At 42.5% G+C, this 144,179-nt stretch overlaps 1 protein-coding gene across 1 annotated transcript; it reads left to right on the top strand.

Moving 5' to 3' along the window:
- Window positions 1-598: 598 nt before the first annotated feature.
- PLPP3 (phospholipid phosphatase 3) lies at window positions 599-71,109 on the top strand. The gene is made up of 6 exons (XM_030573827.1): window positions 599-1,222; window positions 37,517-37,674; window positions 47,224-47,504; window positions 48,449-48,506; window positions 61,716-61,892; window positions 69,302-71,109. Exons 1-6 carry the CDS (start codon window positions 955-957, stop codon window positions 69,425-69,427), a joined length of 1,068 nt encoding a protein of 355 aa, XP_030429687.1. The 5' UTR covers window positions 599-954; the 3' UTR covers window positions 69,428-71,109.
- The last annotated feature ends 73,070 nt before the right edge of the window (window positions 71,110-144,179 follow it).

Below are 144,179 nucleotides of genomic sequence, written 5' to 3' on the forward strand. Positions count from 1 at the left end.
GGATTATGCCATTGGATTAGGCTGCCAGGAGGGATGTCTGTGGTCAACCTATTCCCTACATACTGAGCAGTGGTTGTGTCCAGGCCCCCAAGAGCAGTTGAGACCCAAACCTGCTTCTGTATCCCTGTTTGTGGTCTGGCATAGCAGGGTGCTTGCAAAGAGGTTTCACAATCATCCCTATACTAGGTCACAGGGCACAACAGAGTGCTCTGTCAGAGGGGATTGAGTTTAGCACACCTCACCTGTAGAGCGGATCAGAAGAAAAACCCAGTGGAGAGATTTAAAGAGGCAGTTGCCACCGCGTACCCCACCCCCAATGTGGAAATCCTCCAGCCTGAAAACATTTTCTTTTCCTTTTACACGTGGACTGTGAACACTAGGGGCTCCCTTCTGCTTGGAGAAAAGCTTTTCCTGGCTTTTATTTATTTATTTTTTTGTTGCTTTTCTTCCCTCTACCAAAAAAAAAAAATGTGGAGTTAATTATCATATGTATATGTCAGCCTCAGGAAGGGGCTGTACTTGGATAGCCCATCAGCGCCAGAGTGACTTCGGGTTTCTTTGTGTGTGTGTGTGCGTGCGTGCGTGTGGTGTTAAAGGGGTGGAAAGGACCTGGTGAAATAAAAGTCCAGACACCAGCCCCTGCCAGCAGTAGAAGCTGCAGCCCCCAATCAAAAGCAGAGCTTTGTGTTAAACCGGCTGGGGAAGTTGCTTTGCAAGATCCCAAGTTCCATTCATTGAGCCAGCATCCACAGCTGGCTGCGGGGCCGTTACTAGGACACCCCCCCTTCCAGGACCTGGTGATTTTCAAACTTGGCCAACTTTTTCTCGGTCGCATTTTTCCCCCCTTGTATTTTTCTCCCCCCTCTCCCGGACATTGATCGATTTGAGACGAACACAAACGTCCTCTCGCCTCCCTCTGTCCCTCCCCTGCTTTCCCCCGCCGGGAAGAAGTTTATGCAGCAGCCTAAACAAAGTCTGTCCACCAGCGAGCGCCTCCTGCGAGCCCAGCCCGGGCAGCGCGCCCCTGCCGCTCCAGCGCCTGGATTGCCGCTTGGGGACCGGGTTTGCTTCCCCCCCCAGACCATGCAGAACTACAAGTACGACAAAGCGATCGCCCCGGAGAGCAAGAACGGCGGCAGCCCTGCCCTGAACAACAACCCGGCCAAGAGCAGCAGCAAGAACGGGCTGCTCGTCTGCCTGGATCTCCTCTGCCTTTTCATGGGTGAGCGTCGCCGACCCGCAGCTTTCTTCTCTCTCTGGTGCTTCATGCACTTTCTTGGGCAGCTCCGCGGCTCTTTCTCTGCTCTCCCCCCGCCCTACCCCCCTTGCAGCTCAACTCTCTGCTGAAACCGAAAAGGAAAAGCTTTGGGGTTTGCATTTTTTTTTTTTTTTGCTTTTTGCAAATGCATCTTACTTGCTGACTTCTTCCCCCTCTCCCCCTTGCATTTTCCAGTTTTGCTGCTTTTGCAAGAGCTTTTTGTCCTCTCTCTTTTTCTCCTGTGCAGACAGCTGTATAGTCCCAATCTGCCCGCCCTGTTTAAAAAATTATGCAAAAAAAAAAAAAAACACTGCAGAGATTTGCTAGAGTGGCAGTTTACACTGACTGTGACCAAACCAAAGCCCCATCCCGAGGGGTTTGTTTCCAAAGTAGGGACAAAGTTGCGAAGATGTTGCTAAAGGCCACTGGGGCAAGGAACGTGGCTTGAGTTGGCTTTTGAAAGCCTCCCCCCCGTGAAAGCCACAGCGATGTATTGAAAACACAAAGTAGTCCTGGTGTCAATCCAAATAAAATGGATGTCCCAGCAGTGAGCGGAGCTTCTGTCTGTCCTCAGTATGTAAACACAGCATCTCCCACCCTTGCTAGCTTTAGGAGCAGCCTGGGGAACGGGCATGGTTTTCATTTTGCTTCTGTCTAAACAATAGTTTGAAAGGTGCCATCCCAGATTTAGTCTGTTGGGAACATGTAGTATGTGTCCCTCTGCAGAGTACAAGAACCGCAGGGGGGGAGGGGAAGCAGTGGTTACAGTTTGGGAGATAATGTGTGATTTGTCCTTCCAGGTTGTTGTCTTCAGGGTTTTAGGTTTTTTCAGGCTACAGAGCAGGTATATCTCCGTAACTAAGCAAAAAAAGGGGAAATATATTGGTCTTATGGGTGGACTTGGTACTATACAGCTCAGTGTAAGAGGTTGAAAAGAGTGAGATAAAGTAGTGGATATGCCCCACTGCTGACAAACACTCATCTCCCACAGTAGCAATAGGTCTCATTAAGCAAGAAACAGGCCTGCCTCAAGTTTAGAAAACTCATTGAAAGAGATCGGGAGGGGGGGTATGCAAGATTAAGTCAGGAAACTGATGAAATCACAGTTTTTACTTGTAATAGGTTTAGGTACCAAGCCTTGTTTTGATATGGTAATAGGCGTTTCATAGAGAGATTACACCGATAAAGAAACCACGCCCTGCTTCCTCTTGAATCAGGCCAGGTTGTGGCATTAAAAGACCCCTAGTTGGTGTAAACTGGCACCAATCCACTGAATGCATTGGAGGTTCACCAGTTTACGCCAGATGAGCTCTGACCATGTGCTGAGTAATTTGTATTGATACTGCCCACTGCCCTGACCTGAGGCATGTATATAATGTGTTAAAAGCACTTTCACAATCATAATAGTTCCTCCCCAGTGTAAATTAATGCAAGGACAAGACATAATAAGTCACTCTTGTGAAAACAAACTCGTCCCGTTCCCCTCAGGCACTGTATAGTTTGCAAATGCTGACTGAGATGCTGTGTCAAGCTGCTGGGCTCAGAGACATTATTTCAGGAGGTGAAAGCCCTTTCTCATTACACTATTATGTGTCATATGATGATTAACACTTAAACGCAAAGGATTCAGAACAAGCCTCTCAATCTCAGAATGCCTATGTCAGATGCTCATTTTCCCTTACTGGCTGTGTGGAACCAGATAAGAATGTGTTAACTATTTGCAGTAACCCATCCCTGACTCATAAGGCAAACTCAAGAAAAGTATGGGCACGTGTGTTTTGGTGGCTGTGAGGAGTTGGCAAAGGTGATTTCTTTTCCTTAAGCAAATAGAGACCAGATCCTACTGTGCTCCTAGTGAGAGTTTTGCTTCAATGGAGTAGGATCAGGCCCCCTGCTTCTCTTCATACTCTCTTAGATGCAACTTTGTGATGCTGGAAAGTAGCAGCACTAACTTTTCTGGCAGCTGTAATTGACAGGAAACAGAACCAATGGGATAGGCTTTTAGGTTGATTTTTCCAAGCAATGATTCCCTTCTCCCCACATAGGGGAAAAACTGTGCAAAGAAATATATAAAATCCATGTGCCAAACTAGAGAAAACACTTGGGGTTTATTACAGCTCTCCCTCACCCCCTTCAAAATGATGTATCACACAACACACTGTGCTGGCAACAAAAGAAAAAAGGATATGGCTCTAAACAGTATCCAGGGGGCACTGTGGTCTAGTGGATCACATGTACGACTAGAAATCCCAGACCTGGGTTCCAATCCTGTTTCCAGTGCAGACTTGTTGTGTATCCTTGGGGAAATCAACTTCCTGTGCTTTAGTTATCCCCTCTGAATAGCCATACTTACTCACCTTTTGTAAGCTTCAAAGACAGCTACAGATGGAGATGGGTGCTGTGTAACAAACAACTAAGCACATCATAACAAATGTCTAAGCACATTTCATGACGTTTAGAAACAGCTGAGAAGGAAAGGATGGGCATTGTAGGTTACTTTTGGTTGTTGGGATACATCATTTGCTCTAGTCCAGTCTTCCCTTTCCCCTTCAAAGTACAGACGTCTCATATGTATTTACAGAATAAAAAATAACTATTTCCTTGAAGTATTGTGTGTGCACTGAAGAAAGTGATTTAAGACATCTCGTAGTAATATATCTAGAAATCTGTTGATTTGCTTTGCTAGAGAAACTCTGCTTTGGCATTTAAAGAAAAGTATGGCATTGTCAACAGTTTCTTTCAAAATATCTTGCATGCTGAAACATCTAGCATTTGAAGATAGTTTTGTATAAGGCTGACTATTTATTTGACGCATGCAGGAAAAGTCGACTGGCTTCCAACAAATAAATTAATAACAGAAGCATGTGATTTTAATATTCTAGACACCACAGTCTTTAAAACAATTGTTTCTGCTTAGAGCACATTTTTCTGAAGACTGTCAGTTTGATTTAATTTTTACGTAGTTTATTGATCATCTGGTCTCCATTACTAGGCACTAATATATTAAGAAGAGAGACATGGTTTTCTCTTTATATTCCCACAGGAATACAGACTAGTGCAGAAAGCTTAATCTTCTTGTATCTGGAAAAAATAAAATATTTGCTATGCTCTATATAAAACTGATATAAGTAGAAAGATATAAACTAGCTTGACTTACCTCATTCTTCTAAACAGAAGGTTAAATTCTTGGTGAAATGATTCCTACAGGTCAAATCCTCCAACTCTGCTCATGTGAGTTCTGTTGACTCTAACAGCACTCCTTGCACGAGCAAGTACTACTTGAATGAGTAAAGTTTTGCAGGCTGGAGTCCTGAACCCTACAGGAATTATCTGACATATGTTACCAAAGCACCAATTTACCACCGATGTTAGAGGTGGATAATGTATGCAGTGTAACTATTCCTTGATGTCATTTTGATGCCGATTATTTCAGGTGGGAGCAGAAAGGGAATGGTGAATATTCTAGTATATCTAAGTAACATTTGAAAGTAGGAGCATAATTTGAACAGCTGAAGGAAGGAGTCTGAGTCTTCCTTAATCATGTGCAGATGCAGAGAGCTGGTAAAACGTAGTAAGACAATTATATAACCTGTAACCATGATGCACTTGTGTGGAAGGTCTTTACAAATATACTCAAATTAATAATAATTTCAGGATTGTTGGGGGATTATTCTGTGACACAACTACCATGTGCGAATACACTAACAAAGATTAGAAGTTATTACTTTCAAGGGAAGGAACGTATCTGCTGACCAGCTGGCAGAAGAAGAGTAATTACCTTCTTAATATAATCTCATCCAGGGAAGAGAATCCAGTAAAATTTTGCAGTGTTCATGAGCTCTTGATTCCCATCTAATCTTCATTTTATACCTTTGAGCTCTTTAGAAAAAGGCTTGTTTTAGTTCAGTGTGTCTTGTGTTCATTTTGTTTGTGATCCAAAGAAGGTATTCCAGTGAAAGGAAATGTGATCTATCGGGCAAAGATGGGACAAATATAAGAAGATGAATATTCAGTTGTTTAGTAAAATGAAGAGTAGTGACTCCTGTTTAGAACTGTAAAGAAAAAAGTGATCTATTTTATTGTGGTGGGAGGCAGTAGTAAAGACACTGAACCAGATTCTCAGCTGGTGCAAATTATTGGATTCAGTGGACCTGTGCTGATTTATACCAGCTGAGAACCTGGTCCATAACATACAGAGTGACAAGGGGACAAGTCCTTAGGCTCTTCTGATTTGGAGGTAATTCATAAAAATTAGTAAAACTTTCCTTTTTTTGCAGTAGAATAGAATATCAGGGTTGGAAGGGACCTCAGGAGATCATCTAGTCCAACCCCCTGCTCAAAGCAGGGCAAATTCCCAGACTTTTTCTTTTTTTAAAACCCTATGATGCCATATTTACTTCTCCCAGTGTGAATAAATACGGGGGGAGGTGGGAGAATATAAAATATTCTTGAAATTTCCATTAAAAACATGCTTTCTCCACTATTAACTTTCCAGGATATAGTTCTATATAGACTCCCTTGTTTAAATACATAATCAACCTCCTTCTGAGAGCAAATTACCAATGAGAAGGAGATTACCTAGACTTTTTTTTTATTTTTTTTTGCCTAGATGTGAAACATTTGTTCTGAGACAGCCAGATGGAAATAAGAACAGTAGCCTGTCTCAGGTGCTTCCTTTAACTTTAATGTAAGTCTGAATAGTTATGGGAACCTAACCCACCTTTCCACCCATCACTAAATAAAATGTTTATCTTGATGTGGGGAGAACGGTAAACACTTAAAAGAAGGAATCATATCTTTATTACAGAGGGATCACTGGGAATAAACTAATTGAAAAGCTGGCAGAAAAGGGTTCATTTTACTGGCTGTCAATTAATTACAGGTTGAATGATTAGACCTGGATGAAGATCTTTTGAAACAGACCACGTTACGTGTCTTGCTTGTTTACGCATTTACCTTTCATTCCTTGTTATCAGAGTTCTAAAACTTTGTAAGCATGGGACTCTGAGGGCATGTGTACACTACCTACCGGATCGGTGGGTAGCAATTGATCTATCGGGGATCGATTTATTGCCTGTAGTATAGGTGCAATAAATCAATCCCTGATTGCTCTCCCCTCGTCTGCTGAACTCTAGCAGTGCGAGAGGCAGAAGCAAAGTTGATGGGGGAGCTGTGGCCATCGATCCAGCGCCGCGAGGACGCAAAGTAAGTAATTTTAATTTGATCTAAGATACGGCGACTTCAGCTACACTATTCTCATAGCTGAAGTTGCGTATCTTAGATCCATTCCCCCCACCTCCCCAGTGTATCTCTACAGTGTTCTAGCTACACAGCAACTGTGTGATTTAACTCCTTCCTGACAGAACTTTAACCAGACCTGTGGGCATATCATTTTCTGGTGAAACACAACAAATAACCAAGAGGATGGATGACTAGGGACTCTTGACTGGCTTGCTTGCTGTCCTAACTATTTCAAGGAGTATCCTCTTATTCTCTAAACAGAATGATGAGGAAGGAGACAGAGAGGGGGGGTTGTTTTTGTTTTTTCAGATGACCTAGTTTAAAGTCCAGCTAAGTAAGGTGCTTATTTCTGTTAATGAATAAAACTCTGACATAAAATCTGTGGACATTGCTCAGTGCCAAAAATAAAGGTTAAAATCATCCACGTTACTCATAGACTTCAAGATCAGAAGGGACCATCATGATCAGCTAGTCTGGCTTCTAGCTCACTGTAGAAAAGATTTATAGCAGAGGAGGGAGACCCCTCCTCTTGATAGGAGTGTATAGCTCCACCTGTATATTAAGCGCTGCCCAATCATATATTCCTTTATCTTTGCCAACAGTCTTTGACACTTCTCCCCCATGAACAGAGCAGCATTTGGCAGCAGTAATGCATAGCAAAAGGAAAGAGTGTCTGCTACCTGAAGCCCAGATGCAGAAGCCAGCCAAAAATTCTGTGTAGGCAAACAGCCATTAGTTATGGCAGGAAGGATTACAGTATAACATAGTACCGTGGAGGGCTGTAGACTAGAGCATGTGCACTCAGGATAGGGTGCAAAAGCAACCAATACGCACACAGCCGTCCCTGAAGAGCAGACACAGGATATTCTCCAGCTCATGTTAATATCATGATGACTTTCAGAGTGGAAGCCTCACTGCAGCAGTACAACTGACAATAGCATGACAGTACAACTGAGCGGCAGTGTTTTCCTGGAGAGTGGGAAACATAGATTGAGGCAAACTAGTGCAGGAGGATCCATGTCTGGCTATTATACAGACTGAATTGATCCTTCATGAGGGAATGTCCTTGGCCAGGTCAGCTTGTAGATAGCCTGTTACTCAATCTATAGACTTGTGGACAAACTGGACCAACAGTTGCCTGGTGCATTGATTGCATGCAGGTGGTTGAGTAATGGGCCAGACAGACCTGCCTTTCCACTTTGCCTCCTGCACAGCAAAGGCCCCTTCCCCTATATCCTATAGTTGGGCTGCGTTGGAAGATGCTCCGACCATTGATGAATGCAGGGTGCTCTGCATAAAACAGCCTTTTTTGCTTGGCAGGGGACTACGTCAGGAAAGCTCTAGCCACCTAAACTTTGTCAACCGACTCTCAGTCAAGCATCGTTTCTATGAAAGCAGGGAGAACTCTGCCAGCAAGGACGATGGGGCAGATTAGGAACTTTTCTATAGCTCACACAGGTGCAGTGACTTTCCAGAAGTCCTACTGGTGCCACGTGACAGACAGATTTCATTTAGCCTACGTGGTTGTTGGAATCCTGGAAGTCAAATGATAGACTCTCTTGAGTCTTGCGCCTTATGTAGATTGCTTTTTACACTGGACAGCTGTAAGCCACCGTTTTCTTTTATACTCAACTCACTACACTTCTCATTCCTCTGTCTGAATGTAGCTTTAGTTTTCTCCTTTACTGTCATCAGTCCAGGGCAATCATTACCACAGACAATTGCTGCACTGGGGAAATCTGGAAGCGACTGAGTGGCAGCCCACTGAGCATTTAAAAATCTCTTCATTTTCCTCAAAGGACTCCATGACTTTCTTTTATATATATACATAGAGATTTAGTCCTGGCGTGACCCTAAACCACACTTTCAAAAATAAACTTAAATATTATATTAGCAAAAATTTCAAATGTATGTGTGAGCAGAGGATGTAGTCTAGCAATTTGGGAACTAGTTATCTAGTAACTTTCTCTATGATGAAAAATGTGTGTACAAAATTGTGTCACCTTCCTGCTTCTCAGGAGCAAAAATCCACCTGGATCCTGATCAAGGTCCTGTACAAATCAATGGGAGCAGTATGTGGATCATGATTTAATTTTAAGGACAGGGGCTAGGTAAAGATGAGGGGTGTTGCAAAACTAAGACATGTTGGACTAAGCAGCATTAATGATGATGTTTTGAAAGAAGATTCTGAGTGTGCAGTGTCTGTTTAGCTTTAGACGGCATCGCTCGATTCACTCCTAAAAAAACCCAGTGGTGGCTTAACCGTTTTGTTACTTTATTCAAGAGATAAATCTATCTGAAAACACTAAGCACGAAAGACTCCACAGCTTACTGGCATCATCTTCCCCTCTAAGATGGCTACGAGGTTCCTCATTAGAAGAATTAGTCCATACCAGATAATATAAGTCACTTGGAGGGTGAGTGTTTACCTCACTGTTAGAACTGCAGCATCAGTCATAGCTGTGAACTTTTTCTGACACTGAAAATGTTAATATCTATTGGATCTGTTATGGTGACTCACCTTGATACATTTTCATGGGGCTTTCTCTGCCCACTCTTCATTAGGAGAAAAGTTAAATACAAGCTGGACAGATCTGGCTTTGTGGAGATACCAGGAGGCCCAAGACCCTTTCACATAAGCATTACCTAGGAGTTGTCAGGGGCATCTTGCGAATGTTGGAACTGTTGTAAGAAAAAGGTTTCCTGAAGTGATATCTTGACATTGGACTACATTCATCTGGCTGGTTACTTTCAACCTTGTTTTTGGAACAGTGGTTCCTTTGGTATTTGGTGGGTTTCTAGTTAGGTCAGAAATTAGCATCCATGTGGCGATGAACTACTGAAAATAAATTAATCAGTGATGTGTTAAAGTGTGGGGAAACCTTTGAAATGGTTTCTTTTATAATTCTCGCAGGCTTTAAAAGTATGTACAGTGAGCAGGATATTACTAACTGTTGTAGAAGTTAGTTATCAATTAACTTAAGTTATATACCTCCTGGGCCAGACCCTCAGCTGGCTTACAAATGTTGAGCTCTACTCCTATTAATGGAGCTACACTGATCACTCTGGGTCAAAGGAAATGTAACCACTTAATTGTAATAAGAAATATGCTCAGATTCCTATTTACCTGTTGTGGCAGCACATAATATACGTATTACATTTATGCCAGAAGAGCTCTTTTAATCGTCTGTGTTTACAGAGGGCACAGAAGATAATGTAAAGCATCAAGTTTAACCTGATTAATTTTAGACTTTTTAAATCTCATGTTATCACATATGACTCTGTAGGCAATTCAGATTTGATTTGGGTTGCCTTGATATATGCCATTGTCTCAGTGTATGCCAGCCTCACTATATAGCTGATCATTTCATTTGTTTGAATTGTTTAGAATGACAATGACCTAGGCCGGTTTCAGTGTGAAGGTTGCTGAGAAGTATGGCAGAAGCTTGCTGTCAGGTTGGTGCAGTAAGATGTTGTCCAAAACACTTCGGGCATGTTGTTCATAATCTTGGTATCCCATTTTGTGCCTGCAAGATAAGTAGTTAGACATGTACATGCCCTCATCTATTAAATGAATTGTGTCTGATTATGTGTGGCTGCTAAAAGGAAAGTTGAGTTAGGGTTCCTTTAAAAATTAGGCATTATGGTGTTGCATTTGGCAAGCTCAATCCTCCATACTTTTATTCACACTGTTGATGCCAGTGGAGTCAAAACCAACAGCCTTCCCACCCTTTGGGTAGACTAGCTTTATGTAAGTACAATATAATTCCAGTTACCTGAATTCCCTATATCTGAAAATCCTACTTATCCAAATCCATAGTGTGTCCCCCAGGTAGCCCTACATTAGTTAATAGCACTTCCATTTATCCAAACATCCGGTTATCTGAAAGCTTTGGATGTCCCCCAGGCATTTGGATAACCGGGAGTGTACTGTGCAGCCATAGCTGAGAACTGAGTGCAGCATACTGTGCAACTGTCATTAGGGTTAAGTAAATCTTGTGTACATAAATACATAGCTGCATGGTCTAGTGATAAGAGAACGGGGAAAGGCGGGGAACAGGGAAACTTTCTCCCTTCACACAGAAGGGTATTAGTGCAATGTTGCCAAATGTCATGATTTTATTTTGTGTCTGATGACTTTTCTTAAAGCTCCACTTCCTGAATTTCTGTTACTGTGGGAGAATCTCGGTTTTTGTCTTCTAAAAATAGTAGATTTCTAGTCCTTGTGGTTGTGGGGTGACGCTTGAAAACATGGCACAGATGAACGCTAAAGACTCGGAAAATAGGTGGTAAATTAAGAGAGTCAGTGAGGGGCTCATTGAGTACTCTTTGTCTCACCCATTCGGAGGCTGCAGGAAGCCATATCTTTCACCTCTTCCTTGTGCACCTGAAACCTGCTTGCTTGCAGATTTTGGGCCTGATCCTGTCGCTGCCCCAGGAATGGAATTGCCATTGAAGTCAGTGGGAATCCCATTTGTGGTGCATCTTCACAGCTTGGACACAGGTAATACAAATAATAATAATAATAATAAATAATGATAGCTTTTTCCTATAAGAGCTCTAACCTATCAGGAAAACTCATTTCTATCACTTTTAAACATGCCTTATATTTCTTTAATTCCATTCTCTGTTTATCTGCTGTCTCTCCTGCATCTTCCAGCATGCTAGAGTGCTTACGTGTCATTTTTCACATTTCATTGTATGTGATGTCCTAATAACAGCTGTGCAGTTTAATCAATAGAAGGAGCTTCTGAACTCCTGTGAAGTTTCCTTCATGATGAATAGGCAGACAGATGCTGAAAAAAAGAATTGAAGCATCTTTAAATAGCTTTTGATGGAAGGCTCACTTGCAGTAAGATGGTTCCCAAAGGAGTATATTTTAAAACTATGGAAATTGTGTTCATCCCAAAGAAATTAGGTGTATCAGAGATTTCCACAAACTTCAGCTCTGTCAAATTTTGTTCTTTATTTCACTGACAGCAATGTCTTATTCTTTATTTTGTTGGGTATTTTGGATGTTAGTTCTAACTAAATCCAAAATACTGGGAGACAGGGCAATTATTTGACTCTCCAAGTCAATATTAACTATTAAACAACATTGTTTTGGCATATTAATGTATTGAACTCTAGGTCCTGTGATGAGTTTAGTTCTCAAGATGGTTATAATATTTATGCCTTTTGTATTTGTATCACTGTGTTAAAATTGATCTAAATAATGTGTGTGTATGAGGAAGTGGTTAATAAACTAGGAAGGAAACTTCCCCAGTGGTGAAAGAACAAATGCATGTGTTTTGTCTCAGGTAAAATTAACAGCTCAAATAACCGAGGATCCAATTCTACAGTCCACACTCTGGCTAAGCTCTCATTGATTTCAGCCATGCAAAGTACATCTTGACTGCAGAGTAACGAGGGCCGTTACTTGGGTGTTGTCCCTAACCCCCCTCCTCCCCATGCACAAAATCTTCTCACCTGGGTTTAGTGGCACATTCAGCCTGAGATGGCTGGGCTGTCTGAAGCTGTAATAAAGCCCAAGTGAGGCTGTCATGCAGGCTGGTAAACCTAAACCACCTGCTTTGCGGTGAAGATGCAGGCTAACTCCTTTGAGTGCTGATAGTCCTCTAATGCCTTCCCACAATTCACTGGGAAAGAATCGTAGAGTGGCTCAGCTTACTGTAGCACAGAGAACCATGGGATCTGTCAGTAGACGCCTTAGCAACACACACAAAGGTGAGTGCATCCAGGGCACAATAACTGTAGTTGGGCTTTGCACTGTGGCTATTCACACCAGTGCTAGGCTAAGCTGTGTGCTGATAATCCAAGTTAACTGCAGTGAAGACTTGCCCTTACTGAGGCCATGATCCGGCAAACACTAATGAATGCCTGTGGGTAAACATGAGTGGGTCCACTGAAATTTAATGGAACTGTGCTTACGGTTAAATGCATATATATAAGTGTTTGCAGGGTCAGGGCAGTAAAGACTGCAGGATCAGGAGTCACTTTTGTTTTATCAGTAACAGCAGCCAAAAAGGCGGCCTGTTCTTCCTTTCACTTGATCAAACAGGAAGACTGAGATTCGCTAGTTAGCAGCTGTGGGCGTTCCTCTCTTTCATGCAGCAAATGACAGGTTTTCTGACAGCTTGCTGCTTCGAAGGGGGGTAGTTATTGATGCTTGCAACCACAAAAAGGAAGTGACAAAATGGTATCACACCTATATGTAACTAACCACAAAATGGTTTTATTGTAAACCCGTCAAAGTTACAGCTGTTTTGGAAAGTTTTTACAGCATTGCCCTAGGGTCTGATCATGCCTGCGCTGAAGCTGGAACCACAGAGTGCATATGAATTCCATCTCCGCTGTTTTCATGATACACTTCTTCAGAGCTTAGACATAATTGCATGACTTGCCCAAACATTTAATTATAAAGAGAAAAAAAAAGACAGTGAATGTGGTGGAAGCATTTTCTTCTTCCCCAATCTTTCTGGTATTTTCAAAGTAATTACAACTTGGCATTTTGGATGTTATGCCACATTCCTTAAACCCTCTTGCAAGGGTTAGTTCATGCTATACAGAACTAATACAGAAGACGGCTCCAGTTATCTTTCCCACTGATGTTTACAGGCAAGTCTTCCCTATAGTCATTGTACAAGTGCAGTGTCCATAGCAACTATCCAAGAACCCCAAACACTTCTTAGCAGCAGCGACTCAAACGCCATGGCTTTTCATAAAGCCCTAGCAAAAATATATCGCCCTGCTCCTTGTTTTTAAACTGAGATTTTCATAAGGGAAACACTAGTTAAAAATATCTCATTACGACATTGTCTTTACTGATCCCCTGTTGAGTTCATTTTAGTGGATCTCCCTGTGCATTTGTTTTCTAAATGATGTTCTGCAGCTGGTCTAATAATTTGGGGCAGATTCTCAGCCGCTGTAAATCAGTGTCACTCCGTGGAAGTCAATAAGAATGGGACAGTTGACACCAGCTGTGGGTCGTGCACTTTATGTTAAACCAGAAGTTGATCCTATGATTACTTAAACCATCAGGGCTTTTTTCCCTCCTCGTGATGCATTATTTATTATTATTTTTGTATCACAGAAGCACATAGAGTCTGCAACTGAAATCAGAGCCCCATTGGGCCAGGGGCTGTCCAGGGGCTGTCCAGAGGCATAGTAAGAAACAGCCCCTGTCCCAAGGAGTTTACAGTCTAAATAGACAAGGCAGACCAAGGATGGTGAAAAAAGGAAGGATTTTTATCCCCAGTTTTCAGATGGGAAACTGAGACACAGAGAGATTAGAGGCCACATTTTAAAAGATATTTAGGTACCTAAAGATACAGAGAGGCACCTAGTGGGATTTTCAAAAGTGCCTAGGCACCTAAATCACATGGGAACTAGGTGCTTAGGTGCTTTTGAAAATCCAACTGAGTGCCTAATACCTTGCTCAAAGTCACACAGGAAGTCTTGTGGCAGAAGAGGGAATTAGACCCAGATCTCCCAAGTTACAGTTCATTGCCTTAAACTTCATCTCAAAGGAGGAATGTGTATAACTCCTGTTAATATTAATGGGAGTTCTGTGCATCTATCAGTAAGACACTAGATTGCTAAGACTTTCAAAATCAATGTTTGATTAACTGAACCTATTAATGTTACAAGTTTAAGTGACCACAGTTTCATGTGTACTTCTCAAATAAGGGGAAATGGGTGTTGTGCCATCTGGGTACCTTTTGCATTTGGAACAGGCTTGTCCAAACCCGGAACAGAAGAGTTGTGGTGTACCTTGATAAAAACATACATGAGACATCTGTTAAACAATAACACATCGTACAAATGGTTAATCCTAAAGATAGATGATTTACCAAAGTTTTATCCTACTTGTAATTGCCAGGCTAACAAAAATCTTCCTGATTTTACTAGCCACAGAAGACTGTGCTTTTATTTTAGGGCCTAATCCTTACTTATATGAGTGTTTGCAGGATGAGGTCCTATATTCCATTCAAATATGTTAAGTAGGATAATAAAATGGGTGTTTCCCAAGAAATCGTTGTCACTTTCATTTCCCCACAGAAGGAGTGCAGCTTTAGCACGCAGCTGTCATTCTGGTGCAGTTTCCACAAAGCAGTTAAAAACCAAGGTAACAGCAACATTTTGAGTGAAGGGGCATGAAATGTGGAATGGGTTCAGTGTATTTCTATGCCATTGTTGGAGTCCTATTCAATCTGAAGCTGAATAGTTGAGTGATTAGCATGTGGGCAAGTTTCTAAAGCATTGGTCTGTACGTTTTTTTTCTTAAATGACAAGTTTTGTGGCATTTATTTTTCTGACTGAGTTGGCATGAATCTTTGACAAATAAAACCCATGAAAAGTCAGATGGGGTTTTGGAGAAGGCCCATTTTGATAAAATCTTGATAAAATTCAAGGTTACAAAGAAGCTTTCTAAAGACTGGGCTGTAAGCGCTGTTACAGAATGTATTCTGGACACAAAGTTTATTTTAATGAGTAGTTGAGGATATGATATTGTCAACCGTAGGCCCTGGTTGAGTTCCCTGCATGGATATAATTATGCCTTTAGAGACTCTCATAATGCTTCCGTTGAAGTCACTTGCAAAACTGCAGATTCTCTATCATTGGCAGGATAAAAAATGTGAGGTTGATAAGGAGTCAAATGCAGTTGAGAGCAAACTGTCTGCTTACAGAGAGGTTGATTAAAGCTGCAGGGCCTCAGTCTGATTTCAGACAGGCTTATAAGTTCTTTGGTTTCAATGCAGTTACTCTCATTTGACAGTTATGTGAAATCTTCAGATCAAGACAGGATACCTTACTGGACCATATGCTTTAGTCAGATACAAGCTATTAGCTCAATATAGGGGTGTCTGGATGAAATTTCATGGCCTGTGTGTTATATAGGGGGTCAGACTTGAGGATGTAAGTCTTTGAATTAAATCAGAGTCGAACCACTCATATCAGTGGAGCTGCACCAGTGCCTCATAAGGGCCAGTTCTCAGTAAAGTGGTTTGAAAGTGTTCCCATTCTTTTAAGGGAGTTATAACATGCCTTTGAAACTCTGCTGGGCTGAAAGGTAGATGACATATAATCAGGGGCATTTTTTTCCCCTGCAGTGTACATTTAAAATAGTCTAGTGGGTTGAATTTACAGCGCAATAAATGAAAAGCAAAAATTAACCAGCTTTGAATATTTTTGAATATCGCGACTGTCATTGAAAAGCATTTCATACCCCATTATTCCATACTATGCGCTGTGGCCTTCGATTGCCATCAAAAAAGGTATGTTAGGCTAGCCTATGAATTTTGATTAAAGGCATGAGCTAAATCCATAAAGGCCAGGGATATTCTCAGTACAGGTTTGGAACCCAGTGCTGTTGCTTTGCAGTCAATGGCAAGAATCCCACTGACTTGGGTACTCTGTTCCGCCCTGCCTTTTAGAATCACTTAACCTGTGCAACTGGGTGCAGTCAGGGCAGAAAATGCCAGCAGACCAGAACAGTGGCATTTCTGCTTGGAGATAAATGCTTTCACAAGGGGCAAGGCAGGGGAAATCAGGCTCTCAGTTTCTTATCTCACTTTGGGCTGCTCGGGTAGGGCTTTATCCAAAGCCTACTGAAGTCAAGAGAAAGAACCGTCCCCCATTGGCTTGAATGGGCTTGGGATCAGACCTGTATCAAGAGGGGGTCTCGAACAACTGGCTGGGTTCTGTTGTAGGGCTGTTGCAAAATCTAGGCACTATGTAGCGAGTCACAACCTTCATTCATGCTGTGATGTTCAGGTTAGTCACTTAAAGGCATTTGTGTGATGTAACAGCAAGTGGGATTCTAAACTGCATCTCTGATGCTAGTAGAGAGAGACTGGGTTCAGAAGTCAGCACAGGACAGAAACCAAGATATATTGGGTTTGGTTTTTTTAGGTAGATCAGATTTAAACATTTGGGTCTGAAACATTGAGCTCAGCATCATATGGCAGGCTTATTATCCTCATTCTTTCAGATGGGGCATAGAAGGTTTTAGTGATTTCTTTCATGTGGTACATGAAGTCTGTGGCAGATCTGGGAATTGAACCTAAAACCTCCCTAGTCCCCGTCCCATGAGTCCGCACGTCCCCTCACAAAATGTGGTGCCCATGACTGTGCTTTCAGATGAGGAAGGTACACTTTTTTTTCCTTTTCCCTTTAAAATATTCCTGCTTTGGAGAACAAACTGCATTTCAAGCTTTCTGGTGTGTCTTACCCTATATCATTTAAACTTGGGGAGAGGTGAGGGAAGGAATTTAGTTCTTCTGGTAGCAATTAATGATTAAAGAGTTGTTGGAAGTAATTTTGTGATACTTTCTTTTTCCTCTCTTTTAACTTGAAACGAGTTCCTTAGCAATGTACGTGCCCCAGCACTGAGGTTTTGAAAGCTATTACGGGACCACAAACCTGCTGGCGGATCTTTCTGCTGCCAAGGCATCTGAGCTTTAAAAAAAGCATTGGGGGTTCAATCTGAGGATATGCTGATTTGGAAAGAGAATACAAACAAAGAGGCTTTTCAGTGGAGAGGCTGAGGCTTGGCTTCTAAAAGAGAGCAGTTTAGGGTTGGTGAAGCATCTGCAGGACTAGAACGATGTGAGGTGGACGCAGGAAAGTATAAGACTTCTCAACACAGCATGGTTTTGTTTTCCAGGCGAGGGGATAAGCTGTAGGTGCGTGTCTCTCTTCTCTACTGGCAGAGGATTCGCCAAAGGGATGTGAATATGGTTTTGCATTTTTGTAATGGAGCAGGGAAAGATTCTCTTCCCACAAAGATAGGTGGATTTCTCTCCCTAGCATCTCTGGCTCCAAGAGTCTTGCTTGTGTCTCTGTCTGACTGCCCCTCAGTGCCGTAGGATGGCCAGAGTCCTGATTTTATAGGGACAGTCCCGATATTTGGAGCTTTTTCTTATATAGCTCCTATTATCCCCTACCCCCTGTCCTGATTTTTCACATATACTATCTGCTCACCCTGCAGTACTGCCGCCATCCCAGCACTCCAAAATGAGCTGGTCAGGAAGGGCCATTTACTTCTGAAATCACAATCCCATCGCTGGTTGGCTAAGGAGACAGACATGGGGGAGAGTTGAGGAGGTAGTTACCGAGATATTGTGGTACAAGGCATGATATCAGATAAAGGGGCAGAGTGATCGAAGGAAAAGAATGGAGAGGGAAGAGAAAGCACTGTACCCTGCCCCCGGTAATAAACTCTTACTTGGGCTGCGGGAGAGAGAAAAAGGGGAGGAAGAGAGATGGAGGGACAAGGGTCTGTGTCCATGTTTGTCCGTGTTCATAGGGCAACAGCTGAAGGTGGAGAGTTGTGAGCTCTTTGTATGTGTACAGCACCTAGTACAAAATCGTCTCAGCCCCCAACAGGGGCCTCTGAGTGCCACCACAATACAAATAAATAATACTCATATAAAAGGAGGGTGCTGCCTGTAAAGTCCCAGTCCAGCCAACTGGATATTTGGTTGTAATAGAGGAAAGCTGAAATATTTATGACCTCTCTCACATATTGTTTGTTGTTTTTGTATTTGTGGCCTGGATAAAACCATGCCCCATAACCTGCCAGTGAATGACAGAACTCAATAGTTCGATGCTTTCTCTCTCTCTCTTATTATTGTATTAAGTTTTTCCCCCACTTGATTTTCCCATAAATTATCCAGGCAGCGATAGTTGGCATAAGGACTCAAAGCATTAAAACAATCCAGGGAAAGCAAATTAGCTTGGTGAGGAGTAGCTCTGTGGTTTGAGCATTGGCTTACTAAATCCAGGGTTGTGAGTTCAATCCTTAAGGGGGCCATTTAGGGAACTGTGGTAAAAATCTGTCTAGGGATTAGTTCTCCTTTGAGTAGGGGCTTGGACTAGGTGACCTCCTGAGGTTCCTTCCTAGATATGAGAACAAATGGAAGAAAACCTAATGTCAAGCACAAGGAAGCAATAAAATGTCAGGTCCATATTTTCACTTCCTGTTTATTAAAAAGCCTCATGATAAACAAAAAAGCTTTCATGGCTGGACAAGACATGTATCCTGTCAAACACACTGAAAGGTTTATTAGACAACAGAATGAAAGAGTTGGGCTAAGCTGCAGGCCTGCTGACATCAGCAAGCCTTGGAGTGTAGGCTGTTCAAACATGGCGAAAGTAATATTGCAATGACATGAGAAGTGGAGAGGTAGGTTCAGAAAGGACTTTTGGAAGACCATTTCCTCTATGGATTGCAAAGAACACAACGATTTGGAAACGAGGGAAAATGTGGATTTTTAAAAGCCCTCAAAAAAATAAATATAGTCAAGCAGTTGCTTCTGGAGAGAGATGTAGGTAAAAGCTGAAGACTGAAGACTGAAATCTTTCCTAGTTAATGCTAATGAAGGACCCTTGGTATTTTAAAATATACCTGACGGGCATAATACGCTCAAATGCTGCTGCTTCTTCTTTTGACTTAACTGGGAGCAAAGTTAAGCCAATGCTGAGCACTTTGGAAGAATCTCCCCTTCATATATATTTACTGTGATTTCTGTCTGAACACTCTAGGCATTTCTGGCAAATACTTAAATACTTAAAAAATCCCAAAAGCAGCAGCAGTTCCATTGCAGACAATAATGTCAGATAATGAGGCAGCACAAAAATGAACTATATTCCCCACTTCCCTTAAACTTCATCACCAAGGGATTTGCTTCTTTATCACCTCTCCAGAAAAGATGTGGCTTACAGCCTGTCCTGAATGTCCACCGACGTGGGCTGTTTGGGGCCAAAGGTCAGGATAAATGTATGCCACATTAAAGGTCACAAGTTTCATTATTCCACATATGTTACGGGTCCAGCGCATCACTCAGTGAAGTCAATAGAAAATCTCTAATGGTCTTTGCTGTGTTTAGGATAAAGCCCCAAAAACCAGATTGACTTTTCAGCGATTTTTAAGACCTAATAACAGAGGCCAAAATGACTCTTTGGAAACTATTACAATGTATTGTGTATACATATTTAGAAGTATACTTCAGTTTCTACTCTCATTATACTTGTGCAACCCAGTTGTGATCAATGTGGCTATCCAGCTGCAAATGAGGGGAAAATGTCGATTAAAAAGGTAAATTCGATGAAAGTTAGTTCTGCGGAAAAATTCTAAAACCTTCCTCCGTTGGCTATTTTTCATTTCATATTTTTCAAAAAACAACAACACTTTTTTTGAAATTTGATTTACAGACCCCACTTCTTGGTTAGCCTCTGTGAAGTAAATATCAAAATAATAATATGGCACCGTCACTGTGTGATTCCTGTAAGCAAAGATCTCTATATGCTTTTGAAAATCCACGTCAGCTAATTCACCTTTTAATATAATGGAGGTGTGCTGATTGACTACTGACTCCATAGCAGATGACTTAGGCCAGGGATTGGCAACCTTTGGCACGTGGCCCATTAGGGAAATCTGCTGACAGGCCGGGATGGTTTGCTTACCTGCAGCATTCTCAGGTTTGGCTGATCGCAGCTTCCACTGGCCATGGTTTGCCGTTCCAGGCCAATGGGGGCTGTGGAGTGGTGCAGGCCGAGGGACGCTGCAGGTAAACAAACTGTGCCTCCCCACCAGTGGATTTCCCTGACGGGCTGGGTGCCAAAGGTTGCTGATCCGTGATTTAGACCAAGATTATCAATGGTGACTAGTGATTTTGGGTGACTGACTTGAGATGCCTTAAAGGAGGCAGTGCTTAGATACACTGATGCTCCTACAGGCTAAATATCAGCTTTATTATTATTATTTTGTATTACCATAGTGCCTAAGACCCCTAGTCATAGATCAGGACCCCACTGTGCTAGGGACTGTACAAACACAACAAAAATAAATAAAGATAGAATCATAGAGTATTAGGGACTTCAGGAGAGCATCTAGTCCAGCTCTGCTCAAAGCAGGACCAATCCCCAAATGGCTCCCTCAGGGATTGAACTCACAACCCTAGGCTAATGCTCAAACCACTGAGCTATCTCTCCCCCCCACTTTTAGTAATTCTTGACTCAAGGAGTTTACAATAGAGTGTAAGACAAGATACAAGCGATGGATACAGACAGAGCAGGGTGTACAATGAGGCAATATTTATTAGTCAGCATGATAGACATTGGTCTCAGCACAACAGTGGTCTTATCTGTAAACACCTATGCATTGAAATCAGAGGAATGCCTCGTTTGCTTAAAGTTAAGCACGTGCATAGGAGTCTGCAGTATCAAAACTTTAGTAGACCAAAATCTGGGTTGTAAAGTGATAACAGCATTTGGTTTGCAGTATGAACATGCATGGTACAAAAAACACAACAGATATAAACCTGCATTTCCTAACAAAAGCTATCTGGAACAAAAGGATTACAAGGGACAGGGTCAACTATCACATTTATGTCAGGTTGTGTTTTTTTTGCTTACTATTTAGGTGTTACAAATAATGCCTAAAATGAATGCATTTGATGAAAGTTAGTTCTGCAGAAAAATTCTAAAACCTTTCTCCGTTGGCTATTTTTCATTTCATATTTTTCAAAAAAAAACACTTTTTTGAAATTTGATTTAAAGACCCCACTTCTTGGTTAGCCTCTGTGAAGTAAATATCAAAATAATAATATGGCACCGTCGCTGTATGATTCCTGTAAGCAAAGATCTCTATTTGCTATATAAAGCTCTATATGATCTCTATATGCTATAACATAAGATTAGATTAGAAAAATATTTTTCTTTTCTTCCCCCCCCCCCAGTTTGTTTACACTGTGCATCCAACGGCACAAGGAGTCTTGTCATTGACTTCAGTGGATCCAGGATTTCTGCATGTAGTCAGTTTCACTATTTCCCCTGTGCAGTCCTGCAATCTTGCTTCATGTGACTAGACCCTTTTGCGCCAGTCTTGCAATGCATTACTGGATTGGGGGCATTAGTCAATTTCTCCTCTTGTTTATGAAACACTTTCACACTACAACAGGGAAGAAAAATATTTTTATTAACATAGAACAAAATGTGATGGTAAAACCACAAGAATTAGCAGGGGGTCTCAGTGGGAAGCCTGAAATTACTTTTAAATCATTTCCCTGTATTGTTTTTGAAATCAACTAGATTAAAGCTTCCCCAGTCCTTCAAAATCAAATTAATTGGAGTAGTACACCTGCCATTGTATTACCTTCCTGCCGGAGTGTATTATTATGGAACGGTTGACAGACTATTTAACGTGTATGTTTAATATTAGGCTTAATGTAATAACAAATGTACCTCTGCAGAGCTCTGACTGATCTGCTGAATGGCATCCGAAATACTAAACTCACTGGGTGCCTGAGGGCATGTCCAAAGCAACACTAATCAGTTGTTGGATATGCGTTATCATTTTTCCATTCTTTTGTTTCCTATCTTCCAATGGATTCCCACTATAGGCTTCCAGAAGAGGCTGCCTCTTAGCTATGAGATTGGAACCAAATCCAAGATAGGCGTGAAAGTCCCTATGCTTTTTCATGGGTTATGGCAAGCGGAGCAGCCAGGAGGGACAATGGTGGCACAATCTATCAGCACATTGTTCTCAGGACTAAGAGCTTGCGAACAAGATGAGTCATTGGTTTTACAGTGCCTCTGCAAGTTGTTGGCTAGTGCAGGATGCAGATGAAGATTGGCTATCAAAACAATGCATTTGATCCAGGGACTGTAGAAGCGCTATACAAATCATTAGAGAGTGTCAAGGAGGATAAGAAAGAAGAGATCTTGACTCTTAAGTTTCACCTGGCAAACTAATCATTGTGATAAATTGGGGTATTTGGAAATCTGTTATTACTTTTAGCCCGTTCAGATGACTGTGGGTCAAGAGAGCGAACAATCCTTAAATCATAGGTTTTCTTGCACAGAATTGCAGTTCTACGTTTCCTAAAAAATGTATCATTTAGAGGAATTTTTATAACAATACACATCAAAAAAAAATTTCAAAAAAATTGCCACTTAGCCTATGAGTGAAGAATATCCTTTTAATAAGATCTCTTGAATAGTTGCACTTTTGCTCATTTTTTTTCTGGTTTATGATTGAAAGGTTCAAATTCTGCATATACTCACATCGTATGTAGAGCCGTACAATCCCATGAAAGTCAAAGACGTCAGTGCAGCCCATTGTTGTACACATGGCCCTTTAGGCTTGATCCACAAAGAATGTGAACCTGTTATAGCTGCCAGCTAGAAGAATTAGTCTTTTATCTCTGGCTACAGAAGCTCATGCTTTAGTTCTGGAGGTCCTGGGTTCAGGGCCATCCTTACCCATACGCAAAGTACACAACTGCGTAGGGCACCTGGTGCCCTGCATAGCTGCGTGCTGCTCCAGCCCCTGTCTCGCCTCTTCCCCGTGGCCCCTGCCCCGCCTCTTCCCCATGGCTCCGTCCTCTGCCCCACCTCTTCCCACGCCTACCCAGCTCCGCCCCCACTCCCCTGAGCTCTGCAGCAGGGCTGGGGCTGCACTCACCGGTGGCAGGAGTGCAGTGACCAGGCCCCAGCCGTACCACTGTTGAGTGCTGGGGGTAATTTCCACCTGCCCCTCCAGCCAGCCCTGCCCCCCCAACCCCCACGGAGGCCTGGGGCCTGCTCCTCATCCCCACCCCCACAGTTGCCTGGGGCCAGGCCCCCTGCTGCCCCCCGCAAAGGCCTGGGGCCCGCCCCCCTCTCCTCCCCGCAAAGGGAACAGCAGTGACACCAACCAACCATAGATGCATAGATTCTTAGACTCTAGGACTGGAAGGGACCTCGAGAGGTCATCGAGTCCAGTCCCCTGCCCTCATGGCAGGGCCAAATACTGTCTAGACCATCCCTGATAGACATTTATCTAACCTACTCTTAAATATCTCCAGCTTTGAAGGATGTTAATGCTCAGGAAAAAGTAGGATCCTTTGGTTAAAGATTGTAGTGTGTATAAAATAGATTCACTCCCTGAAAACTCCCAGGCATGACTCAGTTTGTATGCCTGTCCGGTGCCATGGGGAAGCAAAGAGACGTAGCCTAGTGGGTGGGTAATGAGCAGTTTAATTCCAACCATCAAGGTTAAAGATTAATATAAATTTTGCTCAGTTAAATTGGATTGTAACATGGTGCCTTCCAGTGATGGAAACTCATAATTATTTCTTAATCATTAATTAATTCCTACATAGTTGCGAAATAACTGCCTCCATGCATCATGCTTCACTGAATGTTAGATGGAGAATGCTTCTTTGTTAGTAATAGGAGTAACATGTGCATTCTTGGTAGGGGAGGTGGCACTTTAACATTGGGAAGTGCAGGAAGAAAGCAATTTGGTGCATATGATTGCGGGAGGAGGGAGGGAGAGATTTTTCCAACTAGTGTGATAGTGAGTGAAAAATGACACCATTTCTCATAGTGTTGAGGGCAACTGGTTGAGCCTTTGCTGGGATTTTAGGTTGCTTTTAGAAAGGTGTTGACAGGGGAAATAATAGTGGGTTTGATATATACAGGAGCCTTTTTGCCTCTGAAGATCTACATTGAAATTCTAATCAAGTCATAAAGAAAATGAGCTGCATTGTCACAACCTGGTTCCCTAGGGAACATTTGCCTACAGAAATAAAAACCCCTTCAAAGTGTGGCACAACTATGCTCATGAAAGAGAGCAACAGTGAAATGACTGGGCTTGTATCAGATTTAGGGCCCTATCCTTCAGTTCTCATTCAGGCAAAACAGCCATTGACTGGGCAAAACATGAATTCCATGGGAGGTTTTGCCTGGGAAAAAATTGCGAGATCAGGCTCATTGATTTGTGTCCTATTAGCAGAAAGCATGAGGAAGCTTGTTCAGTACTCTCCTACCACCTGTCATGGTAATATCTCCTTTCCCGAGCACCACAAAAGTTCACTACTTTAAAAAAATCAACTGAAATCAGCATACGAAGTTTGGTGTGTGGGGTGCATACGTCTTGACATTAACTACCTGTGAATCATCGAGCAGCATGTTAATTGGTACCCCTTAATAGATTAAGATCTGGCATCAAGTCTGCATGTAATTACAAGCCACACACAGAAAAGACCGAGGCAGCTAATGAACTCTTGCCAAACCCGAGCTCAGTTTGCGAAACTTTTGAAGTTTGCTGGCCTTTCAACAGTTTATATAGTAAGCACATTGAAAAGCATCAAATCTTTCCTTTTGACAGGATTTAATAAAGGTTAGTTTGCAGAATAACTAAGACCCTCCAAGGCCCAGTCTGAGGACTAAAGCATCTATTTGCTTATTTTTAAATGAGGCAGTGATTGGAAATAGAAGGCATTCCTAAGAATTCTCAGCGATCCTGTCTCTTAACAGGAGCCAGGAATATTCCTTTTTAAGAAAATAAACTATTTTATTAGAAATCATGAAATAGTTTTAATGGTATGGAAAAAATGTTTTCATGTAATTAGAATGCTTAAAATACTTGGCTGTGAAAAGATATTTAAAATGCATTCTCCCTATCTATACTAGGCTCAATGTTATAAAGTAAGTGGTAAAGGAGTTTGAGAATGTTACTCTCTGGGAAGGAAGTATACATTTTAATGAACTCTGGGAGCCGTATTGTGCAATGCTGAATTCAGATGTTATTTGTGCTTTTCTCGTAGTTGCTGTGGCATTTGCTCAGAGCTTTGTTCCTGTGATTAGATTTCAGCCTGAGCGCTTCTCCTCCTCTTTTCATGTCTAATTTTACAAAGGGAGTTGTTGTGGAGGAAAAACAATTTCCATGAAAACCTACGATTTTCAAGCAAACATACCAGGCTGATTTCATGGCAGTACCATGGTGAAGAGGAATAATGTTACTTGGCACTAAGCCCTTCAGAAAAAAATGGAGAGAACAGTGAAGGCTTTGTCAAAATTTATCGCAATAAAGCAAAAGGGACTGCCATTCCCTTGGGCTTCTTTAACCTTTTTTCCCCAATTTATTCACACATTGCTTGACAGTGGGGCACTGCATTGTTACAAGAGGTCTGAAAAGGGAAGTTGGGAGTTATCCATTTTTGTGTTTAAAAGAACACTACACACATTGTGTCCTGGGAGTACAAGTGAATAGCAGGCTAGCTGCTGCCTGCACCATTAGAGTTAGGAACAAACTTGGGCCTGATTTAAACTGTAATCGATGAAAACTTGTGCATAAACCAGCACATGACCTGCCTGCTTGCAAAACGCAACTGGGCAAAGCATCAGCCCTTTAAATGCATTGCTATTGCCATTACAGCGTCGACTTCAGCTGCATTATGGTAAGAGCTAGTTTGATAAGGGTGGGAAATAGTTCCCGGGTGTAAGCTAAGATGACATAGTAAAGGTCTATTGCTGCTCCTTGCTTGCATGGAAGCCAGGGCCTGTATTTTTGAAAGCGGGTACTATATTTTTAAGTGCCCAGCTTGAAACACCTGCAAGGGGCCTGGTTTTCAGAATGTAGTAGCTCAGCAATTTCTAAAAAAACAAACCCATTTAAGGTACCTGCAATTTGGGCACCCAAAAATGGAAGTGCTCAAAATCCCTAGTCGCTTTTGAAAATCTCAACCCAAAGAATGTTGGGAATATAAATAATGTGCAGGCAAATTAATTGCCTATGAACCTTTCCACAGAGCGGCAGAAACGTCAGGGTGGAGAATTCATCCTCCTCTGGTAATGGCTTGTGAGGGATTTTTCAGTCCTGTAGACAGTGGCTTTCCCTTTCACTGTAGGTTTTCCAGCTACTTCACACTGGAGTAATTGAAACCATGAAAGGTCTATCAGTTCACTGTGATGTGGTTGTGTATGAACCTGTGTGCCCACATAACAAATCCAGGAGACTTAGCACTTCTATATTCCCAGTGAAACCAGGAGATTGAGGAGACTGAAACAGGATTTTCAAAGATTTAAATGTCATTCCTAGTTAAAATGGCTCTAAGGGGACATCTGATTTAGTTCTACTCTCCCTGTTATCCATTTAACAGTTGTCCATATCCTCAGGGCACTATGGTTGCTATGGGTATCTGGTTTGCAGCATCCAGGCAAGCTCCTCGCCTGAAGGAGAACATGGGTTGGTATGAGAAAAGAATGGGCAAAGATTGGGGGCAAGGCATTCAGAACAGGGCCCATAATCTCTGTGGGCAACTTGGTTCATCAGTCCTTTCTCAGGAAAGCGCCCATGGACCTCAAAAAGGACTGAGTAATGACCTCAGTGCTGGCCTTTTGATAAGAAAGTGTTTACTGAGGCCTGGTCTACACACACAATAACTATTTCAGTTATGGATGTGTTTTTTTTTAACTGATATCTTTAGATCAATGTGACCTCTAGTATGGACACTGTTATTGTGGTATAAAGGTGTCTTATGACAATGTATCTTATTCCCCTTCCTCAATGGTAATAAGCAATACTGATATAATCACCTTTATGCTAATATAACTGCATCCACGCTGTGTGTGTGTGTGTGTACTGCTTTAACTACAACAGCAAAGTTAAACTGGGACATCTTCAGTGTGTAGGCAAAGCTTGTTAGGGTCTGATCAAAAGTTCATTAAGGCCAAACTCCTGTTGATGTCAATGGGCTTTTGACTGGTCCCTTAAATACCTGCCCTTTTGTCTTTGTTGTGTGATGAATATTGCTTCATGGACAGGTCTTTGGAAAATGTACCAACCCTTGATTATCTGGCGGGCGCGTGGGGTGGGGGAAGGGGAGGCGGAAGTTTCACTTCCACTTAATCGTGGAAGTTGTGTAATACCATTTATTCCTGGGGAACTTCCAAAAAAAGTGTATTATTTATGGCAAATATAGCAAGAGGAAATAAATTATAAATAAAAAGTGTGATTAGTGAACTTTTAAGTAGAAGGTCGAAAGGGTTTTTTTGGACTACAGACTTTTTAAGCTTTCAGTACTTGTATTCAGTTACAGTTATATCCCTCCATTATTTGTGCAGGTGACTGCTGTTTCAAATCTGAAGACGGTTTCTGCCTTTACAATAGGTACATTGACAGAGCTGCATCAGAAAGCTCCTCGCTGCAATCTTCAGTGCTATAAGCCTGGGGCTTGTCATATCCTGAACAGGCTGGAAAGGGAAAGTTGCTCCAAAAACATGTGTAATTACAGCTGAAATGCTTGGACAGGAATCTCAGGGGGAGAGCAAACAAAGTTTGGGAGTAAAACAGATGAAACTGAAAATTTAATTTAAAAAAAGGCTACACATGGACAAGGTGAACTGGTTTCATTTTCATTTCCAAAAGCTTCTGCATTCACCTTTTCATTTTTTTTTTCAATGTATATGAAGTTTTGTGAATATCAAAATGTGGATTCATGGAATTGCAGGGATGTTATAATGAATGTTGTATGAAAAGTAGCTAGGGGTTATAGCTTACGCTGTTTTAGGGCAGTGTGCTGAGATATTGAGGCCACTGTGTGTTATTTGCATATATATTAAAGGCAAGCTACATCAGTCCCTATTCACAGGAATAATCCCATTAAATTTCAGCATATGTAACAACTGATGGAATAGACCTAATCCTGCCACCTCTCTTTGCACCCAACTCATATTGATCTCAATGGCAAGATCTGGTCCATAATTACAATAAAAAGTCTCTGAGTACTTGGGTTGTTCATGATTCCTATTTGTGTCAATGGGAGTACTGTTTCTCAAGGAGAGAACAGATTCCATTTACTCTTAAACCAGTTTAAAGAAGAGCTCCCAGGTTTTCTTGAAAGAATATAATTTGGGCTTTGTGGAATTCCTTCTTTCCCATCCCCACCACCTCTGCCCCCCAAATTATGAACTTAATCATGGGTTTTGAATCCAGAGGCCTTATGTGGTCTCAGGCCCTTCCATTGGAATGACAAGTCATAGTAGAGCAATTTATGCACAAACATGAACAAGTCATGATGAAGCAAAACTCAGTCCAAAATTCCATTGACCAATATAGTAAGCTACATTCACTACATTTATAACTGAAAACATAATAATCTCCTCAGAATATTTTTCACATGGTGTATTTTCCATGAGTATTGGAGACATTGCAAACCCATTCTAAAATCATTTCCCATTCTAGCTGGGACATCCAAGGTCAGCCATGTCATATCTGTCTATTTCTTCCAAACTTTCTTTCAAATTTATAGAGGTGTCTTGTAAGATCTTGACACTCTGGGTTTTTACTGCATATCACATTTTATTTCTTGCTTTAGACCATCTTAAATGATGTCTTTGTTCCCATTCTTGTTGGGCTGCAGTTGGCTCTGATTTAGCATTTATAATAACTTTTGTATTTACCCTGTCCAACACTGGCTGGCCTGCCCATCTGGTCCTGTGTTTTAGCACATGAGCACAGAATTTTATATACACCTGGGTAGTGTGTCTTGGATAAGGACTTTTAATTCTTATTGGTGCATTTTTATCCCTTACAAAAATAAATGCGTACTTTAATATATAAGCCTTTTAAAATATAGAACTGCAGATAGAATTCCCAGGAGGAACAGCTGACTTTACTGCTTGATATTTTCTCCTATGTAATTTTCTTTCTTTCTTTGTATATGTTGTTTACCTCAGTAAATAGATAGCAGACACTTTTAGAGGCCCAGTCTTGCTCCCACTAAAATCAAGGGCAAAACTCCCATTCATATAATTTAGAACAAGACCTGGCATCTTAAGATTCCAATAGTAGAGTGAAGCCTTTTCTGCTTAGACTTTGAATCAGAAAGAGTTTGATGACGATCCGTCAGTGTGTGAGGATGATTTGCTCTTTGTTTTAAATGTATTTGCTACCAAGATCTTTCTATAGAACCAGCCCAGAAAGCCCACACAGTTAATCACTCTCAGGATCTGACCTTTTAACAGTGTTATACTTACAGATGTACCTCAAAATCTTGAAATTGTTCATTGCTGCTTTCCTGAAAAATGCATTTGACCAGTAGGTGGAGACATAGTTTACCTTGGGCCAGCAGTTCCCAAATTATTGGTTCATGTATCACAAAAAATTGTTGTGAAGTTATGGATGGAACATCAAGCTCAAGTACCACTAGTAAATTCCTGCCTTAGGCCTCAGCACTCCAGTGGGATTCTCTACACCAGTGGTTTTCAACCTGTTTTCATGTGTGGGCCCCTAAAATATTTCGAATGGAGGTGCAGACCCTTTGGAAATCTTAGACATAGTCTGTGGACCCCTGGGGTCCGCAGTTCATAGGTTGAAAATCACTGCTCTACACCAAATCACAGTCTCATTCACTTCAGAAGGAATACACATGTGCATAAGGGTCATTAGTAGCACATCTCATTGGGGCTATAAACATTATAGGGATGTACATGCAGGAGTTAAATATCCTTTCCTTCCAGGTTATGTGACGCAGACTGCAAGTATCATGTGGGAAAACAGAGAGAGATTAATGTTGCTCAGAAGACATCAATAACGAGCTCATTGCAAATAATTAGACAGCAGGATTCATGTCTTGATCACAGCCTGCACTGCTTTCCCGTTAGCACACCTCTAGGCTTTGTAGCAGGTGATGGACTTGGCGGTTTGTCCGTGCTTACGTTAAATTATGTCTCCACCTATTGGCTTAAATGCAATTAATAATAGTAGTAAAAAAAGGTGAAATGAAATGCCACCCCTCTTGTAAGCAAAAGGGACACCAAACCAAACTAACACAAACAGAAACAAAGCTTAGTGAGTTGTGTAGCAAAATCTTTTGTGAGGAGAAAATAAACTAAAGCCTATAAATTTTCATTAAAATCTTCATATGGTATCATATTACTTTTTCCATAAACAATCAAATTGAATAGCGAGTGATGACTTTCTATAAGATTTGTAGGATTCTAAAGCAGGCTTCTGGCCCATATTAAATTGAGTGGGGTTTTAGAGTCATTTTTATCTCTATTCATTTCTGTAGGACTTTCCCATAAGAGAAGTGGAACTGCTAATTGATTTGAATGGGGAGTTCTATTTAAATGGGGGTGGAGGATGAAATTTGGCCACTTGTTAATGAAGTCAGATCAATTTCCATGTAGACAGGGACAGAGAGAGGTCTCCTGGACTGCTGGAAACCAAAGGAATAACAATTAAAAGAAGCAGACATTAAAATACGGAGCTAAAGCGATTTCATTTACTTTCAGTAGGACACAAATATTAGTAATTTAGGCTGAGATTTCCATAGGAGTCTAAAGAAGTTAGGTGTCCAGACTCATTGGGAGTTGGGCAGCCTGCTTTCGAAATCGCAGCCTTAGGGCCCAATCCAACACCCACTGAAGTCAACAGGATCCTTTCTGTTGACTTCAGTAGGCATTGGCTCAGGCCCCTCAATAATTTTTACAGTTGATAAAAATCTCGCTGGTTTCATTGCAGTTTAAGCACCTTGATAAGGCTGGCATGGTAGGATTCCCTGTGCTTGACATGGGGGAGGCACCTTAATGCACAAGTCTTCTTATAAATATTTATTTTCTAAATGAGCCGTACTCAGACTATTTCACATTAGCAGCAGCAGCCAGGGCTAGTGCTTTCCTTGTCTGAAATGGCAATTCTTCTTTAAGAGCTGGGGAAAGTCTCAATAGGGGCCCACCTTAGTCTAATCTGGATTTTATCCAGCCTTCAAAATCTGAAGAAATATTGTAAACCAAATAAGTTTTATACATTCCCAAGCCCAGCCATTAATTACTCTAAAAGGAACCCCTGTCACTTACATGTAACCCAAATATTTATACTCTGTGTCCTGAGTGAGGAATCAGATACACCACGCCGCCCCACCGTAGTATTCAAAGATCTTTTTCAACTATTAGGGTAGCAGCCGAATGCGGTGAAACTTTAAAAACCTCCATGGAGTCTGAGCATTGTAGACTCTAAAGCAAATACAGGGCAGAATACTTGTAGCCATGGCTCGAGCAGCAATTCCTGACATTTAGCTGAGAAGCCTATGATGGGAAATATAATTCTTGATGACTTTTGATGTCTAGGGAGAGCAAAGAGTAAAGATTCTTTCAAGGATTTAAAAAAAAAAAAAGACTGTGTTTAAGTTAGTGCAAAGGTGCAGTTTTGGCTGGGAAGATCAGAGCTTCATGGCTGGGTCACCCCAGTAACACCTCCCACATTACTTTATCAATGGGTGGCCAATGAAAGCTTATCCCGTTTTTTTTTTTAATCTGCGCAAGTGCTAGCTTTTCAAAGACTCCAAGTTTCAAAGCATTGAACCCAACACAGAATCCTTTCTTCAGCTTTTGATTTTATGCATGTTGGAAGCTGGTCAGTGAGTGCATGTTTTGTTTTTTTTTCCCTATAGGTTGTTAGCATTCCCAGGAGGTATTGAAAATGAATTGATTGTTGGGACAAGGCATTAATAAACAGGGGAAGAGACGTCTCTCCTCGATGCTAGATTTCAAAACCTGATTGGCCTCCAGGATAATGTGCTTTATTAAGTATAAAGACAAATACATTTAAATCCTTTACTGAAATATCTTAGTGTAGGACACCAGCAGTGAGGGGTTAGAAAGTCGCTTTGACTTCCTCCCAACAAAAGCAACATAATTTTTCACTGCACAGCACCACGGAGTCCTGCAGTGCCTAACTGAATTCATTAATATCCACACCTGCTTCATGCTGCATTTAGCAGAGGCTCGATCCAGCTTCAAATGAAGTCAATGGCTAAACTCCCATTGGTTTTAATGGTCCGGGATCAGGCCTCAAGAGATTTCTGTTATGTTCATGGTTTGGAGCACGGCCTTGTTGGGGAGCAGAGCATTTCTAGTTCAGGGTGTGTGGTTGGAATTTCATTGTTATGTTATTACACCCAAAACTCTTTATATGATCTCAGGCTAGAAAGATGGTCCTGCAGTTAAGAGATTGGACTAGGAATAAAAAAAAAACTGGATTCATTTCCCATCTCTGCCAAAACGCCCTGTGTGACCTTGGGCAAATCCTTTAATTGCTCTATGCCTCAGTTTCCCTATAGGTAAAACGGGGATAATAGCACTTCCTTACTTTACTGGGGTCTGGTGAGGGTAAATCTGTGTGTGAATGCCTCAGGGCCAGGCTACACTACAGTGCTACATCTGCACAGCGTCGCTGTAGCGTGTCTAGTGAAGATGCACTGTGCCAATAGGAGGCTGCTCTCTTGTCGGTATAATTACTGCATCTTGGCGAGAAGCGTAAGCCATGTCGGTGAGAGAGCCTCTCCTGCAGATGTAGTGCCAGTGTGGACTGTGCAAAACTTGCATCACTTGGGGGTTGAGGAGAGGCTTTTTCATACCATTGAGCAACATAAGTCAGATCGACTTAACCGGTAGTGCAGACCTGCCCTTGGGTAGTAGTGAAATGGTACTTTCTTGAAGCATTACAGTAAAGGCTGCCTGCCAATATCTAGGTGTCCAGAAGGGAACTGTCAGTACTAAAGAGGATGTGATCGCTTTGCGCTGTAGCGGTATTAGAGGACAGGTTTATTCATGCCAACCTTTCCCATGGAACTGAAAGCATAGTTCAGCAGACCTTTCCCATGGAACTGAAAGCATAGGTCTCACTCCGCTTTACCCCATCTGCCCCCCTCCCATTGGCCAGGGGTAAGGAGGCTGATGCTGGGGCTGCAGCTGGGGAGGGTGTCTGGGGCTGGGAGCGGTGCTGCAGCGAGGGGCTGAGGCAGGAGCTGGGCTGCGGTTTGGGCTGGCACCTGGGCTGGTGGCCAGGTGCAGCTCCACTCCTGGCTTTGCCCCCAGCCTCAGCCCTGGCCCGGGAACAAAGATGTGGACAGCATGAGAGGCTGGGGGCTGGTGCGAGGCCGGGAGCTGAGCTGAGCCATGCCAAAGCTGGGGACAGTGCCAGGCGCAGGTCTGGGGAGTCGGTTATGTGGCTGGGAGCGGGAGTGGAGTCATGAGGGGCTGGATGGTACTCCCTCCCAGCCACTGTGGGGGCTGGCATGACCCTGCCCTGGCCATGCTATACCCCCCGTTTGTTCCTCCGTGCCCTTTTGCGGTGGGAGGGGGCACTCCACATTTTGGGGATTGCTGGCATAGATGAACATGAGCCCTGGACAGGAGCACCAGGATAAATAGCTACCAGAGATCATTTTAGGATGGAGTGATCATTCCATTGGTGCAATCTATTGCCTACTACATGGATCAACTAATCGCCTTGGTATGGACTTACCACCTTTCCCCTGCTTTCTAAGGGCTGCCTCTTTGACTGTCATTACTTTCTAAACACTCTGAGGGCTTCTGCCATTGTCTTTTAGTGATATTAAGGGATCATGGAGGATGGTAGCTTTTAAAAGATGAGTGCCTTAAAATGTTGTCCACATCTTGAATTTGGACACACAAATCAGTTCATAAGGGCACAGTATGTACGTTTATGGGAAAGTGTCAATATGAGCATCCAAAATGAAAAATGTGGATGTCTTATTAAGATGCCACAGTGGAAAACTGGACTTTTTATTTTCCTTATAACACTAGTACAGGAAAAGTGATGTGGCCAAACTTGCTATAACTTGATTGATTTAACTCCATTGTTTCACCCTCCATGACACTTGTCTTCTCTTTCTGATAGACAAGTGCAACCTCTCTAATCTGGAAGTCATTAACTCTCTGGTGAATATTCCAATGTAAATGGAAGCAGAATCAGGAACATCTCTGTATGGAACCCTCAAGGGACCTTTCCTTTGTTCCTTTACTGTGTTCTTTTTCATCCATAGCATCTTCAGTAAAATCCATTCTCCAAATAGCTTCTGGTACTAGTACAGGCCTCCCTATGTTGCAGTCTCAGTGCTAACCATTGCCGGAAAGCATGTGAAGTGCCTGAAAGTGTGAGTGGTGACAGTCACTTAGACAATCTGTGCTCAGAGAGATAATCTTTTCAAAGAAGGGCCATCTTTAGCAGGGTGTCTGGCAGCACATTCTTTATTACAAGAGTGGTGCCTTCTGTCACTTGGATAATAACCTTTGAAAGAACAGCCTCTAGCCCACAGTCTAGAGTATATTATGTCTTCTAAGCAATATCCGTTGAGCTATTGAGGGTATGTTTATGCTTCTCTTGTAAAAAAGGAGAAAAGGAGAAAGAAAAGAAAGGAATCTGAGGTTACTGTTTTGCTGGAAAAATGTCAAGACTCTATTGGCAATATCCCACTAAACCACAAGTTTATAGGAGAGAAAACACACCACTGGATTTTTCTGAACTGTGTCTATGTGCATTTTAGGCAAATATACACAATGTATGCCACATATCCTCTTATTATAGCTGTGGCAATCAAACATATGATTGAACACACAGAAACACTACAACCTCATGCTGTTCAATGAATGAAGGGAAAACAAATCTTTATTATTCCTGGGTTCTTATAGTACATAGGAACACTATTGTTCTTTCTTTCTTTCTTTCTTTCTTTCTTTCAGATGTGTTTCATTGTCTGTGGGAGCATATGTTTTACAGACCTGTCATGTGAATGCTATTAAAAAGAGGAACTGGAGAAATAACAATAAGCCATGTAACTGTGGTATGTCTACTCTCCAAGTTCAACTGTTATGCTGCTGTTTCAAGTGGTGGTGAAACTGGATCGCACCAAAAAGAGTTAGCTTTTCTGGTGCGATTTTTCATCAGGCTACTCTGGATCTTTAAAGAAGGCTATTAATATCATATTGCCAGCTTAAGAGATACCTTTCAGAGCCAAACTGGCTAGGTTTCAAAACTCTTAGAGAGTGGAATGAAGATGAGCTGGATCCACATGAGATGTCCAATTTTATTTGCAAAGCCTGAGATGAGCTGACAAGAGGAATAGTTCTGAGACATTTATTCACGATTTCATTAGTGAGTTGGAAAACAGACAGCCCATTGCAGGCAGCCTGGATCTCTGTGTTTTTAATATTACCAGCTCCTTGTATTCTTAAAGAAAATCATACACACACTAACCCAGAACACTGTGCCAAATTGTGGTCTTGGCCATGTTTGAGAAACTGAGAACAGAATTCAGCTGTGTGTGTGTGTGTGTGTGTGTGTGTGTGAGAGAGAGAGAGAGAGAGAGAGAGAATGAGAGACCTTTTTCAGAGTATAGTTATACATTTCACATTGTGAATCATTTATTTAAGGCAATCAGCAAAAAGTAATAACTATGGATTAGAAAAATCTGTTAAAACAGAATGAAGGAACTCCAAAACAGATTACAAAATGTAAGCACCTTAACTTGTTTACACACAAATTGAAACCATTTTTAAAATGAGCCTTTGATTTTACCTTTCTGGACAAAATCCTTCACTAATTACAGAGTAGCTGTTTATGACGGCAGTAAAAATTTGCTCTAGGCAAATCAAGTGAAAACCAGGAAGCAACATTTCTTAATTTAAGAGAAAAAAATCTGATAATTTTAAAGTTGTAGGAGTGTAAACTAGAACTCAGACATTTAACCCAGTTAGTGGTCAATAAATATTCCATGACACTTTTTGCAGCAGTAGAGTGAGCAGTCCTGGTGTTTTAGCCAAATGCCAGCTTGGATAATTACATTTTGCTTACCTAAATGCTATCCCCTGTAGTTTCAGTCAAACATTGTTTTTTGTTGCTGTTTGCGTCATGTCCCAAACTGTTAAGTAGTGTTGCTGCATTGTTAAGTTGTTTTTTGTTTTACCTCAATGGGGCTATGATTTCAGAGACGGAAGATGATTTTCCTATATGTGTAGTTGTAAATCACTTTGAAAGGGTTACAAAGAGCTTTTGGATCAAATGTACTGATCCTGCTGTTATTGGAGTCAACCGCAAAACACTTGGTGAAACCGAGGCACATAGATGTGTTAAGTGGCCTGCCCATACTCATCCAGGATCAGTGACAGAACTATGAAAGATTCTCAATTCTCTACTCTAACTTCTAGACAAGGGATCGGCAATGTTTAGCATGCAGCCCACTAGGGTAAGCCCCGTGGAGGGCCGGGCCAGTTTGTTTACCTGGCGCGTCTGCAGGTTCGGCCGATCGCAGCTCACTCGGCCCAAGCTGCTTCTCACAGCCCCCATTGGCCTGGAGTGGTGAACCGTGGCCAGTGGGAGCTGCGATTGACTGAACCTGCAGACGCAGCAAGTAAACAAACCGACCCGGCCCACCAGGGGGCTTACCCTGGCGGGCCGTGTGCCAAACATTGCCGATCCCTGTTCTCGACAATGCTACGTTCCTCTGAAATAGCATTATTATTGTTATTATTGAATTATACAATTCTAAGTTTTATTAGCTTGTATTAGAACCAGTTTCTATTGGTCTGTGACCATATATTGTACATCTGGTTTGAAGTTCCAGCTTCAATGTGCAATTAAGGTCTTTTAAAACAATGTTTTACAAAGGTATTTCTCATGGTTGCAGCCAATAGGATCTGATGTAGTTTCACCAGCTATTGTAGATGGTTGGATAGATGCTGTGTTTGACTAGCATTCAAAAAGTGTTCAAAGAGAGGTTGTGCTAATGATGTTTATATCCTTTGTCCACATTGTCCAGGCAAACTGTGTTGGAACCCCAGTGAGACACAGAGTTATATTAACCGTGGAAATGCAGCTTTGTTTTGTTTTTTAAATACTCTATCGAAGCCAGTGTAGATGGGGCTTGGCCTGGTCAATATGGCAGGAAAAGCATGACCTGATATTTGATAATTTGAGTTTGTTTATTCAGTAACTCCTCCTATAGCCCTGCTGAACTCAGTTTCCATCATGTCATGTCAGAGAGACATTTTGGTGCTCTGGTCACAGCACCAGGCACTCTGTGGGGAATAGTATCATATTCTTTTCCATGCCTTCTTGGAGTGATGCTGTTGGCATTCATTCCTGTAAGTTAATATTTGCAGTGCGCAAGGCTTCACTGGGACCATGCAGCATGTACATCTGATAACCATAGCAGAATAGGTACTTTCCCCCAGGAGAAATGCAATAAAACAGTTCCCAACTCTATGCACTTTGGAAATAGATTAGGAAAAAAAGAAAAGCATCATTGAAGTTGTGGTGCATTATGTTTTATGGAGTTCTTGGGGAGGGCTCTTTGTTGCTTTTTGTTCGTATGTGTCCATGTTATTGATTTTTTTCTTTTGTGTTGTTCTCTGTTGTTTGTCTTTTCTCTCCCCCAGCCGGTCTGCCCTTTCTGATAATTGAAACGAGCACAATACAGCCGTACCAAAGGGGGTTTTACTGCAACGACGAGAGTATCAAGTACCCTTTTAAAACGGGTGAGACAATTAACGACGCTGTTCTGTGTGCTGCAGGGATTCTCATTGCCATCCTTGCGGTAAGTGGAATCCGTCACACTCTTCTGCCCCTCTCTGACAGGACTGTATGTTTGTGTTGTCTCCTAGGCAGGTAATGCCAACAGGGCCCTATTGACACTCCCAGACAGCGTGCCAATCAACACAAAAAAACCGTTCTAAATTAATTGCTGAGCACAGATTTTCTAAGGATTGGGAGTGAAGACTGTGCCTGGAACAAGTTAAAAAAAATCTTCTCAATAGCAACAAGGACAAGATGATGTTGGTAATAGGATATGAAGCCTTTCACCTCTGGGTCAGTTGTTCAAAATCAGTCCAGGTTAGTGACTGAAACTCATTACCAGCCAAACACAGTCTGGTGTCCCTGGTGAAATTATGGTGGGTAGCTGAGGGTTGATTTGCTTCATTTGTGGCAGAAGATCTCCCCATTTCAAATACCGTTATACTAATAAGCACTGACCTGTATGCAGACAGTTGAAGCAGAGAAACTAAAAGGCTTAAGGTCTGCTCCAGCACCTATTGAAACCAGGCAGCTTTTCTGTTGATTTGAAATGGATGGGGACTGATGAGACTAGCCTACTGTCCCAATGCAAGAAGCCCTTTCCATATCAGATTATCAGCATAGGGAAGCATCATCCTATTGATGTGCCTTTACTGAGTATATGAGGCATAAATTTCCAGTGCTGTTAATCATCTTCCACAATACGCACAACAATCTGCAGTCATAGGCAAATGAAAACTTACAGCAGGAAGAGTAAGATTACTTCTGAAGCAAGTAAACAAGTCTTGCAAACTTTACAATATAAGATAGAGTTCATGTTTCAGGAAGCATGCTCCTTACAAGCTAAAGGATTTAGTGCCAATAAGGATTTGGCATGTTGTGTCCAGATTTGAGTGATTGCTGTGGTATTTACATATTCCACATTTCATGCAGTTTTTAAAAAGAGGTTGTGCCTTTGCAGCCAACTGCTGCATGGAAAAGTTTTGGAGGCAGTATTAGGCTTTAATAAATAATAAGCTAGACATCCATTAAAGTGCAGTTCGGCTGCTGTGATCTTACTTGTGTCGCCTTTCTGATTACTTCGATTTTTTTTCCCCTATCAAATTTCCCACTGCTGTGTGGAGGGATTATGTTGTGCGTGAACATATTTGCTTTAAGTTTCAGCAAATGGGCCAAATCCAGCCCTGGAAGAGTCAGCTGAGTTGAGGCTCCTTACAGCAGTACATTTGTCAGCTATTTACTAAAAACACTTTGGGCTAAACATGTAACAGGATGCCTCATTACACTCAAGTCACAGTGCTCTACTAAAATGTGACCGGTGTCTGTAATGCCATCATGAAAAGCTGAAATGAAGCACAGTTTGGTATTTAAAAACAAAATAACACCTTTGGAGGTGGTAGATCTTTGCCCCTGTTCCAGTCCCTTGGCTCCACTCCTACAGTGCAAAAGGATATCTGGGGATTCCTTTGATGTGGGGACAGCCATTGGTGACACTTACCCAGCTCTGCATCACCTGCTGCACCCCATCCCATCCTGATGGAGAGGGGTGTGGACAGAATTTGCACTCTGCCATTCCCCAGCTGCATAATGGCCCCAGGCAGGTGTTAGTGGCTAGGATAAATTAAAGCAGCCTGCAGTCTGCTCTAATGTATGATGGGTGCCAAACCCAAGCTCCCCATGACTGGGAGAGTGCAAAGGGGGTTTTGACCCACCTTCCTCCCTAGCCCTACAGGTCTAGCACCAAGCATAGCTCATTCACATGCAAGGTTCTGGCCCTTAATTTTTGTTTAAACATTGATACCAAGATACCATTTCCATTCCCCCCACCCCCAGCGTTTCTGTATGAGAAGTACCGAAGTTTCCCTTTATCCTGCTTCGAGCATAATTTAGGTTTTTCCTTAAGGATCACTTTCAGAACAGTCCTTTGCTTAGTTCTGTCTGGTAAAGCAACTGTATTGTGAGTAGGTAGGTTAAGGCAGGGATTCTCAACTTTTTCCTTCTTAATCCCCCCTCTCCCCCCTCACACACACACACTATAAAAACTCCACAGCCCACCAGTGCCACAACAACTGGTTTGCTACATCTAAAAGCAGGGCAGGTGTTGTAGCAAGCAGGGCAATTGCCTGGGGCCCCTCACCACAGGGGCTCCTGCATAGGCATATTGCTCAGGCTTTAGCTTCAGCCCCAGGTGGCGGGCCTTAGGGCCCTTGGTTTCAGCCTCATGTGGTTGAGCTTTGGCTTTCTATCCTGGGCCCCAGCAAGTCTAATGCCAGCCCTGCTTGGTGGCCCCCCAGGAGGCCTCAGACCCCTGGTTGAGAACCACTGGGTTAAGGGACAGAAATGACTTTAAGCTCCTATTTCCCCCAGCTGTCATTCTTTGGCCTACAAGCACTGTAATGTCCAATATCTTTAGGACGCCAAAGCTTTATACTGTTCGTTCATACACTGGTGGTTCAAATAGTAGATTGTGCACATGAGTTTTCCTTTCCTTTTACTCCATCAGAAGCTACAGCTGTAAATTAATCAGAATCATGATATTGTCTGTTTGATTAGAAGTTTCATGCACTCTGGGTAGAATTCACTGCACCTGAATAAAGCCAGAGCTGTTGGGCATTGCATGGATGAAGTGCACATGGGGTGTGTGTGCGCGGGGGTTGTTGGGCACAGGAGATTGTTGGGGGCTGCGGGGAAGAATTGGCAGGGAGAGAGTTGTTTATGTGAAATCCACTTCCCAATAGGAGCAGCATGAGGAACTGATGCACAGGCTCTCAAGCGTAGCTGCTATGCAAACCTGTGGGATACAGTGGCAGTCACAGCCTTCTTGTGCCCCTTTTAGGTGAATGTGGATCCTGTGAACCCTCCCTCTGATTTGGCCCAATCACTGCCTTACCCACTAGCCTTTGCAGGGCTATAGGGAGAGAGCTTAGCTTGCATAGTGTATCAGCTCAAGGCTTAAGCTGTGCAGAGGGGTCCTCTGCTGAGCCTGTGCACTGGGATGAATTTCGTCCTATGAATTTTTCTCTCTGGGAAATATTTCACATGTATTTCAGTATTACTGTCTGAGCCTTTCAGCAGTGATTAAAGCTACATTATTGTCTGTGCAAAGCTAGGAAGCGATCCCCAGTGGAACTCTCTCTCCCGTCAATGGAAGTAACCTATGTATAGATTAAGGGTAGTATATGACTCATGTTGTGTCTACCAAACAGATGGCTGATTTCTTTTCAAAGTCATCCCTTGGCTTTTTTTTTTTTTTTCCCATTTCCAAGATAATTATCTGTTAGTTTCCCCCCTCCCCCAAGCAGAATTGAAATGAAGCTAGGTTTCAGCTTTCATTGATTGCAGCATTGTTTGCCAGCCAGTTTATTCATAGAGCCATGGGCAAACAGTCCCAATAATTCTCTGTCTCTCATTCCAAAAGTGAAAGTGGAAAAAAAAATCTATAAACAAGGAGAAATTTTTACCCTGCAGGTAAAATTCCATACCCCCAAGTATGGAAAAGCCATAAAATAAAATGAAAAAAAAATCTCATTTTCACATTACTGCCTGACATACCGTCATGTCGGCTCCATGCAGAATCTGCTTCTGATCAGTAGTGAGCCAGTGGCAAATACAAGAGTTGGAACTGAAATTGGAAACATAATCAACTGACTATTTAATCCATCAAGTTTCTAACATGAAATGGCAGGTCAATTAAAAAGAAAAAAAGTTTCCCTGAAAGAAATGGATGTTTTCTATGTAGGTTTCACTTTACTCACAACAAAAGTAAATTGGTAAGGAAAATACAAAGCTCAGTTATTTGTTGCTGAGTGGTACAAATGGCTAACAAGTGATTTAAGAAACAGATTTCTTGCTATGGCAGAATATGTGGAAAATTCAAGTCATGCTGACCTCTTTTTCAGATGTAACCCAGATACCAGAATTTTTGTAGCATAATATGAAGTCCTTCCAAATCCACAAAGCCCCAATATCTCTCCTTTCATTTGAAACGTTTGCTCTTCAGAGACATGACTGTAGGTAGGGCCAATTTAGGACAATAAATAAAACAAAACCATTTCACGTTCCCAACTCCCAGCTTTAAATACTGGCACTGGCAGAATCTTTAGGCCAGAGCGAAAGGTCCGGGTTGTGTTTTCTGTGTCTTGAAGACTGCCAGAGTAAACTTTAGAGGTGAATACTTCTCCTTCTGTCAGGACATAGGAGGATATGCATTTGTGTTCAGCGCCCACATATTTACTGACTTGGAGACAAAGACTGCCTTTGGCTTTGAAATACTAATTGCCCCTAAGATTTTTGCTCTCAGACCTCTACTAAATGCTCATAGACCCATAGACTTTAAGATCAGAAGGGACCATCATGATCATCGAGTCCAGGGGTTCTCAAACTGTGGGTCGCAATCCCATTTTAAATGGGTCGCCAAGGCTGGCGTTGGCCGTGGGCCACCGCAAGTCTGAAGCCCAAGCCCCATTGCCCAGGACTGAAGCCCAAGCCCCACTGCCCAGTGCTAAGGTTTCATGCCCCTACCTAGGGCAGAAGCCTTTGGGCTTCAGCTTTGTCCCTCTCGCCCCCCATGCCTGGGATGGTGGGACTTGGGTGGGCTTGGTCTTTGGTTCCCCGCTCCTGGGCTCGTGTCATAATTTTTGTTTTCAGAAGGGGGTCACGGTGCAATGAAGTTTGAGAACTGCTGCTCTAGTCTGACCTCCTGCACATGACAGGCCACTAAACCTCATCTACTCACTCCTGTAATACTCCCCTAACCTCTGTGCTTTTACTTGTGGAAAATATTTGACCCTCATGGAGACTGAAGGCCTCTTTTTATCCATAGACGAGGCTTGGCATAAGCTGTGATAATACAAGATTCTCCACGCTGACCAGCCAGCAAGCATTAAAAGCCAGTTGTGGAGGGACTCCCTGTATCAGGGAGAGAATTATTCATGTCCATTCAGTTCTTGGCCTCTCTGTTCCTAATGTTAACAAGTGAGGGGCAATTGCTCACTAGGACTGAAATTCAGCCTGTGCGGAGGACAGCACAAGGCTTATGCATCACTGATGTCCTCAAAGAGGGCCGTCTGTGGTGCACAAGCTTTATGGTGGGTTTCTTCTCAGGAATGAATGAAACCCTCTGATCTTGAGTGAGGCCACAAACCTGTTTCACGTAGGCCACCGAACAGGTGATAACAACTGGCGATCACTTCCAGCTAGGCTTGGATTTGAAGCCATTTCACGGGGAGGGATAGCTCAGTGGTTTGAGCATTGGCCTGCTAAACCCAGGGTTATAAATTAAATCCTTGAGGGGGCCACTAAGGGATCTGGGGCAAAAAAAATCAGTACTTGGTCCTGCCTAGTGAAGGCAGGGGGCTGGACTTGATGACCCTTCCGGGTCCCTCCCAGTTCTATGAGATAGGTATATCTCCATATCCTATTTTATTATTGTCACACCATGCCCAAGAGGTAAAAGGTTCTTTATTTCATTTCCTGAGCCTCCTAATGGCTAATACTGTTGTTTGTACCCAACTCCATGTACTGTCAGATCTTGACAGCTTTAGGAAAAAACCAACAAGTTTTCTAGATCAGCTAATTTATAAGAATACGAACGTGGATAGTCAGATACTTTGTATTTCAATGTTAAGTGCTCCCATTTGGCAAGCCACAGAAAAACAATACCTTGGAGACAAAACTGATTAGAAAGACCCTGAAAGTTTAATTACTGGGCAACTGAATAATTGATGATAATTGCATATAAAACTTACACTTGATCAGAAAGACTGTAGAAGATACTAGAGAGAAAAGTTTGATACTTGTTTCTTACTAGTGACTATGTTAAATGTTTCCAGCAATTCACACTGGGAAATTCTCTATATACCACATGCAAATTATTTGCTGGAGACACAAGTCAGAAAAGGAGATTAATACCTTTAAGACTTGTTTGTTCAGGATGAAGTTTCAGTTTGTGCACATCTGTGCTGAATTAGTTTTCTAAGTCCCTCTTTATCAGGGAGAGCGTTGCCAAAAAAAACAACTTCGCCCTGTTTTAGCTTTTCATTAATGTTCAGCCATGATTTTAACTAAAATAGGGAGGGGTCATGACTACCCAGCAGTGTGTTAGCGGGAGACTGAAGTCTCCAATTTACAATCTGCTACATCTGTGCAATTACCAAGACCACCAGCAGTGAGAAAAAATATTAATCCCTAGACTTTGTTGGTCCCTGTTTAAAATGGTCACATGTCTAAGCTTTAAGGGGATCCATTTGTGAACTCTTGAGAATAATGGTACATCCTGTGGTGTCAAGTATCATCCTTAGTTCAATTTATTTTCCCTCGGCAGTTCTAAGCCTTATAAGGTGCGGGCACCTCTTCCCTGCATGACTATATGCACCCAGCTATCAAAGAAAGTTGCAGAAAGCATTTGGGGTGAGGTATCCTTCTGCGGTGTAGTTGCAGACTGGACACCTTCACTTTGAGAGTGGCAAAATCCACAGGCCATTTCTTTGGGTATGTCGAAAGTATGAGTGTCACAGCTGCAGCTATGCCATTGTAGTGCCGTAGTATAGACACTTCCTAAATTGATGGAAGAGCTTTTTCTGTCAGTGTAGGTAACCCAGCCCCCCAAGTGGCGGTAGCTACTCGGTGGTTAGGTTGGCTTAACTACAGCTAGGTCAATCTAAATTTTACGTGTAGACCAGGGCTTTGTGTGTAGTGGAAATAGATTCCTGAGTGCCCACAAAACCCACAGGAGATTCCTAAACCACTCATTTGCAGATAAACGAGCAAACACAGAGAGAAATAGAAATGACAGCGGCAGGGAGAAGAACTGCCTCCAAATGACAATTAGAAAGCATGACTGTCCTTTCCATGACACAGATGAACTGTTTTCTGCCACAGAAGAAAGGTTCAGGCATTCTTTTTTGGTCCTCATGCAAATATACTTCCTGGCTCACAGCCTGTATTTTAAGATATCCAAAATCTAGATAAACCATCATCTGCAGAGCATTTGGATTCTCAAGAGTTTACAAATGTTTCTGGAACGGGTCAGCTGTAAGACCAGACAACCTCAGTCAAGCCCACAGGGAGCTCGATACTAATATTCTTTTGTAAAATGTGAGTGTGGTTTGTAAACCCTCCATGGCAGGTCAATGGCCCCGATGTCTTTCTCCAAGAAGTATGGAAGTATAAGTGCCTGCTTGCAGCATTTGGGGGTTTTTTTAACTTCCCTTTGATAAAGCCTGCATAGCTATTATTTCAGTTACTTTAGGTCAACCTTTGTTTTTCAAGCCTTAGTACTCAGAGTTCAAACCATGATACAGTTTCATCTCTTAGTCTAATTGCAATACTTTTCTAGTTTATTAGTTTCCAAAAGTTGTGCCAAGTTTTTAAAAAGGTAGGTAGGGGAGAATTCTCTTCTGCATGGAGTTGGCTGGCTGCCATGCTGTGAAGAATATTGCGAGCTGTTTCAGAAAGGGATTAGCATGAAGGTATTTTTCCTGACAGTTAAATTTACATATCACAATGCTGCTGACTGGAACAGAAAGGGGTGTAAGGGAGAAAAAAAAACACCTCATTTTATTACTCAGGTATAAAAACATTGAAAGTAATGAATAAAATCCTAAAACTATAAATCTGGAGTTCAAAAACTAGGTGTGTAACGTGACAGAACAATTTAAGCCTTTGCCTCTTTTGGAGAGGTGAGACATTTGGACTTCATTTCATGGCCTGATTTTCATTAAATTGCCTTTAAGAGTTAGGATTACAAGAAGCCAGGTCCTCAGGTTCATAACTATGATTTATGACAACATTGTCAAATCCACAACACTCCCCCCCTACATGGCACAAGAAATACATAATTTGCTGCTTAATAACTACAAGGACCATTGGAATTCCCAGGAAAGTCCTGTGTTTATGGAAGCTTTGTATGATTTAAATTGGGTCTGGCCACTGCAAATTTTGGGCCAGATTCTAAATACTTTGAGGATCTAAGAATCTGATTCTCTGTGTTCATTTTTTTTAAAGCTATGAAAAATAATTTAAAAAAACCCACCTCTGGAATGTTAGATTTTTTTTCTATATGGAATTTAACGTAGTAACCTTGTTCCTCAAGGAACCTTGATTCATTTGTCTCTCTGATTAGGTTGTAGTTGAATTCTGATCTCAGTTACACTGGTATAAATCTGGGGGAGTTGGAGCATTTGAAGTCAATGCAGTTATTCCGGATTTACACCAATGTATGCGAGAGCAGGTTTTGATCCAATGACTAGCTTGGCCTTAGAACTTTTCCTTACGTTTAAAAAAAAAGTGTTAGTCTTGATTTCTGGAAAATATAAAGAAAAATGGGAAATTTAGGACGTGTCGGAGAAGAGAATTCCAAACAGTGAGATCCTGCAGGTGGCGGAACACTCTCCCACTTGACATGGTGGAAGCCCCATTACTTGAGATATTCAGAACAAGAAAAAGCAAAGCACGGTAAATTATACAAAATATAATTAGGGAACAATTTACACTAGGATGGAGAAGAACAGAACACCTAGCAGGTGTTTTTTGTCTTTGATATCTATGATTCCATGAACATCATCCAGTTACAAAGGTTTCTCTGGAACTTAAGGGATCTCTGGTTTGACCAAGTTCAGCTTCATCCATGTGTGAAGAAAATGAAATGGCTGGACATTTCTGAAAAGGAGTGTATTGATACACTGGTCTTTTATTTACCTTCCTGTTGTGGTTGGGCTACCTGCTTTATGCATCAACAACATAGTGAAAACACAGCAAAGAGGTGAAAATTCTGAAATCCACTGCAGTTTTGTTATATTAAGAACAGTGGCATTCCTAGGGCTCTTTCTCTTTCTTGCTCAGCTGACTGAATCAAGCCAAGTGAGCACTTCTTAGGAAGTATTTGCCTTTTGGAATCATTTGCTGTCGATTTGACTGTTTCTCTTGCTACGTCCATGAAGCAAGTGTCCAATTGTCGATATGGTGATGCAAATTTTTTTTAGGTGTGACTGATGGCTTTTGTTGACACAGTAATATGGGATAGCTAGAATCTACAAAAAAAAAGAGGTTAGACCAGTTTCTTCATGTCTCTGGGCATGTCACTGTTACCTACAGAGGGGGGAAAGAGAGAGATTGGTAAGTGCCATTTTACAGTGCTCCCTGCAATAAACAAAAGCATGGTTTTTTAACCCCGTGTTGCATTCTGAGGTAGAATTGCGAGTCTGAGATATAATGGAACCTAATAGTTTTCAGATGGGCAAGTTGTTCTTGGAATTCCGTCAATATTTATTTAACATGAGTCTGCTTCTGAGACAGGATTTGCGGATAAATATGTATCATTCAGAAACATGCTCGCCTTCTGTCTAAAACAAAAATTCTCTCACTAAGAAGTGTTAATATGCACCTGGCCTTAAGCCTACAGTAATTAATGGGGCTCTGAAAGACTTGAATACAGGACCCTGTAGTTTATTTCTTAACAAATGCTCATTTATTCTGAGATCTTATTATCTTATGTGGTTGCACATTTACCTCATGTGACCTCTTAATGCAAAAGGTGTTTTTATTTATAGATTTTTTAAAATTCCTCCCTCAGATCATAACCGGGGAATTCTACCGGATTCACTACTTAAAGGAGAAGTCTCGGTCCTTCATCCAGAACCCATATGTGGCGGTTCTCTACAAACAAGTGGGCTGTTTTGCCTTTGGCTGTGCCATCAGCCAGTCCTTCACAGACATTGCCAAAGTGTCTGTCGGACGCTTGCGACCTCATTTCCTGGACGTTTGTAATCCAGACTTTTCAGTAATCGACTGCTCTAAAGGCTACATTCAAAACTACACCTGTAGGGGAAATGACAGCAGAGTCCAGGAAGCCAGGTGAGAGGCACTTCCTTGACAACATAGGGGGGGAAACTGTTGTTTCTGCCAAAATGGTGTCCCACAAAATACTCGTCAGGTCCCTTCTGCCAGAAATGGATCATTTGGAAACCCTCCTTCTCTGGAAAGACTGTCATTGAGCTACTACTATTGACTGGCAATTTCCCTAAGGAGTTACTGAACTTGGCTGAATAATACTTCTCCTTCCTTCTATTAACTCCCACACCATTGTTTTATGAATGCTTGCTCAATGTGGGAATTTACCATAAGAGCTGACATCACAGTTCAGTGATTTGGATCTACGCGGCAAAGCAGACCTTCCTTTGTGTAAAGACAGCAAACAGTGTCACAAACTCTTTTTCAAAGTATTTTTTGTGTCGTTTTCATTGGATATTTAATTTTGATTTTTTAGGAGATGGGGGGTTATTACAAGTTATACTTAATGTGCCTGAATTGGTGTTTACCTTTATTTCTATAGAAATTCCCAGATATTTGGGGCTAGATTGTAGGTTAGCGGTCTGCTGAGTATATAACAGTTCATAGCCGTGCTGCCCCAAAAGCAGACCAAGAAGTGAACTGCGATCCCATGATTCTCACCCTATTAATCCAGAGAGGAAATAATTTACTACTGGTCTTCTTGTTGTGTCCCATGCTCAGCTGCATTGGCTGGAATGTCAGGATGGAGGTGGAGCCAATTCTCGATACATACCCTGCTCATCCACTCACTCTCCACCCTGCTGGGTATGGGGGGAGCAGCAGCCCCAGAGAAGTTGCCTCCCCATCCACAATGGCAGGTAGCCCATACTGAAAAAATAAGGGTGTACCTTACATCTCGTAATTCCCATGTTGTAAGAGGCAGGTCACAGTCCTGCCTCTTCATTATTCATAGGCAGGTTCAGTCTAATATTTCAATAGCTGGTTCATATATGTTCTCTGTCTTGCAGGAAATCCTTCTTCTCTGGTCACGCCTCCTTCTCGCTCTATACCATGTTTTATTTGGTGGTGAGTACCCTTAATTTTTTGAGAGCCAAACCTGTTTCCACACTGCAGCATCCCCACATGGGATGCTCACCCCCACTTGTAGCAATTTGGCAGCTGATTACATTGCTCTGACTACATCAGAAGACTGCAGGGACTGAATAAACAACTGCCATTAAAAACTCAAAAATAGTTGAACTTTTTAGCATTGTTTGGTCTTGTGACTCCTGAAATTTCTGTCTGGTTACACAGACCTTGGCTGCACCAGGACTGTTACCAAATCTCCAGATCAATCCTGCATTCCTTGCACAAACTCTCACTGAAGTCAACAAGAGTTTGGGGTGAGCCAAACAAGGAAGCTGCATCACCTAAGATCAATGCACAGGGGCTCTATTTAGGGTTATATTAGGCAGCTTGCTCTGGTCTCTGCACTTGATGAATATATAAGCCTAACTGGCTGCCCCTATAGCTTAAAGTCTGGTTTCCATGTCACATTTGGGGCCAAATCTGAAAGCAAAGCAGGTGAACTGGCCTCCCCACACAGTCTGATCCAAAACAGTGGCCTGGTCTGTTTTTCTTTGTCAATGAAAAATGGTTCTGCCCTTCCTCTACTCTGCCCTTGAATAGAGCAGTGTGCCAAGGTGCTTCCTGCCTGTAGCTGCTGGAGGCATGCTTGATAGCACTCATGAAACAACCCAGCACAGGTCAATTATGGGTGGAACTACAGTAAACTTTTTTGGAAAGGGGATTTGGACTGATTTGTGCAAAAAATAATTAGGAAAAAGGTTTTTGGATACTTTCAAAGATTTGCGGCCCCCATATCTCCTGTAACCTTAGATTGGAAACCAAAGAAACAGCCCTGCACTTATGAAAACCTTAAACATGAACTTTTATTTATCCACGAGCTGCACTTCCCCACCTCCTCTTTACTTTGCCATCTGAAAAGATAAATTACCTCTGCTCTCTCCTGGTTTTTTACCACCCTCCCTCAGGCTGGAAGCAGGTTCTGTAATTTAATTACTGGGTTTTTAGACAGTTGGGGGGGTTCCATTCATTGATTTCCTCATTTTCTTTTTTCTTTTCTTGAAAGATTTCAAATTTATTCTGGAAACATTCACGCCATTTCCTCTCAGCGACATTAAAACAACGTTGTCAGTGAACGGCTGGGGATATTGATGTGAAAGGAATTGAACATTTCCCACCCCACCCAACCCCCCCTCCCAAAAAATTGGGTTGAATGTTGTGTTTGTGTGTGTAAGAGAAAGAGAGACCCAGGGTTGTGGTAACAGTTCTGCACGACAAGTTTCTGAATAACTGTTTTGTTTTACCCATCAACAAAAATCACTACTTCAGTTTTCCATGAAATAGTAACTCCCCCCGACCCCAGCATGCTGTCAGCAAGTGATCTCTATTTATATACCCTTAAGTACAGCAGCTTTAATTAAAGTTAACAGGTTAAAAGTTCCTTTGCCGTGTCAGGAGAGGAGGGGAATCATTCATAGTGCCAAAGCCAATGCAGTGACATTTCACAGAAATCTAAGCCCTTAATGGCTGATTTGCAAAAACTTTCCAAACTGAGCTTGGAGCCATTGCTTGCCATGAGCATTAAATAAGGTTCTGCAAGCAGTCAAGTAGGTCATCTCTAAGAGGGTTTCAGGCTTGACTTCAGGAAACTATGAGGACTGGCGGTTTTAATTAAACAGGTGGCTGGTTCTGTCAGAACAATAAGTGAGGCTGGTGTTGTCTTTCTGTGTTTGATCCCATTGTTTGCTAGATTCTGCCACCACCCTTTCAAGGCCTCTGCTGATCCTGATACCACAAAGGAGTGGCTCATACTCTTAAATCGTAAGGACTCTGTTCTGATGCTTCCTTTATTAAAATACATGGGGACAAATGTTGAAGTGCTGACTCAGGCAAATCCCTTCCACTTCCTTCCTGAAATGTGCCGGGTGCCTTCAACAACAGTTAGAGATGCAGGTCAGCATCTCTCAGGATTTTTGCCCAACTGGCTTCAATGGAAGTTGACTAAAGACCTCTGAGTTTCTCTCTCCTATTAAAAGCACTGGGTGGGTTGTTTTATTCTCACAAACTTTTCCAGGTTTTTTCTACAAGGCCAGCAGTTATACAGCACATTAGAAACAAAACGGCACACTGGCAGTTCAGATACGCAGGATGGGCCTGACCTATAAATGCTCCATGCTCTGGGTTCCCTGCAGAGGCCATAGCCAGGCCTGGAGATGGCATCTTGCATGAGATGCTCCCATGGAACGTTAGGAACAATGCTTGTTTTGTCCTGCCATTTTTCACCACTTTGCCCCAGTGCCTCCCATATTTTTTTCTCTGAGCTCCACAGTAGGCTACCATGTGGCTTTTAATGACTGCCTTGTATTTGGGATAGCGCACAGCTGAATAGTTGCGGCCCATAAGCCTTCTGCTAAGCTCCTCCAGAGGGGAAGCACTCTCATCTGAATCTACTGAGAAGTGCATTGTGAGACAGGGCCTCAGTTTCAGCTGTTAGCAGGCAGTGCTGATATATCAGAGAGAGAGAGATTGCGGCCATGGCAAACACCAACAGTAATCAAGCTCTGATTTCTCTTCCCTGTCCCTGCCCTTCCCATCGTCCTCATATGGAAGCACTTTGGCTATCAGCGCTCTGCAGCGTCTGCCTCTCTCCCTCAACCCACTAGAGACTGAAAACAAAACATTGTGGAAACCGGCTTTTGACCGGTACAGCCTATGTCCTGCAAGACTGCCGTCTGGAAGGCACCAACCTCTGCTCCTTGACTGGGATATAGCAAACTGACCTGTGACACTGGATTGGTTCCCTTTAGCCCTCTGGATGGAGGATTACTGGTCCAAAATTCCCAGAGGTTTTTAAGGCTTGAAAGACTGAGCTAGGATTGGTAGCAGGCACAGTCAGGCTCTCTGTTCAATTGTGCTCATAGAGCTGGAGCAAAAATTACACTCTTGTGTTTGATGGAAATTGAAGAGGGGGAGAAAAAAGAAACAAACAGAGACATAGTTGTGTATAGTCTATGTCTGACGTCAGCAAGCCAGTCCCTCTCCTTGTCCTGTAGTGGCCTCCTCTTTGTCATTCCACACCTTCCTGCCACTCCATGAGAGAATCTTCTCCTTTGTGTTTTCTGCCACCAAAATCATAATGAAAATGTACCATCCCGGCACAAAATCCATTGTACTGAAAGCTGATAATGATAGAAAAACTAATGATATTGTATTAGCAGGTGTTAAAAAACCCTCTCTCCTTCCCAGTTGACTGGGTGAGAGAAGCTTTGTGAGACTGGTTTGAAACACAGATAAATCATGGCAGGGCACTATTTTTGCATGCTTCTAACATGTCTGGGTGTCAGTAAGTTTGATGGATCCAATCAAGGAATCATCTTGATATAAACAAATAGTTTGCTCTCCGATTCCTGAGAAGCTGCTCAGCAAAAGTTTGGCTGCTGCACTGCTGAGGGCTTGTATAATGAAGGGCTTGGCAGGAGCCCGTGGAACAGGGTACTGGCTGCATATTTTCAGGCATGTCCTGCAGATTGGGGGTCATTAGTCACCAGGACCTTTTTTAAAGACATGCTTGGACAAATTTATGGGGGCTTAGTGAACAATGCAGGACACTCATTCAGTGGTGAAGCTCACCCTCAGCAAGTATCTCATTCTTAAATGATCAGCCCCAGGAAACCATTGAGATATTGTGTTTGTGAGTGGGTGGGTATCTAAAATAATTCACTGATGTGCAAAATCCTCTGTAAAAATATCGTTCATGCAAACCTTCCTTTTCAACAGGTCTGTACCATTCATTGGCCAGATCTTTGGCCATGAGAGCCTAGATGGAGACCTCAAATTCACTAGGAAATATTTACTTGTGTGGGGAAACACTACCAAAAACTGTCAGACAGCTTTAGAAAATGTGCACATTTTGTGGTGTCCAAATATGGGGTGGATTTAGCATTCCTGAAGGATCAGAGGGGTATCCGTGTTAGTCTGGATCTGTAAAAGCAGCAAAGAATCCTGTGCCACCTTATAGACTAACAGACGTTTTGGAGCATGAGCTTTAGTGGGTGAATACCCACTTCGTCGGATGCACCTGAAGGGTGCCTGACCGATAGCCCAGCCTGTCATTTATCCACAGAAATGATCTAGAGTAGAAATAGCAGTGCAAGATTCCCCCATAGTGCCCAACCCATGTGCTCCAACTTTGACCTGGAGAGTTTAGCCCTGGGGATGAGAAGATGGGACAGTCCTTGGCTTCCCTCGTGATGCTGTCAACTAGTGTAAATTGTAGTGGCTTTTTTTTTCCCCAGTGAGAACATTTATCCACTAGGAACTGGACTGATAAAATATCCAAATGAGGCCAAGAGTTTTGTTACTATTTGCCCTCATTAGTGAAATAGGAATAAATACTAAGTACCAGAGGGGATTCTATATGCCTAATCCTTATGGAAGTGTCTCCGGGAAGACATTTAATACACACAAAAAGCACTTGGGGCTCAATTTGAAACACAGATTCAGGGCTACGTTTTGTGTCATTTTCTTGTCATCAGAAACGTGCAATTAGTGTCACTTGCTTTGTATAACAGTTTACAAAGGGAAATGACTCTCTGGTAATCGTTTGTACTAATTTTTCTTGCCCTGTTACCAGTTGGCTGAGTAGAACCATAATGCTTATTGTAATTTTTATAGTGGGATGGGTGAAGAGGAGTTATACAATTTGGTTTGGAAATGGCTGAGAAAGTTTGACTGTATTTGTGTGCACACTAAGGGCGTGTCTTTACTAAGGGGAAAAAAGGAGGTGTTCTTCACTCAAGATAAAACCCTACTGAAGACAAGGTGGTTTGTAGTTTTCACAGGAGTTAGCAGGTCAAGTTAAAGACTCCGGGGAAGCTGGGGATTTATTTCAACCCACTAATGTGAAAACTACAAACTGTCTGATCTGCAATAGGATTTTACTTCCTGGTAGTTAACTTGAGTTAAGAATACACCATTTTTTTCTCCTCCGAGTGAAGACAAGGCGGAAGGTCAGATAAGGCCCATAAGGATGTTGAACTACGAGGATGCAGATGGCCTGTACAACAGGACTTTTCAGCCCATGTGGATCATAGAGCTAAGCACAGTGGGGAAGAAGGGGAAAGCCGGTGGATTCTAGGGTGGTCATTAACCTGAAGTAACATCTTTGGATTAGCTACATTGATGCCCTAATGCCCTGAACTGGGCTGAAGGGAGATTTCTATTCCTCAAGCCCTGCAGAAAGTTTCAGCTTTGTGCAGGGAACCAGGCTTTTACTCGGAGTTCTTTTCTCTTCTCTGAAAACAAGAATAGCAGAGAATTTCCCCCCCACCTGTCAGTGAGCATAATTAAGGAGAAACATCAGTTATTAGCCTGCAATTCAATGCCACATGGTGACGGAATCTTCATAATAACATCACAACTATCTGAGTTCTTTTGTATTCCAGGGATCCTCATTCCCTCATGAGAGCTGAGATGCCAGCAGTTATTACTTAGGTTTGCTGTTATTATGTCACCTTAGATTAACTGACTGATTGCAATCCTTTAGCATTGTTCTTTGCGTGTGGCTTAGTGGGGAGAGCTGGGTCATGAAATACTCTGTCTGGTCCAAGAATGGCGTGCAGATGCAAGCTCAGGGGATGATCTGGAGTCATAGAATCATAGAATATCAGGGTTGGAAGGTGTCATAAACAGATAGCTAAGGGTTAATGTTATTTTACCTGTAAAGGGTTAACAAAGGGAACCAAACACCTGACCAGAGGACCAATCAGGAAACAATACTTTTTCAAATCTGGGTGGAGGGAAGTTTTGGGTGTGAGTTCTTTGTTCTTTGTCTCGGTTTGGTGACCCTCTCGGCTCTGAGAGTGATCTTTCTATCTCCAGGCTTTCTAATCTTCTGTTTCCAAGTTGTAAGTACAAGGATAGTAAGACAATAGGTTTATATATTTTTTTTGTATTTACATGTGTGTAGTTGCTGGAATGTGTTAAATTGTATTCTTTTTGGATAAGGCTGTTTATTCATTTTTTCTTTTAAGCAATTGACCCTGTATATTGTCACCTTGATACAGAGACCATTTTATGTCTTTTCCTTTCTTTTTTATATAAAGCTTTCTGTTTAAGACCTGTGGATTTTTTTTTTTTAGTGGGGGCTCAAGGGAATTGAGTCTGCAGCTCACCAGGGAATTGGTGGGAGGAAGAAGATAGGGGGGAAGAGAGAATCTCTTTGTGTTAGATTTACTAAACCTGACTTTGCATACCCTCTGGGTGAGGGGGGAGAGAGATTGATCTCTCGGTACTTGTGTTTCAAGGACTTGAAGCAGGGAATCTCCTAGAGTACCCAGGGTGGGGAAATCTGGGAGGAGGTAAAGAGGGGGAAGGGAAGTAGGTTATTTCCCTTTGTGGTGAGACTCAGGGCATCTGAGTCTTGGGGGTTCCCCAGGGAAGGTTTTGGGGAGACCAGAGTGAGCCAGACACTGGAATTCTGGCTGGTGGCAGCGATATCAGATCCAAGCTGGTAATTAAGTTTGGAGGTTTCATGCTAGCTTCTCATGTTCTGAACTCTAAGGTTCAGATCTGAGTAGGACAGTTATGACGGAAGGGACCGCAGGAGGTCATCTAGTCCAACCCCCTGCTCAAAGCATGACCAATCCCCAGTTAAATCATCCCAGGGCTTTGTCAAGCTGGGCCTAAAAAACCTCTAAGGATGGAGATTCCACCACCTCCCTAGGTAACCCATTCCAGTGCTTCATCACCCTTTCAATGAAAAAGTTTTTCCTAATATCCAACTTAAACCTCCACCACTGCAACTTGAGACTTCTTGTTCTGTCATCTGGTACCACTGAGAACGTCTAGATCCATCCTCTTTGGAACCCCCTTTCAGGTAGCTGAAAGCAGCTATCAAATCCCCTCTCATTCTTCTCTTCTGCAGACTAAACAATCCCAGTTCCCTCTGCCTCTCCTCATAAGTCACGTGCTTCAGCCCCCTAATCATTTTTATTGCCCTCTGCTGGACTCTTTCCATTTTTTCCACATCCTTCTTGTAGTGTGGAGCCCAAAACTGGACACAGTTCTCCAGATGAGGCCTCACCAGTGCCGAATAGAGAGGAATGATCATGTCCCTCGATCTGCTGGCAATGCTCCTACTTATACAGCCCAAAATGCCATTAGCCTTCTTGACTACAACACTGTTGACTCATATCCAGCTTCTCGTCCACTGTAACCCCTAGGTCCTTTTCTGCAGAACTGCTGCCTAGACTGTAGCAGTGCATGGGATTCTTCCATCCTCAGTGCAGGACTCTGCACTTGTCCTTGTTGAACCTCATCAGATTTCTTTTGGCCTAATCCTCTAATTTGTCTAGGTCCCTCTGTATCCTATCCCTACCCTCCAGCATATCTACCACTCCTCCCAGTTTAGTGTCATCTGCAAACTTGCTGAGGATGCAGTCCATGCCATCCTCCAGATCATTAAAGAAGATATTGAACAAAACCAGTCCCAGGACCGACCCTTGGGGCACCCCACTTGATACTGGCTGCCAGCTAGACATGGAGCCGTTGATCACTACCCGTTGAGCCCGACAATCTAGCCAGCTTTCTGTCCACTTTATAGTCCATTCATCCAGCCCATACTTCTTTAACTTGCTGGCAAGAGTCATTTAAGAAAAATAAGTGTTTGGTTCAAGCCCTACTTGGCTGATAATTTTGTGGTTTCGATGGGATCAGGGCCAAAATGTGACCCCAGGTAACCATCTGCAATTAAATTTCAGATTACGCGGTCGACAAAAGGAAGAAAATGCAAATGTGCTTTTGCTCCTATGAGGTCTTTTGTGCTCCTAATCCTGCAGTTCATCATCAGTCAGCTAACTGTATCCAGTCAGGCTAGTGGACTTTGCCAGGGATGAATTTGGCTTAGAGAGTCTTGCCCAAATAAGCATTCCAGGCTTTGTGCCCTCTTCAAAGGAGGGGGGGGGGAAGGGTGCGTTACATGGAAGATAACGTCAGGTCAAGTGTAAAGAGTTCAGTCAGGGACACATGATAAGGCCCTGCCAATGCTCAGAGCAAAATCTTAGGAAAGAAAATGATGACTTTCCTAGATCTGGCTGAAAGTAGCCATGTGATATGGATGGGGTGAGTGGAGAGTTCTATTTGACAGCCAAGTTACTTACTCAGCACCTTCCTCAGTAAACGACTCCAAACTATAAGGATTAAGTGTATATATTCTTCTCTGCCAGCCTGCTCCTGACTTGTAATCCTGCAGATGGACACAAACTGTTGTCTTGTTCTGTTTCCTTAGGCTCACTTGCTGACCACAGTCTGCTCTCCCTGACATCAGTGGAAGTTCCCTGGCAGGAGGAAAGCTATGTATTGCTCCTAAAGCCATCTGTTCAGTGGTAACTGCTCCTCTGCCAGCACTTCCAACAATGGATAGGCTCTCTAAATAGCTACTACTCCATATTATTGCAGATCACTTCATCCTTCCTTCCCTCTTGCGTTTTGTCAGGCCTGCTCCTTTTCATCATTATATGTTACTTTCTTTTAATGCTACACAGTGGGCTGCAGTGGGAATGACATATTTTACATTATTATCTTACCCCCAGCCGGGCTCACCCATAAACTTCTCCTACATGGCAGCATTTACACATTTAGCAGAAGCCACTTGCAAATTGCTTACAGTCTGCTCTGAAAAAGATTAGTGGAGAAGCTGCTGGGGGTTTCCTGCCTTACGTTATGCCACTGATTTTTCTGGTGCCAGGAGATTCTGATGCTTTCTGTTTTTCCTTTAGCTTTCTGATTTGCTTTTCTTTTCTTCTCCTATGATACGTATTTCACACACACACACACACACACTCCAAGGGCTACAGTTTCAATATAGCTTCAGTCCAGCCTCCTAAATTCATGCCTGGAAATGTTATGTTTTAGGTACAATATTCTATGTATTTATCCTCACTACCACCTGTGAGGTAGGGAAGTGCAATTATCCCCATTTCACAGAGGCAGAACTGAGGCACAGAGAGGCTAAGTGACTTGCCCATGGTCACACGAGATGTCTGTGGCAGAGCAAAGAATTGAATCGGCGTCCTCCACGTCCCAGGCTAGTGCTCTGATTTTTGGACTGTCCTCCCTATTGTACTTGCATGTTTTTTGTATGTCAAAAATCAGGTGTATGTGCATAAGGACATAAGACTGGCCATACTGGTCTAATATAGCCCAATATCCTGTCTTCTGATAGTGGCCAATGCCAGGTGCCTCACAGGGAATGAACAGAACAGGGAATCATCAAGTGATCCATCCCGTCATCCACACTCAGTTTTTGGCAAACAGAGGCTAGGAACATTCAGAGCATGGGGTTGCATCATTGATCATCCTAGCTAATAGCCATTGATGGGCCTATTGTCTATGAACTGATCTAGTTCTTCTTTGAATCCTGTTATAGTTTTGGCCTTCACAACATCACCCAGCAATGAGTGCCACAAGTTGACTGTGTGTTGATGTGCATGCAACTCGGGCATCTAGAAACCTTAATTACCTAATACAGGCATGCATTGCTTTTGTCCCATATTTACAGAAGGACATGTGCCAGTCTGAACTGTGTGCACGCAGTGCCTGATGTGTGGCACAATTAGGACACAAACAGGTGCACTGGCACATTTTGAAGACATTTTTTCTCATTTTACCCCCAAATGTCTTGAGTCTGTCACTGTTGAGCTTATATTCTATTGAATTTCAATGCTCATTTTTAATTGGTCATTTTTAAATTAAATTCTTGCTTTCTCTACTCTGATTGAACTCTTTAGTTGAAGCCTTTGGGCTGCATTGAGGAGAGGACAGGGAAGTAATTCAAATCAGTATACAGAAGGGGATAGATGCATTATTGCTGCACATCAAACATTTGAAACCTCTTTCTTAAGGAACTGGAATGAACCCAGCATGAAGCTTTATGCGTGGCTTAAGTTCTTCTAGCAAAGCTGAGGAGCACTGTGTGTAAAGTGTAATGCTGTATACAGGGTCCATGCTTGTATCTGAATGAGACAGAGGCTGCAATCTTGCATCTGAACATCATTGGCAATGCAAATTTAGCTGACGTCCCTCAGCTGCTTTAAAAACCACCACCCTAGCTCCCAAAATGTAGACTTTTAAAGGGACAGCACTATCTCTGTATAACAACATCAGGAAAGTGCATTTGAATGATAACGGGAGCAGATTGTGAGCCCCTTAAATCCTGTTCCACAGTATCTTATCTCCACAATTGGTTCCCACTGATTGATTTCTTAAGGAGTAAAGGACTATTCAGTATGACCAAGGGTATCAGAATTTGGCCTAGAATGAGCACATAGACATTTGAAAACCATTCAGAAGCCAGTTCACTGTTAGTGAAACACATGGAAGGTGCTGGTTCTGTGAATAAAGAAGTGCCTACTGTTAGAAATAGTTTTAAATTGCTATGTAGTGTTGCACTGTGCTATTAAATAGCTTCAGTCTTTCACTTCAGAGATGATTGCATTTTAGCAGTAGCTGAAGTGCATGTACTTTGAGCAGTGCTTTTAAATCCTTCTGGATGAAAGATGCAGTGTGTTTATAAAGCATTTTTATGATTAACTAATTCTTACCCTAGCATATAAATTATTATTAAAAATGGAAGTACAAATGAGTGGGAGTGAATTTACCAGTATATATATTGCTGTATTCCAGAGACTCTGTAATGTGCTTTGGCCAACACTGAGCTGCTTTGGTACTGCTCTATTCAATCCTAATTGGTTATCAATTTGGATAATTTGAAGCATCTGCTAGCTTGGTGCAAATGCCTCTTCAGATCATTTTAACTTTATTCTGTGTACTTTTTCCAAAAGGGGCAAGTGAAAGGTTTGTGAAACAAACCCAACATATTAAACCATTTAGTATGGCTTTCCAGGTTTGCCTTTGCACAGCGTTACTGTGTTTTTGGGGATACTATGGAAATATTCCTGGGTTTGATTCTTATTTACACAAAGGCCACATTACACCATTCTGCCAGCAGAGTGGCTGGCCTAGAAACCTTACTGAATCACCATTTTTTGACATGTGGCTACCGGCTATATTGTCTATTTCATTGGTAAGGATGGCAGAGCTGTGCAGGGTGTTTAGCTGGGCCACAATTCTAGACATTAGCGGGGTATTGTATTCAGTCTTGCAAGTGTTAATGAAGAAGCTGCTGCTCCTGTCCCCTGCCCAGGCATCCACACACCCCAGACAGTGCTATGACTTCCTGACCTACATCCTTTCCACATCTCCCCCATCCAGTCTTCCCCACCCCCGTCTCCGCTTCCTCACTCATGCACAGGAAGGGAGCACTTTCTGGGAGGGCACTGCTCCTCTTGGCTCTGCCTTGGGGGGGTGATCGGCCTCAGGCAACTTTGATTTGTGGACAGAAGGTTCCAGTTTTCCTGTCGTCTCTTCCCGTTTGGTTTCCCCAGTTCCCACAGGAACTTGGGAAGTAGGTTGTGCCCACCGTTTGCAACGGAAAAAAGCTCAAGATAACTGTAGGGGGGACAATGTCCATTTGACATCACTTCAACTTCTTCACTTCAGGTCAAGTCCTTTTGTTTCCCCTTGTAAGTAAAAGTAACATTACCCCCCCCCACACACACACCCCTCTATATTTTGAGTAACACAAAGGCACTGCAGAATTCTGTATGCTGAGGGATCAGGGCTCAAGATGGCAGAAAGTCTTTCCTGATGTGAGTAGCCCCAGCATAAGGTCTGCTTGTGCGAGTAGTGAGTGAACCCCACGTAACACATCAGTTATTCTGGAGCAGGGCTGGCTCTTTGTAGGTCCATTAATAATTATCCTCTTTGCACAGACTGAAGGAGGTGGCTATGGGCAGAGCACCAGCTTTTTCTTGCTGAAGGGTTCCTGCCTTTAGATAAGCAGCTCGCCTCCCTCTCAGATTAGCTTTTTATTGGTAAATGCCGGTAAATGTCAAGTTCACAGTCTCCACACAAACTGACAAAACATATTTCCATTGATGATCATAGAAACTGACAGATGGACAAAGAAAAAAGTGAGAACTTATCAGCGCTTGCTATAAGGGTATTTGCTTTGTATATTTTGACACGTGCTGTTGGTTCTACACTGCCCGTAAGTAATTATTGTCTGACCACTCCCGTGCCCAATTTCCCATGGTTGTGAAATATAAATGGATAATAGAAAAAGATGATTAAATCCATAATTCTGCATAACTGAAAATTTAAATAGATAAAATTGGAAAAAAATGCTTAAAAATAAACATCGATGTGATCTGCTCAAATTATAAAAATAAAATAAAAATTGAATTCTGCCAAGCCTAATTCTCAGTCTGGCTAATAGTGTTAATACGAACTCTCATTGTGCTGCTTGGCAAATGTTAGAGAATTGCTGTTTTTCTCCTTTATCTTCAGCAGGCTTATTAATGCAGAATGAACTGGAATTGAAAACGCTCAGTGGTCTGGACTGCTTTCTCCTAGGGTCCATCTACACCAGGGGTTCTCAGACTGGGGATTGGGACCCCTCAGGGGGTCGTGAGCTGTCAGCCTCCACCCCAAACCTTGCTTTGCCTCCAGCATTTATACTGGTGTTAAATATATTAAAAAGTGTGTTTAATTCCTAAGGGAGGTTGTGCTCAGAGGCTTGCTATGTGAAAGGCGTCACCAGTACAAAAGTTTGAGAATCACCGCTCTGCACAATGAGTGGCAGCCCGCAGCAGCCAGTCTCAGTGTCCGAGTCCACAGACTCAGGCTTGTGCTACAGTGCTAAACTAGGTAGACATTGCAGCTTGGGCTGAAGCTTAGGCTCTAAAGCCTAGGGGTTGGGGCTGCCTCACAGTCCAAGGTCCAGCCTGAGCCCCCCAGAAAGCCAGCTCCCCCTGCCTCTGACCACTGGATTAGAATCCCACCAGTTGTGCTGCCACAATGACTACCTCAGGCACCCAGGGCAGTTTTTGTTATCGGAAGTAATTCATCTCCTTGAAAGAACCCCCGTCCCCTTCTGCCTTAACACGCTAAGGACCAAGTTCTGCCCTTGGATACATGCATGAAATTCCTGCTGTATCCAGTGCAGCCAGCTGCATGGATCCAAGGGAAGAATGACGTTCCTCCACTCCATTGCTACAGCTAGCTAGAGCATTTGTTCTCTGTTGCTGCGCAGACGGTAATCAAGTTGTAAAATTAATGCTCCCCTTTGTTTTTCTTTTCTCTCCTTAGTTATATCTGCAGGCCAGATTCACATGGAGAGGAGCCCGTCTGCTACGTCCCCTTCTGCAGTTTACCCTGATCATGATGGCATTTTACACAGGATTGTCCCGTGTGTCTGACCACAAGCATCACCCTACGGATGTGCTGGCAGGATTTGCACAAGGAGCCCTGGTGGCTTACTGCATAGTGAGTGGCATCTCTTACTATTGCACTGATGACAGGGCAATCCTGGTAACACTGGAGATGCTGATGGGCATAACCTGTGAGAGGAGCTATTTACCATGGTAGGAAAGCCAGCCAATTCAAGGCAGGTGGGGCTGTTGAGAGTTAATATTTACATGGTGGATGGCTCTCTCATGTGGGCCGCAGTGTAAACCAAATGCCTCTCTAAAACTCTGTCTTTGCTGGGGGCATGGATGTTGCACAGAGCAGGTCGGGAGTGCTATTAAATGGGAGCCAAATAGGACTCAATCCTGCATCAGAGAACTGCTGCAATGCCACCTAGTTACTCCTGTGCAGCAACTGCTCTGAGGCTTAAGAGCAGAGAGCCTCATTAGCAGGAGGATGGCTGTTAAGCCCCTGTGTCCTCAGCTGTGCACGTTGTCCACCCCTGAGCCCACGCGGGGCATTTGACAATGCTTTGCAATGAGGACAACCACACGTAGTGCTTCCCCCTACTTCGTGCTAATGAGTAATAACACCAACAATGCAGCAGCCAAGGATTTGCAGGATCAAAACCCATATGTAAAATGTAGAGAGTCTCCTCTACAACTCTAGTTATGTAAAACCCTCACAGCATCTTAAGTGAAGCAGCTGAGTTCTGCTCTGCCCTATCAGCATTAGGGTCAATATCTTCGCTGATTAGCAAGGATTCAATTATTAGTGGCCCTCTCCAATCAAGCAAATTACCAGTGCAGCTCAGGGAGGCTAACATGCAAACAGTGGTAGCAGTTTTCCCTCAAAGGCTACACACTCCTTTGTTGATGAAAGCTGTGTTGCTTTTCAAGGCTCTGCAGAGGATCTATACAGAATCAAAGATCCCAGAAGACTGTCTTGGAGGTGGGGAACACATATGTTCCCTTCAGAGTTAAACCAAAAAAATTCCCTGCCTGGGAATGTGGATCTTGGGTTTGTTCTTTTGATTGCAGGTTTTTTGTTTTGTTCTTTATGTGGCAAAAAGGTTTGTGAGAAAATGGTTTAGAAAAGCCATGATTGCTTGTCTGTCGCTGCCTGGCTTGTTCTCATGCAATTTGCTTTCCAAAGGATGACCTGATTGCACAGTCCTTTAACTCAAAGTGACACATGTAAACGTTTAATGTAGGCAGAATGGGAGGCGCCGGCTCTGTGTAATGACGTGATTGTTTTCAGTGTATTATCTTGTTTAGAAACAAAGGGATGGGGGACTAAAGTAATTATGTGGCTTTAGAAACTCCTAAAACCAAGTTTTCAAAAGGTTACACACTTTTTATTTTGCTTGATCTGAAAGTAAAGTAAACCTCGAGGCAAGGAATAAAGTTCCCTAGAGGTTTATTCGCAGGAGTGGAAAATAGGTTGTTTGTGCATTTTCCACTTATTGATAAAATGCTAAACCTGTGCAACAAAAAAAAAAAAAAGAAAAAAAATGCTGGAATCTAGCCGTTCAAAAAATGATTAACCCCTTTGAGTATGAGAGTTGGGTTTTGCCATTGCCAAGTGCCCATGCACCATTATGGCTTTGTGTCAGTAAATCCTAAATACCAGTGCAAAGGGTTAATTGGTGGACGTCTTCCACATAGACCACTGCTATGAGTGACTTTCCTTCTTACATTTGCCTCTTTTATGCATAGCAGGAGCAAAATCATTACGGTTCATATGTATCTTTTGTTCAAATGTCACGGTTTTCCTCAAAGCCTTGGAAACCTTTTAATATTCTTAGCAGCCAATTAAAGCAACAACACATCACTGTTGAAAGTTCTGGGAGCTAAAAGGTCCTAGGCAAGCTTTGGAACAGTGAAGCAGTTTTTCTCAGTTCACGTGCTTCATATCCAGGGCCGATGCAACCATTTAGGCGACGTAGGCAATCGCCTAGGGCACTAGGATTTGAGGGGGTGCCATTTTCTTCGTCAGTGACTGCTGCGGCCATATCTTCGGCCGCCCTGGTTGCCACTGGCATTTAGGGAGAGGGAGCTGGGGCAGGGGAGTGCGGGGAGGGCTACCTGCAGCAAGTAAGGGGGTGGGGGGGCAGCACGCAAGGGAACTCCCTGCCCCAGCTCACTCCTCCCCACCTCCTCCCCAAGTACACCAGTACTTCCCTGGGCCTGCGCCGCTTCAGCAGCCCCCATTGGCCTGGAGCAGCGAACCGCGGCCAGTGGGAGCCATGATCGGCAGGACCTGCGGACAGGGCAGGTAAACAAACCGTCCCGGCCCGCCAGAGGCTTTCCCTGCACAAGCGGCATCCCAAGTTTGGGCAACACTGCTCTGGGCATTAACTGTATATGTAGTCAGACTGTTTTTTTATGTGTGCATTTCCTAATTCTCATAACCTTCTTTTTGTCACTTTTTGAAAGCTTTGTCACAGGTAGAGGGGGGAAGAATATGCACAACATGATAAAAGGATGAAACATGAGATTGATCTAAGTAGTGGCTTCTGAAAGACAATAGGGGTCCAGATGCTAGAGACAGACATTCGTACATTTCCTGCCTAGTGACAAGTTGCAAATCTGGTGGTCTCCTCCCTGACCCTTTAACAGATGGCAAATTGTAGTGGGCCAGGAGGAGGGTGAGAATGTTGCTCCCATAGGCTGACTTTCCTGTGACGAAATAAATCAACATAGGAAGCAGCTGCCTGGTTATTTCACAAACAGACCTGGTCTTTCTCTTCTAGCTCAGGGCACACCCACTCTACTCACTGCTCTTTTGTAGGCCTCCACTGCTAGCCCGGATGTGGAGAGGGCACTGGTCATTCATTGCCCTGTTCCTACTGCCTGGAAAAGATACAAGGGGCTTCCAGTGGGATTCAGACCCAAACTCCTGTCGCATATTTGTCCAGGTGCAAACAGCTAAAATGTTCTTGGAATCCTGAACTCACTTGTTTAAAAAATGAGGACCAGGGTTAGTATTTGCCCAGTATGGGCCTATATTTCTTTTCTTCATTTTGGGGGGATGGTTGGAGGCTCCCTTAACAGTAAGGGCCACGGGCTCTAAAAAGCTGCTAGGCTGCTGCCACTGTGAAGCCACTCCAGGGCTCCCTGCAGCTGGAATCAGGGCAATGGTGCAGGAATGAGCAACCTTCCCACCTCCTGCCAGATTAAATTGTGGGTGTGTCAGAGGAACAGCTCGCTTGAGTAGAGGAGCCAGGATCAGGCTCTCTCTAAGTCCGACCTTAGACCTTCTCTTGTAAGCAATAGGCATTTGTTTTCATAATAGAATTCACTAGCTTCCAGTTCCATCCTTTGCCTAGGGTCAGACTCACCCCAACTGATAGCCCTAGATCCTACAAATTTGCATGCTCCATCTACCACGATGTCCCAGAACAACTCAGAGATCACAGGGTTGCATCCCTCCCACCACCCTGCACAATTTCCCTGCACTCCCACGCCTAGCTCTTCACTTTCTCTTCCTCCCTCTCTTGCCCAGTTGCTAACTGCTTGTAGACTAGAAGTCTTCAAAGGAATAAATAGTCCTGTAGCACCTTACTTAAAGACTAACAGATGTATTGGAGCATAAGCTTTCGTGGGTGAATGCCCTCTTCGTCAGATGCATAAGCCACAGCGCAGCTGCAGAGCCATTCCGTAGCCACAGCTGAAACCTTGAGGTTGCTGCAGTGTCCAGAGTCCTAATGAATCCCATCACATCCCCTCCTATAAAAGAGGAGTTAGGCCTGGGAGTAGGATGACCAGATGTCCAGATTTTATAGGGACAGTCCTGATATTTGAGGCTTTGTCTTATATAGGCGCCTATTATCCTCCACCCCCGTCCCGATTTTTCACAGTTGCTGTCTGGTCACCCTACCTGGGAGCTCCCAACTCACTTCCTTATGCTCCCACCAGATCCTAGCCCCACTCTCACTTTCATATTAACCTAATGACCCCTTCCCCCAGGATTCTGCTACACCTTTGCAAAACAGATTTCAGACCAGTTCTGAAAGCTGGAAACTCATTGGAACCAATGATGCAGGGGCAAGATTTGCCTTGAAATGAATTGCTAGTTACTATCAACCGTTACAAGTTATGCAGTTCTTTGGCTTGCCATTTCCTTGTTGAGCTAATCAGCTCTTCTCATAGAACAATAAACTCCTTCTTGTCAGGGAAACCTTTCTGGAGACGCACACTGAGTAACTTCCCCTTCACTTGGCTGGGGCTCTCCCTCTGTTACGTTACTAGCTGGTGAAGATGATAAAGCCAGACTTGACCTTTGATTCGCAGGGCATTCAAGGCCTCCTTGCTTAGCCACAGTTCTATCACTCCCTAGTACATTGTGTCAGAGAAGGGTGACTCAAAATGGTTCTGAAGAACAGCCTTCCGCTATGACTCAAGAACTGTTTCTCAGGCTGTTAAGTGCAGTAGTAATCATGCTGTAATTCTCTGTGGAAGCCAGTTGTGTGTTTCATCTCCAAGAGTTACCAAAGCTAAAAGTTGTAGCAGATGCATTTGTCCTTCTCGGCCTGAAATAACAAATGCAAGACATTTGTGTCAAGCACTTCCAGCTGATGAAACATTTTTACTTGGAGCCAAAGTGAAATATGATGAGAATTTCCAAAAATCAAAATAGCGGGATAAGCAGACTAATACAGATCACGTAGTTTACACAAGTGGAAACATTTAAAGAGACGAGATACCTTTTGGTTTCAACTCTTAAAAGTCATATTAGTTTGTTTTACTGTGGTGTATCTGAGTATGGATTTCTTTAATATGATGAAAAGAAATGGGATTATTAAATGGAAATATAAGATACTGACTTAGTTTGTATAGTTCAATCCCAGTTCTCTGCTGTCAAATTTTCTTTATGGGTGGAGAGCACCTTCTACAGGAAGTGGAATAAATCCAAGTAAAAACTTTGCACATTTTATTACCTTTTTTAGTCTTAAACAGTTCAAGCGTTAGGAGGATTTAACACACTGTTTTGATCCTAAAAGATCATGTTTCAGGATTTCTGTAAGTGTGTACGTAGCCTCAAGCCACGCTAGAGAGAGAATGTCCGCGTTTTCACTCAAGGAAAAGATTTTTTTTTTTTAATGTTGGGCCTCTTATGCTTTTCTGTTCCAGACGAATATTTACGGATAAGTAATAAAATTTGAAAAGTGAAGGATTCAGACTCCCAGTTTCTCAGTTTTAGAAGTCATTTCAGATCAGGCCAATTCTCCATCTAACCTTGTTTTCTGTCTCTGATAGTAGCTTAGAAAGATGTTGAGGCGGAAAAGGAATACTCCTGCTGAATAGTGCATCTGGACAGCCATATGATGAGCAAGGGAATGAGAGGGAAATGTCTTACTGTCTTTACCAATAAACCACCCTGATGCATGCGGCTCAACAACCCTTGTATTTGGACTAGCTAGTGTAATTGTGTAGTCTAGTCTTATTCATGTAAGCATCTTATCTCTTTTCCATTTGATTGTGTTAAATCAAGGGCACTTCCAGACACTGCAGTAGGAAGAGATACAAATACATTTATTATTCTAAGGCTGCCATCCAATAAGCTTGATAGGAATGCAGGACTTGCTATACCAGATCAGCTCACCAGTCCATCCAATCCAGTATCCTGTCTCCACCAGATGTTTTAGAAACCCCATAATGGACCATTAAAAAAGGGTAACTCTTCCTTAAGGGAACCTTAACCCCACACCGGCCAATGATTGGCTTATGCTCGGAACTAATAAGCTTCTATGGAAGGTTGTGGAATCCCCATCACTGGAGGTTTTTAAGAACAAGTTGGAGAAACACCTCTCAGGGATGGTCTAGGCATACTTGGTTCTGCTTCAGCAAAGGAGGCTGAACTTGATGACCTCTTGAGGTCCTTCCCAGCCCTGCATTGCTGTGATCCTACAAAGATTAAAATACCAAGTATCATTCTCCCTCTCTCTTTGGCTGAAGTGAAATGTGGTTCGTTCTGTATGAACAGCTGTCAAATTTCAGTGTCAAAATAAGTTTCAGCTCAGCTGGTAAATTCTGACCCACTGACTTATCAAAAGTGGGGCTGGGAAGTAGCCATGGTGTTTGCTGGCATGTGTGTTCAACAGTCACTGAAGTTTGTTTTTGTTTATATCAAAGTTCTGGTGCTAAATAGCAAAGATAAGTCCTCTCTGCGTTTTGTTGTTTACGGAGAGTTACACTGTCTGACTGTTTTCCCTTCTGGCTTCAGGTTTAAGTTTAGTAAGAGAGAAAGTGCAGCAGTCATGCCGGACTGATAAGGGTTAGGCCAAGGCTGCCAAGGAGGAAATGAAGGTTTCCTCCCAGCACTCTGTTTCTTATTGTGTTTCTGCCTCCCGAAATTGTCAAACGCTGGCCTTTTCACATCCGGCAGCGCGGTTATGTCATTGGGTATGCAGGAAAAGGGATTCAAGAATATCTCCTCCTTCTGTTGGACTCTGACTGCTAGACAGTCATCCTGACTAAACTTCAATTTCGTAGCTCCTGTGTCGTGAGAAAAGGGGAAAGCAGAGTATATCAGGTGGCCCTGATTCATAGATAATTAGGGTTGACAGGGACCTCAGGAGGTATCTAGTCCAACCTGCTGCTCAAAGCAGGACCAATCTCCAACTCAATCCCCAAATGGCCCCCTCAGGGACTGAACTCGCAACCCTGGGTTTAGCTATCCCTCCCGCCTGTTACAGATAGCGTCATTTGTAGAGTAGTTTTAACTTTAGGGCTTTTAACTGCCCCTCAGAGAGAGTTTTAAGTCAGTGGGGCTATTTGTGTGAGTCAGGCAAGCAGGATTAAAACTTTTTTGGGGGGGAGGAGGGTCTTTGAGCCTAGTATATTGATCGTCATTATTATTATTATTATTTTATTATTATTATTGTATAACTGTAGTGCCTAGGAGGCGTATACCTGGACCAGGACCCTATTGTCCTAGGTGCTGTACAAACAGAACAAAAAGATAGTCCCTGCCCCAAGGAACTCTCTTTATTTCTAGGCTTTCAAGCCTATGCTGTGGAGTTGTGTGTTATCCTCTATTTATAGCAAATAAATGCAATCATTTATTAATGCCCACCACAGTTCATACTGAGCCATTATCATTTAATCTCCCAACACCTATGTGGCTTGTAGTCAAGTATTGTACGTGCCTATGCCACAGCTAGGAAAACAGCCATACACAGGCTAAGGGCTCAGTCTTACAAAATGCTAAGTACTCCCTTTGCCCCAGTGGGAGCTGAGGATGCTCAGCACCTTCTGAGACCAGACCCTGAGTCTAAAGAAACATGGTGAGGTGGTTTCAAAGCTGGGATTCGGGCTCAGGAATTCCTAGGTCCCAGTCCTGTAGTCAGTCAGACAAACAAACAAAGAATTTGGTTGCTGTAAAATAGAACATGAATACTCTCTCATTGTTAATCTATCAAATATTGTTTAAGGAAAACTTCTTCAAATGTCACTCCATTGATTTCTAAATTCTATTTACAGGTGTTTTATGTGTCAGATCTCTTCAAACCCAAGATGAGGACCTCCCTGCCTCCTCCTCCAATCCGGAAAGATATCCTTTCACCTGTGGACATCATTGAACGAAACAATCACCACAATATGGTGTAGACCTTTGCAGCCCTCCTCCCTCCACAATCCTCTTCCCCCTCCCCCCCCCCCTTTTTTTTTTTTTGCAAAAATGACTGCTGACAGCAACTACCTGCTGCTCTCAAATCTCATCAGACAGTAGAATGTAGGGAGAGACTTTCTTGCCCAACTAATAAGGTCTTACTCTCTGGCCTTTTCACTTGCAACATTTGCATGAAATGGGTATTGTTCACCTAAGTCAAAAGCAACAATGAGAAAAACAAACACACAAACAGTGATGCCGGAATTCTGGACGTGCAATTGGTTGAGTGTTCATGTTGTAGTGAACCCAAATTGTTCATAGCACAATGAACACTAAACGATTATGTAAAGCCGGCCATCTTAGCTTTCACTGGGAAGATTTCCAATGCCTGTAAGAAAAACTCACAACTAAATTATATAGCACTATATACAAGAAACAGCACTGATTCAAGATTTGGGATTGGTTTCTAAGTGTCACCGCTCTTTTCCCCTCCCTCCTTCTTTTTAATATTGCTTTATTTGACTCTGTTCCATACTGTGATGTTGATTCAGAAGAAGCTTGCCCAGTCAAAAATGTCAGAAGAGTGCCTGGTCATACTACACAAACTTAAATAAAAACCCAGCAATCTAAGGTGGTTCCACAACAAATTGTGCATGAATGAATCCGTTATCCACTTAGAAGCCAAATCTCTTCATTTCCACTTTGTACCTGGTGACATTAGTACTGTACGAGGCATCAAGCCTACACAAAATTAACAAATGGCCTAATTTTAAAAAAGGCTCCCTTCACTACTCCTGGCCCTGATAAATTGCAGAAGGATTTTCTGTGCTGTCGCCGCCACCTTTGGGAGTTCACGTCACTTCAGTTGTTAGTGGAAGATCTTGTGGAAGATATGTTAGCACTATGAATTTGGGATTGAGTCCCAGGGAACAATGATTCTGCAGTTTTAGGACGGACTGCTGGGTGGAACGTCCTAGCCTGGATTTCAAACAGTTTTGAGCATTCCCTCATCTTCTCTGTTTAGGGTCCTGTTTATAAGCCATTCAATAGACATTAGGCAAAATTCTGATCTCAGTTGCATCGGTTGTGTATCAAGAGTGTGTAAAAGAGAGCAGAATTTGGCCTATTTCTCCTAGCTGTTTGGCTTTCTGATGGAAGTTAAAGACAAATATTGAAGATCTATCTTAAAACTTTGAAAAAAAGCTAAATTGAAAAGGGATCATGCAAACCACGTGGAATGGCCATTTGCACATCTGTATTACACAATCCGTCCTATCATTTCAGCTATAGCAAGCTATGATTTTTATATATAAATATTATATAAATAATGTATAAAACATTAAAAATTAACTATGTAAAATATTATTTCTGAAACAATTTTTTAGATATATCCACTATGATTATAAACTGTGTCTTGACCTGTGTTATTTACATTTTGCTGCTTAAAAAAGCATTGAATTAATTTTTTTTTGTAGTTGACTAAAATATTGTAGGTCTGTGGTAGTAATATTTTAATGAAAATAACTACAACTAGAGACAATTGTATAAAAAATCATATTAAATTGTCTGTATTTTTGTAATGTTTCATTTTGTAAAGAGAAGAATATTCAAAGACTTTTGTAGAATACAAAATTGAAGTTTGTATCTGCGAAATTATTGCTGTATAAATGTGCTTTTTAAATAAAAGCTCATAACACAACTAAATATCCTATTTTAACCATGTTCTGCAATTGTGTTGTTCTTAGATTAATCTGAAGAAAATGCTTTGGGGTAGTATATCTAGGGCTTTACACTGCACTGCGTAGATGTTGCATACACCTGTTCCAGGCTAAAAACAGTCCTGAACCTGATCTTACTTTAAATGAGAGCTCTGATGTGGGGGTCACCAAGGGCGTGCCCACACTATGGGTGTTACAGAAGCACCATTGCAGAGTGGTAGTATAGATGCTTCCTACATCGATGGAAGGGGTTTTTCCGTCGATATCGGTAATCCATGTCACCAAGTGGCAGTAGTTAGGGCAATGGAAGAATTTTCTGTTGACCTAGCCGCGTCTGCCCCAGGGTTTGGGTCAGCTTGACCGCAGCACTCAAGGCGTGAATTTTTCATACCCCTGAGCAACGTCGCTAGGCCTGTCTAAATTTTAAGTGTAGACCAGGACTTTGGCTTATTTCTGTCACAAGGCAGAAGTAACAAAGATGGAAGCCCATAGCTAAACCCCTTTATTTACATAGTAAGGATGAGCTCTCCTCTGGCTACACCTGTTTCTTACCCAGTGCTCTTGTGTATGAAGGAGTGGTGCTCAAGGAGCTTGAAATTGACTTCTACTTATTTATGTTAAGGTAGTCCCCTCTCTGCTAGGCATGATGCAAATGGGAGAGACAGTCCTTGCTCTGGGGGGCGTATAGTCTAAATAGAGAACACTGAAGAGGGAAATAGAAACATAGAAGTCAAGTGACTCGTCCACAGAAGATCAGTAGCAGAGTGAATCATGCAGAAGATATGAGGCAGGGCGAGAACCAGCTTTCCAGTCCAGCGCTCTATCTGCTAGAGTAGACCACAGTGCTTCTAATTAACATCAAGGGCTGCCAGGCACTTAACCTTGCATGTGCCCAGGTGTTATCTCTGCTCGTGTTTGCACTGGAGCACAACAGCCTCACGCTGTCTGTTGTGTACAGGCCAAAGACACACAGGCCACGGTCTGCAGCCCTGCTGCTTTCCACGCTCTACCTTTCAGCATTTGCAAAGAAATCTACTTTGTCCCCGTTCTATTACGCATTTTTCTTCTGAGACCAACAACTCTCCAATGTAATAGGAAACTTTCATCTAGATGGATATGGAAGATCTTTACTGAGTGAAAAAAAATAAAATGAAAAATTCCCACATCTATTTATGTCCGCGCACAGGTGGCAGTTAAAAGTCAAGGTATCTCGCTGATAGCTCACTCTGGAGTGAAGCACAGTAGCAGCAAAGATGCATGACAGTTTGTGATAGGATGTGAATTCCACATCAAAGTGAAATAGCAGGGGGGAAATTAAGCAGGCAGAATATGGTAGGAGTTGCTATTACTCATACTGAAACTTGGTTCAGCTGGGTAAATGCTCCTGTTTTAGTGCAAGGGGATTTTTTATATTAACATTCATCGGCAGGACTTATCTGAAAGATGACATCTCTAGCTGCACTGTGTCTGATAATATTTCCAAAACTTTCTCAGAGGGAAGAGTCGCCCCCTGTTGAGTCATCTTCAGCAACCTGAATTTTCCCTTGTGGGAAACCCTGTCTGGGCTTAGCAACATGCAGCCCACAAACAGACTGTAGTTGAATGCAAAATTCTCTAAGTGCTGTGAAGGTAAACTTAAGGAAGTCTTCACTGTTGGACTAAATGAAGTGCTTGCTTGGATTTTAATGTCAGGTCTTAAACCACACAGGCAGGAGGGCAGGAATACAGATCTATGGGTGGAAGAGTAGAAATTGGAGAAGTGTCAAAGGAAATGGGAAGCAGAATTGGAGATATTAAGAGCAGTGGGAGAGACTGGTGTTTCTGACTGCTTCAGGGAAGTGTTAATAAGCGCAAAATGAGGAATGGCAGAAAGACTGGGTCAGTTAGGCGAGTGGAAGAAGAGGAATGAAGTGGAAGAACATAAGAATGGCTGTACTGGGTCAGCTCAATGGTCCATGTAGCCTGTAGCCTGTCTTCCAACAGTGGCCAGTGGCACATAACTTTGAAGGGAATCACCAGAACAGAGCAATTTTGAGTGATCCATTCCCTGTCATCCAGGCTCAGCTTTTCACAGTTGGAGGTTTAAGGACAACCCTGGGGTTGTATCTCTCACCATCTTGGCTAATAATCACTGATGGACCTATCCTCCAGGAACTTTATCCAATACATGTTCTACTGGTCAGGGCACCAGATTGGGCCTCAGAAAACCTGGGTTCTATTTCTAGGGCTCTGCCACTGATCTGCTGTGTGACCTGAGGTAAACATGGCCCCTTCTGGGGCTGTTTCTCCTCCTATCTTTTGTCTGTCTTGGCTATTTACATTGTAAGCTCTTCAGGGCCGGGGCTGTCTCTTACATTCTGTATGTACAGTGCCTAATGCAATGGGACCCTGATATCAGCTCATGCATCTAGGCACTGTGGCAACACAAATACTAATAAGTGAGTGGAGATGGGTCTAAGGGAATATGCAGGAGTACACTTGTTTTGGAGGAGTGCCTACAGGGAGGGAATATTAAGGACTGGGGAGGTGCTCGGATGCCACATACAGAAGACAGTTTAATAGAGGAAGATTTAGCAAATGGGGAGGAAAGATATAGATTGCTGGGATATGGGTAGGGTGCATTAGTGAAGAGCCTATAAAAGCTAGTAGAGAGTAGGTTTATGGGAGACAGGCATATAAGAGGAGAATAAATTGATGAAAGTTAACAAATCATGGATTTAAAGTGTATTATGGAAAGGAGTCATGGAGGTTTGTGGCAGTTTCTAGTACCATTTGAGTAATTTTCTGACTTTCACAGAGAAATGAGGTTACAGAGTTAAGAAGAACAGAGGCCTTCAATAGCTGCAGAAGTGTGTGATTTAGCTTGCAACCGTACCACCAGCAAGCAGTAAAAAAGTATTTTAAACATCATTTATGTGTTGGTAATATAGCATAGCTGGATTAAAATAGTGAGGAGGAGATAATGAAAATTAAACAAAAGTGTTTTTTTTAAACTAACCACACCAGAGAAGACAGACAAAAGAAGCTGACAGGCAAGCCAAGGAAGTAACATTTGCTTGAGCAGAACAAAAACAAAATAGAGAACAGGCTAGATGAAGAATGGCGTCAGAAAAGAGAAAAGGAAAATCTCAGGGGATGCAAGCTAAAGACCAGATAGCAAGTTATAGAAACAGAGTTCACTGCAGAGGGCCTAGTAAAGGTCAGAGATGATTGGGTCCAAAGTAGCAGGACTGTCAGGTAGGAGAAAAAGAGTGAAGACTGGATAGTGTGAGTAAAGGTCAGAATAGGTCTAGCATACCCTGTGGCTGCAGCATAGGTCTAGCATACCCTGTGGGTGCAGAGGAGGCTTAATTAAAAAGGTGTAGATTCCAGAAAGGGCAGCAGACACTGCAGATAATAAAGCATTCATCTGGAGAAAAACAGGTAGGTCATGATCAAAGTGTAGTTGGCAGGAGGGAAGTGAATGAGAAGACAGTGAAATGGAGAACCAGACGAGACAGGAAACCAAGGCAGCAGACTGAAGTCCAATGAGGTAAGTCAAGCCTTTTAGAAGTGGCCAAAAGTCAGAATCTCTCTCCAGTAGATGGTCTTCAATTTACAGCTGTAAATTGAAGCTGTCTAAAGAAGGGCCAAATGCAGCCCGCTTTCATTTGTAGCATATAGATCTTGTCCACTAGGTAAAGTAGAGCAGATATGGAATTTTATTGTTGATGAACTCAATCAGCCAGCTATTTCAGTTACACTGGGAAAGCTATCAGTACCTGGATAGTTGGTGGAGTTGGATTAAAAAATTAAGCACATCTCTACAAATTAGGAACATTGCTCCATCCCCAGGTAAATTGCTGATATAGCTCTCAGTACTGCAAAAAAAATTGGACGTCCTTCTTGGAAGTGATAATGTCAGACCCAAGAGAGCATGAAAAATTGCTTTCAGCCATTGAGCCTCTGGCCTTTCTGTGAAAGTGTCAGAGCTATGGGGGAACACCTATCAAAAACCTATAGTTTTGCATGCAAACATATTTAACATATTTGCACATGTGTGGCTTCATGCAAGCACCTGCATTTCATGGAGTAGAGACTTTGGCTCCAAGGTCAGATTTGAAACTTTCTGTGACAGTAAATTGCCATCCCCAAAAAGAGGTCCAAGCAATCTTCAGACAGTAAAGGTATTCTGGTACTGTTCAGTAATTTTGGCACGTGTAGCTTTCCATACCAGGAGGAAGATCACCGCATGTTCCACAAGCAGAGGCAATTTAATACTAGAGATCTTTATGTTAGGTTTTTAATAGCCCAATGTTTGGGTACAGGGTTTTTCATCGCTCTTTATCAAGATAAAACCAAGAACAAAATTTGGATCCAGATTCAACAAACAAACAAACAAACACTCCTAACATTGAGAGCTGGGGTTTTGGGCCAGACCCAACTCTAAGACTATATGCAACCTGGATCCAAGAAAACTTTGAGACCTTCCAAAAACATTGTCTCCCGCCTCTGACTTCATGATCTCACTCTCGCCACCACACCTGTGACCACCTCTTCCCCTTGACATACTTCCCTCCTTATTCCCTACTCCCAATGAACTGACTTATCTTCCCCTTGTCGCCACCTTTTATAGACTTGTTTATATAGCCTGCCAAATATCTCCAGTGTTTAATGGATACTTGTGAATGGAGGTTGACATTTCTATTGAATGAAGCAGAAGTTAGGGAAAGTTTAGGAGTAACAGGAAGGATCAGCTAAACATCACCTTCTAAGACACACACTTCCCAAAAAGTCTTTCAGCCGTGATCTTTGCACCCTACTCCCCAAGCTCATATTGGTTCCAGATCCATTATGTATGTCTGAACTGTGTTATGTCTAGATTGTAAATTCCTCAGAGCACAGACTGTCTCTTTATGTGTTGGTATAGTACTGATCAAACTGTCAGCAATGACTAATTGCCCAATCCCTTGTTTTCACCCTATCCATAGCTGATAAGGGAAATGATCCTGAATTTCTTGTTCACCCACCACTCGCAGGGAAGTCACAAGAGAGATCAATTCTCTTATCCACATGTATCATTTATTTTCATTAGAAAAGTCTTTGTCTACAAAGTTTATTCTCTACTTGTGGACTAAGCTCCTATAGAATACACTCTGAGGTGTTATGGTAATACTACTACTAATAATGTCAGCATGTCACTAAGTAATCGTGTACCTTCCTAGTAATCATGGTATTGGTGCTGCCTCAGGTAATAAGGTATCTTTTTATTTAATCTAGAAATAAACTTGAATTCTCTGTAACCAGATAGCTTTCAATGTCACGCTCTGGGACACCTCACAATACAAGTCTGTTAGTGAACTCACTGGTAGTAGCTAAAATATCGGTATATGCAGCCTGTAGTGCCATGAAGTTTACAGTTTTTTATCTCACTTTATAGTAAAATTTCATAACCAGAAGGAACAATGAGCTGTTATTAAAAAAAACACCTTTTAGTGTTGCCATGTCAGCAGTAATTTGTATATATATATATATATATATTCTTATCCCAACTCTGTCACTATGACCCCTTTGTGCAGAAATTACTTCAGACCACTTCTGATGGGAATCTTTGAAGTAATTAAAATTAGGCAAAAGTCCAAAATATTAAAAGGTATAATTTCTCTCTCCACCCCAAACTAAGAAAAATTCACTTCATTTCTACAGGAACTGGTCCTAACAGCTTGGCTTTTCTATCCAAGATTTTTATAAATGTGTGTATGTGTGGTTTCAGTTCTGTAGTGTTGGGTGAATTCATGGTGAGGTATAAATTAAGCAAGAGAGCACACACATTACACTATGCTAACTTTTTCCCAAAAGAGACACCAAAAGTAACTATGCTGTTTTAATAAAAGTCTCAGAAATAAAACTGTTTTCAAGATAAAGTAAGGGCATGTACTGCCAACTAATGGACAAATATTGTGTTCTCATCAATTTATGCTGGAGAATGAACACTTTTTCTTTCAGGAAAATTTGAATATTGGTGGAAGGTGCATGAATAACATCTCTGGAGTTTTAAGGGCTTGTCTATACAATAAAGTTGCACTAGTTTGACTTAAGATGTGAATTTAAACCAATTTAGTTAAGCCAAGGCTGAAAACTGTGTGGATGCTTTTCTTTCATTTTTCACCAAACTTATTGCTGTTCAGTTCAAGTTGGTTAGGAACAGGATTGAGTTAAACAGAAATAATACAGTTAAAAACAAAATAGGAACTGGCTGGAAGTTTTCCATTGAAACTGTTTTTGTTTGTTTGGTTTTGGTTTTTTTTAATACTGGAAACTAGATTTTAATTAAACGATTTTTTTTCCCCTCTGGAAAATTTCAGTTTTTGATGAAAAAAATGAGATCCCGAAAAACTGAAATATTTGAGCCAAACCCCCAAATATTTTGATTCAGCTATCCCTCATGAGAGGGTCTCTCATGATGCAACCACCTAGCCTCACTATGAGAGGAGACCATGATTCAGCATGGGAGATGTAGTCCAATCTGGCATTCCAACCTTTAGAAGAAAGCTGCAACTCCCACAAGGCACCACAACAGCATTAACTAATCAAACTGTTTTGGTTTTCAGCCAAAATATTTTGGTGTTTGATTTTTCACTGAAAAGTTGCAATCGTCTGCAAAATAAATAAAGCTAATTTTCCAACCTGCTGTTATGAGCACACAGGGGTTTGCACTGATTTAACTAAATAGATTTAAATACTGATTTAAGTTAAACCTGTGCAACTTTATTTTTGTGTACAAGGCCTAAGTCATTCTCCTTTCCACAGAACAGGTACAGCAGGGGCATTAGTAAAACCAGTGAGGCATAGGTAATCCATGTGGTTAACATAACAGCTCCCCTTTCCTGAATGTCACCCCAAAACTGAATCAAGACCAAGTGAAACCATATTTGAGATTCATGCAACAATTTTGTCCAAATTAGCCAAAGGGATCCATTTTGGTCATGTAGTCTGACCTCATGCATAACACAGGCCAGATTTCACCTACTGATTCTTCATCTACCTTAACAAGTTGCTGCAGAGATAGAGCATATCTTTTAGAAAGGCATCTGATCTTGAGTTAAAGATTCCAAGTGATGGAAAATTTATCACATCCTTTGGCAATCTGTTCCAGTGTTCAATGCACTGCTAATTCCTTCCTTATTTTCCATTTTCAGCTGTTTGTTTGCTTCTGTGTGACAAATTACATTGGAAGTGGGAGTGTTGGGAAAATTTCAAAATTGTTTGCTCATAGTAGATCTTTGCCCCAATTTTTTAGATAACCATCTATGCTATGGTTGCTCATCATATATGGGGATTTGTTCATCACTAATTATTCTAAAATTAGAGTTACACTCAGTCTGTCTTTTGCCCTCTCTGAGACTGTCACATCAGTTGATGTCAAATGTGTTGGTAGTGATATGGCCACTTAGCACCACACTGTGACCATCAACTCATATCATATAAGCCACCAAACAGCCATGAGATAAGAGTAACTTTTAGTCAGAAATCAGATTTCTCCTAGTGTCCCATAAGAAAAAAGGCTCCTTATTCCATTTTAAGGCCCCGAGCCTTCAGTCCCCTGGAGAATGACAATTTTGTAAACTTTTCCCACTGTACTGATGCCATATTCAACCCAGCATCTCCAGATAATGGAGCCCAGAGTGCATATCAGAGGAGACAACAATGTTTCAAATGGATCGTTGGTTGATTCATCACTGTAGAGCTGGCTTCCAACAGAGATTATACCTCACCAAGCCTTGCCACGTAGAAGACACATCTCTTCATGAAGACCTAATGGATGGTGTGACAGAGTTCTATCTGTACCACCTTGGTCACTTAGGTAATTGCATAACCAAAAGGTTAACAGGCTTAATTGGAATCAATTAACCATTATGGTGGGGATTGCTGACACTTGGGGACAATGGTTGGGCTAATGAGGTAATTAGCGCAATACTGAGGATCTTGGCTGTGCTAGGGCAGAGGATCAGGATGCAATGGATGGATGAGATGCTGCTCTGGCTAACTGAACAACAAAAAGAGATATAGGAGGACCCAGTAAGCAGAGACACCAGAACTTTTGGGTTGGCAGGTCAGACAGCAACAAGCCATACAGGAGTCCATCAAGGAGCAATCCCAGGTACAGCAGCATCTCCAGCAGAGGCTGGTGAATACTAATGAGGGAACAGGACATTGGAGAGTAGATCTGGGATTATGTACAATGGCTTTGGAGGATTATCCTAATGCCTTTTTGATAATATTTGAGCACTTGGCTAGGAGTGTCAGATGGGACAAAGGGGCATGGGGCTGCAACTAGCCCCTTAACTCACCATTGAGGCTTAGGTAGCTTAAAGGAACATCACGCCAAGGACTGTGACACACTGAAGGCTGCTATTTTGGATAGGGTGGGCATGTCAGTGGAGAAATACCACGAAAAATGTAGGGCAGCCAGATGGAATGATGGGGTACATCCCCAGGCATTCATACAAAAGCTATTGGATTGGGCCAATTGGTGGCTAAGGCCATAAAGAGAGGACACAGGGGCCATAGTGGACTCAATTACTCTGGAACAGTCTATACAGAGCCTCCATGAGACTCTGAAAGGTTAGGTACCAGCTGGAGTAGCTGGAGTCCTCTGTGACATTAACACAGGAATATGTGGAGGCAGACTTTCCAAGAAAAGAGCTTTCTCTCCTCTCCCCCCCCCCCCCAGGAAGAGAGTGGGAGAAAAGTTTGAGAAGCCGCTGTCACTTAAAGACTGGAAAGGGGATGATGTCAGAGGTGAAGAAGGTTGCCTCTAGTGCCCACCCAGTGGTGTGTTATCAGTGAGTGGGGCAAAGGATAGATAAAAGAACGACTGCTTGTGCATAGACTGTGGGATCTGTGTTCTGTGGTGGGGCAGAGGTAAAGGCTAGTCTGAGGATACGGACAATTCCAATCAAAGTGAGCTGGACAGCCACAATTATGGATTCTGCAGCTGCATGTTCATTGGCGCAGAGCACACCTTGGTCAGGCTGCAGTGGTGACAGAAAAGGGTGCTGATTACAATGAATTGTGCCCACGGGGAAAGGAACACTTAACCAATGGCTGTTTTTCCAGTTGAGGTAGAAGTGGCAGAGAGTGGGCATTCTGAAGTTGTTGCCCTATGCAGAAATGATTAGAATGGACTGGTCTCCATTTCTTGTAGAAAAAAAGCAGGATGACGGAGGAGGCAACCTCCGTGGTAGGGCTTGTGTAAAGAACTCTCTGTCATACACCCTCCAGGCAACCATTCAGGACTAGTGTTAAATAATGCTAGACACACGCCAAAAAACTCAGAGAGAATCTGAATGCTAATGGACTTGAGGGTGGGGAGGGAGAAGTACTGAAAGGGGGCACTTTATCTGGGAGTGATGGATCTAGTGGACAAGGATGGCAGAATCTCAGCCAGCTTCCAGGGGGAGCAAGCCATAGGCAAAGCCCAAGATGGAAAAAATTCTAATGAGGGAGACGAGGTCCCTAATAACGAGACCCGGGGGGGGAGAAAAGAAGGATCTTAGGCAGATAACCTCTGGCCTGAGGCATGGTAAATAGAGGGAAGAGAGAAATCCCTGTATAGATACAACCCAGGGGCAAAGAAAGCTGGAGGAAAGGTCAATGGGACACGAGTGGTGTGGTGACCTAGAGGTCAAGGTGAAACTATGGGACAAACCTTCGATCTCTGAGTTAACTTTGTCCCTTGTCTTCCATTGGTACCCTATGGACAGCCAGTGTAAAAGGGCACACAGTGATCTGGTAGAACCCCAGCCCTGCAAAGTGGGTAGGGCTCCAATGGGGAGGAAGAGCCCCCTCCCTTCCAGGAGGCAATGAAAGATCTCAAATGACATAAGAAGGGGGAAGGTATGTGATAGCGTGCTAGTGGTAGCACCCTGGTTACTTAGATAAATTGCATAACAGAGAAGATACAGGCTTACTTGGAATCAATGAGAACCTGTTACGGTGAGAATTGTTGACACTTGGGGGCAACGGTTGGATTAATGAGGTAATTAGCTCAGTAAGGGGAAGATGTGTAATTGGCAGGAAAAGTCAGTAAAGGGAGAGAGCTCAGAGTGAGTGGGGTGTGTGGAGAAAGCTGGGTGGAAGACTCCTCCTGACACATGCCTGTGCTATGTTCTGCAGTGCTCAATATCTAAAGATTAAATGTACACTTGGGGAATAGAAATAGGCTGTGTGTGTATTGTGAATGAGAGACCACCCAAACAGGCCAGGCAGTGCGGCACACTGGGTAGCTGAGGGAGTGCCCTGAGGCAGATGGGCTGCATTCTCCAAATGCTACTTCAGGTCTGATTATCCTCTTACTTACACTGGTATACATCAAGAGTGATTCCTATCAAGTCAATTGAGTGACCAAGTTGGAAAACCAATACAACACTAGATTTAGGTCTTTGGAGCCTAATTCCTCTCATGAGAAGTGAGGAGGTGAAGTTGGAGAGTTAAGCTCATTGGGAGCAGACTTTGTCTGCTGGTGATGAGCACCTTAAATATTCATGCAGTAGAAGTATTGTGTATAATAATTTCAGCTTTCCAGGGCAATGCAGACACATTGTTACAAAGAAATGGTAGGAAATCCGCACAAGTTCTTGAAATGCAACTATTTGCCTGCAAAGACACAACAGGCAAATGTAGCATTGGCCTTGATTCGAACAAACAACAGTACATTGTGTCAATAATGGATAACAGCATAGACACTGGCTCATGCGATCTTAAAATAATTCATCAGACTTTTCTTTCCCAGTGGCTGCTCCCTGACCTACTAATCTACAGGGAGAGAGTCAGTGAAAGGTTGCTTTTTTCACTTGTATTTGTTAAGGACAAGATATTCAAAGATCTTGAATGCCTTCTGCGCCCCTGAAAACAGCATTTACAATAGGTATGTAATTGTATTTTCAGGCTCCCACATTGAGATTTGGATATGGAAGGCAAAGTCACGCAGGGTGTTAATCCATGCATGCACTGTCATGCAATACATACAGTAGCTCCCAAAAGCAGATGGAGAATGGGCCTGGCTATAAATTTAACATGCGGATTAACTCTTCAAAGGAAACGCTTGTGCAAAGCAGTATTCCTGTAGAGCAGCTGTATTGTAAGGTTCACGTCTCTAGGGACAATAATTAGAAAAAGGAATACCCAGGGAGCAAATTGACCCATCAAAATATAGTCCTTGTCTGATTTATCGGGGAACAACTGTTTGTACATATTGGTGTGACATTTGGACAATTTATCATCTCTAATCAGGCTGGAGGGACAAACATGCATGAACTACAACAGTTTGTATAATATATTGAGTATCGTATATAACTAAGCTATCAGTATACCCTGTATACTTTATTAGAAGCAAAATATAAATAGTTCTAGTGCAGGACACTTACTGTACTTTGAGTTTGCTTGCCCAGTAATGCTTGGTTAAGAAACCATTTTTGGTTACCTGGTGGGAAAAACAGAATAAATTGCCACAATCAGCTTTCATCTTTTTGTCTGTCAGCCTCTACACTGCCCCTTTGCCCCTAGGCCCCCCAGCACATAGGGAGCAACACAGGATAAGGAAAAAACAGGCCCATGTTCATATATTGGCTGCCATATTTTACCTATACTGTGTGTATGGGGTGGAGGTGGGAGGGAATCACATTATACAGATAAGAGATGTAATAAACAGCATGGAGGGGAAACAAATGTGATTGGAAATGGGGCAAAGTCACCACACGGAGATTAGTATTACTGCACTATATTCTTTCCCCTTCTCAGCCAATGGAAAGCCATTCACACTGTGCTTTGGGGGCTCCGTGAGAATTCAGGGCAGTTGTAAGTCACCAGAGGAGAAGTGTCCTCAGGGGATTTCTATGCGGCATTTCTACTGCTCAAGACAAGAGTAACTTGGAATTCAGTCTAGTTTGAAGAGACCAAGAGATGTGCAGCTGTGCCTGGCTGGTAGGGGTGGAGACTAGCCAAAGGCAGCAGAGCATGGTAGAACCACCAAACTAGTGCTGCAGGTGGACCTTTAGTCTGCAAGAGCCACACATACTAACCTGCTCCTGCAAATCTCAGCCTTATAAAAGGAAGGCCAGCCTCAATGCTGGCCTGTCCGTCATTCTGCTGCAGGTCCTTCTTCCAACAGGTGTTGTGGAGCACAGGAGCCACGTCTCTGTCCTTGTCTTCCGAAGCTTTATTATTTATGTTACAATAGCATTTAGAGGTCTCAATCAACATCAGGATCTCATTGTGTTAGGTGCTGTACAAATACATAGTTAGACAATCCTTTCTCTGAAGAGTTCATAATCTATTTAGTAGCCTGAAAAGGGACTGGAAAAAGGAAGCATTATTATTAATTTACAATGGAAAATTGGGGTCTAGACAGATACAGTGATTTCCCTAAGGTCACACAAAGTCTGTGGCAGTGACAAGAATTCAACCCAGACCAGAGTTTCAGTCCCGTGCCTTAACCACAAGACCCTCCTTCTTCCTCTCTTGGGAAGTGGAGGAATCTTGTGAATGGATTCCTGAATACATTTCTCTTTTATAGGATGCTTTCACAAAACCGGCTTATTTTAAACTATATTCCTATGTTGTCTTATCTTTATGTATGATTTTTTATATAAGGGGTAATTTTCAACGTTGAGAGTAATTAGCCATTGGAACAATTCATCAAGCATTGTGGTGGATTCTCCATCACTGACAATTTTAAAATCAAGATTGGATGTTTTTTTCTAAAATATCTGCTCTAGGAATTATTTTGGGGAAATTCTGTGGCATGTTTTAGACAGGAGGCCAGACTAGATAATCACAACGGCCCCTTCTGGCATTGGAATCTATGAATTATGCAAAAACCTTGAATTGAGTCTCATAATGATGAATGAGAGGATAGACATGGATTTATTTCCTTTAAGAATGAGTGACAATTGGATTCCAGAAATCATTTTTGGTCAACCATAATACACTATAATTCAAAAGTAATTGTGTAGTCTTGTGTAATGTATTGAAGTTATTTGAAGGCAGTAGATATGCTAGATGTATTATTTAGGCTTCAGAGTTTCTCCTACACATTTCTGTAATTACTGGAGCTGGTCAAACACTGGAATTTCTACCCCATGAGAAATTTTTATATTTTTATATTGTTTGTTTCATTCTGAATCAGGACAAAAAAAAGTCAAAATACTAACATTTTTAATTGAATGGAAAGTTCTGAAAAATTTCTTTTGGAAATATCAAAATGTTTTGTGTAGGTATTTTTTCATGGAAATGAAATGCTTTGACTTTCCTGAATCAAAATGTGTCATTTGGGGTCTGTCTGACATTGAACTGCATCTATCTGAGCTGCTGAAGTGCCTTTGGGTGCCTCATGCCCCATTTTCTCCCCTATGGGCTGGATGATTGGGCCAGACTACCTCTCCCATGATGCACTGTGGCGATAAAACTACCAGGATGCAGCACACTGGTTTCACAGAAGAATAATACTTTCTCTACAGGGGAGTGGGAGTGGAGAGGGGGAGAGGGAAGGGAAAGATTTTGCAGAAAGGAGTTTTCCATCAAAGAACCAATGACAGAAAATTCCTGACCAGCTCTGTGTGTTGTTATTATTGGTGTTGCAGCTGTGCCTCTAGACCCCAGTTATAGTTCAGAGCCCCTCAGTATTAGGCAGCATACACAGAACAGAAAGGCTGTCCTCGCTGTGATACATTTGTAATTTGGTGGTTGTTTCTATTTGATGTTGTTTTATTTTCTCTAGAAAGTACCTCAATATACTCCAAAACAATAGAAGAGATTTCTTAGCTATGCTAAGTGGCAAGACTCATCAATGGCCAAATCTTCAGCTGGTGTAAATGGACATTACTCCATGGAAGTCTATGGGTACATGTATACATGGAAGTCTATGGGTATATGCAGCTGACAGGGGCTTGTGGGGCTTGGACTAAGGGGCTGTTTAACTGTGGTGTTGATGTTCGAGCTTGGGCTGGAGCCCAGGCTCTGGGCCCCTATGAGGGGGGTGTGGACCAGGCTCCAGTCTGAGCCCAAACGTCTGTACCTCGATTAAACAGCCCCCTAGCCCAAGTCTCATGAGCATGAGTTAGCTGACATGGGTTAGCTGTGGGTGTTTAATTGCATTGTAGACTAAACTTATAGGGCTATGCCATTTTCACCAGCTGAGGAAGTGGTCCAATATATTTACTCAGAATGGGCCTTCAGAAATGGATGTTGACTGGAGTTTTGCTATTAACTTCAATAAGAATCGGCTCATATGCCATGTCTGTCAGGTTTCATTGTACACAGCGCTTACTTGGTTCTTTTCTTTCACTCCCACACACCGTATAGCCATTCTTGGCTAATCCCCAATTGAGTCTCAGCGTAAGTTAGCCTTGATACCTCCCTCTTAACCTCAGAAACCTCCATAAAGGTGATATGCACATTTTCACCTATTGCAACAATCCACTTACACGTTGTTCACAAGAGCGTACGTCCTGGCAATAAACGGGGCCCATTGCACTTGTGCTGATATACTGTCCATGTCCTAAACATCATAACATACAGTACTTAGAGCTGCATACGCAAATCATAATTAGAAAGCAGGCAAATGAATCATCATTTGTTACATTATGTAAACAACTAAATCTGAGTCAAAATAATTGCCAACAGAGAAAGTGCAGACTTATTTAAGGAAGAATACAGAACTGTTGCTTTCCTTATTGAAAATATATGTTGCCTAGTGATACTCAATGTTTGAACAAAGTCAAAGTGAGAACTAACTGCCTGGGCCTGGTGACATATGTTTTATATTAAGAAACTGTTTGAGGGGCCTGTATGGCTTAGTGGATAAATCATCAGGTCTGTCCCCTTGCAACTCAAGAATAGCCTGTGGTCCTAAAGGAAAAGAAACTTGGTCTGAGCTTAGTTCTCACTGGAACAATAGTTTACATCATAGAACTTACACTTCACTAAGAAAAGATTGGCACACCAGAAAAGGTTGTGGACTACACTAACAGGAAACCTGAATCCTATATAAATTACTTGTGTCAGGCCCTGTAATCTGTATTTAAGAGGTGACTCTTCAAGACCTGCCATCATGGACCTGTTCCAGGTTTCCCTTTTTTATCCATAACCTTGAATGTGAACTTTCTGATTAAATACGGACAAAGGGATGAAAAGGACGATAAGAAAGGCCAAGGATATGGAACACAAATAGCAAAGGAAATAAAGAGAAATGCTAAGATGGTCTTTAAATATCTGAGGAGGAAACCGGCAAGGAGTCAGTAAGGCGACTAGGAGACATGGGCTGGAGCTTAATGACGAATGATGCTGATATTATTAGGAAGATGAATGGGTTATATACTGCCACATTCACACAAAAAGCTGAACATCTCATCCTAGAGACTGGAGATGTTTTCCTGGGAGGGGAAGAAATGCTAAAGAGCTTTTAATAGCTTCTGTCCAAGCAAGATAGGTAACAAACATGAGCATTAGGAGGAAACATGCCTCAATGAGTTACATGCTAGAAATCTGAATGAATGCCTCTTGCCCTTGTTTACTTCATTCATAACTCTGTCCAGGTCTATTTCTAGTATTTCTATTTCTAATAAAAAGAAAAGGACAAAAATAGGTGAGGAAAAGTTGTTTTTCAGCTGCTAAATGTGAGTTACAAACAAAAGAGTAAAAAACCTCTCTCTCTCTCTCTCTCTCTCTCTCTCTCACACACACACACACACACACACACACACACACACGTATGTACTTGTCTGTATCCTTTTAAGAAAGAAGTAAATATTACATTATCCAGCTAGAGACTTCCATTTCAAACCACTTCATAATAATCAGAGTTCAACTCCATTCCAAAAGCCAGCTCCAGGGAAAACATCAACTAGTTTTTGACAAGAAACACTGCATCTTGGGTGTGGGGGTGGGATAAAAACCCTCAGGGCAGTTAAAAGAAAACAAATTTTTGAACAGTTCTCCTAATATTGAGCAGGGATGGTTTATAAGTGTGAAGTCACTTGTACTGGGTTTTGCAATGTGTTGGGTTCTTGCCTGTGACTGGGTAACCTGTTGTGCAGAAACAAACCAACTTGCAAGGATCACTTGGGTTGTGTGATTCACATTTTGGTGCCAGAGGGTATTTGATATCGAAAAGATGGAAAAAATCATGTCCCACAATTTTGGCAGTCTGCATATGCTTTATTCATTATGTAAATCAACTTTAGGAACTTTTACGTAGGTACTGTATTATCTAGGCCTTTTGTACCCACCCTCACTCATGTACAAAGGAGGAACAGGTACATTTCCTACAAATAAATAGCTTGAGGATTAAGAGCAAGTATAATATATTGGCATTCTAAAGTCCATAGGAGTACGACAGTGTAAATGTTGCCAGTTTTTGTTCAAACAATCTATTAAATCAGTTTCAGGTAATTCAATTTTAATCCTCAGAGATTGTTTCAGGTTTATTTGATCCCAGCATAGTGAAGGGAGAATTACTAGTGAGTTTCATTAAGCTCTGTGCTTCACAAGGTTTTATAAGAATTCAGGATAACATGGTTTGTTCAACACAGAAGACTTAGTCCAGGTCCACATTAGTGAGCATACAGTGGCACAGCTGTACTGATGCAGCTGTGCTCCTATAAGATCACTCTTTTAGCTGCTCTATGCCGACAGGAGAGAGCTCTCCTGTCCACATAATCAAACTACCTCCAATGAGCAGCGATAGCTGTGTCGGCAGCTGAGCGTCTCCCACCAACAGAATGCTGTCCACACCGGTGCTTCTGTTGGAGTAACTTATGTTGCTCAACGGGTTGATTTTTTTCACACCCCTGAGCGACATAAATTACACAGACAAAAGTGCTAGTGTAGACATTGCCTTACTGTGTGACAAACAGTTGCCAGTAGTGTCACAAAATCAAAACGAAACCAGGAAACTCAGTGTCAAAACCCCTTTTTTACTTTTAGGGGCAAAAATAATTCCTGATGTAATCTTTACACCAGCCACAATTTGAATTTGACCTAAGTTTCAATGAAAGGTTTATGTGAGCATCTAAATTTTGCATGAAACTCATCTGGTTTCATTTTTATTTTGAACCTGAAATTTACAAAGTTTTGTGTGGCCTCCTGTTTTACACAGATCACATGGACTAAAAGGAAACTGAATCAGACACCAGGTGATATCCATTGCCCTGAATGCAGAGATCAGGTATTTAGGTGCTAACGGTCATGATAAATGGATCAGTGTGAAAGAATGATAAGTGCCACTTTTCTGATTATGCAATAGGTTAAGAGGGTGTAACTGTCAACCTTTCATCACAGCTAATGTTAGAGCTGGCAGAAAAGACAGTTCTCAAGTTAATTTGGGAAATGAAATTAATCTCCTGAATAATCAGTCAAAGGGGAAGGGCCGGGGGGAAGACTCAGACTGGGATATTCAAAGTTGCATAAGGGAGTTTCATAGGGAACTGAGCACTTAATTCCTCCCAGCTCCAGTGCAAGGAATGTGTAGGACCAAGTTGTGGACATCAAATGAGATTAGCAGATACTTTAGAGTTTCACACAGAGATATAAAATGGAAAAGGAATGAGATTCCTAAAGGCTTGTGAGAGATAAAGTAAAAGCAGCTGGCTAACACCCTTCTAGAATACGGTAGAATGTCAGGTCCATACAAAAACTAGCAACATTCCAAGCTAGAGAAAAGGTATTATCAACAGCCTGAGCTGCATTGAAAAGGTGAAACTCAAGACACAACTGATAACATCCACAGATACAGTCCTGTCAGTCGAGTGGCACCATAAACACTCCTCAAATTCCAAGGAGATAAAACAGCTCTGAAAACCTTATCCATTCTAAGTCTTTCTAGATAGAAAATTGCATCTAATGAGTAAGCGTTTTATTACTCTTGAATAATCTACCCATTTGCCTCCAGGGTTACATTATCAAAATTCCCTCTGCCTGGCCACAAAATTTGAGCCAGTGACTATTTTTTAATGTTAATATTTTAGGTTAAGCCCTTCAGAGCCTATCTGGTGATTGGTTTCAGAGGGTAGCCATGTTAGTTTGTATCAGTAAAAACAATGAGAGCTTGTGGCACCTTAGAGACTAACACATTTATTTGGGGAATAGGCTTTCATGGGATATACGTCTCTAAGGTGCCACAAGGACTCATTGTTTTTATCTGGTGGCTGAAGACACTTGATGAATCTTTTACAAAATGGTCTGTGCAAACCCAATCAGCTTAGTCTGGCATTTAACCACTGCTCCTAGAATTTAATGGCTGAATCCATGTTCTTCCCATATAGTAAATACTAATTCTCTGTGACTGTAATGGGATATCTGATAAACGTGCCATTCATATGGGAGCTTATTCAAATACAAATGAGTAAGATGATGCTATGAATAATCTGGACTGCATTAGGACATTTTAGATTGCTCTACCATCAAACAGTACAAACATGTTTAGCAGCGGTACAGCTTGGCCATGAGATTTATACTTATATTTATATTGTTTTGATCATTGTGTATAATAAGCAAGCACAAAATTGCACACATGAACAGCGGAGAAGGGGAAAGCCACGTAGTAGGCTGGTTTGGTTTTATAGTGAAAAACAAATGGGATTATAACACGACGCTGGAAGTAAGGGAAAACTTCCAAGTGGAGTGAGGGAATAGCCTGTCAGAGTGTGAGAGCAGCACTGAAAAGAATTCTCCAGTTAAGTGAGGTAATGTAAACAAGACGTTTTCTTGGAGCAACCTAGAATGATATAATATGGATCAAAATAAATACTGTGAACATTACGTCCTAAGCCTGGCCTGGTTGGGGAACCTTTTTTTTTTTTTTTTTTTTGCCACAAAAAAAAAGGTTGGAAGTTAGTTTAAATAGTTTTTTAAAGCTATAACTGTTCTATAAAGTTACCCTTTTATCCATTTATTAAGGGCCAATTCAAACAAGGATGCAACCTTTTGTGAGTCTTCAACTCTTAGGATGGAGACCCCTATGCTGGCCTCTTTCTATAAGACACTATTTTGTAAAATGTACTGTCACTGAGGTTCTGCAAAGAATTTTGCATGTAATGGGAAACACTGTTACTTATTTGTGCTCGGAATCTTCTAAGAGCCAGAGAACTCAGTCAGAACTGAACTGGGACCCTTCTCCATGGAGAGAGGGACTCGCAAAGTTACACAAGAGGTAACACCTTGGGTGTTTTTGTGTGTTTCAAAAGTGAAAGATCTTGCTTATAAAGGTTATGAGCAAATCCTATTTTCTTTTCGGAAGAGGGCAGGTAAGTGGTAACATTTGGCCATAATGACAATAAAGAAGGAGGGGGAAAAAAAGGAGTGAGAGAAACTGTAGATTAGAAGATGACAAAACAGAATAATGGGGACATGATCTCAGCAACCGGATTCCCAACACTTCCAGGAAAGAGCTAAGGGCAGAGGTGGAGACTGCAGAAGATGCAGAAATTTAGGAAGATGGTCATTTTCTTTTAATTGGTGATTTATCATCCAAAGGGAAAAAAAATAAAGACAGAGATAACTATTCTAAGTTGTTTTCATTCCTGGATTTAGCTATTTGAAACCATAGGCTGTATACCAAGGAGACGCTATATGGCAGTTCACAACACAGTGATACTGGGCCCAATTCTCAGGTTTGCTCCAGCAGTACAAAGCAGCTGTATCCACCTTACCAGCCTCCTGATGGATTTTCTTTCAGTGAGGGAATCCCAGGGGCTGTAGAGCCAATGTAGTTGCTCTATACTACCTTTCCTCCTAGCCTTTGGGAATTTCCCAGGAGAAAGAGATGTCAGGGAATCCCTGTGACTCAATGATTCTCAAATACCTGAACACACTTCACGGGAGAATGGATATGTAATTAAGAGCAGCCCTAAGGCTGCTCTAACTTATACCAGGCCCTAGCCAACCACAGGATTGGTGGCGGGGGGAAACAAAAGGTGTCATAAAGTGCCCCCTTCCACTCAGGTAATATATCTCAGCCTCTGTCAGGGTTCTAGTTTACTAAGTCTTAATACAAAAGGGAAATATGAGAAATAAAGACTAGAGGAGTGACAATAGCAGAAAGAAGTAGAGGGGTGAGTATGTGTACAGATGTGAGAGAGAGGGAGAAAGAGATGTTAGCTCTATTTCCCAGGTTTAGACAGAACTTTACTGTTCAGGGTAGACTAATTAGAAATGAGGGCATGGACCCATTATCCTGAGTGTAAGTTGGCATAAGTCAGGCTTGGTCTCTAAATGAGCAAGCCAAGCAGGATCCTACACTATCTAGCAGAGATGCTTTCTGAGCTTCTGGGAAGCACCCATTTTATACAGCCAAGACAATTTTAAGAAAGAACCTAGCTACATGACTGAGCATATTATTTCCTAACCAGTTCCCTTGGGAAGGCCACTGGTCCCTATTTCACCCTCTTTCCCTGACTCTCTTATTGTAGCAAACTTCATTGTAGTTCATCAAGCAGATCACTACACCATCACATTTTCCTGATTAGCAGCTGCAGTGTAGCTTTACCCCATCAGATCATAAACCCTGACAGGAATGTATGTATTATATATAGTGTTGCCACCTTCGGGTGCCAAAAAGCTGGACCCCTGGGATGATGCTGAGCCCCTAAACTGGACAGCTGGCAGTGGGTTCTGAACACCCTTACTGATTTCCCAGGACAGCTACCTCAAAAAGGGATTAGCCTCGGAAAACTTGGATAGGGGCCACTCTAGCAATAGGGTTTGCAGTGTAAGTTATCTTTCGATGTTGTAGCTAACATAGACTCCCTCATATGTTAGAAAAGCAGACTTCCCATGATAAATTACACAGGATTATACTGGTATAGGGAGTTGCCATCACATCAGGAATAAGCAAAAATGGTCACGGGGCAGAAGAGACTGTAGCTGCAGTGAGGAAGATCTATGGGCTGGGGGCCAGGAGGAGTGGTGGAGAAAAGGGGAGTTATCCACTGTGGGGGAGGGGTAACATCACGGACCTGGGCTGGGGGGCAGGGTGGGGATATGGAAAACAGGGTGTCACCCAGCTGTGGGGAAGGGGTTACATCCAGGGGACAGTATTTACTGGAGAACTGCACCCTTCTGGCTCCCTTCCTGCAGGCCTGGCTGGATTCAGCCCCACTGCTCAGGGCATTGCAACCTCCAGGGTCACGGTACCACCTCAGGTTTGGCCCAGCCCCCTTGATATGTGAGTGGCTTTGTGACTTGGTGCATGGGGTCGCAGTGCCACTCACTCAAATCAGGCCCAGCCAGCCCCCGTCATCATCATGGACGGGTGACTGAGACAAAACTTGGCAGCGCTTGACTCCATGGACCAAGTCATAACACCTGGAGCAGAGAGCTGAGCCCAGCCAGCCCCATGACCCTTTGACACATTCTGGAGAACCCAATTTTAGGTGGTGACCCATGGGATAAGAAACCAGTTCTATACCTCAAATCATTCTCACAGCTCTTTTCTGAACCCTCTCCAGTCTGTCAGCGTCCTTTCTAAACTGTGGGCTCTGGAACTGGACATAGTCCAGTCCTGTTTTCAATAATGCTATACACAGTGGTAAGAAGACCACTCTACGTTCACTCTAAATGTAGGCCTTTGTTTTGTTTTGCTATGCTATTATGTTGCTGTAATAAAAATCCAAAGGAATTCTGGGCATCTGTATCCTTTGTTTGACGTTCACCACTGCATCTTCCCAGTACTATAGTAGTATATGATTACATACATGCCATATAAATAATTCTTGATGTCAGTGTTACTTTTCTATTGGAGCCCTTCCTTCAGATCCTCTCTTTTGCATTTCCCATCCACATTCACACGCTTCCATTACTTGTCTAGCCTATATTTTTCTCTCTTGGTTCTAGCTTGAGTTTCTTTTAGTAAGGGAAGTCTTGATTATATGTTACAGCCTAGAGACTTAAATCACAGAAAAATGAACACAGAGAAGCATTCCCTTGAGGTCAAAATGTAGTCAGCACTCTCTGATCAGGAGTCAGACTGTTTCCAAGAGAGCTGGCAAGCACAGTGCTGAGGTGCACCTTCTATTTGCTCCAAGTGACCCTATCCATGAACATACGGATTAATGCAGCCACACCACTTCCTTACTGGAAATTGTAAACATTCCAAGTCAGTCCAAGGTAAACTGGGTGTAGGTCAATTTTTAAAAAAAGGCTGCAATCTTCATGTCTGGGAAGATGCCTATATGATTCCAACACTGGGAAAATGTACAAGCAAGGAAGTAATATTATATAAGTTAAGGAAAACACTGTTTCCTTCTTCAGCAGGAAACAGCAGCTATCTCAGAGCTTCAGCGATAGGAGGAGAAATTAAATAAAGCATTGGCAGCCTACACTTGTTTTATTTCTGTGGTTTTACAGTCTGAGTCAAAATAAACACATTTTTTAATCTCAGAGAATTATTAGGGTAATAATGAGAAAAAATGTTATTTACAAGTTTCAGTGGAATATTTCAGTAAATCACTTAACTGAAACTAAAGATTCAATGCAAAAAAAAAAAAATCTGAGCTCATGCAATCATCCAGCTTAGTTTTAAAAGCATTAGGGCTGTGATCTGGCAATCTCTGCACAGACAAACCTCCAATTGATATCAGTGAGTGTTTTGTCTGAGTAAGGACTGCAAAAATCAATGTTCTTGGGGCCCTGAGTTTGGTCTCATTTAAGCCAGTTTACTGCAGTGTAATTCCATTTATTGTAATGGATTTTTGCCCCTTATTTATAATGATGTGGGCTCCAGGCCCACAGTTACCAAAACAACAAGCTTCCATGTCCAGGGATTGATTGGGTCATTATTTAGGTGTTCGTTTATTTTGCCTTAGGATGTACAACGAGGCAGACTTAATGGGAATGATAAATTGACATTTTCATACTCATGTGTTTAAAATCTCAATCTTACAATACATTCATGAATAACAGATTTTTGCAAGTAATCTCTTTAGGATGAGGGGGAAGATTTTCTTAATATGAAATTGAAAACAATAGAAAAGTTGGATCACACCTTCAGGTGAATGCACGAGTTGCATCTATTTCCAGAATTACACAGTCCCAGGTTCTGTAGCTACACTACTCATGGACCCCAAAATTTCTGTGAAATTAGTAGAAGTTTGGGTGAGCATGGACTGAGGGATGAAACTCTCAGTGCTTTTATTTGAAAGGTCTCACATCCTCCATGGCATGTTTAGTGTTCCTTCCCCCAACAATTTATTCATTGTCTTGCTTACTGAATCAGTTCCAGGACTGAAATTCATTTTCTATGGCCATGCAGAAAAACAAAACTTTGCATGAGCATTTTGTACAGACCCCTGTTGTGAACAAGAAGGGGTGCATGCAGAACTGAAGCAAGATTTTCTTTAGAAATTACTGAAATGGTCACCAGACCACTTTTTCTTACTATTTGCCCAGCTGGAATCAGTCTGCCCATGGGACTGCCCAGCAGTACGTAGTAAAACTGGAAGACAAACCAAGATATGAAGCAAAAACATTCCATGGGTCTGATCCACATAGAACTCCCACTGACTTTGATGGGTGCTCTGTATGGTTAAGGCCAGCAGAACCAGGGAAGGCACTTACATTGATGAACTCCCAAGTGTTTTCTAGGCTGATTATTCCTGCCATGAAATTGGCAATAGCACTTGCAGCTAGAATTTAGGAAAACCAGAGCTTTTAAAATCATTAGATATTTTAAATACCTTGTGTTGATGTCTCCAACCATTTACACGTCTTCACTTTTCTGTCAACCAATGTTGTGTGTGAGCGCTGAGCTGATAAAGTGCAATTTCACTGATACCTAAGATTAGAGCTTCCAGTCCTTGCTTGCTCAACTGAGACAGGCTTAGCCTGAGTCACAGGGCTACTGTAAAATTCAGAACTCCATAGAGCGTTAAATGCAACTGTTTTCATTCCTTTTTATTTATAAACTCCAAATCCCGGGCCAATGTAAATCAATGGTAATTTTGTCATTCGTTGTATTATTACAGTAACACCCAGAGGCCTCAGGTAGGGCTAGAGCTCCATCTTGTTAAGCATTGTATAAACATATACAGTAATAAGAAAACAGTCCATGACTTGAGGATGCTACAATCCATGAGCTCAGTCTAGTAAACCTTTACACAAGGAGTAACTTTACTCACACGATCAGTCCCATTTATTTCAGTGAGAGCATTCCTGTGAGTAATGCTGCTTCTGTGTTTATTTTCAGGGTCATAGACAGGACACAATCTGATAGCTGCCATTTTAACCAACATCAGAGATTGAACTACAGCTCTCTGAAGCTCAGAGCATGCAACTTCATAGCTTGAGCTAAAAGCCAGCCTGTCTGAGAGCTGTACTGGGCTCACATCCTGTATGGACTGTGCACAGCAGAGGACATGTAACAAACACTGACCAGTGGGTTACAACAAAATAGGTTTAAACAAAGAATTAGATGTCTCAACTAATTAAACATTTGTTTGTTTGCAATATAAGAAATATTCAAGGAAAATGAAATGAAATAGATGTCGGTATCTCTTGTTGGCTACCTGTTTAGCTATTATCAGAGGGTAATTTATCATAGGTATTGTGTTAGTCTTGGGGAGTGACTAGAAAGAGGACTGGGAGTGGCTTTATCAACTAGCTCAGTGAGGGAATTTTATACTGAAAGGCCTGTCTGGAAGAACGCCACACAGGTGTTTGTAGAAGAAATGGTCAAATGGGTAATGCAGACTGGCCTCAGTGATGGAGTGGAGGGGACTAGAGGCTGTAATAAGCTACAAAAGCAGATAAATATGAAGAAACAAAACTCATAAATGTGAGGTCAAGAACATGTATATGGTAGGGAAAGAGAGACTGTGGATGGACTCCAAAAGGGTGGGTGGGGTGGAGTGTGTGTTGTGAAACTATCAGAACAACAGGTCAAAAGATGATCATAACATTGTTTTCAATGGACATGTGAGGATAAAGCTGGGTGTCTGGAAGGGTAGGGAAGAGTAGGTTCTGAGTGGTTATTATCTGCGGACCCATACTGGATCACAAGAACACCTTGCCCATTCAGAACTATTCACTGACTTAAGCACTGTTTAAAGGGTAGAGGTTAAATACCCAAGAAAGGGTGTAATTTTCATAAATAGGGGTCATATTTCCCATCTGAAAATATATATGGAAAATCATGTATGGATGATGTCTAAGAACACACACACGCACAAGAAGAGGTACAGCTAAGCCTAATTATCTTTGCTTTTGTTCTGCTTTCCTGATGCTTTTTACCGGTATTGACCTGGGCTTTACTGCTTTTTCCACTATAAACTTTTTACAAGGTTGAAGAGTCTTTGTTCTCTCTCCCCCACCCCCATCCCTTTGAACTGTTTGTTGTGCTGTTCCTTGCGTGTGCTTTTTCTCTTCCAGGGAGCCAATGGTGAGGCGGAAGAGGCAGAGGATGTGAACTCCCATATACAGTACAAATATAGAGGATGATCATTAAACGTTATGTTGAAATGCTTCCCAAACAAACAAAGAACTCTCAAAGATGATAAAGAAAGTACACTGATATACTGGGGATGAGAGATGTAACACTGATGACTATGGCCATGTCTACATCTAAAATTTTGCAGCGCTGGTTGTTACAGCTGTATTAGTACAGCTGTATAGGGCCAGCGCTGCAGAGTGGCCACACTTACAGCAACCAGCGCTGCAAGTGGTGTTAGATGTGGCCACACTGCAGCGCTGTTGGGCGGCTTCAAGGGGGGTTCCGGGACGAGAGAGCAAACCGGGAAAGGAACCAGCTTCGCCGCGGTTTGCTCTCTCGGTCCCGGAGCCACCCAGCAAACCGCAGGGAAGGAGACCTGCTTGCTCGGGGTTCCGGGACCGAGAGAGCAAACCGGGAACGCCGCGGTTTGCTCTCTCGGTCCCGGAGCCACCCAGCAAACCGCAGGGAAGGAGACCTGCTTGCTCGGGGTTCCGGGACCGAGAGAGCAAACCGGGAACGCCGCGGTTTGCTCTCTCGGTCCCGGAGCCACCCAGCAAACCGCAGGGAAGGAGACCTGCTTGCTCGGGGTTCCGGGACCGAGAGAGCAAACCGGGAACGCCGCGGTTTGCTCTCTCGGTCCCGGAACCCCGAGCAAGCAGGTCTCCTTCCCTGCGGTTTGCTGGCTGGCTCCGGGACGAGAGAGCAAACCGCGGCGTTCCCGGTTTGCTCTCTCGGTCCCGGAACCCGAGCAAGCAGGTCTCCTTCCCTGCGGTTTGCTGGCTGGCTCCGGGACCGAGAGAGCAAACCGCGGCGTTCCCGGTTTGCTCTCTCGGTCCCGGAACCCCGAGCAAGCAGGTCTCCTTCCCTGCGGTTTGCTGGCTGGCTCCGGGACCGAGAGAGCAAACCGCGGCGTTCCCGGTTTGCTCTCTCGGTCCCGGAACCCCGAGCAAGCAGGTCTCCTTCCCTGCGGTTTGCTGGGTGGCTCCGGGACCGAGAGAGCAAACCGGGAAAGGAAACCAGCTTGATTACCAGAGGCTTCCTCCTTCCACGGAGGTCAAGAAAAGCGCTGGTAACTGTCTACATTGGATTACCAGCGCTGGATCACCAGCGCTGGATCCTCTACACCCGAGACAAAACGGGAGTACGGCCAGCGCTGCAAACAGGGAGTTGCAGCGCTGGTGGTGCCCTGCAGATGTGTACACCTTCAAAGTTGCAGCGCTGTAACTCCCTCACCAGCGCTGCAACTTTCTGATGTAGACAAGCCCTATAGTGGCACTAGGAACTCTTGTTATTGACTGGTTAGCAAGAGGGATAGCTCAGTGATTTGAGCATTGGTCTGCTAAACTCACGGTTGTGAATTCAGTCCTTGAGGGGGCCACTTAGGATCTGGGACAAAAATCAGTACTTGGTCCTGCTAGTGAAGGCAGGGGGCTGGACTCAATGACCTTTCAAGGTCCCTTCCAGCTCTAGGTCCAGTTATTATACATTCTCAATGCTAGAATGCCAACATTTGCAGCACTTTGCTCTAGCTGTGATTCCCTATTTTCTGAGGTGTATATCTGTGATGGAGTCATTTATGTTATTTCCAGATATGAAATGCATGGGATCCCAGGGCTCTTGCTGCATGTATAATGGTTTAAAAAAGTAATACATATTAGTATTACTGGCACATTGGGAAAGGGCCTTTAATGATAACTCAGGGGTGGAATAAAATATTTTATAGATAAGTAATTGATCTAGTAGTTAAAGCAAGAGGCAGGGAGCCAGGAATCCTGCATTCTATTCCCTGTCTTCCCAATGATTTACTATGAGATCTTGTTCAAGTCACTTAACTTCAACAATCCTTAGTTTAACAATAAGTGTAACAATACGTTAAGTACCATGAAGCTTACGTAGTTAGGACTGAGTTGTGGCTAACTCCAGTTCACACCTCCAGGAGGCAATCAGAAAGCTGAGTGCATTGTGTGGTGGTGGGGCCTAACCAGGCTTGCGTAGTTCTAGAACCAGTGGGTTCTAGTTCAAAGAGGGCATGAAGGTTGTTGCATGGATGTAACATGCAGTACACATAATATAGTGGTGGCAGGAGTGATATGAAATCCTAGAGATGGTGGAGGGGCATAGGACCAATAGGGCCCTGCATATTGTACAAGTGCCAGGACTGGGAGAAGTGAGCACCACATATTTTTAAAGATATAGTAAGTCCCACTTCTGAGTGTTGCTCATGAGGAATCTTCAGCTACCCTTGATGAACTACAAACCCACTCACTAGTAAGGCTCTGGCTTCTGAAGTCACAAGAACACAAGAATGGCCAAACTGGGTCAGACCAAAACTCCATCTAGCCCAGAATTCTATCTTCTGACAGTGGTCAATGCCAGGGCTTCACAGGGAATGAGCAGAACGGGTAATCATCAAGTGATCCATTCTCTGTCGCCTGTTCCCAGCTTCTGGCAAACAGAGGCTAGAGACACCATCCCTGCCAATCCCAGCTGATGTATATTGATGGACCTATCCTCCTTGAACTTATTTAGTTGTTTTTTTTTGGACCCTGTTATAGTCTTGGCCTTCACAACATCCTCTGACAAAGAGTTCCATAGGTTGACAATGCGTTGTGTGAAGAAATACTTCCGTTTGTTTGTTTTTAAACCAGTTGCCTATTAATTTCATTTGGTGACCCCTAATTCTTGTGTTATGAGAAGGAATAACTAACACTTATTTACTTTCTCCACACCAGTCATGATTTTATACATTTCTATCATATCCCTCCTTAGCTGTCTCTATTCCAAAGTCCCAATCTTATTACTCGCTCCTCATATGGAAGCTGCTCCATGCCCCTAATAATTGTATTGCTCTTTCTGAACTTTTTGCCAATTCCAATATATCTTTTTTAGATAGGGCAATCACATCTGCACACAGTATTCCAGGTGTACCATGGATTTATATAGAGGCAATATGATATTTTCTGTCTTATTATCTATCCCTTTCTTAATGATTCTCAACATTCTATTAGCTTTTTTGACTACCATTGCACATTGAGTGGATGTTTTCAGAGAACTATTGGCAATGACTCCAAGATCTCTTTCTTGAGCGGTAACAGCTAATTTAGACCCCATTATTTTAAATGTATAGTTGAGACTGTGTTTTCCAATGTGCATTACTTTGTATTTAGCAACATTGAATTTAATCTGCCATTTTGTTGCCCAGCCACCCAATTTAGTGAGATCCCTTTGTAATGCTTCGCAGTCTGCTTTGGACTTAACTATCTTGAATAGTTTTGTATCATCTGCAAATTTTGCCACCTCACTGTTTATCCTCTTTTCCAGATCATTTAGGAATATGTTGAACAGCACTGCTTCCAAGACAGATCCCTGGGGGACACCACTATTAACCTCTCTCTCTTCTAAAAACTGACCATTTATTCCTGCCCTTTGTTTCAGAATTAAGCTCAGATGAAAGAGGCTGTGGAAATGTATTTTGCCTGCATTACCCTGGAGCAGCCATCCTGTAGAATTTGTCCAACTTGATTTAAGATTGGAAGCTCTTTGGGACAAGGACCATCCATGTGCACAGAGCCAAGAACACTGGTGGTCTGGGCCAGCATCTTAGGTGTTTCCACACTACAAATAGTAATAATAATTAAATTCCTGTTTTATTTTGGGCGAAACCTGCTGATCATGTGACCACATACAACCAAATGTAACTTTTCAATCAAAAATAAAGAGGATGCAATGTCTTCACCTCAGCACCAGCTGTTGCAAATACCATCAAGAGTTAAGTATTCAGTTGACAAAGCTAATGTTTTTTACAGCGCACAGACATGTAACATACAATACAGTGCTATATGTTCTATTGGTTTCTTAAAAAAAAAACTTAATGGAGAAACAGGCTGTTAGAATACAGGATACTTTATAGGTTAGCTCTTCTCCATACTTCATCACCAGCTATTTGGCCAGTTTGTGTTCATCAGATTTGACAGTGTACAAATTCTTGGATACAAGCTCGTCAAGTCAGCTACAGGTTTCTTAAGAGCAGTTTGCCCATTAAAACATTTACATAAAAGCTGCAGCTGTTAATGAAACTTATTCTTGTCACACTGCTTTGTCTACAAGATTGTCACAAATCCTGCATTTCATTTTTCAATCAAGTGAAAACAAAACCACCGTTATTTTGTTCAACAATTGTTCATATTCTTTCTGAAGAATGTAGAATGCATTAAAAACGGAAAGCAGCTGGGTTTTCTTCACATAGAGTAGCTTCTTCTGCCTTTGAACGTAAGCAACGTCCTTATTTTCCAACAAACAAATGAACAAATAAATAAGTAAATAAATAAATAACCAGCACATTGTTCCAAAATGAAACCCTTGGGGATTTCATTTGCATTCTGGTCACTTGCACAGTTGATTACTGTATTTCTTACAGGATTCAATAGATGGTTTCTTTCCTAACACACCACAGCAAGCTTGGTATCCCACAACAGAAGGGCATTTTTTTTTAATATGGGGGGATTTAGTCTGTGGACATTTGTGTATTGTTTTGTTGCTGCTGTTGGCTTGTGATAGTACCATAGGAGAGAAAAAAACTGCCTTGGGAGGAGGTGTGTGCATGGGTGTGTATGGGCTGGGGTGGGAGAAAGAGGTTGACTTGGTAGTGGAAGAAAGACTTTCTAAAATGACACCAAAATGTAATGGAAGGGAACATCCCCGAGTGATCTGTCACTGCTGCAGGGCTACGAATCTGAAATTCCTTGTGGTCTTCTAGAGTTTTACTCTGATATTTTCATGCTTACATTGTGACTTTGTTGTATTACCTGACAGTCTCTGTCTGTGGCAACCTAGCAAACAAAATGTCCTTCCTGGACAGTTAGGGCACATGGTATTAGCACATTAGATCTGGATCAGCTGCACACTAACAAGATGACTTCAGATGTTGGTTCTAAAGGTTTGCCTACACTTATAGCACTGCCCTGGCCACAGCAACATGAGTGCAGCTACCTACACCGATGGGAGAGCTTTTCCTGTTGTGCTCCACCTTCCCAAGAGGCAGTAGGTATGTTGACAGGAGAAGCCTTCCCATCGACATAGCGCTGTCTAGATGGGGGGTTAGGTTGGTTTAAGTCTGGATTTTCCACACCAATGAGTGACATAGTTATACCGACAGAAGTTGGTTGTGTAGATCAAGCCTCCATAATGCAAACAAAAATGATTTCTGTAAAGGTAACAGTTTTCAGAAGAAATGCCACCATTAAGAATGAAAATGCCTAAGGCCATTGGAAGTTCAAAGAAATGGCACTAGAGAATTTATAAAGGTGGTGTCAAACCAAAACCGTGAATCTGAACGACTCCAAACTTCAGGGGAGTTAGAAACAAAGTCCAGAAGAACCATACTTGGTGGCTTGGACCCACTCACAAAAATAATGTAGACTAGGCTAACATTTTTGATGTTCAAAATTGGTTTGGGATTTGTTCATGATGATTCACATTTTTGGACAAAAGGTTAAAAGAGGCTCTTACTGTATCTGAACTGCATTGTCGAGCTCTAATAAGCAGCTTTCCTTGGTGAATATCTCCCACTCATTGCTCAACAGCCAGCACAACAGCAGTTACAAATGGACAAAGATTTGTGAAGTTCTTAGGGAACATGTGCTGTGGTTAATTATTCTGCTGGCTGCTGGAGGAGTAAAAGCAGATGGTGCCATTTTGTTTTTTTTCCTGCCTCTACCTTTTATTGGTCATGCTTTGTAATTGAATTTTTGTTTCTTAAACTAAAACATCTGCTATAGTGATGGTTTTAAGGAGGTTAAGGATTTTGTAGCACAATACTGAGAGGGGGCAGCAAACAGTACAGATGGGAGAATGAGCCTTGCAGCAGTTTTAATTCACTAGTTCAAGCCATTGGTTGGCACAGTACACAAGCAGTGCCTAGGGGGTGAGTGGTAATGGCTCCCAAAATGAAAAATATGGCTAGATCATAACATTGTCAGAATGAGAAAGCTCTGGCAGGGATGGACTTTGATTTGGCCACTGACTCGTTGTGGCTATAAAAGTCTCAGCTGGCAACCAGTCATCGCATCACTGTTTTCTGATTAAATCCTTATTAAGTGCAGAAATGGCAAAATGTCCTATGAATGGAATGAGAAATTTTGGAAGGAAAGATCTTCATGGGGGTTTGGGAGAGCTATGAACGGGTAGCCATCACTAAACCAGCAAACAGGGGGAAAATGGCTTTAAGAAAGCCAACGTTCTGCTTTCGCATGCTATGGTTTAATGTAGCAGGAGAAGCCCAAAGACAAGTTTCACATTTCAGCCAAGGCCCTTTTCACCGGTGTGGCAAGCAAAAAGGGCTGTAGAGGTGAAATTAACTCGTCTAAGTGAGAATAAAGCCCCAGTTCCTATTTCAGCATGGCTCTCACAAGGAATGGGGTGAGCTTAACAAGTCTCTTATTTGTGTCTGATTTTTATTCCACTGTTTTGATTCCAACTATCTGAGCCTTTTCCCATTATCCTTCTCCTTCAACACCTGTCTGACAGTCAGGCAAACAAGGCTTGCCAGTGGACAGAAGGACCCAGAGAATACTTCTGCATCACACAGTCCAAATGAACATGAAGACGGACCAGTTAGAGATTAGTCCATGGAACGAAGTTTGGATCCAGAATGCCTGAAGTCAGGGTATGTGTGCAATCAGAGTTCTTGTTTGAGCTCACTTGTTACACAAAGAATTATCAACACTCGGCACTAGCAAGACTGGGGGCAGTACTTTAAGCACTAACTCTTTATTCCAGTTTAGCCTATCATCTCTCTTCATATTATAAGTGTTGAGGGCTTGATTGTAATCTTTCACTATCCGCTCCAAGTAGAGGCAGCATGTAGCTATGCAGTGTGGATCATCTCTACCTTCCCCTTCATAGAGTTGCTGTCTGATCCCTGCATCCTCCTTTCTTCATGGTGAAAATAAGCTGCACCAGCATATTTCTTGGCACAGCTTACTTTGCTTCCACACTGGCTCAGCTCTGCTGACTGGAGCACCAGGGGGATGGAGCTAAGGCTCAGGTCACTTCCCATTCCTGCCTGCCCACCTGCTTGGGAAGGACAGTGGCCTGGAAACATTTGCTGTTCTCACACACTGTTAACTTCAGTACAGGTAGGAAATTCAGGGAAATAGGGGGCTCTTTATCTGCATTGGTACAAAGCAAGGACCAGGATCTGGTCCATAGTAATGCGAAAGATGAGGAGAGGTAGATTTATCAAATGATTTACTGATGATACATACCAGCAAAATAGCACAAATAACATTGCTTCATACCAGGCTGCCATCTTATTAATTAGCATCAGATGCCAATAACGTGGCACTTCATCAATTGCTTTTATATATTACTGATCAATCATCTGTGAAATGTCCCCAGCTCTGACATTACTACCTGGTTAGCGTCTGTGCAGTGCACTACTCTTCTACTGGAAGTGTCACAACTCTAATAGGAAGCTGATGAGCTGTCATGTTGCTGGTATTGTTAGATCAGTAATGTTAGTAACAAAAAGACGAGGCTATATGTTACTTGGTATTCTGATCCCAACAGCTGCCAGAAGGAGAGTGCCTAAACAGATAATGTACTTGTCTGTGGTTTGGCAAATTTCTGCTTTCATTTATAGCTGTTCAGCAAATCTGTACTTATAAAGCAGTATTTTTTAAAAATGCCAACAGATTGAAAGGTAATTTGTATCATCGCTTGGGGCCACTGTCTGTGAATGCTTGGAAAGTCAGAGGAAAGGTTTTGTTGCAAAAAAAAAAGCAACCCATGCAAATGTTTGAGATGCCAAAACTGACTTTCTTTTGTTTTCCTGTACCCTATTTACAAATCAGACAAGGGAATGGGTTTTCAACATTTGCATTGCAACATTTCCCTTTTCCAAGGAGATCTTACTGATTCCGTAGTGTTCCAAAACACATACAAGCTGATTTCAAGCTGTGAGGATTGAGTATAGAGACACAATATTTAGTTCAGTGTAAACTCCAGTTGGATTGGATCAGCACTATCAGTGTGAATAAGCTACAACTTAATTGTCTGCCATTTTCTAAGATAGTCATCTTGTTTCTTGTGTTAAGATCATCAAATGGGGTCTGGTCTTTAAGTCCTCTCCCTCCAAAGTGCTCTGTTCAGTGCCAAATCCTTGATCGCGTAACACATGTTAACAGATCTTCCCTTATGACATCCCACTACTTCTTCTTGGGTCAGCCTCTCTGTCTTTTTTCTTCAGTCCTGATCTGTTCAACATGCCCACATATGACCACTCTCAAAAAAAGCTTTTTCTAAAATAGTGCAACATGTTAATTTAAATCCTGAAATATTAAGGCTAAAGACTTAATTAAGAACCTCAGAATTTGGTCCAAAGAAAGGAATCCAGAATTCTAGATTCTTCTCCTTCTTGTGGCTTCTTATACGGGTTAGTTTTTTCATGCATAAAATGTCTCCATATTTGGTTAAAAGACTCAATCCCATTTGAGCAGTCAGGCTTCTTCAAATGTTATTTATTTATTTATTTCACTGCTACACTGTATATTGTTCTATTTGATTGTCTTCTAGCATTTTTATTTATGAAAACCCAGAGGCCCCAACAGGGGATCAGAATCACATTGTTCTAGATACACATCTGGTGTCTGTCTTCTCACAGTACAAACAATGAATTAAATGTTGGAGAAGTGATGGTGCCATGGTATCATGGGGGATTCAGGAGCCTTCATACTGGCATCCTCCATTAACCGTCCACAATGGGTGGGAACCTATCCTGACCACTTGGCCATTTGCACTCTAACAATCTTACAGCTGAACACAGAGGGGATCTCTGCCCCTAAGTGTCATGTTTTTCAGCAGCTAGCCGCTAATATGGTCCTAGATACAGAACACACATAATAAAAAGACAAACCCTGCCCTAAAGAGCCTTGATGCAGCAGCCAGAAAATGATATTGGTTGTCTACTGTTTTCACGGCACACTTCCTCCATCTTTATGCCTAGCAACGAAACTATTGAGTCCCAAAGTCGCTGGGCACTTATTAAGGATAATGGAATAAAAGATGCTCCTAAAAATCCTGGGTAACTCCACCTGAAATGCAGAAAGGATCTGATAGCACTGCAATTTCTGCAACACCCCAATAGGGAGCTTGTGCTATAAATTCTTTGTAGTCTAGCTGGAGTTAAATGACAGTGACTGAGTGTTTTAGTAATGGTCTCTGTGCATCAATCTACAAATGGAGGAAGTGGCTACCCTCTGCTCATTTTGCTTGTTTTCCCACTTCTCTCCAAGCCTACATTATATTTTTTTCTTTATTACAGTCATCTTCACGGCCCTGTTTACCCAGGAATAGTGAAACATACGTCTGATCTTACAGCCCACTAGTCACCCCAATCTGTACCAAAAAAGGTATAATGAACTACAATTCAAACATGGGATTTAACAGAGGGAACATTAGGAAATAATTAATGTTGGACACTACAGCTACGTGGAAAAATTCTGACTTGGGTTCTGTGTATTCCAAACTTGGCCCTAAGGTTTATAGGGCATTCTTCGGTTTTCTTTTCTTTTTTTGGTGTCATCAATAATAGAAAGCTTATTTTGTGCATTGTGATGAACTGGCTAGTATATGTATCTATGCTGTTGAGTGGAATAAGAATTGTACACCCATGTCACAGACCCTATACCACTAACACTGAAAGGAGAGTCACATTTAGCTCATGTGGTAGGGGTTAGTGCTTTTGTAGGAGGATCAGAGTTCTAATTCAGCTGCGGTTTTGCCTGGCCTTGGTGTGTAGCATAGTGACTACTCTGAAGTCCTCTGTAGGCGTGGAATATTTTTCCTTTTTAAAAAAAACAGTGAATTAAGGTCAAACAATTGTTATCACCAGCCTTTTCTGTTAACTGTTCTAATCCTACATCTGGAGGCAGGAAGGACTGCAGAAGTCAACATGTGATATGAATGCTGGGTAGATCAGTTTTGACTTGTTTAAGGACTAGCACCTTTTATATAACAGCGAGGTGAGAACAGCTGATTTTTGTAAGGGTTCATTCAGAGTTCTATAGTGCTTGTCTAAACAATGTTAGAAAATGCTTGTCTGTACTTTGTCTTACCCATGCTGGAGGCTACTCTCCTCCTTCTGATGTGCCTGCCTAACACCCGCAAAGAGTGTGCACTGAAAAGAGAACATACCCCTTATTTTGTGGAGCTGCATCAAACTGTCGGAGTTGAGAGCTCTGGTGATCAAGCCCCTTAAAGCTTATGGGCTTTCTGTCTCCCACCCAATAAGCTGCCCATGAATGCATCCTATAGACTCAAAGAGCAAGCCTGAAAAAAAAGAAAGGGAAAAAAACAAAAAAAAAAAGACCACAGGATAATTAACTGAGCTTGTGGGAGATTCAAACTGTGCCAAGTGTGGGAGCCAGTGGGTGGGAATGTTCGGAGCAGGATCCTCGCATCATGACTTGTCTTGAATGTTTATTTCTGACATGTCTTTCTGGCAGTCTGTGTGGCTTGTGCCTCTGGCACTTGGACTGGTGAGTCTCAGTGAGCGAGGAGACAACAAGGGAGCGGGTGTGAGAGCGCAGGTTACATGTTTGTAAAAGAACGAAGCACACAACATAAATACTGGGACATCGGGCACAGTCCTCTGCTGTGATGAGATCATGTATGGTGCAGCTGAAGGGAGGAGCCAAAGGTATCTCTAAGTCACCTTCCTGCCTATCTGATTTTGGGCCAGCTGCAGGCCAAATCAGCCTCCAGGGCAAGTTAGAGCAATGGAGGGCTAGGACAATGTTCTAGGGATTGTTCCACCATTCATCAGTCAGAGAAATGAAACACACTTTGGCCCTTCCTTCTCCTCCTCCCCCCAGAATGCCTCCTTCCATGCCCAGCCAGCCCTGCCTTGTCTCCCAGCACAACTCCAGCTCCTTAGCAGGACCAAGGATCTGACCAATCAGCTTTCAGTTTATTCACTGTTTGGCCTTTGACATTTTTTGCCCTTTATTGAGTCAGATCTGATGTAAGCAGCTGATTGAATACAAGAGTTGCACCTACTTACAACAGCTCTGAATTTTAACTCTTTGCTGGAGCTGGAATATTTCTAAAAAAATATATGCAGGTGATTCCGCTTCCCTCCATCTGTCCTCAATTCCCAGGTTCTGTTTGTCTGAACAGCGGTCACGCTACATGAAAAGCAGTCTCTGATCTCTGTAAGTATTGATCCATTCAGATTTCTAAACATGGTCAAATCCAGTGCCCATTGTTCCAATGATCTTATGGCCCTTACTCGTGTTTTTAACTCTTCCCTTCCTTGGATTTAATTCTCACTGCCACCAGAAATGACTGAATAAGGGACTCAGGATTCAGTCCATTAGATTTTGCTATTTATTTGTCTAATTAAGATAATAAATCCCACTGTATTTCAACTTGACTTATCAAAACTAAGTGTAGAATGGGAGAAGTGAAAATGGAAGTCTTGGTGGCTTGAGGTGTTGTTTTTCTAAACATTTTCCATCAGTAAGCAAGCAGTCTCTTAATGCTGCACAGTCCCATAGAGATCTTTAAATAGCATTGCTAGGATTTCGGTAAAACAGGCCCCGAGCTTTTAAACACAAAGAAACTAGGGAACGGTTTATTTTTCACGAGAGCTGAGCAGATCACTGTTTTCTTGGCCTCTCCTCTTTTTTTTATTGGACATCTGCAGGGATCTGTATTTTTTTTGATGGGGCAGGAGTAAAGGGGGTTGGGGTGGGGGTAATCACAACATATTCTGGAAAAAAAATCCCGGATGCTATAAATGGAAGCCCCTAACAGTTCAGATCATCTAAAGCAAGATGAAAATATCAGGCATCCAAGAAACATATGTGCACATGGCTTATAGCCCAATCTCCTAGCGAGGGCTCTGCATTAAATAAAATGCAGCAGGTCATGTTGCTACAGCTATGACAGATTACTAGGTGCAGTGTGCACTTCTCTATGAAACTGCAGGTTTTTAAACAACTGGAAATATAGATCCTGTTTATGGATAATGCAAATGGCTTCAGTCAGCCACAGCCACATTTTAGGAGGTGAAGTTATGAGGGTTTTTTTTAAGATTTTGGTATTTTGCAACAGAATTTTTCAGAAACCAATCCGTGCCAAAGCTAAACTGGAGACCAGTGTCTAAGAGGACTATTGACTATGACCTACATTTTTAAAGGATGATATGAATCAATCCAGAACTTTGGCAAGAGTTCGCAGCTGGGGGGTTGTGCTTTAAGCCAATGTCAATTATGTCATTACTGAGCCTGCAGAAGCTATTACTAATGTTACTTTTACAGTTCACTGCCGACCAGAGAAAAGAGTTTTTCACACTGTTGTCGTTTTGTTGGAGCAAGACTATACGAATCGCAGATGGCTTCCTTGCCAGATGTAGCCTCGTGGGACTGCAGTTTTGAGTTTACAAGAGGTTTAATGAAAACTTGGCACTTTCCCAACCTTTGGCGAATACTCTTGGGCTGTCAACTCATGCAAACAACTCAAGATCCCAAAAACTTCCAATTATTACTTCTCCCTGAACAGGGAAGCGGAAAAAGTATTACCTGAGAAGCAAAACCCAAACAAACAAACAAAACCAACACTCCACCACCTCCGACCTGAGTCAGTATCCACTGAAGTCAATGGGAAGGCTCTCACTGACTTTTGTAGACTCTGGATTAGTTCCAAAGTCTTTGTTGTTGTGGATTACAGCGCTAGCATATTTCAGAAGATGAGGTGCATTGAATAGGAGGGGGAAGCTCTAATGTTCAGACATGTCATGGTCCCTGCTTTTGACGTCTGCCGTTCTTTTTAAGTTGTGCCTTTTTTCAGCTCCTTCCTGGATTAAAAGTTCATTTGCTAGCCTGTGTGTTTGCTTTACTTTTCTCAGTGGTACAAGGAATTCAAGGGGATTGGGTTAAAAGGAGTTGTCAAAAATATGCCACAAGAATGATGACTTCTCTTTCTCGCAACCCAGTCCTTGGGAAGGGGGTATTGAACTAACTGATTTCACCAACATCTCACTGTCACATCTTTTCCACATTATTTTAACTTTAAAGTATATAATTCCCCTCTCCTTCTCCTCCCCCCCAGTCCCAATGTTTATAACTAATACAGCTTATCATGTCTTTAAAAAAAAAAAAAAGGGTCACTGGCTTGGCATTCCCAAACAGTATCTCACAATAGCTGTGTGACGGTCACTTGAAGTTGAACAACTGGATGGCTTTAATCACAATAGGAACAGGTGGTAAATCTACCTTCACTATCATAGCAAACCCCACCTTTAGAGATTCTTTGGAATAGAAAGTGCTACCACCAGCTGATAAGTATGATTCATCTGTACCTATCTACTGCTGGCCTCAAAATATTATCTCAGCTGTGGGATGGGGGTGTTTGGGAAGAAGGAATCAAATAGCTGGATGAAATCTCTCCTAGAAAATGCATCATTATTCCTAGAAGTATATGTGAATGAGGAGGGCATTTGAGAGAGTAATTAGAAAAGCCTGCCGTTATTCATAATGGGTAGAAAGGTAAAGCTCCCATCTGATTTGTGGGCCTTTAACAACCCTGTCCACTCACCTTGCATTAGCTAGAAAGTGTTCGCATATATTTAAATCTCTCTGGCTTGACTCTAATATATTTTGGTGTCATTCCGCACCTGAAGATCTTATGAGAGTGGGTTTGATTCTCCACTGCCTGGCACACAGTAGTGTAATTTGCATCTGGGTAAAGTGGAAGTACCAGAGCAGCAAAATAGTGTCTTAAAACCACTCGGCACAGGCGCAAATGCCTGTGCCCTAAGATGAAAGCCCAGAGGAGTTCCTCTTGTTTCCACAGATCTAGGGTCAGATCCCCAACTGCTGTAAATCAACATTGACATCAAGGGAGCTATGTTGATTTAAATGGTCTGAGGATCCAGCCCTTCATTCTGAAGCGCTGTTATTCTATTGCCTTTCACAAGAACTAAATTCATTGTACAAAACCAAAAACAACTGCAGTAATTTGCACTAGATTCAAAGCACATTGAAGCCAATGGAGATTTTTCATTTGACTAGAGTGGGAGTTGGATCAGGCTGTAGACCACCACAATGGTACATCTCTTGTCATTTGAAATATAAGCCCTTCACTGTGAAGTGATGGACTTCACCAAATGCGATATTCATTAGCCTTAAATTCTGCGACAATGAATACTAGAAACCACACTAAAAAAAATCACTAGTGATATGATTTGACTTTACAATCTATGTCTCTTGCATATTTTACTTATGCCTGAGTCTCTTTAGGCTGTCCTGCCTACCTTTAACTAAGCGCCTTAGATACCTTCACAGCTGCATTTTCTTCCTTGTTTTACACAGCAGGGAGCTTATTGTTCATACTCAAAATATAACACCAATAACAATAATGTGAAACTTCTGTTAGCAAAGAGGATGGTGGTTGTGAAATAATTTTCAACTTGCATCTGGTCAAAGTCTTTTTGACAGCCATTTTTACTTTGGTGATACATCAGAAGCCTTTATACTAATGATATATAATACTGAAGCTCCCATCCGGAAAAGATTTCTGTGCAGGTGGAGCCCTGACCTTGAGGGGAGTCTCATTGACTGTTGGAGTTCTGCACAAAGGTTTTTGTAGGGTTAGGACCCTAGACTGTTCTCACTTTGTAGAAGAGGAAGGATGGCCCTATGGTTAGGGTGCTAGGGGACTTGGGAGATTGGGGTTTAGTTCCTTGCTCTACCACAAACTTCCTGGGTGATCTCAGGCAAGTTACTGACGTTATGTTTATGCTCATGGCAGCAGGGAGTGCAGACACAGTATGCCCAGCTGGCTTGGGTATACATAGCAGGGATGGCTTAGGTGAACCTCCAGGGTTCATGCCTGAACCTCCAGGGTATATATATCCTACCCAGGCTCCCTACATGCCCAAGCAGTGCCCCCCATGTCTACAATGCTGTTTTTAGCAGTGTAATGTTCCACTGCCTCCCCCTCCCTGAGCCTTTCCTTCCACACTGCAGTGATGTGTGGTCAGAGCCTGCCTTTCACAGTGGTGTGTAGTGCCTGTATTCTACATGCTGCCATAAGTGTAGACATAGTTTTAGTCTCTTGCTAGGCCTCAGTTCCCCCACCTGTGAAATGGGGATATGCACTTCTCTCACTCATAGGAGTGTTATCAGGGTAACTACATTAAAGAGTATGAGATGCCACACTAAGTTCCTAGAGATAGAGAGCGTGCCTGGCTGATACTGCACAACATTACCCAAGGTAAAAAAAAAATCACAGTATTGTGCACTGAACTCCTTTGGCTTTTATACCTGGTAAACACAAGACAGGAAATCTGGCTCCATGATCCATCGTATCAGACTCTGAAAAGGAGCCCTCTTGGATGAAATTTGAGTCAGCCATTAAAAATGCATTGAAGGTTAAAGCAACATGAACATTTTAGTGAGCTGTGATGTCATCTCTAATACTTTTAAATGGGGGGTGGGGCTGGGGGTAGGGGTGAGGTAGAAACTGTTTACCAGAGGTACAGGAGAAGAAAGGGAAAAAAACCTACACATAAATTTAAATATTCCAAGTCGCTTCAAGACATTACTTAAATACTGAGGTAATTTCCTAGATGGGTTTAAAATTTGATTCAATTATGAATCAAAAGAAAAAAAAATGAAAAAGGATGTGAAATGTCTGCTTAATAATTGCTTCATTATTTGAATGGGAACTTGTTGAGCTATGATATAAGGCAATGACTGGGGAACCAGCTAAGACACCATATGAATAGTTACTATGAGGGGCAGTGCAATATGAATGGGAAGTGATTACTGTGTGAAATGAATGGAGACTGGGTACAGTATTGTACATGGGAAATGGAAGCAGACCGGAACTTGAAACAATATGAATCGACACTGCTAAGATGCACCTTTGATCTATTTCTGGCTGGCTGGGAACAGTGAGGTGGCAAAATTAAAGAGAGAAAGATCTGATAGATATAGACTATGGCAGGACGTCTAATCAGACAGCTTGAGCAGTATCTGATATTCTCCCTGATTGGTTTCATTACCTGATAAATAACATGCTTTAAGAATTAGCAAATAGCATCATGCTCACTTATGTGTAAATATGCAAAAAGCACCATCCACAATCATGACGATCATAATTCCGAAAGACTAATTGTTTTCTAAGTAGCAGGGTAGGAAATATATTGTCTCAAGGAGAAAGACTGCTGGAGGAATTCAAGTTGAAGCTAGAGCTGTGTGGCAAACTAGACTGGAGGTCCTGGAGAATGGGCTCAACAACTAGTAGCAAGCTAAATAATACAGTCTGTAACTTGGCAGCAGATTATTCCCCCAGGTTTGTGGAGGGCATCCTTCACCTGTTAGTCTATAAGGTGCCACAGGATTCTTTGCTGCTTTTACTTCACCTGTCATTTGCCCTTGCCTGCCTGTTTGTGGAGACACTTCCCTACCCACAGATTTCCCTGACCCAGTGAAGAGTCTGTCATGGATCCATATATGGGAAGAGAGACAAGAGGGACAGGCTGGGGTGAACTATTCACATCTCTCTCTCTCTTGCTATCCTCACCTTAGACATCAGCAGACACTCTGCTGTAAAACCTGAGTTCTTCCATTCTGTAGAATGCCCATTTGGGCTCTGCCAGAGCCAGAGGAACTACATGGATTACATGCTAGTCATATTGCTTAAGGCTTTCCTGGAAAGGGCTTAGGTGATGAGTGCTGTATAAGGAATACAATAGAATGCTGGGAGTAGATAGGGGAGAGCGGAAGAACAGAGTCTGCTTACAGATAGGTTTTGCCTCCTGGATCTCATCAGATCTATGCGTATGGGTGCCAAACCCACCACCCATTCTGTGGCTCAGGACCCTGTTCCTTACAAGAATATTCTCAGGTGGAAATTTCATAAAGAGGACCACAGAGGGGAGAAATCTGAAATAAATGGCACCATGCTCGGCAAACAAGAATGGAGTAGGAACCTAAATACCTGGGTGAAGAGTTGGTGCAGAGAGCCGAATCTCGTATTTAAGGGCTACACCCAGAGAGAAGGAGCACCCGTGTAGTAGCTGAGATGGTAGACATAGCTGTGGGGGGATGTTTCAGCTGGTGGATGAATAAAAAGGGACAGGTAGTTCTCTGGGGTATGTCTATAGCAAAGCAAGCACAGAAGGAGAAAACACACCTAAAATAGGCAGATGAGTACAGAGGGAAGAGAGAGCTATCTCCATTACTGTTGTGTACTAAGACTAGAGAAGACAAATATACAGAATGTTGTGAACGAACATTCAGGAATAGCAGAAAACAATAAACCTGCCAAATGTGTCTATGCTAAAAGCCATCCAGGTGCTTGACTCGGCATACATCAGATAGCCAATACAGCTATGCCAATTTACACCAACCAAGGATCTGGCCCTCGGTACTTACTTCAGATCTATAGACAAATATTAAGAGTGTGGCAAATTAAATAAAGGAAGGACAATAAAGCTACATACACAGATGTGATTTTGCCATTTTTATGTACTTATATGCTAATCGGAATCATGCTAGTAAAGAAGAATGGAAGTGAGGTTTTTTTCTGAGTTAGATTGGCTTTTCAGAGGCAACTGGAGAAAGCAGTGATTAACATTATAGGTCACATTGAAGACAAAGGACTATTGACATGAATAAAGCCAGAAAGGTTTGGCTTTGTATAGCAAGATGAAGCTGAAATTAACAGACAACCATCCACTGGAATAGCATTAGCGAAGTTCAAAACAAATCAGCAGTCAGCAATTATTATTTCATAGAATCATAGAAGATTAGGATTGGAAGAGACCTCAGGAGGTCCAACCTGCTGCTCAAAGCAGGACTGACCCCAATTAAATCATCTCAGCCAGGGCTTTGTCAAGCTGGGCCTTAAAAACCTATAAGGAAGAAGATTCCATCACCTCCCTAGGTAACACATTCCAGTGCTCCATTTCCCTTCTAGTGAAATAGTTTTTCCTAATATCCAACCTAGACCTCCCCCACTGCAACTTGAGACCACTACTCCTTGTTCTGTCATCTGCCACCACTGAGAACAACCAACCTCCATCCTCTTTGGACCCCCTCTTCAGGTAGTTGAAGGCTGTTATCAAATCCTCCCTCACTCTTCTTTTCTGCAAACTAAATAAGCCCAGTTCCCTCAGCCTCTCTGCATAAGTCATGTGCCCCAGCCCCCTAATCATTTTCATTGCCCTCCGCTGGACTCTCTCCAATTTGTCCATATCCTTTCTGTAGTGGGGATGGGAGGCAAAACTGGAAGCAATACTCCAGATTTTGCCCCAGCAGTGCCAAATAGAAGGGAATAATCATTTCCCTTGGTCTGCTGGCAATGCTCCTACTAATGCAACCCAATATGCCGTTAGCCTTCTTGGCAACAAGGGCACACAGGACAGATCCCTGGGCACTCCGCTTGATAACAGCTGCCAAGTTTACATCGGGCTGTTGAGCCCGATGACCTAGCCAGCTTTCTATCCATCTAATAGTCAATTCATCCAGCCCATACTTCTTTAACTTGCTGGCAAGAATACTGTGGGAGACCGTATCAAAAGCTTTGCTAAAATCAAGGTATATCACATCCACTGCTTTCCCCATATCCACTGAGCCAGTTATCTCATCCTAGAAGGAAATCAGCATGGTCAGGCATGACTTGCCCTTGGTGAATCCATGTTGACTGTTCCTGCTCACCTTCCTGTCCTCCAAGTACTTCAAAATGGATTCCTTGAGGACTTGCTCCATAATTTTTCCAGGGACTGAGATGAGGCTGACTGGTCTGTAGTTCCTCAGTTTCTTCTTCTTCCCTTTTTTAAAGATGGACACTATATTTGCCTTTTTCAAATCATCTGGCAATTGTATTGCTAGTGCCTAGGAGCCCACGTAGTAAATCAGGACCACATTGTGTTAGGGACTGTACAAACAGAATGGAATAAAATGGTCCCTATACCAAAGTACTTACAATCTGCATTTCTAATGGTACTGAAGATTTCCACTTTCAAGGGGATTTTTTGCATCCTGGAGGAAGAGATGATAGTCTGAAATGACTGGCTTTTCTGGTTAAAGGCACATGGTCTATTTTTTTTTAAAATTCTAAACATTTGTTTTGAAGAAAAATGGCTTTGGAGGGGCAATATTTTGTAAGTTTTTCATTAACACCCCTCCATTTTTTTCAGCAAACAAAAACATCCCCAAATTCAGATTTTTAAAATAAAAAAAAATAAACAGTTTTTAGAAAATCAGTTTTTGGCAATTGAAAACTGTGGAAAAAAAGCGTCCCCATTTTTTTCGGTTTCCAGGAATCAAAAAACAATTCAATTTTGGGGCAAAAACTGAAACAAATTCAGCTGGTGGACAAAAAACTTTCAGTAAGACTAGAGACAAGCGCATTTTTTAAATTTATTTATTATTTTTGGCCAAAAACTAGAAACAAATATGTTTTCCAATGAAAACCACAAAACATCTGTAGAAAAATTGACAAATACAAAAAACTGGTGGGAAAAGATATATTTGCCAAACAGCTTTAGTAACCAACCACTTTGACATAGTTACTCTTTTAACAAGATATGTGTATTTCCAAGTTTCATAGATACAAAGGCTAGAACGTAAAGCGAAAGCTGCCAGGAGAATGGAGGCTGCCTTTCTCCTAATTTTGATAACACTGCTGCAGCACATACACTCCAGAGTGGCTTCCTGGTAACCCCTTCCCCACCATTCTAGCAGTCCCCATGGCAGTATTGTACGAATCCCTTTGCAACACTTTCGTTATCCACACAGACTCAGTCCCTTTCATATGCAGAGAGGTCCAACTGGTTGTTGGAGCTCTGTGACTCAGAACCTAACATCCAATTGCTGCCCTAGATCGAGGTTCCTGGGATCAAAACACAATAATTCAGAGCTCAAGAAAACATTGCCAATTCAAGCCATTGGAGTTGGAGATTTTGCCCCACCTAGTAAATTTTACCTGAGCTGCTTAAATCTTGTAAAACACTGGAGTGTCTAAGAAGAGCTGCCATTATTACATTGGCCTGTAAAAATGACTTTTTTTTTCTTTGTCCCAAATCAGAGATGGGCTTTTGTTTCATTTGTAAAAACTAGTTTGTGAGGAATCTGTCCTTTGCAACAAGGACCCTTGAATTCAAGAGCAGCAGCACTTACTACTTGAGTCAAAGCAGCGTTGTTACTGGAAGTTGCTAGGAGTAGCAAATATCCTTTCCCAGTCTTTTGCTACTGCAGAGCCCATCAAATGTTGCTGCATACAGTGGCATTTCAATTCACTGGAAATCTGAGAGGTCCCTTGTCAGCAAGACTTTGAATTGAGTAAATCACGGCCACCCGGGCTGGTGTCTAGTGATACAGCCCTTTAGTCGCTCTTTGTCAGCCTAATCATACTCTATCCACAGCCTGCAATGCCATGGAAGTGCTAGGGCTGCTTCTGCACCACTTAGCACAGCACAAATGAGACACCCCATTGTTAAAATACAAAGGAGTCTGTCTGCAGCTCTTTAGCAACCCCTTTGCACCATGGGATACAGTACAGCCAAAGTCTCTTTTGGATGAGAGTAAATTGACAGGGATTTTCTGTTGATCTTCTGATCAAAATGTGCTACAGCTACAGGATGAAGAGATAGCAGAATGTTTTCAAAAGATGTTAGCAGAGGTGATGAGAGATTTCAGTAACTCATACCCATGGAAGCAGGGGCCGAAGTGTTATTCTTTCCTGCAACTGAACAATTCGCTCTTCATTCTCTCTTTCCCTCCTCCCCCACCCTAGCTATGCTCAACATCTCTGGGACTATGCACAGGCGCACCACAGGCTGAAGTATCAATAAGCATGTCGTGTTTAAAACTTTAGAGGGAGCAAGGGAAGGGAATTCTGAATCTTAATGTTTGCTTTCTGTTGTGATTATACCTACAATGAAACCTCTATGTGTTTTATCTGGAGCAGTTAAAGGAGCAATGTGGCTGTTCTCTAGAGGGGAAGTAAGATGCTATGTAGCAGCTGAAAAGTGATAAGAGATGTCAAGGTGAAGGACATGTAGCACATCTTTCTGCCTAGAAAAAGAAAGTTAGATCTGAATTCTGTACAGCATCATGATAGCTTTGCCAGTTTTGGTTGGATGTATTCCTGGAGGTTTCATCACATGATATAATCTTTAATTCCTGGAGACTCCAAGACAATCCTGGAGGGTTGGCAACCCTATATCATGAGGCTGTTTTCCCTGCAAACCACCATTGTGAACGGTAGTTCCATTACAGGGAGATTATTCTTGAGTTTCTGCTAGTAGCACAGTTGGAGAAACCACTTGTGGATAAACTGAATAAGCATATTGGGGGACAGGGGGAAGAAGGCCACAAATAGGACAGGTTTCAGAGGGGTAGCTGTGTTAGTCTGTATCGGCAAAAACAACGAGGAGCCCTTGTGGCACCTTAGAGAAGGACAAAATATAGGACAATAGGACAAAAATATAAGGCACACAGATGATACGATGTGCAGCTGCTGTAGAGGCCATGAGGAGTGCCCTCTCCACAACCACAGAATACCTGACTATGATAAGAAGAGGACATGGGAAGATACGATCAGTGAGATCCTGTAAGCCAGTGCTACTTTGAACCATGAACGGAGGACCTGGGTGAATATTTCAGACGGTATGGAGAAGGAAAGAGCAGACAGGAGAAAGTCCCAGCAGGAAAAGGAGGAGGAGAGGGAGATACACCAGGACATAATGGGGCTTTTCCAGCAGCAAACAGATGCCGTCAACTCTTGTTGACCTAGAGGTTCAACAAGCACAAGACTTGCCTTGCTTTGCAGTCAATTGAGAACTCCATTTCAGCATCTCCCTACACCATCTTCCTCCATTCCACATGGCATCAGGACCCAACCCACATCCCTACCCCTACCATTCCATGCCGGGAACAGTAAGAAAAACCACAGTTCCACACACACACATCAATGGCTCTCACAAGTCAGTGTGCAGCCCAAATGAACTGAGATGGACACAAATGTTTTCCCCTTGTTAAGTCATGTTCTGTTAATTTATTTCAGAAGTTTTTTTACAGTATTTGTTCGTTACTTGCATAGGTTGAATAGATGTCCCGTTTTTAAAGGGACAGTCCCATATTAAGCCCTCATGCAGATATCCTGACTTTTTCTTAAAGACAGGAAAATTGTCACATATTTTCTGTCTCCTCCCCATCAGTACTGGCAGGTCCTGCTGCTTTCCAGATTCCTGCTCATCAGCCACCTGCCCACCAGCAGTTGGGGGGCAGGTCCAGTGGCTGACAATGGGGGTAGGTGTGCAAGGTTGGTGGTGGGGCAAAGATGCAGTGCACGGGGCTGGCCACTCCTCCTGCTTGTCTGTCAGCATAGCTCCTGCTGTGTGATGGGTCTTGGCCAGCAAGGCTTGTAGAGGAGCGGACTCACCCCTGTGGCGCCTCCTGCTGGTGACGTCTGGGAATTAGCTCAATTTCCAGCCCGGACCGCCCTCTGCAGGCCAGTGATCCGCCTGTCCTCTGGCCTCCGTGTCCCTCCTGGACCCAGTGCCCTTGTACCTGGGGTGCTGCTCCCTAGCAGTAATCCCCTTAGTCTTAGGGTCTCCCCTACCAGGGGAACCCCCATCCACTATCCCCACCTCGCCTCAGTATATGGCTACTGCCAGTCATTGTCTAGCCCAGGGCCGGCTCCAGGCCCCAGCGTGCCAAGCGCGTGCTTGGAGCGGCATGCTGCGGGAGGCGCTCTGTCGGTTGCCGGGAGGGTGGCAGGAGGCTCCGGTGGACCTCCCACAGGTGTGCCTGCGGAAGGTCCACTGGTCCCGCAGCTCCGGTGGAGCATCCGCAGGCACGCCTGTGGGAGGTCCACCGGAGCCACGGGACCACCGGACCCCCCGCAAGGAAGCCTGCGTGAGGTCCACTGGAGCCGCGGGACCGGCGAGTGGCAGAGCGCCCCCTGCTGCATGCCGCTGTGCTTGGGGCAGCGAAATTGCTAAAGCCGGCCCTGGTCTAGCCCCATGCCCTGGGCAGACTGTAGTATCAGCCTACTCATCACTGGCAAGGAGGGTTTGGACCTGCTGTCTTTGCCTACCCCTGGGCTGACCCTTACAACCCCCAGTACCTGTTGGCCTTATGTTAGGCCACAGCCTGAGGCTTTCCAGGCAGGAGCTCCCCAGCTCCTCTGCCTTTCCGCAGCCCTGCTGTACTCAGGTACCCAGTCTCTCGCTCCCTGCAGTCAGGCCCTTCTCCCTCTACAGGCAGAGGGAGACTATTTGGGCTCCTGGCTCACAGCCTTTTTATACAGGCCAGCTGTGGCCTGATTGGGGCATGGCCCAGCTGCAACCACTTCCCAATCAGCCCAGCTTAGCAGCTCCCAGCCACAACCTTCCCCCAGGGCTGTTTCAAGCCCTTCAGGGCAGGAGCAGGGTAACCACCCTACCCCCCTGGTCCCGAGGCCCGCCGGGGATGTTAGTTGGTGGCTCCTTCATGGAGCTGTAAGCACAGGCGTGTACTTGGCGCGGTTTACCCCTGTCCCAGACACCTGCCCCTTCTGCAGCGTGAGGGAGAGCCTGGCGCACGTCTACTTAGAGTGCGCCAGATTGCAGCCCCTATACCGGCTCCTCATTAATCTTCTGTTGCGTTTCTGGCTGCACTTTTCCCCTCACCTCCTTCTCTACTCACTCCCTATCCATGGTCCCACAAAGTCACGGGATCTCCTGGTCAACCTTCTCCTCACCGTGGCTAAAATGGCCATCCACACGACCAGGGAGAGGAGGTTGGCCGATGGAGACTCCGGCGACTGTGGGGCTTGTTTCCGATCCATGGTCCGTTCACGTATCCCGGCGGAGTTCCTTTGGGCGGCATCCACTGGCTCCCTTGACGCCTTTGAGGAGCAGTGGGCGCTGTCCGGGGTTCTCTGCTCGGTGTCCCCATCCGGTTCCCTTTTCATGACCCTTTGACCGCACTCCTGTCCCTGTTCTTTTATTAGTTGTGCCCTGTAAGCAGTGGGTTCTGTGGTCCTGTGGATCCTCCCCTTAGGCTGGGGGCGGGATCCTTTAGCAGTGCCCACTTCCCAGACACCCAATAGTAGAGGGTCCTGCCCCTTTTCCAGCCTGCACTGGCTGTGAGCTGCAGTGGTTGGTGAGTGCGGGTAGGCGCCAGGCAGTGGCTGGTTACGTGTCACCTCTTCTGTCCACCCATCAGCCCTTTAGTGCTCCCACTCTCGCTGTCCTCTCTCTCAGTTTTGCCCCTTCACTCACCCCAGCCTTTCTGCTCTTCCATATCCCCCCGATGGGGTGCATCCTGCTCCCAGCGCTGTGCGGAGAACCAGCCCCTGGTTGGAGCTCTCAGCTCACCAACAGCCTGGCTGGCAGGCTCCATCCTTCCTTTCCCCACTGCCTCTGGCTGGGCTGGCGCCCCGGGAAAGCTCAAGACCCTCCAGCCTGGGGCACGGGCAAGGAGCCGAGCCCTGTATGTGCCAAAGCCCTGCACAGCGCTGGCACAGGGAACCTTCTTCGACCCTCAGCTAAGTTCTGGAGTGGGGAGACAAGCTATTTCCAGCCTGTTCATGCCCTGACCCTGCAGGCTCCACAGCAGCCCCACAGGCAGGGGCTTCTTGCCTGCGCTGTAGCTGCGGGACAGGAGGCAGCTGGCTCATGTCAATGGCCAACCCTGAAACACATACTTTATATCAGAGAGTGCAGCAGGATGGAATAAGAGCTTTTCCTGGCTTTATGTCCACAGAAAACACCCCATGCCTATGGAATCCCCAGCTAGGGTTGCCAAGGATAGGGCGTGGAGTGGAGCAGAGAATCTGCCCACACTACAAGCATGACAGTGGAATAGTGAGCCTGCAGCTACACCGCTGTCATGGAGACAGTTACTACAGCAATAGAAAAAGTTTTTCCCCCTCACTGTAGTTAGGTCGACCTAAGGTTTTTTGGTGTAGACCAGGCTTAGTTTTCAGTAACACAAGAGTGAGTGATGTTTATTAGACCAGGGGGGAAAAAACTTCATGAGTGGTAGTACCCAAAGCAGGTTTGAAACTAGATTTTTCATTCCATGGGCAATTCTTACATTTGGATTTTATTTTGTTCCAAGTCAGAAGGAAAAGCTGAAATTTCAAAATTTCACACAGAATGAAAATTTGAAATAATTTCTGCTCAGAACTATCAAAGCTTTTCATTTAGATTATGTTGAATTGATTTGTTTCAATAATGTTGATTCATTTCATTTTGACTTTTACATATTAAAATATGAAACACAAGATATACATATTATTCAAATTAATACTTGTATTAGCATATCAATGTAAAAACAAAATGAATGAGATTGATAAAGTCAAAAAACAAACACTGAGTCATTTTCCAGTCTAGAATTTTGTCTGAATTGACACGTTCCTGTGAAATGTTTTGATTTTGACAAAACTGCTTCTTTTGATGAAAAATGTTTGCCCCAGTAGTAAAAGAAGGGAAGAACAATGATTGTAGCATGGTTCCTTTAACAAAACAGGCAAAACCAAATCATGCTGCTATTATTTTATTGTTTGCATAACGGACCACAACCAAGATCAAGACCTATTGTCTTAGCCTGTAATGGGCCTGTGTGTAGAACTGGGTGGAAAACGGAAGTTCTGATTTGAGGATTTGATTTTCAAATTTGTTTTCGTTCCGATTCATAAATGTCAAAGTTCTCCGTGAAAGAAAATTCAGGGAAAAAAGTTTCAGATCAAATCAAAACCTTTCATTTTGACTCTAGTCAATTTGACTTTTTAAAATTTATGTTATACAACACAACAAAAGACAAAATTAAAAATTCTAAACAAAAAGTCATTTTGAAGAGAAAAATAGAAATTTTCATTCCATGAATGTTGTAATGGGGGTGTTTAAACTTTGTTGGAATTTTTTTATCCTGTTTTTCTCTGAAGTGCAATTTCAGCAGATTCAACATGAGTTCACTAAGCTTTTCATTTTTGACAGGGGAGCACAAGGATACATAGGTACTAGTCTTAGCTTCACAGGTACAGCATACTAGCTGCCTAACCATTATCTAGGTTTTTTGGAGACACCATTGCAAAGGGGAAAGAATGTCAAATTAATAACAACATTAAGAATCTGACTCTGCAAATCCAAAGGAAAGTGAATATTCCTACTATACTCACAAGGTTTGTCAGCTCGCTACTTCACTCTAACAGTTCTCTGTAACACAAACTAAAAAAGGTGGTTCATAGATTCATGGATTTTTAAGACCAGGAGGGACCACTATGGTCATGGGATATGAAGTGCTGTGATCATAGCTACTTGTTTGACACTGTCCATAGAATTTCACCCAGTAATTTTGGCATCAAACCTATAACTTCTGTTTGAACTGTAGACTAATTTTCATCAAAAAGTTTGGCTTCTTTCACATTTAAAAATGACTTCTATCTCACATATTGCAATGTAAAGTAAACATAATGAAATCGTACAACAAGGTAGACTTCAGAACTAACCACAAATACAGGCATTGCTGCCGGAAGTCACCATGAAGCTTTGCCAGAATGTTAGAATTAAAAGCTAAAGATTGGCAGGGAAATCCATTCCCCACCCTCTTGGAATAAAAGCAGTGACTAGAGTTAGGCTACTTTCATTCCAATTACATTTTCATTAAAATTAACAAGGCTCATCCAGTCATTTAAAAGAGAAAAGGCAAAAAAGGGAAATTATCTGCAAGTGTCATCACTAGTTCAAACAACATTGCCAGAATCAAAACCTGCTATACTATCTATCACTGATCTAAGTTGAATGGGGACTTTGTTAGTCAGTTGGGATGGGTCCATAAAGTAGACGTGTCACTGCAGACCAATAGATGCTTGTATGATATTTTCTCCTTTATGCTATGCTTCACCATGTGTCAAGACACCTCTAGTAGAGATGTTATAGTTTTCTGAGACGTAGTTTTCTGTTAAGTGCACAATAAATAAAAGCACTCCACATGTAACACATTACAGGAAATATCTGCTTTACATCCCATGATTTGTCTACATGCAAAGGCAAACAAAATTCATAAAGCGGGCATAGTTCTGAACTGGATTGGCTCAGGGGCCAGAGACCACCAGGCCTTGCCAACCAGGACAAAGACAATGCTTTGTCACATTAACATTTTGAGCTGTGTAAAGCATGCGAGGAAAGGGGCACTTTAAAAATTGTAAGTGCTACACTCTAGGTTGTATTAAGAAACCTATACAGCTCCCACTGACTTCCATGGAAGCAGGAATAGGACACCCAATTGTTATTGTGGATACGCAATTGTTATCAATATTTTTTCGTACCTGGATTCCTATTTCTCCCCACAAAAGTGAGACAGTTTGCATTGGCCATCCATGTTCTTTTATCCATAGCAAGTGACTTTCATAATACAATGTCATCCTCAAAGGCATATGTGATGACTAGATTTATCACAGTCCATGAGAAGCAATTTTAGCAGTCATCTTAAAAAGAGACTTGATTTAAATGCAAAGTAATGCACATTGGAAAACATAATCCCAACTATACATACAAATTGATGAAATCTAAATTTAGTTGTTAACACTCAAGAAAGATCTTGGAGTCACTGTGGATAGTTCTCTGACACATCTGCTCAATGTACAGTGGCTTTCAACAAAACCCCTACAGAATGTTCGGAACCATTAGGAGAGAGACAGATAATAAGACAGTAAATATCATTATGCCATTACATAAATCCAAGGTATGTGCACACCTTGAATACTGCTTGCAGTTCTGGTCGTCCCATCTCAAAAAAAATATTAGAAATGGAAAAGGTACAGAGAAGGGCAACGAAAATAATTCAGGGTATGGAACAGCTTCCACATGAGGAGATTAGAAGGACTGGGACTGTTCAGCCTGGAAAAGAGATGATTAGGGTGGGTGTGATAGAGGTCTATAAAGTCATGAATGGTGTGGAGAAAGTGAATAATAAGTGTTATTTACCCCTTTACATAACACAGGAACTGGGGATACCTGATGAAATTAATGATGACAGGTTTAAAGCAAACAAAAGGAAGTACTTCTTCACACAATACACAGTCAACCTGTGGAACTCTTTGCTGGGGGATGTGAAGGCCAAAAGTCTAACTAACTGGATAAGTTCATGGAGGATGGGTCCATCAGTGGCTAATAGCGAAGATGGTCAGGGTTGCAACTCTATGCTCTGAGTATCCCTATATCTGAAAGCTAAATGCTTGGGCTGGACGACAGGGGATGAATCATTTGATAATTGCCCTGTTATGTTCATTCTCTTTGAAGCATCTGACTTTGGCCACTGTCAGAGGACAGGATACTGGGCTAGATGGATCGCTGGTCTAACCCAGCATGGCCATTCTGATATTCTTAAGACACATGGAAAGGAAGACAATGGTTTACAAGATTAACTGGAGCTACAGAGCCCACAGACAGGAAATTTCGGGATGGCCAAGTAAGGCCAAAGGGCCAGAGTGAAATGACCTAGATTTCACATACATCTTCTCCCTCTTTGTATCATTTTCTTTTTCCTTCCCAAAGATGCACCTGGCACCGCACTCTGACGCTATTTAGGATATGTCTACACTACAGCTAGGAGCAAGCCTCCCAGCCCTGTTAGACAGACTTGTGCTGGCAGGTCTGGAGCGACAGTGCTAAAAATAGCAGAGTGGATGTGGCAGGCAGGTGGCAGCTCAGGGGCTCAAGCCCAGGTCTCTGTCACAGCCTCAATGTCTACACAGCTATTTTTAGAGTGCTAGTTTGAACCCTGCTAGCATGAGTCTATCTGTCAGGCCTGGGAGGTGCATTTCCAGCTGCAGTGTAGACATACCCTTAGAAGTTTGCTTACTTAGTTCTCAGCAGAGATTTTCCAGATGAACTGGTCTAGCAATGTAACCATTTGTTGTTTCAAAGACCTGAACGCGAGCCCTTTATAACTCTGGATTTTCCTTTCTTTCACTCCCCATTTTCCCCTCTGTCAGAGTGACAAGATGAATTCATTAATTCACCTTTCCTAAACCAGCCAATAGCCCATCCACAGCTACTGACATCAGCACTATCTTTTGGCCATATGTCACTGATCACCCTATATCAAAGGCAGCGACCTCAGCCGACAAGCTGGACCAGGTTTATTCTGTACCAGCTGGATCCTCAACCCTGACAATGTTCCAGTATAAATGAGAACTCCCCCACTAGTATGGCTCATGCCCTCATTTGACATTTCTGTCATTAACCTTGTCAAGTTACTTGAGGGATTTATCAGAATGAAGAGGTTTCCTCCATACCGCCCTTTTTTTAATACCCTAAAGCCTGGCTGAGGACATCTGCTTGGATGTATGGTGATTCATCTGTCTGACAAAATATATACTTCCAAAAACCAGCACAATGTGGCTGGAATCAGATAGTCCTCTAATGATATTATAGGCAGCAGTTTAGTAGGGCCAGAGTAAAACAGATGTCAAGAGTAAATTTAAACAGTAAAAACACGGTATATCAGATATGAACAAGACCTTGCTACAGTCCTGTACAATGTTATTCAGAGCTGGGTATGATTATATCTGTGGCACCGCAGTCTGCTGCAGTTTGTCTAGAAGGAAAGTCACATAATTCTTTCACTGCTGTAGGTAGGCCCAGGCAGCTGAATCCCTGCTACCCAGAGAAGAGATGCTAAAGAACATCTAATGATACTATGGAAACACAGTGATGAAATACGACACTTCCCAGCTAACACAATTTCAGAAATGAAATTTTTGCATTTTTGAAGGCCGAAGGCAGCAACCTAAATTTCAACCAACTTCTCCAAGTGATTTCAGCTGTCTCCTCAGTTCATTTAGCTATAGTAAATTCTGAATATTGAAGGAGTTTGAATGATAAGTTGTATGCAAAATGGAGATGATCCAGACATAGATTTGTGAATGGATGATTTTTCCAATATATTAAAAACTAGATTTTTTTCCATTTTATTGCATAATGGGCACATTTTATTGACCACAATAACAAACAAACAAAAACAAACAAACAAAAAATAGAAAAGAAAAGAATAAAAACAAGACTTTTTTGGCTCAATATCTTATAAGTCCAGTGGCTTACGTTCAGAGTGGCCATAGGTTTTACCTATGACAACAGGAACCCATACTCTATTTCCTTGGTACCCCTCAGTCAGCTGAAGGGGAACAGACTGTCTACAAATCCCTTGAAGGGCTTTCCCTGGCGGGATGTGTGTGTGTCTCATCAGTGGGCAGGCAGCCAGCAGAGCAGGGTCTTCAGCCTCCCCCATCCACATCCCACAAGCCCTGGAACAGGGGACATGGCAGGGGTGGGGAAGAAGAGGAGTGGCTTTGATGAACTCCAGTAATCCCAAACTTGTGGATAGTCCCTTGGGAACCGTAGCCAGCTGTTGTAAGTTACAGCAGTGCCCAGGCTGTTCTAATGTGTGTCCAGGCAGTGAATCTGGAAACTCTAACCAGGCCCTTGTGCCCTGCAGTGCCCAGTGGTAACTGGCTGCAGCCAAGAGCCTAACACAAAATCCTTTCAGTGATCAGTGTCAGGTGTATGAGCCTAACAAGTGCTTTCCTAAAGACAATACCTACATTTTATAAAACACAAACAATAAATTTCTCACCATACTACTCCCTCTCCAGAGCATAGTACCACACATACATTTTGCATACACCTGAAAACCAAATAAATCCACATTTTGCTGGTTCTTCAGCCTTCTACTGGCAACCTCTATGTACTTTGTCACTGAAGCCCAGAGTGCCTCTTAAAGTGACCATTTTGTCCTGGCAGGACTTGCGCACTCTGTAGCTGTGCTAGAAAATCTGACTTGGTGCCAAACAAACAAATAAAAGAAGCACTGCTCCTCAATTGCTTTTGGCTCCGCAAAGGACTGCTGACCTGCGGGGATGCTCCATACCATAGGAAAGGAAAAATAAAATACTGCTTGGCAGGGTAAATGAAAAGAGAAGAGGAATATTGTGGAAGTGGATGTTTCTACTCACAGGCATTAGTTACCAAGAAATAAATAGAACTAATAGTCCCTTGGTCCTAATGAATAAAGGCATTCCACTGAAAGGAGGATAGCTCCTCATAACATGTGCCAGAAAAGCACCAGGCTTGAGTTTGCACCCAGGGAATAAAAAGGAACTTCCACCTCCTTTTCACTAAGGGGGTAACTTTCAGATACTATAACAAGTTCCCCCAGCCCAACTTTTTTTATTGTGGGTGGGCGCCTCCTTTGCTGTAAGCAGGAATGCTGCACTGGAAAAAACAGAGCTACAAATGGAAAAGAAAGAGACAAGAGTCTGCAGCTCTGCTTACACACACACACACACACACACACACACACACACACACACCCCTGTCCAGGTGACTTCATGCCCTCAGTGGAAGGTGTTGGTGTAGACCCTAAATGTGTCCTAAAGGGCTGCAATGGGTGCTCAGCATCTCTGAAAATCAGGCCCTCGATGTATTTGAAAATAAAAGGCTAAAATTTTGAAAAATGACTACTAGTGATTTTGCGGCCCCAGTTTTGAGTGGCCAACTCTGAAAGAGTCTGATTTTCAGAGGGCAGATCCTCAGCACTTTCTGAAACTCAGGCCCCTTTCAAGTGGAATTGATTAGACCCTTCCAGTTGGTATGCATACTTCCACCTTTACATGTTCTCTGTATGTATAAATATCTCCTGTCTGTGTGTTCCATTCTATGTATCCGATGAAGTGGGCTGTAGCCCACGAAAACTTATGCTGAAATAAATTTGTTAGTCTCTAAGGTGCCACAAGTACTCCTGTTCTTTTTGCGGATACAGACTAACATGGCTGCTACTCTGAAATCTAACTTTGAGGCACCCAAAATTATAGTCACATTTCAAAATCTTGACCAAAACTTTTAAGTTGTGTAAACAAGATGCGACATTGTTTTGTAAGGAGTTTTTTTTCTTCACTAACCATGTGGAGCCCTGCATTTCATGATCCTTCTTTACAAGATTTCTGGACCTAAAAGTTCATTTCCCTCTTATAAGCAAACAGAAGAATGCAGCTGCCACCCAATATTCTTTAAATAGAACCACATGTAAGCCACTTAGTCTCCAAATATGAAAGCAAAACATAATGCTGTCATCACTGCACAGCACCGTCAATCAGAGCCACTCTGCATCATATCTTTTACCATGTTTAGTATACGGCTCTGTAAAATAATGAAACTGTGTGACAGGTTCTAGGAACCACGGCAAAATGAATAAGGGGTCGGTGAAACTGAAGAAGTTTAGATATGAATTCTTTTACTGAGCATGAAATTTGGTGAACTCAAACTCATCTGTTACTTGCTCTTGTGGGGAGAGGGGGAGGTTCCCACAGCATATACGGTACTTCTTGAGCTCGGACTCTGCCGGGGCTATCTTATTACCTGATCAAGAGGAACTTCTGCACCTTTTTTATTTGTACCATCTGCCATCTCTGCTGAAATGTTTTGCATGGTGGTTCAGTGAACTGAGTTCTCCTAGCAGTAATTAGCACATCATACAACACTTTCCATTTTCAAAGCATTTTGGAAACAAGCTAATCCTCACAAATGTCACCACTGATTGTATTCATGCATTTGGAGAATACACACTAGACTGTAACGCTTTGCCTGGGAAAAGTCATGCAGTGAGACAGGAAAATGAGAAGGCTGTTACTACATGTTTCCCAGGAATGCCTCCGCTGCCACAATCTGTGCTAGCACAGCTACACTGCTATTTATAGTCGTGTTACCTTGAGTATGTGTACACAAGCAGGGGAATCACACTCCTAGCTCATAATGGACTGGAGGGAAGAAGATGTGAAGAACCATTTCCGTGGCAGCAGGGAGGGACAAGAAACTGAATCTCCCATGAATGCTGTGGAAGGGGAATAGGTACTGTGCAGGACATCATGGTCTTCTGGGCATGATCTACTGAGGAAGGGACCTAGCTAAGCTCCTAGCGAGTTACTGCTCATGGTGTTAGCTGCAGCGCATAGATCTGGTGGTGAACACTTATCCCTTTGCATGGAGAAGGAAGCATCCCTCAACATGCTCCCTCACTTGACATGACTTCATGGACTTCAGCCATCCTGCGTGGCACCTGCAGGATGCTATTGTGCTACTCCCTGTTTCAAGTATGGCTCCTACTTATGAAGTACAGGGTAGTGCTGTCAACATGTAGTTGCCAGGAAGAAATGAAGTTTTTTTGTTGCCTGGCCCCTACAATTACAGGAAACTGATCACATGGATTATGGCCATCTGATTTTGAGGGACGGTTCTAGCTCACTGCTCCAGAAGATGGCAAAGCACTCCCATGGTCTCCGCCAATATGCTTTTGAGGAAAATTCCTTCAACACCAAAACTAGTGACCACTTAAACCAATGAAAGAACCAGCAAGGTGAAATATTATGGGCCAAGCTCTCAACTCCAAAAAATTGGAGTAACTCCTCTGATGGCAATGGAGCTATTCTGATTTACACGAGAGGTGAACATGTTGAGGACAAATCCTCATGTGCTGTAAATCATAAGAACACAAGAATGTCCACACTGGGTGAGACAAATGGTCCATTTAGCCCTGTTTCTGGACATCTGACAGTAGCCAGTACCGGCTGCTACAGAAGGCATGAACAGAGCAGAACAATTATTGAGTGATCCATCCCCTGTCATCCAAGCCAGCTTCTGCATAGCTCCATTATTACCAGCTGAGGATCTGGCCCTTGAAATCCAAGTATTTCTCTATTTTTAATGAAAATGTAGAGTTTGGCACAGTTCTATGGGTAGGCAGAGAACCTCATGTTTAGAAGAAATTCCAGAGAAGGTTTGTAGCTAGTGATCTACAGCACTTATGTGCTCCCCATGCCTGTAGTATCTGAGGGCATCTCAATCTTTAATGTATGTCACCCCACAAAAACCCAGTGTGTGGGAAAATACTATTACCTCTACTTTACAGATAGTTTCTCTGTGCCTCAGTTCCCTAAGGGCTTGTCTACACAGCGTGGCAGTGCACTCCAAAGGGATGTGATCTATAGAGCATTCTTGCGTGTTGTGCTCAAAGTGGCCCGTGTAGACCCTGCTGGTGAACTCTACAAGGTATCTCATGCATGTTGATGTAGTCCTGTTGCAACCGGACTATATTAATGCTCACTAGAAACCTTTTACAGCATGTCAGCTGGGTCTACATGGGGCAGCTAGAGTGCAATGCTTTCAAGTACATTTGCACCCTTCTGGAGCACATTACCACACTGTGTAGACAAGCCCTAAGTGTCTTGCCCATTGTGTCATAGGAAGTCTGTGGTGAAGCAGAACACTGAACCCAGGTCTTCTGAGTCCTAGGCCCCTAATACCAGAAAGGCAAAGATGAATGTATTATATCAGACCGAAATAGAAAACTGTATTTCTTCCACTGCACTTGAGACCTTGACTCCTTCCCTCTACGGAGAGCTGAGACAGATGTAAAAGAGAAGAAAGGGCCACCAACAGTGTAAAAATATTCAAATAATGTATAGAATTATAAGAAGAGATTGTAATAAATAATAGGGACCTGCTGGTAGCTCCATCATTCATGTTGCTTATAAAAGATCCAAAAAATTGCAGGGAGTAGTTTAATTTTTATAATGTACAGCGTACATTATAATGTGGACTATAAGGTGGATAGAAAGCTGGCTAGATCATCAGGCTCAGTAGGTAGTGATCTATGGTTCCATGTCTAGATGGCAGCTGGTATCAAGCAGAGTGCCCCAAGGGTCAGTCCTGGGGCCATTTTAAAAAAAAACTTCATTAATGATCTGGAGAATGGCGTGGGCTCAACCCTCAGCAAGTTTGCAGATGACACTAAACTGGGAGGAGTGATAGATATGCTGGAGGGTAGGGATAGGATACAGAGGGACCTAGACAAATTAGAGGATTAGGCCAAAAGAAATCTGATGAGGTTCAACAAGGACAAGTGCAGAGTCCTGCACTTAGGACAGAAGAATCCCATCTACTGCTATAGACTAGGGACTGAATGGTTAGGCAGCAGTTCTGGAGAAAAGGACCTAGGGGTTACAGTGGATGAGAAGCTGGATATGAGTCAACAGTGTGCCCTTGTTGCCAAGGCATTTTGGGCTGTATAAGTAGGAGCATTGCCAGCAGATCGAGGGACATGATCATTCCCCTCTATTTGACATTGGTGAGGCCTCATCTGGAGTACTGTGTCCAGTTTCGGACAAAAAGGATGTGGAAAAATTGGAAAGAATCCAGTGGCGGGCAACAAAAATGATTGGGGAGCACATGACTTATGAGGAGAGGCTGAGGGAACTGGGATTGTTTAGTCTGCGGAAGAGAAGAATGATTTGGTTGAGGGGGGTGGATTTGATAGCTGCTTTCAACTACCTGAAGGGGGATTCCAAAGAGGATGCATCTAGATTGTTTTCAGTGGTACCAGATGACAGAACAAGGAGTAATGGTTTCAAGTTGCAGTGGGGGAGGTTTAAGTTGGATATTAGGAAAAACTTTTTCACTAGGAGTGTGGTGAAGTGCTGGAATGGGTTACCTAGGGAGGTGGTGGAATCTCTTTCCTTAGAGGTTTTTAAGGTCAGGCTTGACAAAGCCCTGGCTGGGATGATTTAGTTGGGGATTGGTCCTGCTTTGAGCAGGGGGTTGGACTAGATGACCTCCTGAGGTTCCTTCGGACCCTAATATTCTATGATTCTGTGTTTATTAATGACCCAGATATTAAAAGGAATTGCTTTAGCTCACTTTGGTACTACACTTTTGCAAGGGTCTAATCCTAAATGAAGCATCAAAGACAAGGTCAACTGAAAGTATAGAAGTGAGGTTAGAGTGTACAGCATCAGAATGAATGGTCAGGGAGATGAGCCCCTGATGGACTCCAAGAGTGAGCAGAAAAGGGGAAGGAGGTGAGTTACCAGGGGACCAGTTGGTGAGGCAGGAGGAATTAAGGGGCACAGTCCATGAAGTCCAGAGTGGACTTCCACAGCATTTGGGAGCAAGGTGTGTTAAATGCAGCAGAAGGAACCAGAAAGACGAAGATAGAAGAGGACAAATATTTCAGAGGGATGTTTGTATTAAAATACATCTAACCGCATTGTCGTTTCAAAAAAGGAAACCATGAAAATATTTCTCTTCATCTTTTGTTTGGCTGAGCCCAACCCTGTTGACAGGGTCTCCTTAAGGAAAGAAAAGGGAAACGTACGAAATAAATAAATAGCACTGGAGTCTGGAACTTCTAGGTGGGTGGATTTCTGTGTGGGACGGCAGTTCCATTCCTTTACATGTGCACTGAGTGAAAAAAAAAGTCGGATGCTTATATGAACCAGCTGGCGTTGGTTTTAAATATTTGTTGTTATTCATATGTATTTAAGTATGAAACAAGGACTATATAATACTGAGTAAATAAACACACACTCACTAATCTTTCAGTTAGGAGACTGTGTCATTTTATTCACACTTTTTACCATACACTCTAGAGTAACTTTCCAGACTAGGAATCAATGACATCTGGTAGCACTATAACCCGGGGCCTAACTCTACTCTAAGTTACAAATGTTAACTTTTTGGCTTCCAGCGTGCAACACCACTGTTAGAGAGGAAGATCAGGTTCCAAAATGTCTTAAAAACACCTAATAGTCAAGGGCCTTATTCTGAATTCACTTACTTCCCTTTTACTCCACTGAGGATGGACGGAGAATCAAGCAGTCTGTGTTTTATTTATAGTCACTTGGAATGTTGCGTGACTTGATATTTGTTATATATTTTCTCAGCCTCAATAGGAGCAATTTCAATAAAATAATTGTTTTTTTAAAAACCTACAATAAAGTTCCTATTAAATCTAATATAATTTGTTATGTGAGACATTTAATGAAGTTGGAAGGAAGATTCCAGAATGCAAGCTGTGGCAGTAGGGAAACCACTCATTTCATAAAGCAAATTTGTTCAAGAACCGAGAGATTCCCTTGTTGCTTACATCAAGTTTATATCAATGTAATGCCATTGACTTCAGTGGAGTTACTCCTGATTTACACCAGCATGAGAGGAAATCTGGCCTAAGGTGTCACCTTAGATAGGATTCTTGAACCCAATTATTAATGAAATCATTAAGGTGTATATTAAATTAAAGTAATGCTTGGATCTTCTTCCCGTTGGCTTCAGTGGAAATAGTGACAAAGATTTATGAAGGTGAATGGTTTTGTGTACTAGAGTCAATGATACATGCTATTTATAACAAATAAAACAGCTCTAGAGCTAAGAGAAAAATGGAAGTTGAGGCTGAAGTGCCATGAATTTGCTACTCATCTAATGAAATCTTACAATATTAATTCAAGTCACCTTGGATATAAAACCAGACACATGGGCTGAAACCTGGGCTCAGAGGCTGAGGTTATGAGTGCCTTCTGTCACTACAGCTCCCAAATGGGTGCATTTTCTATCACCAGGAGCAGTGGCTGAGATTTGTCTAGGGCTGAATCTAGCCCCTCAAAATGTATTGAACAATAACATATCTATGTTCACTTGCAATTTGCAAATCTTACAGCAAAAAAGAAAAAGACAAACAGGTACTGAAGCAGCTGTAGTTCACTGTGACCCTCATGAATGTTCCTGCAGTGCACAAGGTGAGAAAATAAAAATTGGGTATGTCAGTTAGCCATCCTCGTGCAGAGGTTGTGAGATCTGAGGGTAGGTTGGTTTCCACAGCCGAGGGAAGGCAGCTCACTGGCAAAATACTTCATGCTCTGGGTATGTTCAAAACCCTCTGTGTTATTAATTTTGGAAACCCTTTATTATAACTGTTAAATATTATCTCTGTTAGGAATGTTTTGTATTTCTAAAGGTAAAACTATGGATATGGTAAAGTTCATGGTGGATTGCCTGATGTGGTATGTTTGGCCTCATCCGATTTTATGGGGTGCACACAATGATAAGGAAGTTTTAGTTTATTTCCCATTGCAAGAGCAACACAATTGTAGATCTTGGTGGCCCAATCCCTGCTGCTGTTGAAATAAATAGGATTTTTGCTATTGATTTGTGTAGGAGTAACAGTCGCCCAGAGTGTATGGTAGTCATAAAATTAGAACACTGCAGAACAGTATTAATTATGGTATGGTTAGTGTAGAAGTGAATTCCCAGTGGTATGGGAGATTACTTAGTGGTGGAGTGGTGTGGGATCTTGCCTACTGTTATGGATCACTACCAACTGGTGGTAGGTCGTGCACTGTGCTCCTAGCTTACTAAATATGCCTTTCTCCATCTGTAATGAGACAATCTGCTAATCCTTTGTTGTGGTCTGAGCTGGATGAACACACCACCTTGGGTAGGGGTTTATCAAACATGACGGGAAGGAAGGCTTGCACATACAAGAGATGCACCTTTGAAGACACCATTCATAGGAACTGTCATACTGGAACAGACCAACAGTCCAGCTATCATCTCCTACTCTACTGTGACCAAATCCAGGTGCATATGAACCCTCACCACGTACCTACTGTCATGTACTTGATTGTGCAATGTTATCTCATGGGCATTCTGTCCCTGGCTGTTGTTCAGTTTAGATCTTGCAGCATAAACACTACTACCCCCTGTATTTTTTGCCTAGCTCCTGTAGCTGCTGATATGACTCTATTTCATAGAACAATATGTAACACCATAAAAGCATTCTATCTTGAAGAATTATAAAGCACAGTTTCCATGTAACATAGGCTATTAGCTTAATCTCTGGTTCCCAGCATGCAACAGGGCTTTGGACAAGTACAAGAGGTCTGATTCCACAGGCCACACATATTTGAATAATCCTACTGATTTCAATGGGAGTACTTCCATAAGTGCATTTAGTACGTGTTTGCACAACTGGATCTCAAGGCCTTAGTACTACTGACTTCAGAGGGCTTTGGATCAGCCTGCAAGCATTTGGGGACCACAGGGGGTCCATGGTTGGGGTGGTGTCTAGGAGAAATACACACTGAATGAAGGATGTGTAGACTGTGATGGGAGCAGATTTCACAAGCCTGAACTTTTCCTGTTCATAAATTAGTTGCTGAGAAGAATGTATTTTTAAATACGCACATGGAATTAATTTATTTAATGAAGAATTTTCCTGGAAAGGAACCTTGCTTTTAACATACAAAATGATGGGCTGTGAATTCACTTTTACCAGTCAAGAAAGAGATCTTGGACTCATCATGGATAGTTCTCTGAAAACAACCACTCAATATGTAGCCTCAGTCAAAAAAAAGTTAACTCAATGTTAGGAACCATTAGGAAAGGAATAGATAAATCAGAACATATCATAAAATTTCTAGACATTATAAATGACTGCTTCTTGGAGAAGCTACTCTTGAAACCCACAAGAAGAGAGTCAATTCTTGATTTAGTCCTAACTGGAGCACAAGATCTGTACCAAGAGGAGAATATAGCTGAAGCACTCAATGATAGCGATCATAATGTAATTAAAATTAATATCCTTGTTGGGGGAAAATGCCAAAGAAACTCACCTCAGTAGCATACAACTTCAAAAAGGAGAACTACACAAAAATGAAGAAGCTAATTAAAGGGAAATTAAAAGGAACAGTCTTGGGGGTGAAATGCCTGCAAACTGCATGGAAGATTCAAAAACACCATAATAAGGCTTAAACTAAATATATACACCAAATAATAATAATAAACAAACCAAAAAACCCTAGCAAAAATATGCCACCATGGAAAAACAACAGAGTAAAGAGGCAGTTAGATGCAAAATGATATCATTTAAATATTAGATGTCAAATCCTAGGTGGAAAATAAAAAGGAGCATAAACTCTGGCAAGTCAAGTGTAAATGTATAATAAAGCAGGCCAAGAAAGAATTAGAATAGCAACTAGATAAAGAAATAAAAACTTAAAAAAAAAATACATAAGAAGCCATAAGCCTGCCAAACTATCAGGGGGCCACTGGACTATCGAGGTGCTACAGGAGAACTAAAGGTAGAAAAGGCCATTGTGAGGAAGCAACAAATTCTTTGCATCAGTCTTCATTGCAGAGAAAGTAAGGGAGATTATCAAATCTGAGCCATCCTTTTTAGGTGACAAAGCTGAGGAATTGTCCCACCTCAAGGTGTCATTAGAGGAGGTTTTGGAGCAAAAATAAGTCAGTAATAAGTCACCCAGGACCAGATGGTATTCACCCAAGAGTTTTGAAGTAACTCAAATATGAAATTGAACAACTATTAATTGTGGTATGAAACTTATCACTTAAATTAGCCTATGTACCAGATGACTGGCAGATAGCTAATGTGACACTGATTTTTTTTAAATGATCCAGAGGTGACCTATCAATTGCAGGCTGGTAAACCTAACTTCAGTACTAGGCAAATTGCTTGAACTTACCAGATACATAGATGAACACAATCTGTTTGGAAAGAGTCAACAAGACTTTTGTAAAGGAAAAACATGCCTCAGCAATTTATTAAAATTCTTTGGGAGTTCAGCAAACATGTGGACAAGGGTGATCCAGTGAATACAGTGTACTTGGACTTTCAGAAAGGCTTTTTCACATGGTCCCCAAAGGCTCATCAGCAAACTAAGCAGTTATGGGATAAGAGGGAAGGTGCTTTCATCAGTAACTGGTTAAAAGATAGGAAACAAAGGGTAGGAATAAATGGTCAGTTTTCACAGTGAATAGTGGGATCCCAAAAGGATCTGTACTAGGACCAGTGTTGTTCAAAATATGCATAAATGATCTGGAAAAGGATGTGAACAGTGAGATGACAAAATGTGCAGACAATACAAAATTACTAAAAATACCAAAGTCCAAAGCTAACTGCAAGGGGTTACAAAGAGATCTCACAAAAGTGGGTGACTGAGCAACAAAATAGCAGAGGAAATTCAATGCTGATAAATGCAAAGCAATGCACATTGGAAAAAATAATCCCAACTCTACATAAAAAATAGGCAAAAAGAACAGGAGTACTTGTGGTACCTTAGAGACTAACAAATGTATTTAGCTCATCTCAATTGATTAGACTGTTCTTGTTGGTATGCATACTTCCACCTTTTCATGTTCTCTGTATGTATAAATATCTCCTGTCTGTGTGTTCCATTCTATGCATCTGAAGAAGTGAGCTGTAGCCCATGAAAGCTCATGCTGAAATAAATTTGTTAGCCTCTAAGGTGCCACAAGTACTCCTGTTCTTTTTGCGGATACAGACTAACATGGCTGCCACTCTGAAACCAATACAAAATAAGAGGTCTAAATTAGCTGTTACCATTCGAGAAAGAGATCTTGGAGTCGGTGTAGAGAGTCCTCTGAAAACATCTACTCAATGTAGAGTGGCAGATGGAATATTAAGAATCGTTAGGAAAAGGATAGATAATAAGACAGAAAATGTCATAATGCCACTATATAAATCCATTGTACGCCCAAACCTTGAATACTGCATGCTCTTTTGGTTTGACACATCTCAAAAATGGAATATTACAATTAGAAAAGATGCAGAGAAGGGTAACAAAAATGATTGGGGGTATAGATTCTATACAAGAAGAGCTTCCATACCAAGAGAGATTAAAAGACTGGAATTGTTCAGTTTAAATAAAAGACAACTAAGGGGGGATATGATAAAGGTCTAAAAAATCATGAATGGTGTTTAAAAAGTGATTAAGGAAGTGTTATTTATCGTTTCACATAACACAAGAACTAGGGGTCACCCAATAAAATTAACAGGTAGTAGTCAATCTGTGGAACGCATCATCATGGGATGTTGTGAAGGCCAAAAGTATAACTGCATTCAATAAAGAATTTGACAAGGTCATGGAAGCTTGGTCCATCAATGGTTAATAGCTAAGATGACCAGTTACATAACCTGATACTCTGGGTGTCCCTAAACCTGTGAGTGCTAGAAGCTAGGACTGAGCAACAGGGTATGGCTCACTTGATAATTGCCCTGTTGTGTTCATTCTCTCTGCAGCATCTGGCACTGGCCACTGTTAGAAGATAGGATATGAGGCTAGATGGACCATTGGTCTGAGCCAGTACATCCATTCTTGTGTTCTAACTCTGGGATATCATTTCTGAACAAAAGAAAAAAAAATATCAGGGCCCAATTATTTGTTGTCAAGACTGATACTTCCAAAATGTATTATTGCAAGGCAGCAGAAAACATGGATCTCACCCCAGTTCAGCTGAAGGTTCAGTAACGTTCATGAATCAGGCAAATGTGGTGTCACAAGCCAGGGCTTCCCCCCAGGTTCCAAGCATACACTGCCCCCAACCAGTGTCCTTTAGAAAGGTTTATGGTCCAAACATAAGCAAAACAAACACAAACAATTCTTCAGCTCATGCTTTTTAGCCAGGCCTTATCCAGCTAGCTCTGCTCTCTACTGACTCTCTTACTCTACTGCCACAGCAGGTTCCTTCCTTCCTGACCCCTTGCTCCCCAACCCCCTCACAGGAGATCACACCTCTCCACAGGCACAGCCTGTCCCAATCAGTCTGTGTGTCCTCTGACAGATCTTTATAACCCCAGGTATAGCTCTGCCCCCTTTAAATTGGCCTAGTGGAGTCCACCTGTTCTGACACAGGGGAGCTGGGCCTAATCTACTCACAGGGACCACTCTGTGACATACGGGTTATGATTAAAACAATGAGGAGTCCTTGTGGCACCTTAAAGACTAACAAATTTATTTGGGAATAAGCTTTTGTGGGCTAAAACCCACTTGATCAGACGCATGGAGTGGCACATCCAGTAGGGAGATATAAATACACAGCACATGAAAAGATGGGAGCTGCCTTACCGTGTGTGTGTGTGTGTGTGTGTGTGTGTGTGCGTGCGTGCGTGCGTGTGTGTGTGTGTGCGTGCGTGCGTGCGTGTGTGTGTGTGTTGTGGGGGGGGGTCAGTTCTAACAAGCCAATTGAATTAAGGTGGAAATGGGCTAATCTCAACAGTTGACAAGAAGGAGTGGAAATTACTTTTGTAGTGCTAAGAGGCGAATGTAAACAAAGTGGCCCAATTCTAATAGTCACAAGAGTGTGTGAGTATCAGCAGGGAGAAATTAGTTTTTGTAGTGACCCATCCACTCCCAGTCTTTATTCAGGCCTAATTTGATGATGTCTGGTTTGAAAATTAATTTCAGTTCTGCAGTTTCTCTTTGAAGTCTGGTTGTGCATCAAAACCACGTGGAACTCCCAACTTTCTGTGGGTTGGGCACAAAACAAGGTGAAACTGGGTAGTTTGACTGGGGTTTGCCTTGAGTTTTGAGTTGATTTCAAACCCATCACAGACCCCAAAGCTCAGGTCGTGTGAACCCTCAAGTGTTGAAATCAAAAAGAGGGTTTTTGTGAATTGCAGTTGTAGCTCAAACCACTGAGTTTTGCACACCTGTAATGATTATTTATATTTGTTTTTAACGAGACATATAATGCATTTAATGCTCTGTCATTACATTTTTGGGCACTATTGTGTCAGAATTGATTAGAGAGTATTGTACTTTTCAGTGATAAAAATAACCCTGTCAAATTAAAAATCAGATGCTGTAATGAAGTGTTTAGTTTTTATTTGTGAAACACCACCCTCTCCTGGATGGGATCACCACTGCTCAGCCGTGTGCTATAAGCCCTATACTAGAGCAGTTTGAAAACAAACAAACAAATCACTAAAAATGTTTTGAAAAGCATCCACTCATTTTTTTAAAAATGAAATTAGAACTTTCATCAAAATTTTAAAATGTGAAAAAATTGGACCACCTTTGCACTGCTAGTAGCAAATGAATTAGTTCAAGTGGCAAATGGTTGGTGTAAAATGATCTATGATTTATCCCCACTGTCTCCGTTAAGCTTTGAATGGCTATGAATGCAGCATAATTACGACAATCCTAGGCTGGTCATGGCTAGTACATTAGGCACTTATTCTTATAATAATTTTGGATGAGTGTAACTGAAAGTATTTTAAAAATCAAATTACTCTTCACTATTCACTTACTTTTGCATTTCAGACAATAGAAATAAATATGAGGATTTTAATGTTGTTTCCCTCTGGTCAGATTCACTTGTAGGCTGTCCGCCTTTTGTGCAATGTCAAAAAGATTCACTGCAAAAATAGCAAATTGTTCAGGGGAACATTTACATCCAACCAAAAAAACAACTGTTTTCACTGAAATGGAAAAAAAAAAAAGATCATGCAAAGCTTTCTTCTGATCCCAGGATTTGTTATAATAACATTTCTACAACACCTTCATGTTAGGCCTGAATCTAGTTGACACTGTCCCTTTAAATAAGAGTAGACAAACAGGTTTGGCTAAAATAAGCCTGAAACTTTAATTTGTCCAACAACGAATCAAATCCAAATCTTATCTGAGAGATGAAACAATTGGGAGAGAAAGTGAAAATACCATAAATAAAAATGATTCTTTCAGCATTTCCATCTGCCCAGGCCAATGCCTGGAGGTGTTGGCTAATACACAAGAAAGTTTGCTCTGGACATTGGTATGTCCATATCCAGGAATTCGGTTTGGAAAGGTCACGGGTGTTTGTTTTTTATCAGTGGAAACCACATTGTCCTTTGGAAAAAGAACATGAGTACTTGTGGCACCTTAGAGACTAACAATTTTATTTCTAAGGTGCCACAAGTACTCCTGTTCTTTTTGCAGATACAGACTGACAGGGCTGCTACTCTGAGATTGCCCTTTGATTCTTTCATAGTAAAATTAGATGCTTGCAGCATAAAAGAGTGGTATCTTTGTGTTTTAAGCACTTAATGCAAGCAAGTATGGCATGGAGCAGATGCTATTAGATATTTACGCTGTTCCTGGTGCTGTACATCACACAGCGTAAGACAGTCTCTGCCTTCAGATGACAAACTTATGCAACCACATAGTGTAGATGCATAGAGGTGAATTTGATTTTTTCTGATTAAAAAAAAAAATCACGTGTGAGTTTTCAGAAGAATTAAGGTTTGAGACACTTAGATTTGCTGTAGGTGACAGACATTTGTTTCTGAAGGTCTAACAGCAGAGTTTTTGCAGTCATAGAAACAAATGATATGAATTAGAACTGTTGACTTTAAAACACAATGGTTTTATTAGGGAGCATTTGTAGAGTTTTGAATACCAGATTAGTTTAATGTTAATTTATTGATACATGCTTTCTGGGATTTGATAATTCATCGATTTTAAGATCAGAAGGGACCACTGTTCAGCTATTTGGATCTCCTGCATGAAGTGGGAAATTGGCCCAGTAATTCCTGTATCTAGCCCAATAACATGTGGCTGAACTAGAACATTGCTTTCAGAATGACATCCAGTCTTCATTTAAAGATTCCAAGTGATGGAGGATTAACCACATCCTTTGGGAAGCTCTTCCAATTGTTAATTACCCTCATTGTTGAAAATGTGTGCCTGATTTCTTGTCTGAATTTTTTTCTGACTTCAGCTTCCAGCCATTGGCTATGCCTTTCTCTGCTAAATTGAAGAGCAATCTGATCTCAGACAGTTGCTCCTTGTATTGATACTTATTTAATATAGGCTTACATAGCATCTTGCGTCTATGCATTGGGGAACTTGGCTGTGGAGTTTTTGTTTGGCGGATATCAGTCACATAGAAAGTTCCGGCCTTTTGCATTTCAGTCAAGGCTGCTATTTCCAGACTGTTTATTAAAGACAAATGATAGGGCCTGATCTGGTTTTCCCCATAAGACAGAGTTATGGATGGAATATAGTTTTTCTTGCCCATGGAGTTCAACTGCATGCAAAGAGAGTAGCACAGTGAAGTAGGATAACTCTTTGTCCCTGGCATGTCCTGGTGTGGGCAGGAACCCAGGGAGGCACCTGAGGTTACACAAGAGGTTAGTAATAATCAAAGCGTGATGAGAGAAGTCAGCACTGCTGCTGGCTGTTGTGAGACCTATGGGAACTGCATTAACTCTTTAGGTGTCTTCTAGTACAGAGCCTGCAGTTGAGGTTGCTAAAACTACAGAAACTAAGAGATTTGTTACCTCTTCTACTGTGTCCTTCATCCCTCTGCTGAGTGGTGGCAGGTGTCTGAGGAGTTGCAAGTTGGCTTCCCAGTAGAAGAGAAAACAGTGATGTGGAGCCTGGATATACTGTAAATTTAATTTGTTTTATTTACATACATACATCAGTCCTGGAACAGAGGTGGTCAAACAGTATGCAGACAATCCCGTCTTTCAGGGATTTCAGCCCAACTTCAGTGCTAGAGTCAAGAAATGACTCTATTCGAGAGATCAAGTCAGAGATCAAACTCTTCTGATGCTTGTACTACCCCATTTCTAGGAGCACTGCCTCTACACAGAACCTTGTATACCAAAAACTAACAACAACACAGCATGTTTTCCCAATAACAAACATTTCCCAAAACTGAACACACAAAGAAAAAGAATTGGAAGACTATGTGTAGTAGCATCACCTGATGATGTCTGTCATAACAATATTGGTTAAGAAATTAATTCGGGGATTTTTTGAGTTATTCCAGTACAGCCCAAATTTTGATCAGTATCTGTTATAACTAGAGATGGAGAAGCATTTGGAATTCCTTAACAAATGCTTAACTTGTATTTAAACAGAGAAAGAAAATTCAAAGGTGTTTAGAGATTCAGGCTGGGGTTTTCAAAGATGCCTCAGGGAGTTAAACACCAGATTTTGTGTACTAAATCCTTTACATGCCTTTGGGCTTGGCTACACTGGAGAGTTGCAGCCCTGGTGCTGGCTTTACAGCGCTGCAATTAACACACTGTCCACACTTGCAAGGCACGTGCAGCGCTGTATCTCCCTGGATACAACGCTGGCTGTACTCTACCTCTGCCTGGGGAATAACGACTGCAGCGCTGGTGATGCAGCGCTGCTCTGCCAGCGTGGCCACCAAAAGTGCTGTTATTGGCCTCCAGAGGTATTCGGAAGTATCCCAGAATGCCTGTTCAGTCACTCTGCTCATCAGTTTGAACTCTACTGCCCTGGCCTCAGGTGACCCACTCTTTAAATGCTCCGGGAATTTTAAAAATCCCCTTCCTGTTTGCTCAGCCAGGTGTGGAGTGCAGTCAGTGAATCTTTCCAGGTGACCATGGCTCCACATGGCAAACGAGCCCCAGCATGGAGCAATGGTGAGTTGCTGGACCTCATCAGTGTTTGGGGGGAGCAAGCTGTGCAGTCCCAGCTGCGCTCCAGCCGTAGGAATTATGATACCTATGGGCAGATATCAAGGGATATGATGGAAAGGGGCCATGACCGGGACGCAGTGCAGTGCAGGATTAACGTGAAGGAGCTGCGGAGTGCCTATTGCAAAGCCCATGAGGGAAACTGCCGCTCTGGTGCTGCCCCCACGACCTGCCATTTTTACAAAGAGCTGGACGCAATATTTGGGGGTGACCTCACCGCCAATCCAAGGACCACGATGGACACTTCAGAGCGGGGGGGGGGGAAGGCGGAGGACGAGGGGGGGGCAGGAGGAAACCGAGGGAGAGGGTACTGGGATGGGGGGAGACACCCCAGAGTCCCAGGAGGCATGCAGCCAGGAGCTCTTCTCAAGCCAGGAGGAAGGTAGCCAGTCTCAGCAGCCGGTACTTGGTGAAGGACAAG

The sequence above is a fragment of the Gopherus evgoodei genome, chromosome 8 (assembly GCF_007399415.2).
Source record: "Gopherus evgoodei ecotype Sinaloan lineage chromosome 8, rGopEvg1_v1.p, whole genome shotgun sequence".
Taxonomy (NCBI): domain Eukaryota; kingdom Metazoa; phylum Chordata; order Testudines; family Testudinidae; genus Gopherus; species Gopherus evgoodei.

Excerpts from the sequence above, each read along its gene's own strand:
- PLPP3 (XM_030573827.1), top strand. The coding sequence starts at position 955 with ATGCAGCAGCCTAAACAAAGTCTGTCCACCAGCGAGCGCCTCCTGCGA. Across the intron at positions 37,675-47,223 it reads TTCTCATTGCCATCCTTGCG|ATCATAACCGGGGAATTCTA; the intron begins GTAAGTGGAATC and ends TTCCTCCCTCAG. Across the intron at positions 47,505-48,448 it reads AGCAGAGTCCAGGAAGCCAG|GAAATCCTTCTTCTCTGGTC; the intron begins GTGAGAGGCACT and ends TCTGTCTTGCAG.